At 49.1% G+C, this 121,896-nt stretch overlaps 3 protein-coding genes across 4 annotated transcripts; 1 reads left to right on the top strand and 2 right to left on the bottom strand.

The window, feature by feature from the left end:
• Positions 1-849: 849 nt before the first annotated feature.
• Positions 850-32,665, bottom strand: CD81 (CD81 molecule). 2 transcript variants are annotated; one of them, XM_064714792.1, is made up of 9 exons: positions 32,513-32,665; positions 21,891-22,005; positions 9,282-9,379; positions 6,345-6,419; positions 3,526-3,633; positions 2,842-2,937; positions 2,440-2,529; positions 1,682-1,747; positions 850-1,235 (listed from the first exon to the last, which is right to left on the bottom strand). In XM_064714792.1, exons 1-8 carry the CDS (start codon positions 32,576-32,578, stop codon positions 1,685-1,687), a joined length of 711 nt encoding a protein of 236 aa, XP_064570862.1. In that variant the 5' UTR covers positions 32,579-32,665; the 3' UTR covers positions 850-1,235; positions 1,682-1,684. The 2 variants fall into 2 exon arrangements, with proteins under 2 accessions (XP_064570862.1, XP_064570861.1); XM_064714791.1 differs by lacking the exon at positions 850-1,235 and having other exon boundaries at positions 1,466-1,747.
• Positions 32,666-42,449: 9,784 nt separating this feature from the next.
• On the bottom strand, positions 42,450-71,856 carry TSPAN32 (tetraspanin 32). The gene is made up of 8 exons (XM_064714127.1): positions 71,708-71,856; positions 69,610-69,724; positions 68,249-68,346; positions 61,621-61,695; positions 49,072-49,173; positions 47,495-47,587; positions 45,331-45,414; positions 42,450-43,229 (listed from the first exon to the last, which is right to left on the bottom strand). Exons 1-8 carry the CDS (start codon positions 71,771-71,773, stop codon positions 43,134-43,136), a joined length of 729 nt encoding a protein of 242 aa, XP_064570197.1. The 5' UTR covers positions 71,774-71,856; the 3' UTR covers positions 42,450-43,133.
• Positions 71,857-79,478: 7,622 nt separating this feature from the next.
• ASCL2 (achaete-scute family bHLH transcription factor 2) lies at positions 79,479-80,472 on the top strand. Its single transcript, XM_064714126.1, has 2 exons — positions 79,479-80,011; positions 80,111-80,472. The coding sequence occupies exon 1, from the start codon at positions 79,479-79,481 to the stop codon at positions 79,998-80,000; it is 522 nt and encodes a 173-aa protein (XP_064570196.1). The 3' UTR covers positions 80,001-80,011; positions 80,111-80,472.
• Positions 80,473-121,896: the final 41,424 nt, after the last annotated feature.

The following is a 121,896-nucleotide window of genomic DNA, read 5'->3' as shown; positions in this document are numbered from 1 at the left end:
CCATCCTGTAATGGCAAAAGCCATGGCAGCCACGTGCAGTGGACAAGGTACTAGTTTGAAAATGATTGATGATCACAAGCCTCCCTCCCTATCAGATCTGAAGCTCTCTGTTGTGACAAAGGGGGAGAAAAACTTTAAGAAACAGAAATACTCCTGAAGTGGGGAAAGTGATCACTAATTTAAACTCCTCCCCTCACCTGCTTCAGGGTGGCAAAAGAGCTGAGATACTATAATTTCCAGCTCAAGTGCCCGTACGGCTAAGGAAAAGGCTTTGCTTAAAAATATATATCTATAGAACTATACATATAGATCATCTTTTTAGTGACACTCTGATTTTATTACATAGCTCCTGGGTCACTCTCCCCCTTTATCTACATGGTGACAGAGTGGCATATAAAAGAAGCCACAGACATCAAAGTGATAACCAAAGTTACCAGATCACAAGAATGTGTTTCAACTGGTGTGATCTAACATGCTAAATTACCTTGATTTTATAAGCTGATCTGCTATTAATATAACTGGAAGGTCTTAAAAATAACCTTTTTTCACAATCAGATTATGACAATTTCTCAGCAATATTACAGTGTGTGACAATATGCTATAATTAAGAATAATTTCACTGAACAAGAGAGTGATGCAAAGATGAAATTTTAAGCATGTACACAAATGGTTGGGAACACCCAAGCATCATCCTGCAGTACATAAAGGCAGGATTTCTAAAGTCAAGGACTTTTTTTTATGTTTTCTTCTTTTTCCAATATCATTTCTATGCGAGCATTAGCTTAACAGTGGAAACTTGGTATAGGACTAGATTCTCCTTGAAACATATGTCTATAATGAAACACTGAAGGACATTAAAAAAGTAATTTAATTTTCAGTTTGTTATACTTGAAAAACTGGGACTAAAATTCACCCCCAGCCACTGACCTTTTAATGCAATGAATTAATGCAACTGAGTCAATTTATAAAATTATAGCCCCAAGAAAAAAAGAAATCACAAAACCATAAAACATTTTTACTCATTAGAGAGTAAAATAGTTTCAGCATGACTTCTGTTAAGGATTGACCTACGAATGAAAACAAGCTGGAGAGGAACAATGCCTGTGTTTCCCCTGGGATACACTGCACCCAGGCAATGAAGGCTGCATCCTTTCCCCTCCTCTCTCCCAGGCTTTGGACAGTCAGCCAGGCTTCCCTACGGACAGCTTGGAAACACCAGGGAGGTGGGGTGATGGCTGGAAAAGATGAGTACAAATTAACAAAAATACTGAATTCTGCTTCAGCATCCAATCAAAAAAGTTGGTAAAACCAAGGCAAAGTTTTCTGAGACCAGGCTGCACCCTTCTCCTCCACACATCTTCCACCAGTGTTACTTCTGAGTTACTGGGGGTGGGGAAGGAGGAGGAAGGACTTGATCTCCTGCTACACCAGCTTTCCCATCACACAAAACTGATGTGTAACTAACTCAGCCACAAAGATACGGGAAAGTTTTATTTATTTAAAAAAAAAAAGTACTTCAAAATAAAAATGATAAGTACTGTACTGTATGGTAATATTGGAAGCATTTATATACACAATTTTCTTTGTCTGTTGTTGCAATGTCTCCTGGTCACTCGGTGGCACTTGGGGTCCCCTCTAGCGCCGTCCGCCCTCATCCCCCCTTCCCCTGCCCGGCTCTCACGGCTCAGTAGACGGAGCTGTTCCTTATGCCACAGCACAGCACCATGCTCAGGATCATCTCAAAGATCTGTTGAGAGACACAGGGGCACCACTGAGACAACAACCAGCACGATGCAAGAGTTCCCCCCATCCCAAGGTCCCCCACTCCACATTAACACTCTCATGCCAGAGCTAAGGGCAGGGATGCTACACCTTTGTTGTTGTTTTCACATGGAGTTGATCAATTTGAGATAAGGAGCTGTCCTCCCATCTCTCACTGGCAGCAGTGGTAGTACCTGACAAACTTTTTGGCTGCCAGCTACACAGAAAATGCCTCGAAATCCCTCCAGCACTACAGCCCAGCCTTTGCACAGATGCCATGTTACACCCCCACAGCACCCGGCCCTCACTAGGGAGCAAACCCAACGGAACAAAGCAAGCAAATCCCTTCCCACTGCAGACCCCAGCAACAAAACATGGCAGCCTGTAGAACAAGTGGTTTTGGAGGAGGTTTCAGTGGTGTTCTGCATTTTTGGCTGGGTTTGCAGGTGCTATTGCTCTACTGAGCTTGCCAGGTGCCTCCCCTAACATCCTGGCTCCCCAGAGGGATGATGAAGCCCTTGGTCTTGCCATGTTCCAGAGCCCTGTGGTGCATAAGGCTGGTGCTGCATGCGGAGTTCCAGGGGCATCCAGAAGAGAGGGACAGATCCAGCCCAGCTGGAAGAGGACCAGGTTGCCCTGAGGTGGCTTTTCCCTGTCCCACCAGGCTGTCACACTTACCATGATCACAGCAACCACGACAGCAGCGATACCGATCAGGTAGAGCTTCCCGGAGAAGAGCTCATCGATTTTTTTGTGACAGTTGGCGTTCTGAGGCAGAGAAGCACACCAGTCAGTCAGCCTGCTTTCCCCACAGCCACCCCCAGCACCAAAATGGCAGGTCAGCTTCCCCCTGGTCTCACTTATGTCCCCAGGTCCTGGCCCCAGGACTTCCAACCAGACTTCACCCCTCTGCACCTGTCAGTCCCCTCAAGCAGGAACAGCAAAGGAAGAACCAAATGGGAACCTTTAACATCCTTCTACACTAACCCCAAATAAATGAAATCTCTACCCTTTATCTATTTTCCAATAAATCCCCAAATTTCCTTGGCAGCAAAGATTTCCTGAAGCAGCTGTGCCTACCTCAATAAGGTTTCTCAGGGCGTCCTTTCTGCAGAGGTCATCCCTCCACACAGGAGTGAAAGTCGCTGACATAATATCAGAACCACAGCAGTCCAGCTACATGGAGAGAGGAAAAAAGAAACAATGGAAAGCCAACATCAGCAGACAGCAAACACTTATGCAATGCTCTCCCCACCATTACACATTCTTGAAGTCACCCAAGATTGAGGAGGCATCTTGGAGAGGGAAACAAGGGTGGGGAATAAGTCTCCAAACTGACTTTTTTCTTTCCATGCAATATAGCTGCTTCCTACAATAGTCCCAGACAGATCTGGCATAGATTTTCTGGAGGAGAGTGAACCCAGCTCTTCCCAGGGATTTTGTTTCCTGCTGAATGGACCAAGTATCAGGATTAATATCCTGATCCCATATCCTCAGAGCTACAGTCTTCTTCCATTGAATTTTACTTAAACAGGGATGCTGAGGTAAATGAAAGGCAACTTAATCAAAGTTTGGTCCAGACTTCCCAGCACCATGTGATGGAGAGAATACTGAAGAGAGCACAACTTTGCTTCTTAAAATGTAACAACAACAAACTTGATAGGCTAAGACCTGCACATAGTATCTGCACTTTAGACTCTGCTTTTCCCACCCCTTTTCCTGACTTCCATTATTAGTTCTCCAGCACAAGCACCACCACCTTACCGTTTCATGGAAGGTCTTCACTACAGCTTTGGCGTTGCTTGCATCTGGTTCTCCCATGAGTGTCTGTTGAAGCGCTTGGTCGTAGAACTGCTTCACGTCTTTGGCTATCTAGGAAGGACACAGGAAAACTCCTTTTCAGCCAGAGGAAGAGGAGGAGGAGGAGGAGGAGGAGGAGGAGGAGGAGGAGGAGGAGGAGGAGGAGGAGGAGGAGGAGAAGAAAACCTATCCAGCAGATGTGCCTGAAAAACAGGTTCCCAATAATAGCACTTGGAGTAAGATGAGCAGTTTTTGAATAGATTTGGACACCATTTGTTTGCACATGTAAAAAAGCATGTCTTTCATAGGGCTCCAGCTGTCACAAATATTAAGAACCCCATCCACCAGCCAGCAAATTTCAGACAACACTATCCAAGGCCTCCACAGGCTCTGTCTAGGAGATAAAGACAGCCAAGGCCAGGAGGGTGAGCAAGAAGTTGAGATAACCTTCAGCCCATGTGGATGTGCTGCTGGGCTCAGGAAGGCAGAAACATCTCATTTTGAACCACACATAAACAAAGCAGGCAGGCAACACAATTCCCACTGAGGTTGCAGAAGCTGGACATGCTGGAAAAGTCAGGAGGAGGTGGGGTGCACAGGCAAGGCTGTCTGTAAATACAGGCACTTCAGCTTAGTGAGTGGCGTGGAGGGGACGGCAGGAATTTGGGAGAGATTGCACACTAAAGCCTGGTCAGACAGCTCATTTGGGTCAGGAAGCTTAGGTGCATTTAGATGGATTTAAAACCCTTGCTGGATCCCTACAGACACTGCTGTCCTGTAAGTGGTTATGTGAGAGACCTTATCCAGACTCTAACTCTGCCACCTGGCTGGCGAACTGCAGCCACCCATGAGGGCCTGCTCCACAGTGCAGAAATCTCCTAACTTTTAGGGAACTGGCCTTGTGACTTCTCCTCTAACACCTTTCAATAATTTGAGAGAGAGAGGTGAAAGAAGGCCATGCAAGAGAAGCAAAATAAAACATAAAAGCAAGGAAGGGAAAATGCTTTCTGGAACATCTGCTCTTGGCAGCACAGGCTGGATTAGCATACGAAAAAAGAAACTGCAGCAAGATGATGCACGATTTCAATCAATTATCCCAGAACTCTTTCATCACTACTCAAAAAAGCTTGCTTTGGCGGATGATATTCTCCAACCAAACCATTTCAATCTGGTACATAAAAATAAAAATTTTAAAAAAATCCTATTTATTGCCTCCCCATTCTGAATTTATAGCATCTCCAAGAAGGCAAGCTGAAGGAGAGACTGCCTTCAGCTTTGAGGAAAAGCATCCCTTCTGGAAGCATCTCTTGGTGGCTGGGGTGATTCAGTGCTTCCCTCCCAGCCTGTGCTGCTCCCAACCAAGGCAGGGAGAAGCAAGCCTGCTTTGTGAGCAGAGATTTCAAAATAGCCCATTCATCATCAAGGCTGCAAAACTAGCTGATGCCAACAGACTGCCACCCTTCATTTTAAACTGCAAAATTAATTTTGGGGGCTGAGGTCATCACTTCTGTACCGGGAAATCCTCAGCTAGTGGCCAAGCTCTTTCTCCCCAGGATGGGACACAACAGCCGTGGGGTCCCTCCTTACTCAGCCTTCACTTTTTTTTGCTGTCGGTTGCAGTTGCACATCTTGGACTCTTCAGGATTCACAAACTAACATCTGCAGGAGGCACAGCCCCTTTGCAGAGGTTAATTAGTTCACTAAAGTTGCTAGGAAACAGCACTGTGCCTGCATAATAATGTTTAGCCACAGAAGAGTTTATTCCAGTGAAGTCGTGCTCTCTCCTGAATGACTGCAAGGAAGTTCCCATTCACACAGAGCCTGGGAACCACTGCTCACATGCATGAGAAAGCTGAGCAGGCCAGCACCTACTTACTCAGCTGGCTAACACCTCAGGAAAGTAAACACATTTCCTACTTTGCCAGAGAGTGTAACCTTGGCTTTGAGCACAAGCAGTCCCCTTCTCTCCTCCAAACCCCTGCGGCCCAGAGATCAGCACCCAGGCTGCTGCTTGCTGCAGCACAGCCACCGTTCCCATGCACAGGCAGTTCTGCATTTTGAGACCAAACCTGTGTGTGTGAGCACATGTGACCACATGTGGGAAGGTGAAGGGAAGTGAAGGGAAGGCGAGCAGAAACAGAAGGGGAAAAGCTGCAATTTCCAGTTCTACCCTTCAGTTCAGCTCCTCCAGCCAGAGGAACCTTATCTGAGCAGTCCCTAGCAGGGTGCCTAGCAGGACAGACACAGGACTTGGACCCCTCATGTGTGCACAGCACATGGATCACAGCAAGCTCAGCGCTGGCAGGCAAATGGCTGAAGCAGGTTCTATGGCACTGGGGAAGGGCAGGAAGCACCAAGCAATGCCGTTCATGCAGGCTCTCCCTGAACGGCATTCCCGCCCTTTGGCACTTCCCGCCCGGGCTCGCCGCTGTTCCCTGGCACTGAGGACGTGCAGATGGCTTTCCTTCACAACTCCATGCACGAATCCACTCCCCCTGTCACTGACAGCGTGGCAGCTCGGAGGGGACCCAAGTGAGACGGGCTATTTTTACTGCAGACATCGCACCGCAGACCCTAAGGGCACCTGCTCCCGTCAAGTGCTCACATTTAAAGTTCATCAGCCTGGCCAAGAGCACTGAGGGGGCCTGCCCAGGTCACACTGCTAAGCCAAGCCCCTGTTACCCAATCTGGGAGCAGTTTGTGAGCAAAATAGCTCATGCTGGGATCTGCTGCCGTTCTGTCCCAGCCTCCCAGTCCCACAAACACAGGTTTTAGAGTCTTACTTGGTCTTTGTTGACAAAACCCCAAATTCCAGCCGCAACTTCGCAGGCAAACAGGATCACCAGGCAAGTGAAGAACTGCAAAGACAAATCAAGAGAGGGATCCTTAACATATCTGCAGCAATTAGGTGGGGAAAGGTGTGGAACAGCACTTTCACTGACAAATCAGAGCATAGGTGTTATCTGACTTCAAACCATTTTCTCTCTCATACATGCACTGAGCCCAAACACATTTTCCTGTAACTCATCACATGCCACACATATCCAGGTTGTTGAACAGGGATTAACAAAACCTTTCCCACAAAGGGACTGGCAGGGATGAAGATGCCCTGTGTAGCACAAGATACATTGCTCCTCTTCATGCACCTGCAGGACCATCCAGACAAGGTTTCTGCTCTGCCACAAATGCTCTGAGGACTGGAATTGCCAGTGCAGGGTTAAAAGCACATTTCAGCTGCTGAGGAGCTGGGGATGTCAGGGTGTGATTTATGGCCAGCTCTGGCATCCACAGCCCTGCAAGGCTACTGCAGTTTTTTGCATAAATACTAACACTGACGTTTTCCCACAGTCCCACCCTGTTTGTGCAATTCCAGCATTCCTCCCTGCCATCCTCCCTTTTTGTTCAGATCCCAGGAACACATTGTGATGGTTGTTGGTCAGTTGGACTGGGAATGGGAAGCTGTAAACTCATACATCAGGATCACATGAGAAGGCACAGAGAGGCATGCTCCATAGGCAGCCAACATCACCTCTGTGACAACATCACTCAGTGACTTCTTCCTGGGAAAAGCCCCAAAGTGGGAGAAGTCAAGAAGCCAAAGAGGTGAATGCAGTCAAGGACAGACAAAATTACAGTACAGCGTGGGAAAACAGCCCCTGGCTCCTGAGCAGACTCTGCTCAAAACACATTCAGCACATTTTCTCCAACAACAGATGAAACAGGAGCTATGACCTGGCTCTCACACGCAAAAGCAAAGGGTTATCAACAAAATGGAAACAAAACTATTAACCTGACAGCAGGAAAGGACTTCCAACATCTTTGTCCGGTTCCTGAACAATCAACTCCTATGTGAACACTTAATTTGTTCCTGAACAATCAACTCCTATGTGAAGACCTAACTTTGTAGGAGCATCTTTGAAAGACTAGGTCCCACATCCCCCCCAAGGACTCCCACCACCCTAAACCTTGGGTGCAATGCCACTGTAAGTCTGGTTAAGCACTAGGGCTCACTCCTGCAGTGGTTACCCTTCAGTGAAGCATGGTTCATTTATCCCAGATGTGGAGGTACAACTTCCTGCAGATTTAGTGGTTCTGTAAGCCAGCTCCAGAACACCAGGAGATGCAGCTTGATGCTATGGGAATATAGTGGTGGTCCTGGCCAGGCAGCTGGCTGTGTCCCAGCCCCCTCCAGGGAGCAGAGCCTGCTCCATGCCAAGCCTCCTTAGGTCTTGCTGCTCAGCTTCCATGCCACCTTTGGCACAGGATTTTAATAGCATGGAGCTTCCTGTACTTCTCCCTTTTGCAGTAAGCCCAAAGTCACTCCGTCAGCTAGGTGGAAGAAAGGGGAGCATGGCTGCTTCCCTAAAACACCCCAAGGACGCTGCCTGGAAATGTCCTTGGAACACAGTGGGAGCCTTGGCCAGCAGAAAGCATCCTCATGGGGCATCTCCAGACTTGTCTTGGCAAGCCAAGGTGTGAGCAAACACGGACAGTGCACAGCAGCTAGAGCTGCTAATTTCAGCCAGAGCAGCCGGTTTCCCTGTCGGATCTCGGGTACCTTGTACCATCTGCCCTTCCAATCCTCCAGCTTCAGGAGGGAGAGAGAGGTACTTCAGGGTCTGTAATCACTTGCATTAACAAAACAAAATAAAAACCCAAAGTTGCCAAACTGCACTCCAACAACCCCTGCCAGATTTGTGTGCAGGCTCCTTGTATTCCCAGCAGCTGGGATAATGCCTGCAAACTCCTACTGGAGCTCCCATCCACTACATTCAGAAGTGTTTTATCAACACTGGGGAAAAGCATCGCCTTATTATTGGGAATCAGCAGCAACCAGAGGTGAAGTCATCTGCAAGAGTGAGGCAAAACAGCTCCATTTCCCTCTGTCCCAGCTGAGCCTACACCCATGAGTTGCTACACCACTACCAAGAACCCTCCAGCCCAATGAAGCCAAGTGCTGGAAAGTCATTTGAATTTTAAAAAAAATATGTTTTACCTTTCCAGTTTTACTTTTTATGCATCAAGTTTAAACTGAACCACATGTGAGAACTTGCTTTAAATAAATGGGTCTCCCTTGCTCCCAAGGTAAAGGCTTTTGGTGTGGCTACAGTTTATCCAATTAGGCTCATCCTGTGCCAGGAATCCTGAGCTGCTGCCTCACATCAAGGACGCCTGTAGCACTTCAGTAATGGATTTTCCAGGATATACCTAGATGTTCTCACTCAAAAATTATGGAAAGTCTTTGCAGTTTCCTTGTCCAAACAGATAAAAATAGTAGATGATTCCTTAAAAGAACAAGAATTGCTACAGGCAGCCTTGAAACAATGAGAGGGGATGCTGTAGGGGACACCAGGTAAGACAGAAGGTTTAGTGGGTGCTTGGTAAGACAGCCAGACCATGAAGGGATAACAGCAAGGAGGGGGTTCACATGTAACAGAGAAAGAGTCTCTAAGAATCCTGCTGATCTCACCCTTTCTGCCCTGCAGCCAGGCACAGAAAGGACATTGCAGCTCAGCCAGAGCTCCACAGGCTGGGCAGAGATGCCCTCAGCCACACAGCACTGCCTTGCTCCTTGCAGAGGTCACCCAGCTCCCACCTCTGTGCTCACACATCCTCCCAGCCCCTCTCACTGGGAAAGAGCCCAGCAAGGGAAGCACAGCCATGTGCCTTCCAGCAGCGAGATCAGGGTGCCAAGCGACTCCAAACTTTGTGTCTCCTACCGTTCCCAGAAGACACTGAGACTCCTGAATGGCGCCGTAGCATCCCAGGAATCCCACGAACATCATGACAGCCCCGACTGCGATCAGGATGTAGATTCCTGCAAGGCAAAGTGAGAGGCAGACACATTACTGCACAGCTCTGTCCAGCAGCACCCTCATCCTGGCTGGACATTCTGGCTCCTGGAGTGGATAATTATGGGTGTGCAGAATAATGGTTCAGGAGGTGTGAGGGCAGCAGACAACATACATGAGTTGGGTCTCAAAGTGTTTGAAGCTGCCAACACTGGAGCTTTAGTAACTCCATCACCTCCAAAATGAGAGGAAATGCTGAGAGTAGCACTAGGCAGAGGATGTAGGAGGCATGACAAGAGCTCTACAGCATCCTCACAGCTGTAAGCAGGAGTTACCCTGGCACAGTGTTTTAAATATTTAAGCAGAGATGGAAATTATTAGTTAGCATATCTTGTAAAATAAACAGTAAGGCACATGGTTTATTTATATTAAACTTCATACAAATATTTATCTGGCTAACATTTTAAAGGCAGATGAACCATTAAACCAAAGGGAGAGTACTGCTTAAGCATCTCACTAAAAACCTGGTGCTTTTTTTTTTTTTGTTATAGGTTCTTCTAGAGAGAATACAACATTTTTTACTTTAACTTATTGAATTTACACAGGCAACTTGCACCATAACTAGTTCAAAGCTTGAAATGAGGCATTGGGAGTGGTTCAGAAAACAGAAGAATAAAAGTTTATTCATTCAGGAAACAAGAGCTTATCTCAAGTCTGCTGCCATGAGTAATCACCATGGTCTCACCAACCACGAGACTGGTGAAGCCATAGTGATTACTCAGCCAAACACTACCAGCTCAGTTAAATCTGACACAGCTTTTTGCTGGTGTATCCCTTATATTTACTTACTGCATTTTTGGTTAACTAATATTCTCAAGTATTGTGGTTCTACTACTCTCTAAGTGAATCTTATTTCCCATTCAAAAGCAATTTCATACATGCAAAAATTACAAATCAGGTAAGACTGCAGTCACTATTTCTAATCAACAGTGAAGAAAACAAAATAATCATGATGAGGATGAAAGAACATGGGACATCCTGGAGGTAACAGCAACACAGTGAATCTTACTAGTTGTTGGGAGACACATCCCTTCAATGAAATGCTTTCTTCTGCTATGAGTGAAAATGTTTTATAGTTATTCATCAGACTGTCAGCTCTCCTTTAGGAACAGCCCTAACATATAAACAGACCTCAAGATTAAAACTGTTTGTACATGCTTGTGATGTTTAAGGTTTTTCTTATCTCTGCAGCTTTTAAACAATTTTCTGATAATTCAAGTGCAAAGTCTAAAGGTCACGCACCAAGAGCAGAGTGAAGGCAAAACCCTTCTCTAAAACACCAGATACACAATCACAGAATCACAGAATTTCTAGGTTGGACGAGACCTTTAAGATCATCGAGTCCAATTCATGTTCTAATACCTCAACTAGATCATGGCACCAAGTGCCACATCCAGTCTTTTTTTAAACACATCGAGGGATGGTGACTCCACCACCTCCCCGGGTAGATGATTCCAGTATTTGACCACTCTTTCTGTAAAAAACTTCCTCCTTAATTCTAGCCTGTATCTCCCTTGGCGCAACTTGAGACTGTGTGCTCTTGTTCTATCTGTTGTTGCCCGTAGAAAGAGACCGACCCCCAGCTCACCACAGCCACCCTTCAGGAAGTTGAAGAGAGTGATAAGGTCACCTCTGAGTCTCCTTTTCTCCAGGCTGAAATAATAACAGTCTCCACTTGTTTAACATTCCCTTACAGATCCTTCAAACTTGGGAAAGTCTGGACTTTGGCTCCCGCTTCTTCCCTCTTTGAAACAAAGCCCACCAGCACGCCAAAAGCACAAGCACCAGTGCCAGGGCCGGCCTGGCGAGTGGCGGTGATGGAGACGCCGCCCCAGCGGCTCCAGCATGCTCCGGTGTGTCCCAGCAGCACGGTGCTCGCTCTATTTTTAGGCCCTGCAGGAGGGAGGAAGCCAGCTGCAGGGGAAGTGCCACAATGGAGCATGCTGACCCCGCAGGAAGCCCCTCTTCACAAAACCTGACAGGAGCCGTGGCCGGAGACACCAACATCCTCGCGGCAGCACTGTCAGCGACCGAGCTGCGCCTCCTGAGGGGTTCTGAAGGGTTTCGGCAGCGCCCGGCAGCCACGGAAAAACAACAGGCAAAAAAAAGCTCCCCAAGTGGGGATGAGACACCTCCTTAGGTGAAGGTGTGCAAAGAAAGGAAAAACAAGCAAAAGAAACGTCCCAGGAGAGCTCCTTGGAAAGGACAGGCCAGTGGCGTGGAAAAGACAGATGAAGGTGTGTAGGCCTGTCTGAAGGGAAAGGAAATGGTTTTGTGCCAGTGGATGGAGATAGGATGAGGTGGAGCAGCTGGGCAGGGAGACAGCATGGCAAACAGTGGGCTGGGCTGTGTGCAGGACAGAGGGGCCCCAAAGGGCTTGGAGGTGGTGGGAAGGCATTAATAAGCCCTGTACAAAGAAGGCAGTCTGCTGGACACCTGCCAAGCCCTAGAGAGACTGATGGAGGCTGTCAGACACTGCATAACTGCTGTCTCACAAAGAACAACATACCAGCAGTGGTGTCCCAAAACGGTCTGCTCACTGTCACCAGAAGCTGCTAATGCCCAAGAACCAGCCCTCAGCACTCCAGCTTGTACCTACCAGTGAAGCTGCTGGCTTGGGTTTTCAACCCAAACCATGGCAGATTTTTCTATTTTAAGCGCTGGGCAGTTCAACTGATAAGTCTTCATCACAAGTCAGAAAATCAACTTTCCTCGTCCCTGAGCGCAGCAGTTTCTGACTTCTTCGCCCATTAGGACAGTAGAGAGAAGACAAAGCTGTGCTAGGAGCAAGTCATTTCCACATCTGACAAGTCACTATTCATGCTAACCACCCCAGTATACAGGTAACAAGCAGATGCAGCACATTTGAAAACCTAGCAGCATGATGCTGAGACCCCAACAACAAGGTCACCACAGACAGAAGATTTTGTTCTAATTTTTTTTTAATAAACACTGAAGGCACCTTCTGGGCTGAGCAAATATTGCCAGGAGATCACAGTGACAGGGCAGCCCAGGTTGAAGGGACCTCAAATGATCACCTGGTCAAACCTTTTGTGAGACTGGGAACCTTAGGAGAGACTATGCAGAACTCTGCCCAATTATATCTTGACAACCTACAGTGATAGGGACTCTATTGTGTTCCTAGTGAGGTTTTTCCAGTAAATGATTGCTCTCACTGTAAAAGATGTTTTTCTGATATTGAGATCATCAGGAAAACACAGGACCCACTAGTGGCCAGGAAGGTTTTGCTCTGAAAGCTAGGAAATGAAAGCCCAGTGAGACCCTCAACTGATGGAAGAGACTAAGAGAAAACACAGACATTTGCTGTTTTAGAGAAGTTTTCCAGTGACCTCTGTAGTTGCTTCTTGCTGGGATTTCTGGCAGCTTCAAAAAAACAAAACCAATCCTGACCTGCTGAACTCCCACCCCAGGCAGGCCATGCAGACCTTGGACTGTCAAGTGACATCCTGGCTTCCCACTTCTCTCCCTGCTCTCACTTCACCAGCTCCTCATCAGAGCCAGCCCGGCTATCAAGTGAGGAAACAGCAAGAAGGAAAGGAGGGGAGGGGAGGGAAGGAGATGTGCACCATGTGCAGCTTCCTGAGCGGAGCCCAGCGGATGCGGCCGGTGCGCTGGGAGCAGCAGGAATGTGCAGCCAGGCAGGGGAGAGGGCAGCAGTGCCGGGCCTGAGCTTGGCAAACCACAAAAAACCCCTGGAAGGTTTCTGGAATAAAGGCCAGCTTCATTCCCAGGCACAAACAAGTGGCTATTATGGAGTCGCCTTTTGTTACCGAGGGCCAGAACACGACAGCCTCTCCCAGGAGGCAGCAGAGCAGGACTCTGAGCTGGAGCTTATTTAAAAACAAGCACAAAGTATTTACTGCAAAAATAGCATGTGCAATGAGGAATGCCAGCGGTGTTTCGCCACAGAAATGCCATGCTGAAGGCTGAGAAAGCAAAGGAAGCCAATCCAAGTGCCCAGCCACATGCTTTGGATGGTGTTTGTTTTCCCACACCCATCCTTCCCCTAAAGGAATGGGGCTGGTGGGAGGGTCTCCACTTTCAGACTGGGTGCCAGGCAGCTGGGGGACTATTTCACAGCAGTCACGGTGCAGACTGGAACGACCAAGCCCTTTTCCCAGAAAGCAGCCTGACACATCTTAGCTTTCATTCCTGGCACACAGCGACCATGACGCCGACTGTGGTTTTGGGCTCTGTCTGTGAGCAAGGCACCTGTCATCCCATCCTGGGATGACACATTATCCTCCTCACAGTCAGAGGAGACTCCTCACAAGCCTCTCCCTCCTCTGTGCAAGCATTTAGGGTTAACCCCTAAATCCTCTCCCGGGTGAGGAACTCATGACTACAATGGTTATTTGCTCCTTCAGGTCTCCACCCGACTGGCACAATTTGGCAAGAGCAAGGCTCCATCTGCCTTTCACATGCCACTTCCCAGCTCATTTCTACTGCAGCTTTTTCTGGGGTTTTACAACAAGCAGAGCTGTTTGCTGTAAACAAAAAGTAAAATGAGAGAGGTATAAACTGCAGTGCCTACAGCCATGCTGCCCCCTCACTCAGCAGCAATGCAAGAGAGAGAACAGCTGGAGCTGCAGCCACAGGGACAGTGAGCAAATCATGCACAGGTGTTCATGGTACCAAGGCACCTCCACATCCCTGAGCAGCACTACACTGTGATTTCTGACCCTATGGCACCGCTCTCTGATAAGGCAGCAGCAAGAAAGATTGCTACAACTGCCACACATAAACAGCCCCACACCAAAGCAAGCTGTGAGCCTCAGGACCTGTATCTGGGAGTTGGAGAAGTCAGAGGAGAGGTGTCAGTACTGGAGTCCTCTCTCTCCTTTTGAGATGAAGCCTTTGAGCAGAAAGCTTTAGGAGAGAGACCAACCACACTCAGCTTCACCTCCTCATCTGAATTCAGAGCAGGAGCACAGGAGCCATGATATGATCTCCTCCCTCAAGAGCATCATGACAGGACATGATCAGAAAAAGCAGCAGCAGTGGGCCAAACACCATCCCTCTTTCCCCAGTACAACCAGGGCAAGCGCTGCTTTAGGCTGCAGGGATTTTGTAAAGCTTTAGGAAAGCCCCTAAACATCAGAGTCAGGAAACTTGATAGTAATTGAGCACTTCTCTTTGTTTGATGCTAGGTGGGAAAGAGGAAAAAAAAGCAGCCAAGAGGCCAGCTTAGCTCAAGCAGAAGATGCCTCCATGGAGAGCCCTCTACCTGCAGGGCAGGTAGGAAGCAGGATGCTCAGTTCTGGGAGCAGGGAAGGCAGTATTCAGTGTCAGTACTTGCTCTGGCATTAAAGCAGCATAGCTGGTGCCTGAAGGGTTGTAAAACCCATGTTCTGTCCCTGCTGAGAAATAAAAAAAAAAACAGGAAGAAATAAACAGTCTTTAAAAAAGGACACGATGAAAAAACAAATAAAAGAAGGAACAAGCACCAGAGTGTCCCTCTAAAACAAGCAGGGAGCAGGCCAGCCCTGGCTAGCTCTCCTCCCATGCCCCACCACAGCCATCAGAGATAGTGTGCAGCTCCAGGCATGGGCATTCCTGGACAGCACCCTACTTCTCCCCTCAATTAAATCCTTTCCCAGCATCCTTAACTCATTTGGCTAAATGGAAGCCAGCCACTGCCTCCAGGTCACCATGGCAGTATTTTCAAAAGACAAAAAAGAAATCAAATAAGAAATCCCCCCCCCCCCAGCATGACACCATGCTTCCTGGGAAGGCCAGGCATCTCTCCAAGCTGTGCCTGCCCTTCCCATGGGGTGGGCTCTAAAAAGGGGCTGAGAAGAGACAAAGAGAGATGTTTATTCTCCCAACAGGCTCCTGCGGGGAGACTCTGCACATCCAAGAGTTTTGCAAGCCTCTGAGGCAAGGAGGGAGGCTTCAGTGCCACCCTGCTGGTGCTTCTGGCTTGGAGATGCTGAACTCCATGGGTTTATCACCACTGCTGCTGCAGGGAAGGGTGGAACCATCACCCTTCCCTGGCAGGCAGACTCCCTCCTGCCCCACACGCCCCATCGTGGAAGAACACCCTTCCCAGCAGCCAAAGAAATGACCACGATGTTCCTCCTGGCAGCTCGGGAGCAGTTACAGGCACAGTGGAAAGTCCCTCCAGGGCAGGGTTGGGGCAGGAAAAAGATGGCTGTGTGAGCCAGCCAGCAAGACAGGGTCTCCCAGACATTTTTGTCCAGTTGCCCAGTGGAATTGGCCCAGCAGAGCTGGGGTGAGAGAGAGGGGGGCTGGAAAAAGAGAGGGTTTGCTGGAAGATGACAAGTGGGAAGCCCCTCCATTCCTCTCCACCCCCTTTCCCAAGGAAAACATTGCTGCTCTGTAGCTGCTAATGACTTCCAGATGGAGCAACAGGGTCACAAAGCATGGAGAGCTCTCATGGGGAGATGAAAGCCTGGACATGCTGCCCTCATGTGCAAGAACAAGGCAAGAAGAAACCACGAGCACCCCTCTGTCAGAAACACAAAGGGGTGGTGGGGAAAGCCCCAAAGAACGTCCTCATGTGCACACATTGTACCCAAATCCACTCCACACAGATGCCTCAGTCAGGATTTGTCGCCAAGAAAAATGAAGGCCTTTGTCGGGGATGAGCCATTTGTCGGTGAGGGGAGACTCAGGCACTCAATATGAGTGATAAGCAAATTCCGTTTATTGAAGAGAGCATCAGACACTTATACAGCGAGTAATAAGCTTATGAATATTCTGTAAGCTAAGCAATCTATTGGTTAAACTATACCATCAACTCTTCCTCATTCCTTAGGGGTTACATCTCTCTTTTCTCATGTGTCTTTCACTGTTTGTTATCCTACCACAGCTAGGCCCAAGGACACTGCTATCTGTGCAGGTGCAGGACTTGGAATTAGCCATGGTTTTGTACTTTTCCATTTTCTAGCAGCTAAATTCCCAACAAGGATTCTTCTCCTCTGCCTACCCAGGAAACACTGGAAGCAGACTCAAGCTTTGTAACTTCAGCACACCTGCAAGAGCTGGGAGGCAGTCCATGGCACATCCCCAGGACTGGGGGGGACAAGGGTGGCACAGCACACGTGAGCCAGGCTGGAATATGCTGGCCCATCCTCTCCTGCCCCAGCCTAGGGCACTTCTGGGCATTTCTATGAGCCCTGGGATCTCACCCACGAAAAAAGCACAAATCCCACTGGAGGATTCCTTCAGTGCACGTTTTCTAAGGAAAACTGTCCAAGCTACAGGTTTAAACAGCTCTGAAGAGCAAAGAGCCACCTCTGGCACAGGTCCAGGGCAGCCAAGCCAATGGGAAGGGACAAAGAAAAATAACAACTACATTAGTTGTAGTTGGATAGATCTCAACCCAAAATAACCTGATGCTATCCGTGTATTTTTAAAGACAAAGCCAGTTTCAGTCTGCAGAGTAAATGAAGCACAGGGGTTGGTCATGACCAAGGTAGAATGAATTACAGTTAAATGGAAATGCAATGAAATAACATGTTGCTTTCTTAATAGAAACTGAAGTCTGTGATAAGAATACAAAAAAAATCCTCTATACTGTCAGATACATGGTTTAAGCCAGAAAAGAAAGTACAACAAAAGTGTTTTGCCTTAAAACTATTTTAAAAATAATTCCAGTATTATTGAATTAGTTGATCTGACAGTGATTAGAGGAAAATCTAGAACAAGAAAAACTAAGCTTTTGGTTTTTTTCCTTTAAGGGACTAAATAATTACATTGTTGTCCTTAACTGTAAGTAAGTTTATTTCCAAGACAGAAAAATGCATGTACTTCTATTTTTAAAAATCCACATATATTATTTTTTAAATAATCCATTTTGCTCGGTGTGGTTCAAGGCCAAATGCAAACCTTGGTTTCCACTGCCAAGCACGCAAACCTGACCACAGCTCATGTGTCTGGTGGAAAATCTCCAACACAGGGGGCCTTGACAAAGTAGAGCACAAATGGGTGAGAGAGGAAACCAGTCCTGAACCAGTTCTGTGTATCCACAGGGATCCCTGCAGCGCCTCATGCCAAGACTGAAGGCGGTTTTTGACTGGTGCTTTTTACAGAACCTACAGAGCAGAAGCCTCAGGCTCTTCTCTGGCCTTTCACAAAAAGTCTAGCAAAAGATGTGCTGTTGAGTCTAACCCCACGATGTATGGAAGTTGGCACCATCTCTAGAAGATGCCTAACATCCCAGAGGGATGGGGACAAGGATGGGAGTGGGAACAGAAACCCAGACCTTCTCATTGCTCATGGTGGGTCCACAGCCATTGCAGCCCTGCTGACCTCTAGAACCTTTGCACTGGATCTCTGCTGAGTGCTCCATGCAATGAAAACCTCCCAGAAATCACTGCTTCTCATCCAAGGCAGAAAAGGCTAATTAGGCTAAATTAGCTAAAAAGGCTAATTAAGTTATGGATAGAAGGGATAGCTCCTCCACAACCACTTAGCCAGGCACAGGTCTGTCTGGGTGATAGGGTGGCATGCTCTGCACTGCTGGTCACATCTGGGACCCATGGCAAGGATGGCCAGGGCATCCTCACGTGCTGTAAGGACAATGGGCAAACCTGGGGAGAGCTCAGAGAGATGTCCCCATCCCTACCCTGTAGCAGTCCCTCCTCTCTGCAAGGGGCAGATTTCCCTGAGCCCAGCACAATCTCATGACAGGACTTCCAAAATGCTGAAGACACCCATGAAAGCTTGTGAGCAGCTGCAGTTCAGCTCAGCTATGTACTCATTTGTAAGGAAGACTTCAAAGCCTCCCTGTGCTTTCTGGCCCATTTATTCTAGACCAGTCTGCGTGAAAAGCAGCTTGAACTTGTTTCCAGGGCAGAAATCATTATCCTGGGCTATGTTTGTTCCGAGGAGGATGGTGAAGACAGTCTGATTCACCTCTTAAGGAGGCCTGTGTGCCCATTAGCCCATGTCCCTTCCACACCTCAGCAGCACTCACAGGGACACTCACCACCTTAGCCCCAAGCCATCACTGCCCTCAGCTGTCCCCCACCTGCCTCCCCCAGGCTTTGCTGCCTGACTGGTTTGGGAGGTGGATAAGCATTACCTAAGGAACTCCTCCACCAAAACCCTCTTGCCTTTCTGCTGGGACAGTGACACCCACCAGGATGACAGGGAGAGGCAGCGATGGCTGCAGCCTCAGTGGCCAAGTTTACCCCAGCACTGTATGCCTGCCCAAAACCTCACGCTCCTCCCCTGTGCCACCATGCTCCCGGGAGGAGACACTGCCCAGCAGAGGATTTACTACTAAAACACTCAAAACCCAGACACAGGTAAAGCAAACTCCCTCCTCACCCCAAAAGCTACGTGGAAAACCGCAGCCCAGCTCAGGAGGGTTTTGCACTCCCATCCTGGCTGGCCCCGCTCCCAGGGCCGAGCTAATTAGAGGCACAGGTCGTGCTGCCCTGCCACTTGCTGTGAGCAGCTGGAGGCACATTGCCTATTTTGGATCCGGCAGCAGAGAGCAAAGCTGAGTCCATCCGGCTGCTGTGCTCCGTTCCTTGCCGGGCAGCCTGGGGAGAGCACAGGAAGGGCAGCAGCAGGGACCAGCACCCAGGGATGCTCCAGCACACAGGCACCCCAGCAAGGGGCAGGTGTGAGATCCTGGCGTGGGGATTTAAGGCAACAAGAGCTGAGGTTTTCGTTCCTGCCCTCCTCAAAGCATTTCACTCACAACACCATCTCCAGGCATCACATAACCAAATCTTTGAAGGATGGGGAACCTGGCTTTTTCATCCCACCAAGAAAGGGCAAAAGTAGTAAGTCCAGGGTCAATTGCTTTTTCAAGATCCCCAGGTGCTCCCAAAAGCAGTGACACCACAGCACTAATTTACTGTGGAGAGATCAGAACTGTTCCAATTTGTACTGGTATCTGCAGAGAGACCAGCTCAGCCTTCTACAGGCTCTCATAACACCCTGAATCACAGTTTTGTTATTTGCTTGGGTGTTTTTCCATAGTACTTTATGTGTAGGATCACTAAATATGTGAGAAGTGGTTAGCCAGTTGATAGCAACTTATCAATGCCTCTAGCTATCCTGGAGGATGTTTTTGGCCTTGTGACCAACATCTTCCCAGCCTCCAGACAGACGAAGCATTCCAGACACAGTGTTATCCAAGAACAAAAAGGATTTTGATTTCTGAACTTCAAATAAAGGAAATAAATGCCTACCAGACCTTAAAGCAAGCTCAGTTGAAGAAGTAGTATTTTCCTTTATAGCTATAAAAGCATGGAACTAAGGTGCTCCAGCTATCTCCGTCCCTGGTACTGCTTGGTCTTTACAGCACTGAAGCAGTTAAAGCATTTGCTGGGGCACTGGATCCAGAGCCAAAATGGAAGTGTCAAAAGCCAAGACTGCAACAAGTGGTTAGGGGATCAGATGGTTTGCATGCCGTGCTGAGGAGAAGCCCATGAACAAGGGTTTAATAACCCCCCAGGCCAGCCCACAAGACAACTTGTGCAGGCAGTGCCAAGCTGCTGGGGAGGGGGATGGTGCTTGTGGGAAACCCCAGCCCCAGGAGCCCCTTCCCTGGGGCTGGAAAGGGCAGCAGGAACAGCTGCCTGTGCCCTGGGGCTGCAGGGGGGCTGCTCTGATCCTCTGTTCTGGGAGCCGAGGGCAAGGACTGCTCCTCTCCTGCTCCTGCTGCAGCCTGAAGTATCATGCCTGGTACTCTGCAGCTTTGCTGTTCCCCACAGCTTCCTTCTCCCACTTCCCTGTTGCCCTCAAATCTATTATTTTTCCTCTCCCATAACACACAGACACAGCCTTTAACAAACAGCTCCAGCTTTGGGGTAGAGAAAAGGACACACAAAGAAACCAGGAGACACCAAATGCCTGCTTTCCTACTTCCCTTCTCACTCAGTACACACCCTATGATGGAAGTGTTCCTCCTCTGACAGTGTTTATTGCTTCCCCCTGTCCTGCAGCAAAGCCTGGCTGGCCTTTAAAAGCCTCCTGACAAATCCCGGGACCAGCAGCCTGTGCCAGACACCAAAAAGTGGTATTTGCAAAGGAAAAAAAAAAAAAAACCAGAGCTCTGGAGGCCAAGCCCAAAGAGGTTCCCATTCCCAAAAGCAGGAACATTATGTGCATGTGTATACTGCATGCCAGAGAAGAAAAGGGAGGGAGTATCAGTTGTAAGGGAGAGGAAAAATGGGGGGGTCAAAAAGAAATCCCAGTCTTCAGACTCCAGAGGTCTGGCTGGGAAAGGCAGCAACTGAAAGAAATGCTCTGCTGTTATTACTGCATGGAAATTACAGCTGCTAGAAGGAATCCAGGCCAATCTGTTGCTGAATATAACTTTAAAAAGACAGCCAGCCTCAAATCATGGGCTGCTCACGAGTGTTGGAAAGTCAGTGTGGTGGTGGGACCCACAGTCCTTCCCCTAGGGCCTTCTAAACAGCAAAGGCTGAGGACAAAATGAGGGTGGAAGAGTAAAAGATGCTCAACAGGCAGGAGGGAGGGACCCAGTGCCATGCTCCAGGTCCCCCAGGTTTGGAGAGAACGTGTTAACTAGGGAGGAATCAGTTGTTAGCCCCTCAAAAGAAGGAGAGGTTTGGACTGGTTCCTGGAAAGGAGAGAGTTTAACTTCTTGTGAGCTCCCTGTTCTGTTTTTAAATATGAGCTCTACAAAGGGGAAATGCTGCAAGTAGAGCTCTGGGTGTGAGGCAGGAGAAGAGAGACACAGCAAGAGAGAAAAACCCACAGCTATCTACAGCAGGAGCATCTTCTGTAGCCAGGGACAGGCAGGGAGAGGGCTCAGGCATGCTGTTCCATGGCAAGCAGGGAAATGAGAAGGAAAACCCTTTCCAGAAAGTAATTTTAGCCACAGGTGAGAACAGGACATGGGATCAGACGATGTTTCCAGCCCCTCAGCCTGTGCTCCAAACCAGCTCCTGACTGGCAGCCAGCCCCTCCTGCAAGCCTCTCCCCCTCGTCTGAGAGGGATCATTGGAGAACAGGGGAAAAACAGGGGGCTTCAGCTTCCAGCACGCTGTCAAATTAACAAAAATCATGCTCAGCTTAACTGTGTGCACAGAGGCTCCACGTGCCCCTCCTGGAGAACATGAGTCACAGGCTCACCACGCTGCGCCTCCACTGCCAGCCACTCTGCTACTTTTACATCCCTTTGGACAGGAAACAAGACACACTTCCAAGAAGTCCCCCCTCTTCCCAAACGTGCTCTGGAGAACACCCACGACACCACAACACGTCCTCTTGCATTTTTAGCTGCTGTGGATTTGGACTCTGCTCTTGGGCCACAGCCAACGTTAATCAAAGGCTCAGGCTGGCACAGCAGGGGATATTTTGGAGAGTACAAGGACAGCGGGAGTATTTTTATTGTGACCTCCTTGGTGCTCACCTGGAGCTTTCTGGCCTGCTTTGGCTACACTGCAGCCTACCCTGGGGCACACAGCCATGAGCAAGAGCAGCACCCCCAGAGCTACTCACCAACGTAGAAGGTGTTGGGGGCCTGCTTTTCCCCCAGCTGCAGGTACAGGATATTCGTGGTCTGCGAGTCATGGCGGAGCCACAGGGCCACTCCCAGGATGATGCCTCCTGCCAGCTGGGGAGAAAACAGAGGGAAGCAAGGGTTATCCACTGCTCCAGCCACATCGGACCCAGACGGGCAGCTTTCAGCCAGGAGCTCTGCTTTTCATCCTCCCACAAACATACAAGAATGTTTTCATGTTTTCATCTTCCCACAAACATACAAGAATGTATGTTTCTAACCATCACCCCTGCAACATGCTTGGTGCCCCACACATCATGAGCCATATGATCTTCCTTACTTTATGAGAAGATCCCCTCATTCTGGGGATATGCAAAGCCCCTTCCAGTTCCTGCAGGAGATTTCTTTCCCAATAGGTATTTTATTATGCTTTATTATGATTTTCAGTGGAAGCAAGCAGGAGGAGATGTGCCACTAAGGTTTTTAGGAGAGCTTTTCAACAGAAGTTACAATCAGCCCCAGCTGATAACTGGGATGTTACCACCCCATTTCATTTCTCTGTGAGGTACAAACAAAGCTGGGGAAGGGTCCATTTTTCCCCTCTGCCCCCAAGTTTTGCTTCCCATCCAGGGTCAGGCTTCCAGTCGAACACACCTAGTGCTCCTCAGGCACACAAAGCTTTCCTCAATGTCCTAGTACAGGAGCTGAAGTGGAGCAAAGCCTGGGGTCAGGCCAAAGCCCCAGGCCATCATTTCTGGGGGCGTCCAGGCCAAGACTGCTGCCTTGCCATGCAGTGAAACAGCAGAAGAGCAGTGCACCCACACCCACGTGTGCACAGTGACACGCAGCAGCACTGACCAGGGCAAGGACAAAAACACACTCCAGATGTGGGAGGAGACGTTCTGCACATGGGACATCAACTCAGCTACAAACAATGGGAAATTCTATGACTGACTTCCTCACTGTTTTCTCTTTCAGGGAGGGGCTGGGAACAGCCTGGGAGGTGGGAGTGGATATGGGGCACTACAGCAGGGAAGGAACCCAGGGGAGAGCTTTCCCAGCACAACTCATTGTGTCTGTCCTCTGTGACAATCCCCTTCCATTTAAAACTATAACCAAGAAGGGAAAAAATACAAACATCTGGGAAAAACCCCAAAGCCTTAAGAATTTCAATATCACTGCTGTGAAATGCTGAAATCACCCGTTCAAATGCCAATTCAATTTTGAGTGTCCTAAATCCTTGAAGCCATTCACCTTAAAAAAGGGAAGAAAACTACCAAAGAGTATAGAAGTGGAAACATGCTACTTAAAAAAGAGTCTGAATCAGGTCAGCTACAGGCATGACTGAAACCATGAAAGTCACATGAAAACAAAAAAAAAAAAAAAGCAGGGCTTTTTCAGGAAAGGTGTAAAGTCTCCAGTTGTGCAAGCACAACACGGAACACAGGAGGACTGGGATCTGCAAGACAGGCTGTTGATGGGAGCCTGGTTTTCCCCCGTGGGAGCTCTGCTGGTTTCCTCCTTGCTCATTTCTACAAATCCCAGCCACAAGATTTTTCCAGAAATGCCACAGAAGCTGGGGCAAACCCACACCATTTCCAGACTCACAGGACAAACTGCTCTCAGGGCTTTTCCACTATCGGAGGGAGAAAAACCCCACCAGCTCCTGGAGAAGAAGGGAAATCTTTGCTTTTCCCCAGTCTGCCAAAGTAATAGGCTTTTAACACTTCTCCCACAGCAACCAGTGCGACTTCCCTGCTGGCACAGTCCCTCATCCCTCCTGCACTGAGGCCAGCCTGAGGTTCTCCAAACACTGCCTATGGAGAAAAGTCACGAAAGCCAGTCTGTGCTCAAGTCCAGCTCCAAATAAGGCAGGTTGTGGCTTTGCACAAAGTTACCCAAATCCAGCCTGGAGTGCCTCGTTCATTGTCTGAGGGCATAACAAAGTTTGTGGTTTTACTGTCAGAGGATGGAATATGCCCCCTAATTAATCCAAAGCCTAATTAATCCAAATCCATGCCACTCAAAGTAAAGCTTTCTTGGTAGCTGCTAGGAGAGAAGACATCCCAAGGAAAGTTTGGATTTCTCTGGCTGGAGGAGGTAAAGAAAAAAGGCTGCAGCCTTTTTGGTTTTTTCTCTGTAAGGACACATTGCTCTGCCCTCTACACCCAGCAGTGCCACCCCAGCACACCCTGCCCTGCCACCCATGGTGAGGTTGGGGTGACACCAGTAGCTCCTTTCCAACCAAATTTGCCTCAAAATGCCTGACAGAACTGAAAGCAAGCTGCAAGTCGTCCTCAAGATATCTTTAATCATTTGGGAACACCAGCTAGAGGGATGGAGCCTCTTCTACAGCATCACGCCCACCCCAGCAGTGAGGTCTGCCTGAGACAGCCAGCTGAACCAACTCCAGATGTTCCTGGTTCCATCCTGAATGTGCCCCAGGAACATCACACATTCGTCCCGCACCGCCTGACTCCATTTGCATTTTTAACAGAGCATGGAAGACCTCTGAATGGAAGCTTTAATCCAATAGCAGCTGTATTTCTTAAGAGAAGATGACATGCACTTACTAATGAAAACAGCGTTTGGGCTACGATGAGTAACTTTTTCCATGAGAACCATACATCCTCCCACCACCAAGAAGCCCAAAACAGAATTAAGGCTCTTTTTTCCCAAAGCAAAGAAAACAACAGGGAGAAAACATGGTCAGCTTGCCACGGTAACTCTGCCTTCCACCGTACCTTGCTTGGGATAATATCATTTTTAATAGAACAACTTGTTCCAGATAAAAGCTTGATGTTTTCTCCCCCTTCCATCCTACAACTGCTATTTGCCAGCACAAGAGCTCCAACCACTGATGGCAGTGCCACACTCTAGGCTACACATCCTCATACATATCAGTATTTTTTTCTGCTGTGGATATCTGTAATCTCACACAGGTTATCCCACTGATCTTTCTGTTCCCAGCTTGTCAGACAGCAGAGTTGCAGAGGCTGGGGCCATCACAGATCATAATACGGTGTCAGTGCCCAGCACAGCTCTCCATTTAAATTTTTGGGGACTGCAATAATCCAAAAGCTGCAAATTCAGCCACGCCAGCCGTGTGTCGGACTTTGACCTGCTTTCCAAAATCCGAGCTGCCCAGCCTGCTGTTCTGCTGCCAGCCCCACAGCACTCACACCAGTGGTGCTGCCCAGGCTGGGGCTGGCCCCAGAGCTCCCGCCCTGAGCAGCTTCCCGGCACAGCAGAGGTGGTGCTGCAGGCTCCGACGTTTCCGCTTTACTGCTATTTTCCAGCTTCCAGAGATTTATTGCTTCTTCCACAGACAGCCAGACTTTTCCAGCTGGATCCTCCCTGCCCAAGGCTTGCTTCTTCAGGAATGCTGCTCCTGGTTCTCACAGCAGGGAGAAAGTCTCCACGGAATGCTGCCTAGGGGCAGGAAGAGGCACGGCTGTGTCCCCAGGGGGTGATGGGATGGCAGCCCATGACAGGAGGTTATCACCAGATAAACACCCTGATAAAAGAACAGTGTGCTGTCCTGGTTTGCTGCCCAATCCACGGTGCACATAGTGAGGCTCCTTCCTGGACTGAGCCTCACCAATGCACATGCTGTTCACCCTAAAATTTCCAGATCCAGCTGTGGGGCAAGGGAACAAGCCCATTTTTCACAGCTCAGTCACTCCTATCCACAAGAAATTCTTCGGAATTAGGGGTGCAAGGAATAACCCCATTCCCCTTTTAATGTGGAGTACCCCACTTCTGAGTTTCCCCCACTTTAACCTGTTGCTCCCTAAAACTCACATATGCCAGGACGTGCATCACCTCCCCATTCCTTTCCGCTGCCCTCAGCCTTTTTCCTCCTGCTCCCTTCCCTCCACCCTTCTGTGAAACAGACTTCCTGGAAGGGAGGAGGACAAGAAAGAAGTTCTGGCTATGGGGCAGCTTGCTGGGCATGCCAAAGCTAAGCAGACAGACATCCTGTGGAGGTGCCAGCAGTTTGACGATGCCGTACTTTAGCAGTGCCACTTCCCACAGCCACGGCTGGCCCTGCCTCCAGGTCCTGCTTCCCAACCTGTGAGAGCCCAAGGACTGGGAGAGGCACTCGCCTTGCTGGAAAAACGCTGCTGGCAGAGCTCACGCCACGGTGCCTGGGAAATACCACGGTTACCAACAAGAAGCACAATGCTGCCAAGAAAGCTTAATGAATTTTAGCTGGTTTATGATTAAGGCAGACGACTGGAGATTTTTAACAGGTTCTCATGCCGCAGAGGTTTGCAATTTCCCTTAAATCACCTGGAAGCAGAGCCCTTTGTGAGGGCAGCGCCCAGAACCCACCTGAGAAGGCCAACCAGGGCTCCCCATGGCTCCTCTCCAACACTACCTGCAAAGCAGCTGAGATGGAGTGACAATGAATGCCCCTCCTTTCAGATGTGGGGAACCAGGATGCAGGAAAATAAAGTGCCTTGCCAAGGCTGAAATATGCAAGAAGCTCCTCATATGGCCAGGAACAAACTGCTAATTTGGGGTTGAATGCTTTACTCCCAGGTAATTTGTGGATCTCTAGGAGAAGCAGCACGAGTAGAGAAAAAGCAAGGAGATAGAGACTCATAACTTGATGGAAACTACCTTTGGAAGGCAGTACAAGCCCCTGCAAGATCCCTGCTGGCACATTACAGGTCCTGCACCACCAGCCTGAGGACTGAGTCAGGAGAGAGAGGGACACATGGAATGTGCCCAAGCAGCACCACACCTTCCCACAGCCTGCACCTCCCCTCCTGAAAAGCAGAAGATTAACTTCTTTCCTACTGCATCAGCTGCACCTCATGGAGCTGCTGACAGGGCGTGGGGTGCAGCAAAGGGCTGACAGCTGAACGGTGGCCCAGGAACCTGGGAATTTGGGTTCCATGCTGAGACCATCTCCATGTTGCCATGTCAAGGCTTCACACCCAAGAGTCAGTCGAAATTTTAAGGCGAGATGTGCAAGAGATCACTGCTGGGCTGCATGGTAGACTGTGGGATGCCTTGGAGCCCCTTGGGAGGGTAGAAGCAGGGGAAGGGACTTCAGCAAGACACAGAGCTGCAGTCTGAGAGGCACACGACCCAGAAGGTTATCTTGGCACAGGCATTCACAGGCAGCAGCGGCAGATAGGGCTCTGTGACAGCACAGGCAAGGGCTTTCTGCTGCCTTCCACAGCCATGGTGCTCCACAGCCACCAAAGGTCAGGCTGAAACTTTGCAGGCAAGGCCTGCCCAGGAACTGCAGGCAAGGCATTTGGGAAGAGCACCATGCCCTGCAGGCAGGAGGAGAGCAGCCTGCAGCCCCGCTCCCAGCAGCACACCTTCCAGCAGCGGCTATTAATAGAGCTGCCTGCCGGAGAGGAATTCTCCACTGGTGCCTATAGTTACCAGCCCTACAACACTGCAGAGCTTTTCAAAACAAGCTCCAGAGGAACACTCCCAGAGGAGCAGCATGCCAGAGGCCAAATAAAGCTTGATGGATGGCAGGAGAATGGGAATCCAGCACCAAAATCCAGGAGCGGGGTCCTACGATGGGGAGCACCGTGCCCACAGGCTGCTGCCAGCCTGCCCCAGCCTGATCCCTGCTGCAGACAGAAGCAGCACTTCCCAGGGTCCAACTGCCCTCAGCAGAGAGGAAAACAATTTGAGATACTGCTTTAAAATTAATTTGGCCCTGTACATAAGCATTTAACTACAATGGGGATACAACTGCTTTCCCTTCTTAACAGTACAGCAAAAGGCACTTCCACAGCGCAGGATCAAAGTGTTTCTCACTGTTAATGCTCTTGCAGAAGATAAGTATTACAGCGGCTGATAGCAGAAACACGTGAGGAAACAGAGCATTCCCCATTCCAGCCAGCAGCTCCCTCCTTTCAGCGGCAGCCCAGCCCATTAAGTGCAATCAGGTACCCCCATAGGGCAACCTTCTGCACACAGAAACTTCAGAAGAGGTTTTGTAGGTGATGGAAGGGCTGTGTTCACCTAACAGAGCACCCTAAAACATCCCAGAGAGACACCAGCAACAAAACTTGAGTGCAGGTCCTGTGCCTGCTAAGGACACCTCTCCCTTGCCCTTCAAAGACAGGTATTAAGCAGCTGCAGGGTCAAACACACAGAAATATGCTTCCCTGTACACTGTCCCAGGATTCCAAAGAAAACCCGTAGAAGACGATGCTAGACCAGCACGAGGTCCTTGCTGCTCACAGCTCTGCATTCCCAGGGAGACCAGCAGCCCAAGCAGCCAGGCACTGCCACCAGTGGCACTGGAGCAGTGCTTGGCCCATGCCTGCACCCACAGCAAGATCCAAGCTGCTTTGTTAGTCCACAGTTATTTCAAACCCGTGCTTCAGAGCTACAGAAACCCCGAGATCTTCCATTCTCGTTTAAAGCAGTGGCACACAGCCACTCTCCTCACCACAATGGGAGGGTCATGTGTCACCCAGCAAAAGCATTACCATGGGACAACTGCCACAGAGAGCAGCCACCTCCCCACAGTGTCACCTCCCATCATCAACACCAAGTGTCTCTGAGCAGCCTTTGCAGACTCCAGGCTACAGTTAACAGATCTTCCGGTGTTGCACAAGAAAATACGCAGCTCCTCTACCTCTTCCCTTTCAATCACCCTGTTGAGACAGACTCTCACTTCCACCTTCCCTCTGCTCTTGCCCTTCCTTCCCTTTGCACCCAGGCTGTACAGCATCCCCTCAACACACAGAAGAGTTAGACAGTACCTGGAAAATGGCATTAGGAGCAAGCCCTTCCTTTTAATTAGACACCTCTCTGCTAGGGCAGCCAGCGGTGCTCTCGACCTGGAAGGCTGCCATGGGCTGTATTAGCTAATAAGCTCGAGCAATCCTTCTCCAAGCAAGTCAATTCCTCCTTGGTTATGTTTAATTATATTTTAAAATAGCTTCAGCCTCCCCAGGGACCCTTTGCAGCAGTGGTCAGCTCAGCCCCACATACTGAGCTCTGCTATCGGGCTTGGAAAATGCAGGAGAGCAGCCCAAGTCCGGTCACCCCAGTTCTAGGGATGGGATGGATGGAGAAGCAGCTCCTGCTCGGGCTGCCCACCACACCAGCCAAACTGCCCACTAACAGCTACTGCTCCCTCTCACAGGGCAGTGCCCACCTGCCATCAGCCACCCAAGGTTTCAGGACAACCTGGCAGCACAGAAGAACTTTTGTTTCTCCAGCCCTGTGTTCTGCTAACCAGGTGAAGCCTGCAGGTGCTGACCACGGCCTCCTCCACCACTCCAGGAGGTGGGTGCACTGTGAAACACGTGGGGACCTCTCTTCTGGGACAGACACTCCTTTGTACACGTGGTCCATGCAGCAGCTGCTGCTCCCTCGAGAGCCACCTTGGAGCAAGCACAATCTTGGCATCTTCTTCTCAAGAATGCATGCACAAAGGAAAAGCAATCCCAAAAAATCAAATAAAACTGAAACATCTCAGGTACAATGAAGAAGGAGCTGACAGCAGGGTCACCTTTTCCTTTTTCAACACAGCAGCTTTGTGAAATTCCCCCTGTGGTGCCGGGGGAAGGCAGGGGGAGGAAGCCAGAGGGGTGTCAGTTTATTTACACTCCAGCAGGATAGCAGGGCTATATAAAAAAGTTATCAGAGTAACTAAAGCTGAGAATTGCTTCCTTCTTCCTCTTGGGCACTAGAATAAGCTCCTGCGCTGCTCAGCATGGTGCCTGCCAAACTTTGGGCTCTGATTCTGGCTTGTTTTCATCAACAGCACTAAGCAGCAGCTGCCCACAAGGCAAATCATAAGCAAATAAGCACGGAGAGCCCACTGGCCCTTGCATAATAACCAGCTGACGGGACTAAAGGGCTGCAGGTGCCCTGTCTCACACCTCCCTGTGGTTAGAGGTGGTTTCCCAACACAGCCAGCCTGCAGCAAGGGTGCTCAGCAGCACCAGTTCTGTCCTTGAATGTCACCCCGCAAAAGGGATCATCACAGTTTGCTGTTAACCACAGAATCCCTCCCCAGCTGGGGGTGCCAGGTTGGCAGCTAACCTGCCTTTGTGGTAAACCTAAAATTCCCCTCACCTACTAGTTTAAAGAGCAATGCAAAAGGGCACGAAAACTCCAAGATCTGGTATTCAACCACCCTTCAGCTGGCTAGCCCCACAGGAAGCATCGTTAATTCCAATGAAGTCCAGGCTCCCAGTGTGCAGGGGAGACAGTGCAAGGGGACCAGCAAGTCCAGCACTGGGAGCTGTCTGGGGGAGCCAGTGGCTCCCAGCTCACAGGCATCCCTCCTGGGGGGGAACTGAAGCATCTATTCCCACTCACAGGGAGCAGCACCCTCCAAAAGGGTAGGGTGAGGCACCAGAGGTCATAGCGGGGCAATTATACAGATTGGCAATTCCTCTTGGAAGCAAAATGCCCATTTATAAAAGATCAGCTCTTTTGCAAGACTTTGAGGTGAGCAACTGATCCTGCTGAGAAGTGGAGGCTGTGCAGAGCCCCCAGCATCCTTCCTGCCACCCAGGAGACCCTTCCTCGCAAGCACAGCCGGCAGCTTCTTCGACAAGAATGGCAGGAAATCGAGACCAGAAGGCAAGGAAAAAAAACTGGGATAAGCACAGTAACTCGGAAGGAACAACACTTCACAGACAACCATACCCGCCTCCATCCGGCCATTTTAAGGGTGGAGGAAAAGGTTAAAAAAAACCAACGCGGAATTATCTCTCATTCACGCAGCTGGCAACACATCAGGTATCAATTAACACCGCTGTTATCAGAGCTTGTCACCTCCCCCTTGGCCAGGGTTATACCCACACACAAGGCGAACAGGCGGGAAGTGAGCACCCCCTTGGTTAAGCCCTACACCCCCAGGGATGGGGACCCCCAAAGAGGTTCCCTGGGCACCCCAGGGAGGATCCGCAGGCAGAGGCTCCAGCCAGGCACTGCCACTCCAGGTGCCAACGCAGGGTTTGCTCTGGAAGCCATCGGTCCCCTTCCCACTTCTCCAGCCCCCCTTGACACATTCGCTACTATAAGCAAGCACTGAGAAAAAAATAAATCCCAAATCTTCGACAACAGAGCGGGATGTCAGATAAGGGGCACAGGGCACTGGACAAGGGGCATCCAAGCGGTGCCTTGCCTGCCAGGGTGGGGCTGGACTCACTTCCAAGACAAAAACGCATTCAGTGGAATGGAAAGCAGAGTATTTAAAACACGAAACCAGCAGCCTGCTCGGGCATATCTCGTTGCCCCCGAGCGCAGGAGCAGGAGAGGGACTCCTGCCAGCCAACCTCGCGCTGCCGGAGGCTGTTTCTAACCGGGACGAACCTGGTTTGCAGGGAAACCGGGATAGGCCGGCTTTTGCTAAATTAGCCGCATGTCTGCATGGATTATTTCAAGAAAAACTTTCTCAGGAAAGGCAGCCTCTCCAGCCTGGATAGAATTTGCATCCTAAAATAACTTCTCGGGCGGCGGGGGCAGCGGTGGCCGCCGCGGGGCCAGGTCGGGCTGGGCCGGGGGGCGCGGGGCCAGCCCCACACCGCCAGTGCTCTGCTGAACGCCCCTGGCCAGCCCCACACCGCCCGTGTCTGCTCTGCTGAACGCCCCAGGCCAGCCCCACACCGCCCGTGTCTGCTCTGCCGAGCGCCCCAGGCCAGCCCCACACCGCCCGTGTGTGCCTGCTGAGCGCCCCAGGCCAGCCCCACACCGCCCGTGTGTGCTGAGTGCCCCAGGCCAGCCCCACACCGCCCGTGTGTGCCTGCTGAGCGCCCCAGGCCAGCCCCACACCGCCCGTGTGTGCTGAGTGCCCCAGGCCAGCCCCACACCGACAGTGCCTGCTGAGCGCCCCAGGCCAGCCCCACACCGCCAGTGCCTGCTGAGTGCCCCAGGCCAGCCCCACACCGACAGTGCCTGCTGAGCGCCCCAGGCCAGCCCCACACCGACAGTGCCTGCTGAACGCCCCTGGCCAGCCCCACACCGCCCGTGTGTGCTGAGTGCCCCAGGCCAGCCCCACACCGACAGTGCCTGCTGAACGCCCCTGGCCAGCCCCACACCGCCCGTGTGGGCTGAACGCCCCCTCTGCGGCGGGCGGCACGGCCGGCACCTCCCCTCCCCTTCCCTCCCTCTCTCTGCCTGGCAGCATCCCTGCATCTCTCCCTCCCTCCTTCCCGGGAGCGCCGCCTTCCCCAGCGCAGACCCGCAGCAAGAGGGGCAGCGGGAGCACCGCCGGCGCTGCCCCCGCCCCAAAAGGCGCCCATAAACATCTGCAGCGGCTGGACGCGAGCATCTTAAAGGTCCTCTCCAACCTCAAACCATCCTACGATTCTACCTTCCCCACTATATATCTATTTTTAAAATATACACGAAATATATATGTACAATTACATACATATGCATGTATTAAAATAAAAAAGCAAAGGTTGATCTGCCCCTCCGCCCTCCAAAAAAAAAAAAAAAAAAAGACAAGAAAAATAAGCAGCCCCTAAGGCACATCCGAGACAGCAAGTCTCAGTGCTGGGGCGCAAGAAGGAGGCTAAACCCAGGCGCAGGCAGACGGGCCATACTGCAGCCCCCTTATTTAAAGGCTGGCGGGCTCAGCCCCGCTTCCCGCCGCCCCTGTGCTCACCCAGAAGATGAAGTTGAAGACGAAAAGGAGGTATTTGATGCACTTGGTGCAGCCTTCCACTCCCATGGCGACGGCTCTCCCAAATCTGTGCTGCCTGGCTGACCGGGGCGGCGGCGGGCGCACAAAACCCGCCCCGCGCCCCGCCCCGGAAACGCCTCTGGGACACGCCCAGGACACGCCCCGGACACGCCCCAGGAGCGGGGCTGGCACAGGCACCCCCCTCGCCTTCCCAAACCGGCGGTCGTCCACTGTTTCCCCGTTTCCTCCTTTTTCCCTCGTTTTCTTCCTTCTTCCTTTTTTCCCATTCTCTTTCCTTTTCTTTCCTCTTTTCTTTCCCCTTTTTCTATTTCTGTTTTTTCCTAATTCCTCTTTTCCTTTTTGCTTTCCCCTCCTTTTTCATTTTCCCCTTTTATTTTCCCTTCTTCCTTCTCCTTACTTCTTCCCTTCCTTCCTTCTTCCCCCCTTCCTTATTCCTTCCTTCCTTCCCTTCCCTTCCCTTCCCTTCCCTTCCCTTCCCTTCCCTTCCCTTCCCTTCCCTTCCCTTCCCTTCCCTTCCCTTCCCTTCCCTTCCCTTCTTTCATCTTCACTCATTTTTTTTCTCATCTCTTCCCCCCATTTTTCTTTTTCCCCCCTTTTTATATGTGCTCTTATTTCTTTGTTTTCCCCTTCTTCTCGCCCTCCAGGGGCAGCTCACAACAAAATTTCCTACACACAGGTAGGAGCCACGGGGGCAGGTGTTGGGGGGCTGTAGGAGCCTCCCAAACCTGACCACCGTCCCTTAAAACTTGCTGCCCCCTCCTCAATATCACCAGGCAGCCTGGGGTGCAAGGAGAAACCTCTGTGAATAGGTTGCAGGAGGTTTTGTATTTCTCTACAGGAAAGTTTGAGGGTGCATTCATGAGGGGATCCCCCCTCCCACTCAAAAAAAAAGACCAAAGGTCTTTTGCATTAAAACCATCAGTCTGAAATTCAGAGAAGCGTTTCCTTATTTCCTCTTCTTATTCTACCTCTAAATCTGTTCTGCTGAACAATTTTGTCTTAAGTTTGTGGCTTCGGTACTGCAAGCAATTGCATCAAGTTCAGTAGAACCACTCAGGATGTTTTCCTTTGGTTACTGGGTAACAAGAGCATCAGAGGGACTTCAGGGTTGCCCACCAAAGAGATTCCCCCCTTTTTTCTTCTTTTTTTATTTATTTTTTTTCCTTTTCCTTCCCCACTTTTCCCCTAACTCCTTTCCTTTTTTTCCCAAAAAAAAGTAAAAAAAAAACCAAAAAAACAGGGTGACACATATCAATAGGCTTGGAAATTTTAGTTAAAACCCTCCCCCCTCAAAGCTACCAGTAGAAGCAGGATGAAATTTCCCAAGCTTTCAGCTGAAACCCACTTCGGCCCACTCGCTCATCCTTGGAAATATAAATAGCTCTCACCCCATGTTGTGCTTCCAGGAAGCTCATTCACTTCTCCAGGGGCAGGCTGGTAAGTGACACAACCAGAGCACAGGAGGATGCCTAGAAAAGGCATCAGTGAGCAGCTCCAGCCAAGGTCAGCACCTCTCTGAGCTAAATATGAACCTGGCACCCACCCACAGTGTCGTGTGGGGAAACCTGCCCTCTTCCAGCCTGGGCACTTCCCTCCACTGAAGGATTACAGGGAGCAGCATCTCAGCCAAGTATTTGCACACTCTGACAGAGTCTTCCCAGCCATGCATCCCATAGTCGGGAATGAGCTGTTGGCCATCACACATTTCCTGCATGTGTATGTAGAAATCAAGTCAGCTTCTTCCAAAATCATCCCATTGCCCTCAGGGATGAGTTGATACAGGGCTTTGTGATGTTCATCAAAACTTTCTGTGTCCCTCAGTAACAGCCCATGCCCTACAAGGCAGCAGGGACCAGCAATGAATAGAAGTTGGCTCCATTCCCTAATTACTTATGCTGAGTATGTCCCTGATAGTGGGCTTGCCATGGATTCATCACCCCTTTGTCTCTAAGCCACATTCACTCATCCAGACTTACCAACAAAGCTGGAGGTTCACCAGGCTATTTATGCATGTAACTGCTGTCCTGAATTATCAGCATGACCCATCTGGTCACGGCAATAGCTGTAATCCTGTGTGGCTCCTGCTCATCAGCCCAAATGACAACAGCAGGATCCCAGAGCTGCTCACTTGCTCCAGCACAGTGTCCCACAGTGAGGTCTTCTTTTCTGCACCTCCATCCTTTACAGCTATAAATAGTAAAACACCCCTACCCCAGAAAAAAAAAAAAAAAAAAAAGAAAAAAGATAAAAGAAGAAAAGAAAAGAAAAGAAAAGAAAAGAAAAGAAAAGAAAAGAAAAGAAAAGAAAAGAAAAGAAAAGAAAAGAAAAGAAAAGAAAAGAAAAGAAAAGAAAAGAAAAGAGAAGTTGAAAACGGGAGATTATATGAACAAAGAAGCCTCTCATGCACTTAGGCTGTTCCCAGAACAACTCTCAGAGATGCTGCTTGGAGAGTCTGTGAGTGGGACAGGAAGGAACCAGCAGCAGCAGGGCCTTCAGCAGCAGCAGCCCCACCACCTAGGAGGGAAAATGACTCTCAAATCAACTTTTGTGCACTGGAGACAAGTGCAATCACTGCCACAAGAGTGGCATTGAAACTGCTTCCAGGAGCTTAGGATTGCTTTTTTAATGTTGTTTTTATCCCCCCCACTGTGGCTTTTCTTCTCTTGCTTTTTGCCCTTTTTTCCTCCTATGTTGGGGAGTGAAGGAAAGTGGAAAACAAGAAATAAACATTTTTGTATCCTCCAAAAGTCCTATTAGGCAACAATTTGGTTTGGAGCCAACAGAGTTCTGTTTCTGGAAGCTTCCTTAAGGTTCTGTTGGAGCATATGTTGCTCAGGGACAGCTGTGGCAGGGGCACAGTCCCACCATCAAGAAGCTCCCAGTTACAGCCTAAAGCCTACTGGGTTTAAACTGGCCATGCCAAGAGTCTTCTTCAAAAGTTGGAAGTGGAAAAGTATTTCAAGCTTTGTCTTTTCTTGTTGTTGTTACTTTAAGCAGCTCAGCTGGGTATATTTGAAAACTTTGGCCTTTAGGTACCGGAAGAAAAATGCCATCACCAAAACAGTGACAAGATAACAGACACTGTTTCCCAGGACTATGTGTGATTTCAGGTGTTGTACACTCATTTCTCATATTTCATACTCATCTCTCACACTGCATTGCTCACTGTACCGCCTATGAAGTACCACAACTATCTTTCCAAGGCTCTCAGTGGCTTTACTAGCTCTTTATAAATAAGTAAAGCTAATTTGCAAAAATTCAGTTTGTGTCTGGGTGTCACATGCCAGTATTGAGTGTGAGGGCTATGAATAGGGCTGATGACTTCCCTCTTCAGGAGGAAAAGCTGGTTCAAGTGCTCAGGGCGTGAAGTCGTTCACAGAGCAGCCAGCTGCAGGCAGGGCTGTGAGGAAGCTACCTACCTCCCCCCAGGCCTTTCATCTATGAAAGAAAAAAAAAAAAAACTCTAAAAATGTTTTTTAAAAAATTCCCCAAACCCCAAATTAAAAAAATAAGCCATCCCCAAGAGGCTATTTGAATGTTCTTCTGCAATTAGGTTTGCAGGCAGAGTGAAGCAGCTGAGAGAGGAGGCACTTGCAGTGGTTTTTTTCTGTCTGTTTGGCTTGGGTTGTTGGGGTTTTTTGCGAACCTGTTTATAAAAGCCAGTGTCATGCCTGTGGGTTTTGGCACCTCTGGGTATGACTCACCAGGTCCTTTAGAGCAGATGCTGCCTCCAGTCCCAGTTTATCAGAACATCCTTCACCAGCAGGACTCAGCAAACACAACCCCTGGGGCTTTCTGCCTGATTATCCCACAGAGATGCCCACCTGCCTTCCAGCAGCTTCCCCTTAAAACCCCTTTTGTTTTATAAAAAGTGAGGGAGGGGGATGAGGGGAGAGGACAGACACACATCCTCCCCTGCTCTTACATGGGCCTGAGGAGCTGGCAACCAGGACATGAACTGATGACCATCCAGGCAGGCTCTAAACACCTACTGAGGGTCTCCAGGAGATCTGGCAGAGCAGAGGGGAATCCCTTATCCACAGCATGGCTGCTGATGTCATACTCTGGCTGCATGCATTGGGCTTGCATGACAATTCCCCTGCCCTCTTCAGCCAGCTCAAAACTGATGGATAAACCATGGGGAAAAAAATGCACATCATTTTGCTAGTGAGATCCTAGTTAGCTTTTAACCATCACTTCTTATTTTTATTGCAAAATACTGCAGAAATAGCTGGAATTTTCAATTTACCTCTGGTGGTAAAATAAAAAAAAACAAACCACAAAACCCCAAACAACAGCAACAGCATCAAAGATCTTTAAATAGGACATTTTGGAGGTGCATGATAAGAAACTCAGAAATTTGTTCTGTGGGAGGTTAGCAGTCCCAGAGCACCCAGGGGTAACTTCCTTGCCAGCCAACACCCCACAATGCTGTTTTTCAAGGAAGAGACTTGAGCAAAGGCAAAGTGCATTGCATGTACTGGCCTATGGAGCTCCGTCCCCTCAGAAGAGACCTGTCTACACTCCTGGGGAGCCAGCCAGCACCTTCATTTTGAATAGAGAAAAAACAACATGAGGAATCTAATCCCCAAATCTAAGGGGACGTTTTCAGAATACCTTTTCTGTGCCCCAGCAGGAGAGGATGGTGCCTACTTATCCGAAAATCCCCATGCCCATCTCTATAAGCTGAGTCGAAGCTCTGTGACAGTGCAGGAGGTTGCTCTTGCCTTGCAGCCTCAGGGGAGAGGGATGCAGCAAGCAGAGACCTGTAGCTGAGCCTGAACTTTCTGTTTCTAATAAACTCAACAAATGGTTCCCATCTGCCTGGCCTGTCTCTCTGCCATCCTTAAATATTTATATCAATGTATCTATGGTGATAGGTCAGGTTATATAAGCGGTAGGGGAAGGACAGCATCAGCTCCTGCTGGAGCTCCAGCTGAGGGAGTGAAAACCCAGGCAGGCTTCCTATCCAAGCAGAAGCTCTCTCCTCTTAGCTCATGAGCCCAGAAAGTGAACATTCATTTTTCTCAGGGCATCAGAGAAGACTGAGTCACAGCTGGGCTGAGCTGTGCTTTGGGAGGTGCCAGAGCGCAGCCCTTCAATGCAAAGAGCTCTTATTGTATAATCAATGTATAATTCATTAGTAGGTGAATAAAGACTGGAATAGTTCATTGCTGATGTAACAGGGCTAAAAAGAAACCAAGTGCGCCTGTGAGCAATCTGCTGCACACTGGGGTTAAACAGCAGCACTCAGTGATGCTGATGGGAGACGGGATTCTGGTTTGGGATAATATAAACAACCCAGCTAGCTGACTGCCAGTGACTCCAGGGTGAGCAATGCAGGGATATGCATCTTCCTCCAAGAAATGCTGGGAGGGACCTTCTTCTTTGCTTGCTGGAGTCTAAGGGAATAGAAACTGGAAGACAGGAGGGCTTTAGCTGTTGGTGGGCACCTCCAGATTTGTCTGAACATATTTCTCCCAAGGAGTGTCACTTCCTTTCAAACTGAACAACCACCACATATATCCCTTCCAGATAAAGAGGTGGATTTTTCCCCTTGACCCTCCTGACAAGGGTGGATATGCAGGTTGCCTCCAGGTATAAATCTGTTTGAGGGACCCCCAAATGCCAGGTGATGAAGGCAGCAGTTTTGTGCTGGGGGTGAGAGGGATGGCATGGTGGGGAGTGGAGTGGGTTCACCAGCAGGCCTGCAGTCAGTTATGGGTTTGATAGCTCTGGCCAAAAACTGCAAAACACATACAGCCTGTGTTTTTCCAAAACAGCCTCCAAGACTTCTCCAGAGCTCTCCCTCTTCACCCCCAGGTTCTTCCCTCTGTCCCACACATTGTTAAATCTCTAAGTGGACAGGTTTGATTCTTGCTGCCAGTTGCTCCTTCTCCAAGAAGAGGAACTACAGAGTTAAGAAATAGATCACTTTTTCTCCCCAGCTGCATTTTACCAACAGAGAGAGCTGCAATGACACTTCATGAGAAAGTTGCAGGATGTGTGTGATCTGTGTATTCACAGCAGCTTCTGACCTCAACTGCTTTCAGCTGTGCTGCTGAGATCTGTGTGGGGCATCTTCCCCCTTTGGCTGCATTTCTAGAGGAGAATTATAGCCAGCTGCTTTTCCAAACACATACTTCTGCACCTGGCTAGAAAAACACGTGTCTATCAACTGTTACTTCCAAAAATATTTTGTGTGTCTGCAGCTTATAAACACAGCTTTACCTTGGCAGGAGTTGGCTTGCTTACACTGCAGCACTGCAAGGGTCCACCCAGCTTTGCCAGCTCCTAAGGCTTTGCAAGGACTTTCTCAGCAGTGTCTTCTCTAGGAGCGTGCTGCAGGCATCAATCCGAGCTGCATAGTGAAGGGGCTGCTGCATGAGGAAGTTGTATTTCAAGGACAGCAGGAACTCTCAAACACATGGTCAAAAGGGCAAGAAATAGCAAACTGGTTTGAAGTCAAGGCAGCACACCACGAGGCTGAAAGTTTCTCACTCTCCTCATGACCAAATCTCTGTAGAGAGTTACTGTATTCTTTAACCAGTGCTTTCCACAAGTGCTCTAAGCATCATCCACTGCCATCAGAGTGAGTGGAAAAGCTGGAAAAGCTCATCTGGCTCATAAGCAAGCTGTGGTCAGTCCAGCCATGAGCATATGGTGAGCCCCATGAAGGGTGTCCATGGAATTTAATGCCCCTGTTGGCAGAGCAGTGCCTGAGCAGTGCAGGGGCAGTGAAAGGTGGAGAGCAGCACAAAAGGTGGCCACACAGGCCACAGCAATCTGACCTTATGCTAGTCTCTCTTCTTGTGGCCTCAGATAAAGCTGGGGGGTCGTCTAAAGTAAAAGGGAAAAAGTAATTCATGAGCAGAAGCTAATGCATGCTCAGAGAGAGGCAGACTGCAAGTGCCCAGATGATCTTAGTGGAAAAAACTGATAATTGCTGCAACTTAATTGACAAGTAGCTGGAGCCAATTCACAACTAAATATTTAACTTTGCACCTTTGGTCTGAAAATTCCAATTTTTTTCTCCCATATATGCCTACATAAATAGGATTTCTTTCCTAGCAGAGTGTGAGTGTTGACATGCTTATAACAAACAGCTTCCTCTAGAGCAAGCCTCAGGAAGGCTCACTGCTCTGCAGGTGTTTCCTTGTCTGGCTGCTGGCTTGCATCCCCAATGCTCAGCTCCATGCTCTTCTCCCAGCAAAATCTCTCTCTCACTCTTCTCAACACTGTGTAAATCTTTGCATCACTTATCAATAAGTTCCTGGGGTTTTGCCCTGGTCACACAAGAGCTGTAATTTGCCTCTAGACAGCAGAAAATTAGGGACTAGTAAGTGCAAAAACATTCATTGTAGGACAGGGATACTTTGTTGGCAGAGGTGTAAAAACACTGTTTAACACTCACCCACCCTGTGGGTTCCATCCAGCCATCCCTCAGCGCTGCCACTTCTACAACTGTGAACAAAATGTTAACACTGCACATTTATGTAATGGGCTTCTAAAACTCAAGGAGCTGAAGGCATCTGCTTTTCTGCTTCTGAAAATCACAGCAGGCTGCCATCACATCCCTGCTGCTACACACAACACAAACTCTGGGAGAAGGGCGCGTCCAACTGGGCATGGCTCTGTCAGCTCCGTGTTGAAGGTGCTGCTCCTTGCAGGGGAGCTCCAGCAGCCAGTGAAATGGGAATAAAGCTCACCAGATGGCCAGAGGCTGGACACACTCTTCTCCCAGAGATTGTGTTGTGTGTAGCAGCAGGGGCTCCTGCCACCCTGCAATGACATCCCTCTGCAATTTTCAGGAGCAGAAAAGCAGATACCTTCATCATCTCCTGTCCACAACTTTGCCTTTACATTAAAAACTGACCTGGGGAGGTGGAGCACCTAAAGCTTCAGCAGTCCTGGTGGTGATGCTTTAACAGAGATTTTTTGTACCCGTTGATGAGACTTGAGCAGGTAACCCACACTGATGACTGACTCTTCCAATTTGTCCATGATGTTTTTTGATATGACAGAATATCAGCAGTTAACTAGCCAATGCAGAGCAGTGGGCAAGACCTGACTACCTACTCCTTAAAAAAGCGAAACCACAGACATTGCTTCCATATAAACACTCTGGTAGTTACAGCTTAAACACGTCCTTAAGCATTTTTCCTGCCCCTGCTTGCATTACACCCCGAGAGGTGCCAGCCTGCTGGCCCATCAGCTGGCTGAGGTGGGTGAGCTGCTCCTTTTCCTCCAAAGGACCAAGGCCATCCTCTCCCTCCAGCACACTGCTGGGACCAGCAAGCACAAGCTGCCTGGGGAGTCTCTCTTCCCAGCACTGAAACAATTACTGAGTGCCCCCATGGTGTAAACCCCCAAGCAATGTAGGCAGCTTCATGCATGGCACAAAAAAGAGGAGGAATGATGGCCTTTTGCAAGAAATTCATCTTTATTGAAGCAACCATGAGTCACATGAGCTGCCAGCTGGCCTGAGGAATAACAATAGCAGTAGCCTGACAGTAGCAGCTGGAGCTCACAAGGGAGATTCTCTCTTTCCAGAGATCAATATATGTGATGATATATATACATGTATAAGTGAATACTTCCCCACTAGAAAGTGCATAAGCTGGGAAGTGCATATCATAGCCAATTCCCTGCCAGACTGAGGTATGTTGGTGACTGCCAGGAGGTAGCTTGAATATACACTGGGGCAGTTTGAACTTCATCCTGCTTCCAGTGAAGTCAACAGTGAAGCTCTGCTGGTTCCAAGGGTGTGGAATGAGAAGTGACAGTCCTCCCCAACACAACTCTTTCCAATGCAAGGTATTGGCAGCCTGGGTTAAAATGCTAGCCAGGTGCTATAGTGCTGTTCGTGTACATGCAGCAGCCCCTGCCAGAGGGCCAGGACTTGTCCTGAACATCAGCATACGGTTGTCCATGTTTATCTCAGTAAAAAACTGCTCCTTACAATTTTTCATGCCTAAACCCCAGTATGTGCAAGAGAAGTGAAAGCTGTTGCTGGTTCAACAGACATTTCACACAGCTGTATAATTTACAGCAGGTGCTACATATATTGCAATGATGGGTTTCAGCTCAGAAGCTGCTCTGCCTACTCAACATGAGGGCAAAGCATAGCAGGGAGCTGTTGTTTCAGCTAGACTGACAGCCTTTTACAAATTCTGTTTATTATTGATAAAGTGATGTAAAAAGGACATGGAGTTGGACATTGTATTGTTTGACCTGGCAGCAGATCAGTCCTGCTCTCTTATAGATTTAAACTTCTGTGTGTGTAATATCAAAGTCCTTTTACCACAAGAGCACAGTGGGTTAGCAAAGCCTGATAAACACAGAGCTGGGGTCGGAAGTTACAGAATCACACAACCAGCCAGGCTGGAAAAGACCTTGGAGATCAAGTTCAACCTATGACTTAACACCACCTTATCAACTAAACCATGTCAGTGAGTGCCACGTCCAGGCTTTTTTTAAACATCTCTAGGGATGGTGACTCCACCACCTCCCTGGGCAGCCCATTCCAATGCCCAATCCCTTCTTCTGTGAAGAATTTTTCTTTAATGTCTAGCCTAAACTGCCCCTGGCACAGCTTAAGACTGTGTCATCTCATCCTGTCACTGGTTGCCTGGGAGAAGAGACCAACCACCACCTGGCCACACCCTCCAGGCAGTTGTAGAGAGTGATAAGGTCACCCCAAGACTCCTTTTTTCCAGGCTAAATAACCCCAGCTCCCTCAGGTTTGTGTTCTAGACCCCTCACCAGCCTTCTGGCTCTTCTCTAAATGTGTTTGAGTATGTCAACATCCTACCTAAATTAAGGGGCCCAGAATTAGACACAGGTGTGGCTTAACAAGCCCCTGAGAAATCAGTGTGGCATCAAGATTTAGGAGGCGGACTAAATACTAAGAATTAAAAAAAAATGTTGTATTGCATTAGCAAGGAGGAATAACAGAAATACATTCTTCTATTGGTCAGTTGTTTCAAAGCTCATTCTCTACTTTCTGACTTTTTGTCCTGATCTCTACCAAAAGTTCTATAAATTTGGCAACATTTGAAAGTGAGAAAACTAGCTGACAGCATTGGATGCCTATATACCTCAGCATGATCAGAAAAATGCCCAAAATTAATCATTGCAAGTTCCACTCCGGGAGAGCACATTTCGCATCAGTGGTGACACACTTCCTGTCATTTATTTACTGATAGTGCAACATTGGTCCTGGGCTGTGATCCAAAGCCATCTTCCTAGAAACATTGCATCTTTGGGGGTCACAGGGAACTGCTCAGTTGACAGCACGAGAGAAGTTTGGTTTAATGCTGTGATTTTTGCTGGGCTTTTCTCTCCATTTGGTTGTAAAGAACTCCTTGTGTCCTTCTTGTGGAGCCACAGCCCATACATCTCCCATTGGGGGAATCTGCATCTCTGAGCCCAGTTGTAGTGCAGGAAAGGGAAATGTGTGACACATATCCCATCACCTGACCCCACACAATACCTTCCCAGGGCATTTTGTGGGTGACTTCAGACATCTTCTGTGCCAAAAGCTGGCTTTGCCTGGTAGGAATGCCCAGGCATCACGTTTCTACCTCTCCCGCAGGGTGTATTTGCCTTTCCGGTACAGGTTGCTGCTGAAGTGGATGGAGAACCAAAGGAATGAAGTTAGGAACATCCCATAAACCTAAAAGGAAATAAATTAGATAGGTATACAATTAAGTGTGTAACTGATTATGATGCTCCATCTGTGCAAATAAGCAATCATAAATATTGCCTGTTGTCACATTTTGCTGAGGAGAGCTGGTTTTCAGTGAAGTGCTGAACACCACTTCTGACATGGAAATTTTTTAAAAAAGCAACACATGGTTAAAACATCTGATTTGAGTTCGCATAGCACAGCTCAAACCTGGCTCTAAAAATACCAAGAAATAAAATGAAACCAGAAAATTCAAATTTAATTCCTGCCACAGAACATTCCTCTATGCAAACAAACATACCTCTCATAATAGTAGCCTTTTTTAAAGGGAAAAAACCACAACACCCATGTCTTGTTTGAAGAAAAAACCCCAACAAAAAAACCCAAACAGACAAATGCCTAAACCAACCCCAAATAGTTATAAACGCAGAGGACAGTGTACTTCCTCTCTATTGTGATACTCTGCCTGGTGTATCACACATCAGGATTAACACAGGCAACATATCCAAGGTAAGGCTGCTGTGGGAAGGATAATGAGGGCTGTAACAATGTGCTCTTTCTTCAAGTATGCCCTAATGTGCTAATGCCTTTGCTTGCAGCTTGATCTGGGGATGTGTGTGCATTGTTGGCCGAGGGACAGTGACATCAGAGCAGCTACAGCCCTCTTTACGTGCTTCCCTTGCATCCTGCCATCACAATAGCAAACTGTGCGGTGAGATTTCCTCTAGCACAAGCTTCAAAGACAGCTGCCTTATCTGGCTACAGCATCAAGCTGTGAAAAAAGTGTATCTGTTATAAAAGTCCTCCTGCTTTTATCTGAATATAGCTGCAGTGAAATTCTCCTTATACTGGAGAAAAACTGGAAAGTGGCACCAAATATTCACAGATGACTTTACGTTTACAGCTCCATAGCAATGCCTGACGGTTTTCCTAATTTACTGCTATAAAATACAAATTGTTTGCTCCTCTGGATTTTATTTAGATGGAAAAGAATCTTCTAATCCATAAATGTGCCAAGGTGGACACAAGGCATAAAACAATCTCCAAATACACTTTCAATCAAGAAAGGTCATCCCATCTGGGGAGCAGCATGGAGATATAGTAGACCAAACCTGCCCTCATGGTGGAGAAAGGAGTCTCTTTTCACATGCTGTTTTCTGGTGTGCATGACCACTTGTTCAGAGTCCTTGAGTACAGGTAATTACAGTGAGACACCCCTGCCAAGCAGTGGGTGGGCAAACAAGAAGGCTGGTTTTAATTAGTGGCCTGCTCCAGCTCCCAAGGGACCACCCCCACACAGCCCCAGAGCCCCCTCACCATGGAAAGATATGCTTCTCTTGCAGCATTTAATTTTCGCTTTTGTTCTCCTCCAAATTGACTTCAGAGTCATCATCTGAAGATGATTTCTCCCCTCCTCTGCATGTTACTCCTTCAAAGACAGAACCTTGGAGCCCAGACAACACACTCTTCCCCTTTCCTTTGCAGCCTGCTTTTTATGAGCCTGGGAGTTACCCACATTGCCCAAGACGTTCCTCATCAGATTTATATAGTGGTCATTAATAGGATGAGACCTTCCCCTTCTGCACAGCTCTCCAGCTCCACTGCTGGTGCTCAGTAGCTTTCAAGACCTTCAGCTCTGGCTGCACATGCAACTTCCCAAGTTGATCTAGGAGGCAGCAAGTTTCCTAAAATATGAAGGCTTTACTGCATCTCCCTTTCTACATAATCCACAAGCCCCCAGTGAGGTGACACGGCCTCTTACTCACAGGAGAAGTCAGACAGGCAAGCCTGAATGGATGAAATGCAACTGCTGCTGCATCCTGCTCCCCACTCCCAGATGCCATGCCTTGTTAGGGCACAAAAGCCATGCAGTGAGCCTCCTCCTGCAGGAAAACCCCTCCATCTATCAGCCTGTCCAGATTCCTGACCCCTTCCCAATTTCCACTGTAGAGTCCACCACTGCTTGTTTCTCTGCTGCTAGCATCCAAAATCACCCAGAATTCTAGCTTCTGGGGGCTAATTTAAGATACTTTTTCCTGACTGGATCCTGCCTTCCAGGGCCAAAATGTGAAAGGACAGACACTGTTACCGTGAAACCAATGGCGATGCCCAGGAGTGAGAAGACAAAGTCCATGTGCTTCTTCACAAAGTCCTGGATCTCTCGCAGGCAGTCCTGGGAATAGAGAAACAAATATCCCTTGCAGCACAACAGCAGCTTGGTGGGGGGATTTATCCCCACAACAGCACTTCCACAGCCTCAGAGAGAAAGGAGGCAAGAAAGGGGTGCAGCATTGCACAGCTGGGCAGTTCTCCCTCCTTCTGCTGCAGTTTGGGAAGATAAACATCTGTAGTATCTTTTCTATTACTACACACCTACAATTTTATTGGTGTGATTCATTTTGCACTGTGGAGGATGTGTGCTTAAGTGTGGTCAAGCAAAGCTCTTTTCTTTTCACTCACTGAAAAATGGAAAGAAGGAAATGGAAAGTCAGAAAAGCAGAGCACACCGTGATGCCAAATGCATTCCCCAAGGTTACTACTGAACAGCTCAATTTTGCGAGGTGCTGCAAGCATTAATACACATTAGCCTTAAGCATACGAATGGCCCCACAGAAATCCCCAAGGTGTTGGCCAAGACAGCCATTTCAGAAATGCAAGAGCATGCCCTTGATGAAGGGACTTGCAGAAGGAAGAAAGAGCATTCAAAGCCAGGAGAGAATGACTGTGGCCACCAAACTCTGCGGTTTCCTGTGTCACACAAAGCACATCCTCCCACTCACTTCCCCGGCTCCCAAGCGAGGGAAACAGACCACTAAGTGGGAGGAATGAATCGCCCATATGGTGCCCAGCTTTGTTCTGCTCTCCCTTCCTGCTCTCAGAGCCGAGTTCCACCCAGCCCTGGGATGTGACACTCCTGGAGGCTGTGCTTTGAAACGCTGCCCCAGCGGGCTGACGTGCGCCTGTGCATCACGGGCGCTGCTAGCACTTGACATCTTCACCTGACAATGGGTTTGTATCCCTGCAGCAGCGTGGTTTTGTTTTTCCTAGAAACACCAAATATTGATGCTGGTGGCTTTAGCTACTCTGGTGGAAGAAACATCATCGTGCAATAGATATGCTCAGAGGGTTGTAGCTTCAGTGCACAACAGTCTAATACTGGTGGCTTCTCCAGCAGCCCCACTGAGATGCTTGAAAGAGTCAGAATGAAGCATACTTGAGGAAGCTACTGGTGGGCATCATCACCTTGCTTCATGAGCTTCTCATTTTAATACCTATTTAATGCCCTGGAGAAAAAGGAATTACATCAAATTCTACATTTGCTGTTAACTGGAACACATTTTAAATGTCAGAAATTAGTGTCATGTGGAAAAGTCAAACAGCTTTTTTTGTGCTCTGATACATGCCTGTGATATCTCACATTCTCTGCAAGCACAGGAGATGAGCAGGAAGCTGGAGGGAAGTTTCAGGCTGCAAACACAAGCATTTTGAAAGCTTTCTAGAGCAGTGAAGGAAACTGCACCTGTGGGTCTGAGACCTGCTGATCTGCCAGGGCTCTCCGTCCTGATTCACACAATCATAGAATGATTTGGGTTGCAAGGGACCTTAAAGATCCCGTCCAGTTCCAACCCCCAGCCATGGGCAGGGACACCTTTCTCTAGACCAGGTTGCTCAGAGCTCCACCCCACCTGGCATTAAACACTGCCAGGGATGGGGAATTCCTAAATTCTCTGGGCAACTTGTGCCAGTACCTCACCACCCTCACAGTAAAGAATTTTTTCCTAATATTTAATCTAAAATTACTGTCAATTTCAAGACATTCCCCCTTGTCCTGTCATTACATCCTCCTGCACAAAGTCCCTCTCCAGCTTTCTTGCATCTTTCTCCTTTTCTAGAAGGACACAATTAGGTCACCTCCATGTCATCTCTTTTCCAGGTTGAACATAAGCAACCTTTCAGCCATTCTTCATAGGAGAGATGCACCATCCCTCTGATCATATTGGTGGCCTCCTCTGGTCTTGCTCCACCAGGTCAAAGTCCTTCCTGTGCTGGACCCCAGAGCTGAATGCACTACTCCCATACCATGTCCAGTGTTATTGAAAAAACAAAACCCAAACAAAACAAATCCCAACCTGTTTCAACCCCAAACCATCAAAAAGCACAATTCTCACTAATACTTTAGCACCAGTGAGGTTTTGATAGCTAGGAAATAGAGGCACAACCCCACTATGGTGTGGGAGAATCCTTTTCCTTACCTGTCCTTCATTGTGCACTTGGTCAGGTGGGCATGTCTTGTTCTCGACATCGGTTGTGTCCCCAAAAGGAGAGTGCTTCCCACAGCAAAGGAACTGCAAGAGAGGGAGAAGTTGGCCAGCTGCTAGCCAAGGCTCTCCCCTTGCTACCAGCTGCTGCAGCAGGAGGTGCTGGCAACGGGCCCCTGTGCTGCCTCAGGAAAGGCTACCCAACCAGGGTGGCAAGGAGCAAAGCACGTAGGAATCAACAACTGCGGCAATGCAGGCTAAATTCAGGGGAGGTGGATGGATCTGGCCTCAAACTTGCTCATGCTCCCCCAGGACTGCTGCCTGGGAGTGGGCCCGAGCCCTTCCTCTGTGGTCATATTAACACTCAGTGGCTGCTCCAGAAAGCCCAGGGACGCACAGACTCACGTTTCCAGTGATTGTTATGGGCTGAGGGGATCCCCAGCAACACCCACTGGGGAGCTGGTTTCCTGTAGCTGTGGTGCACTAGACAGTTTGGAGCTCTGGCAGAAGGAAAAAAAATCCAGGAGTAGAAAGACTGCTTCTCCATCAATTCAAGAGGCAACTAAAATAAGCAACTGGTGAAGCCAGGCATTGTGCCTGCTTCTCCTTGTCAAATGGGACCCTGGGAGTGCTGCTCCACAGCCCTGAGAGCAACCACTTCCATGCCTGGGCATGGCTCTGAGGGCCACCACCACCACTGCAAAAAGGAACATTTGACCTTTTCTGTGTTTTGAGAAGCACAGATAGTAACAGCTTGGAGAAGTACTTGTTATGATGATTTAAAAAAAACACAGAAGGATACAGGGAGTTGTGTGGGAGGTGTTTGGAAACAGCTGAGCAGGGCTGACCTCCCCATCCAGCCTTGTGTGTGCCATGAACTCACTCCCCAAACAAGCCCTGCTGTGCGAGGGAATGGCATCTCCTTTACTCAGCAGGGACTTGGGAGTTTCTCACTGTGGGGGACATCCTCACTCATCTCCTGTGGCTCTGGGGGCAAGCATCCTCCCTGTGCTCTGGGTAACCACCCTTGCCTACCTGCTGAGCTACAGAGACCAACAGCATCCTGGGTAGTGGTTTTTGGGAGCCTGATAGCAGTCTCTGTAAGAGGTTGTGTAGCCTCCAGTTCTCCTCAGACATAAACTTGAGGATAAATAAGAATAACCATGTGCAAATACTACTGCTGGACTATGTGGAATTCCTGCCTCTTCCTCTCTACTTGACCAGGTGCATATCCACACTCTTGTACCACAGACAGGGAGCAAGTCACAGTGGCTGCTGAGACAGAAAATACAATGGCAGCTGCAGGGCGGAAGCTTTGTAGATCTTCCACCACAGTGATGCCCAAAGAGGTGACCCTTTGTTCCTGTTGGTAATCTGGTTGGTCAGATCTGAGAAAGGATGAATACAAAGGGAGGAGCAGACTCCACAGCAGCCTGGAGGACTCAGTTCTTGAGGAAAAATGGCATTGCAGCATTCACAAGACAGAGCACAGGTGTCAGCCCCAGCCTGCCAAAACCCTCAGGAAGATACCTCAGGGCAAGGTTTCCTCCTGCAGGTAAAAGACAACTTACTGCTTCATGGATGGCAGTCAGTTCATGTCTCCTGAAGCTGGAGGTGTTCCTCCTCACCTCCTCGTACACGAAATCATACACATCCATCATGCTGTCTTCCACCTGCAATGAAAGCAGAGGTCTGTACATACAAAACAGACCACAGTTGTCTCTGGGGGCAATTGTGCTCTTTTGATTTCCACAGAAGCTCTCGCAGGTACAGCAATACAGGCAGTGCAGCTACTAAAATGACCCCCAGGCAGCAGGAGCTGGTGTGTGACCCACCAGACGCTAAGGAGCTGGGGTCTCACCAGCTGATGGCTGGAGCTTTGGCCAGTTTTGGATTTTGTGTCAGAGAAGAACTTGGGTGTCTGTGACCAGTGTGCCTGAGTCCCTCTGCCAGCCAGGGCTGATGCCATCTCCCCATCCTGAAGGCGGTACTGTGAGGACAGGCACACATGACCATGAGATGCTAGAATACAAAAAGTGAGAGAACCTCAGACGGTTGGTGTTATCTAAGTGGCAGAGCCATTTCTCTGCGCAGAGCAAAAAAAATAACGGGAGTGATTCAGTGGTGAGTCAGACCCTAAATATTTACCAAATGTGTGAGAACTTGAAGCTTGACAGATCCCAGCCAACTCCCATTTGGAAGTCAGAGAAAAAAAAAATATGACAGTTGCCCTCAGTGCCTGGAGTCAAAACCTTATTTCTTCCTTTCATTTTGCCTTGCTTCCTCAGCAGCACTGGTCCGAGTGGGCCTGCAGTCAGTGCTTGTCTTTCAGGAGGGAAAATTGATGGCAGAGACAGGCAGAGTGGGTGGCCACACAGGGAAATCTCTGGGAACAGAGCCATCTCTCAGCGAGGCTTTGCAGCTAACAGTGAGGGTTCACACTTGGAAATTCCTCTAAGGAATAAAACCCCAGCACTCTCTGCTCAGGGGTGAAACCAGGATCATTCAAGGTGGTTGCATCTATTACTGCAAGATTGCTCTGTCCTGCCCAGCTGTCCAAAACACAAGCACACAAGCAACAACAGAGGGTGATAACCAGGGAGGTGGGGGAGTTGAGAAGATTATTTGTATCCAGATTGGCTCTGTGCCTCCAGGAATAGAGTTTGAAGGCACACATCAAAAGATTTTTTTATGGCTATCAACATGGCATAAGAGTGAGCAGTGACAGACCGAGCTCAGATATTATGGGCCAAGACAAAATACTCTATAGCAAAATGTGTGACACTGAGCTGTTCCACACTAGTGAGGAAGGAGGACGCTCCTTTTGTCCCCCTGGGGTGTCAGAGTGCATAAAGTGAGGTGGGTGCAACAATAAGACCAGATTTCTATACGACTTCTGCATCAACTTTCCCCACAGCAAACCTTTTAACCCAATAAAAAAGAAAATCTCCAATCTCTTTTCTAACTTCTTGTGGGCCATGAAATAGCTTTCCAGAAGCAGCAATTAAATAAATGGATTCAATAAAAAGAACGTCCATTTCCACTGAAGAATTGGATTAGGAATAATGAAAAAAAGAATAATATTTGAGCTCCTCTTGTGGAGAAAAGAGTAACAGAACAGCAGGTGTCTGAATGCCAGCGATTATTACCTTTTGAATATCCTGATCCCAGTCTAAGATGTAGGAATAAAAACTATTTTGTGCTGTGACAACATATATATGTGTTTTGGTAAGGGAACCAGTGCTGCATGCACAATATTTGTCTTTTCATATTTACCATGAGGGTCAGGATGCTGAGCTTTTGTCCAAAAGACCTAAATTTGGATGACTTAAAAAGAAAAAAATGAAAGAGTTCAAGCAAGTGGCTATGTTCAAGCAAGGGTTCAAGGGGTGAAAGCAATCCAGAAGTTTAACTGCTTTCTAAAGGTCTCTTAATCTGCGCCAAGGAATACTGGGAGAGGTAGCTGTTTGAAGAACAAGAGTGGATAGGAAAGATCTGAAGGAACAAAATGCCTGTAACAAAACAGTGGCTCAAAATTATTTCAGCTGTTGGAAACAATAATTGAAAAAACCACAAGCAGTTATAATTTCACAGCCAGCTCAGCTACAGTGATGGAAATGATAATGGTAATCTCCAGGTACATAATGACTACTAAAGACTTCAACTGCACCATTTTTGAGCTTGCTTGTGAGCTGACTTCTCAGTTACCTACTGATTTTTTCATTCTCATTTTGTCAAGCAGCCTCCAAGAGCTGAAAACACAAGTCATTAAATGGAAAATGTTTAATAGCAATAATTTCCTTTTAGAATGTGTGTCTGGGCAAGCCTAAGAGTACAATTTGCTGATTAGTCATTCTCAGCATTTCTATCTAGCAATTATATCTAGCATTTATATCCAGACATTATCTGAATAGGCTATTCAGATCCTAGTAAGGGAATATCAAACTCTAAATCCATTTTTTAAAGAGTAAATTGCTTGTAGTTCCTCCACATCCTCTTTCTGATTTTTGCTAGGCTCATTTGATTTTGGAGGGAAAACCTGCTGTTTTCATACAACATAATGGTCTGTTTTCAAAGACTACTGCAGACAGCTTTCTCATTTAAATACTTCAGAGGTAGACAGATAGTAGAAAATCTCAGTATTTATCACTGGCTGTTTCCTTCTGTGCAGAAGACTGTGCCACAGAGCATACAAGAGGTCTGGTTTAATAAGAGAAGACATAGGAGAGCAAAACACCACACTCAGCTGCCTGGGATGGGATTAGGTTTGTACTCAGAGCTGCAGCCAAGCTCTGAAGCAGGGGTCATGCACGGCAGCATCTATCCAGCCCAAAATATCATGCTCACTCATGCATGCCTGATGATGTAAAAATTAAAGCCTGAAAGCGTGAGACAGTCACCAGGTGGTTTCATGACTTATTTGCAACATGGCTACATCCAGCAGAAGTTCATCCCTCTATTTTCCATTGATCCAGCTCCTAACACAGTGAAGAGCTAGACTGCAGGACTGCTTTGTACTCAGTTGCCATCCTCAACAGATTCCTATCACACACTCCCCTGATGGCCAACTTTGAGTCCATTGCCTCAAGACAATTTTCTTTCTCTGGGTGTTGGAGGAAAAAAGTATTAAAAATACTCAGGGTGCTTTCTCTCACGTTTAAGCAACAGGATGACTGTTGAGTTTGAGTGCTTACACTGATGCTGTTTATAATGACCCTTAAGATACAGAGCTGTGCCCCATCACTTAAACAGTACTTAGCATGCAATGGGCAGATACAGCTGGAGAAGAGAAAGTCCATCTGCTTTTCAAAAGGTCTTTCACTCCTCCCACACGTAAGCATCATAATAGTCAAGTGGATTTTCCTGTTCCTAGTGACATGCTGTGATCCACTGCTGGAAGAGTTCTGCTGGACAAAGCTCTCCCTTGGAGGGAGATTGAGCCTGCAGTGCTCATCAGTAAGAAACACCATGAGCTGAAGGTAAAGCATCAGCTGGGCTTTGGTTAAGAAAAATCTCCAGCTTGAGTGATATGGAGGTTACACCTTAAAGTAATTCTTTTCCTGGAAGAAGCTGGGTGAAATGTTCCAGCTCTAAATCAGGTAAATAATTGCTGCCTCCCACTTCTGTCTGCATTCCTTAATGAAATATTCATTTAGGAATGATATTGATGGGTTTCTGGATACAACAAATGGAAAATCACCACTGAAATGAATGCAGCTGACTCCAACTGACTCAGTAAGTACCATTTTTCACCTTAAGTAAAAGAAAAAAGGAATTTTCAGATTATTTATCATCCTCTAAATCCTTTATCCCCCAAGAAGCAGAATGTATGACTGCAGGAAGACATGTACTCTAAGCAATTGGAGTTCTTGCCTTTGGCTATTAAAACTAAAGCAAATTTCCACCTTGACTCCTTCAAGAGGAAAACTGACATTTTTGACTTCGGTTATTTATCAGGATAAGTTTTACCTGTAACTGGATTTGGGACAGAAAGATGACACAAGGTCTGCCTTCAGTTCCTGATTGATGCCTTTGCAAGCCAAAGATGCCAATGAATCCCAGTCCTGCTGCCAGTGAATGCCTATGTCTAGGCAGCCTGGAAGTGTCATTTCAGCGGAAACTAATGTAGACTTGTACCAAGAACAATGGTCTGAGTCTTAGTGAAACACCTTTGCAACTGCTGTTGGGCAAAAATCCCTCTGCAAAGCTCAAGGAGAACATAGTGAAAGGAGATATCAGGACTGTCTCCAAGACAAAACCACCTTCCTTCTTTCCAATAAATAGGAACACTCTTGGCATGGCAGAGGAGGAATACAAGCATGGAAAGCAGGAGGAGGATCTTCTGCTCCTATGGGTCTTTGTGCCTTTGAGGAGTCAAACTGAGCAGATGTAGTGCAGGCTCAGAAGAAACTGCAATCTCAGCACTTTGTGTTCTTTCAGCATCACCAGAGGATGCACTCACCAGCCTCACTCAGAAATGTCCCTCTAGAGGTGGCCACTGCAGACTCCCACGCTCAGCTATGAACTGCAAGCTAGACAATTAAGAAGTGAAACTGTAATAAAGTAGTGAACTCAGTCAAAACTCTTCCTTGTTTCAAGAAGAAAAACACTTCTGCATTTTGCTGTCTGTCTTCCCTTTCCTCCCCAGCGTGCAGAAATGCATGCGTTCACAGCGTGTCAGAAACAGGGGTGGGGCAGATGCAACAGCTTGGGTTTGGGCAAAGCAATGATGCAGCTGCAGTGAAATAGGGAAGAGAAAGTCACTCTGGGGGCATTGCTGGGTTGCAGAGCAACTCCCACCACATGGATCGGACACACGGTAAGGTGAGCTTGCCCCATTCACACTCAACCAAACCCCATCTAACACAGTCATTGCAGATTGCTGAATGTTTTTATTTCCTTCACTGCCCATCAGCTTCTCTCCTTTAGAGCCTTCCTCTAACCAGTCATTCCCAGATGCAGAAATCCAGCCAGGGCTGCAAATTAGAGCAGCCTTTGAGGTCTCCCATGGAAAAGGGCACAAGATAAGAAATGCTCCCCCTCTGACTGACAGTGGCCACTGGAGACCACTGATGCCGCAAGCCACGTGAGGCTTTTAGCCACTTTTTTTCCCCCAGATCAGATTTTGTGTCTATCTATAAACACATACATTAAAAAAACCCCAAACCAAACCATATGGGCTTCTTTCTACTTCCTGCTATATACACAGAAGGAGACAGACCAAAAACTGCTGTGGAACAAAAATTTCAGAAAACTCTCTCTCTGGCCTTAGCACTTCTATCCTGCTCTTGCACAAAACACTTAAAACATGAGAAAGGAAATGAGGAGATGAGCAGTGTCACAGCTCAGCACTATCTCCATATCCCCAAAAGAACAGCAGATTCTAGCTGTGAGGGTGCTATACATCCCTCTTGGCCCATGGGCAGGGGGACAGCCTCATGCTCAGCCAAGCCATAAAACCCAGAGGCCACCTTTGTGTTACTCAGATGCAGCACTGCTGTGTCTGTGACAGAGTACCAGCTGCCTTATAGGGAAGTGCAGAAAAGACAGGCAGGCAGTTAATCGATATCAACAAGGATTTTTTTTCCCTAAATCCTTCTAATCTGTGGCTGCACATTGATGAATGTCACAAGTATATCAAGGTCCTCTTGGAATTTTTTTGGATTAGCTTTTTTATGTTTGCTCTTTGGTTTTTTTGTAAAAAAAAAAAAAATATTCAGTCCATTTTATAACAGAAGTGCAAAGCCAACAAGCTGCCAAGGGCCCACAATGACAATGTTCCTGTCTTTCAAAACACACAACCCATCAATTTCTGAACACCCTCTCCCCAAAACTGTGGTCAAATTATCTCAGCCATCCCTGAGCCTTCACCTGTAGCACTTAAAACCAGTGCCAGGCAAGACTTGCTTCCCAACAGAAAGCACTGAACAGCACTGAAAACAAGCAGTTTTAGCTTATAAACCAGTGTATCAGCAATAGAGCCAGTCCCAGGACAGCCCTGTCACCTCTGAGGGGTGGTGGCTGTCCTGCCGTGGTGAGCATCCTACAGGTGCATGAAGGTTGGATGTGCTGCAGCGATGGCAGCTGTCTGAGTGGCCTCAGGTGCCCTGGCTGCTGCTGGAGGCTGGAGCTGCAGCTCTGCCACAGAAAGCGGCAGAAACAGGGCTGCGTGGGTTCAGCGCCGGGGCAGCCATAAATTATGGAACCCGTGAGTGCAAATGCCTGTGTGGAGCTCAGACAAAGGAGAGCAGTGTCTCGCTGGGGGGAGTGGGCTGTCGCTGGCTGGTGAGAACATAAACACTGGGAAAGAGGCACAGCATTTAAAAACGGTAAGGAAGAGGGAGGGGTTTCCCCCCATTTTTGTTTTTTCCCATGGAGCTCAGAGACTGGGGAAAGCTTGATGGTTTAAAGTGATTGTGCCTCCTAGATTAAGAGCAAGGAGCATGTCAGATAGTTCACAGTTTTCACAGCAACATCAGTGACTTTTGTAAGTGGTCTTGGAAGACCCCTGTGAGAAGCTACAGTCCTGATCCAGCCTCCCTGAATCAAAGCCCAAAAGGAACCTACCTGTATGCTTCAGGTCTGGTTTCAGAAAACACCTGAGCACACTTTCAGCTTGTATTTAAATCCCATTAAAATCTCTAGGATTTCAGCCTGCATTTAATCATTTAAGTCCCTGCAAGACTTTGCCACAACACAGACCAGAGGCAGCAGTTGCAGAAACACACACACCCTAGGAAATCCACAGAGAAAAGACCTCTACAGTTCCACTTAAGAAATTAACCGGAAAGTCACGGGCCGTTCCTTACATACCTGCAGAAAAAAGATGCATGTGCTGGTTTTATGCATAGCAAGAGATGATTCCCTCCTGGAGACCCAGGCAATGATGCCTCTGGTTTTGCAAAGGTGCTGCATGGAAGGGAGACCCACAGACAGAAGACCAGTGCTGGTTCCACAGGCAGAGAAGTGAGGAGAGAAGCTGCTTTGTTTAAGAAGACTCAGGTGTGGCAACGTTTGTTATTTAACAGCTGCAGCTGTTAATTCCAGCTGTGTACTCCAGGCTTTCTAACAGGTTAGAAAATCACCATCTCAAAAGGTGTCACCTGGCTTGCTAGCAAAGCATGGAAGACTCCATTTCCACTTCCCAGCATGAGGAGGGGAGACCAGACAAGTTCCTCTGAAGGTAGCAGAGCAAGGCTGCAGGAGAATCACAGTGTAGACAAATGGCTTGTATTAATTCCCTGCCCAAAAAAAGCTAACTCCTGGCATTTATTCTTGAAGTACAAGCAGTGCAGCACAGAAGGGCTAATGCCTTTCCACTCATGTGGAGCCAAAAGCCACAGGTGAAACTCATTTTGAAATCACCCAGTAACCTGAGAAACCACTTGATAATTAAGAGATTACCATATCATTGCAGCTCGTGCAAATTCAAACAACATATTCATTCAGAGGACATGGGGAATCAGGCCTTTACAGAACCATGGACAACTATTTGCACCAGTTTCAAATTCCTGAGTTGGGAAATTGTAATTTAATCCATTTTAAGCTTTTACTTATGAATAAACCTCTGTAATTAAAATGCTCATTCTGTTGCAAAACTTCTTTTATGTTGCAGCAATTTTAGCGTCACTGACCCACCCTACCATCCTGGCTTACGGAGCCAGGGCCACAGGGTTCCTGGAAGAAGCTGCTCAGAGAAAGGGAACAGCAGAAGTTGATGTGGAATAGAAACTCTCTGGCCTCTTTCACAGCAGGGCCCAGAACATAACCCCAAACCTCAGGCTCAGCAAGGCCAAGTGCCAGGTCCTGCACTTTGGTCAAATGAGGGCAACAACCTCATGCAGCACTACAGGCTTAGATAGGGGCCTGGAAAAGGGCCCAGTGGAAAAGGACCTGGGGATGCTGGGTAGGAGCTGACAATGAGCCAGCATGTGGCCAGGTGGCCAAGAAGGCTTAGGGCATCCTGGCCTGTATCAAAAATAGTGTGGCCAGCAGGGCTAGGGCAGGGATTGTCCCTCTCTACTGGGCTCAGCACCTGGATGGCTGTGCCCAGTGCTGGGCCACTCAGTACAAGAAAGACACTGAAGTACTGGAGCATGTCCAGAGAGGGGCAATGGAGCTGGTGAAGGGTCTGCACAGGAAATCCAGTGAGAGTGAGCTGGAGATAGTTTAGCCTGGAGAAAAGGAGGCTCAAGGAAGACCTTATTGCTCTCTGCAACTACTTAAAAGGAACTTGTAGCATGGTGGAGGTTCATCTCATTTCTTAGGCAACAAATGACAACATAAAAGCTGTTCCAGGTTCAGGTTGGACATCAGGAAGAATTTCTTCACTGAAGGGGTGGTCAGGCATTGGAATGGGCTGCCCAGGGTGGTGGTGGAGTCACCGTCCCTGGAAGTGTTCAAGAAATAACCGGACATGGCACTAAGCGCTCTGGTCTAGTTGACAGTCAAAGGTTGGACTCAATGATCTTAAAAGTTTTCCAGCCTTAATGATTCTGTTTTTGTGTTGGTTAGTAAGGGTACAAAATCTTCTCTGTGGCAGCTGCAGGTACAGCTTTGCTCCAGCCTCTGCAGACAGGTTTCTACAGCAGCAATTAGTGGGTGAGGAAAGGAAGCTGGGGAGCAGGAGGAGGAAGCAGCAGCCCTCCCCACCAGCTGTGCTAGATGTGGCATGTCTCTCCTGCATTCCACATCCCTGCATTCCACATCCCCGCTCTTTTTGGCCGTGCTGTGAATGACAGAGGGACCTCTCTTAAACAGACAGCAGTTTGTGGCAAAGGAACTGCCATAAAAATAACTTTGGAAAACAAGACTCAGCTCTTCAGCTTCAGGAAACAGCAGTTCTTAATGTGGCTGAAAACCATTTGAAAACATCATGATTTCTGTGGTTACCACAGCAGTTCCAGCAAAGACCTTGCAAAGAGGTCGTCCCATCCCCTCTGACCTCCCATGCACGTAGATGTCTTGTTCACTTTGATTGCGCCACTGGCCTTCCTCAGACAGGTTTGCAACACTTCCCTACCAAGACCACATCTCCCACTGAGAGGAGGAACAATTGGGATGCAACTTTTACGATAAAGCATGAGAAATCTAAGGTTCATGACTGCTGCATGTCTGGCATACATCACAAGAAAACAGACTATGGTGACATCAAATCCATCTGGAACGCGGATAACTTGAAATTAAAACATTCAACATCTGTCTGAAAGAGTTCATCCAGAAGCTACAGAAAATCATGAAAGCAGAAAAGAATGGGAAATGAGAAGATTAATTTTGTTTACAGTGCTCAGGTCTGAGAAAATAAAATATTTACAAATAACTCTTCCTTTCTCCCTGCCCAGCTTCTCTGTAGGGAGTACTGTAAAAAAGGCCCTAAAAGAGCCACACAGGCAAAAAAGGCATCTTGTTTTCATCATATTCAAACTACATTTCTACCTATTGTCTCTTGATAATAACCATGAAAACAATTTTTCAACTGAGTATTGGGGTTTACTGTTTCAGGTGATTTTCTATGAGAGGGTTCTGCTTTATGAAGAAAATGTAGGGGTATTTTAATTTTTTTTTTTTTTTTTTTTTTTTACCAGCAGGAGTAAACCACTGAAGTATCTGCCAGGGATCAGGGCAGGGGAGACCTCCCATCCCTAGCTTGCAAAGGGAGGGGAGGACTCTGTTTTCAGTGCTGTTTGGGTTTGGAATCTTGCCAGCAGGGAGGGAGAGGACAGGAACTACTCACACCAGCTCCCAGCTGGCATTTCCAAAATGAACAGCGTAATTTTCTGTCTGGCATTCCACTGGAAATTTTTCATGAGAAAAATTGAAATTTTTGTTCTAGCCATGAACATGGGGGCAGTACCCCTCAGTGCTCTTAGTGATTCAGGCACGTGTAATGGCCATATTCATCCATATTCAGTTTTACATCCTCAGTTCCATTCCTTTCTTGATAGCTGTGTACATCCCATCAAGCTCACAAGACACCCACCCACTTGGCTGGGTTTGATTTCCCCCCCCCAGATTACCACAATTAACTATTTTTGAGAGTACTGACATGCAGTAGGCAGCAGAGGACACCTGCTTGAATTTGGTTCTTTCTTTTGAGAAAGACAAGCGAACAACCAGCTCTATAATGAGACTTCAGAAGTCCTATCCCTACTTCATTCAATTTTCTGTATCACTGTGCTCCTGTCCTGGAGGGGCAGACACATCTGCATTTCTTTCAGTCACCTGCATTTTTCTCTCACATCTGCATTTGTCTCTCTAAGTGAGACAGGTTACTTTTCTGTCGGAACTAAATTTCTACACGTTCTGTAAGTGACACTTCTAATTAAATCTTCCTCATTTATATTCCTTGCTTTTCCTTGGATTTTAGGAAGCAGAGAAACACGAGATGGTATCTAAGGGTATTTTTTTCTGTTGTCAGAAACACTGCTGGTTTTCTTTGCCCAGAAAGTCAACCTTTTACATAACCCCCTAATTTTGCCTAGTGGAAGCTGTTTTGCTTACAGAAATCCAAGCAATTACCAAAGCTAACCATAACCATTGGTGCTTTTGTGGGCAGGGCGCTCAGAGCAAAAAAACCCATGAAAATAATTTGAAGTAAAACCAGATGTACTGATTAAGAGATATACAAAGCAATACTCCTTAAAATATTTTCAGCAAAATATTTTTGGCATGGCACATCCCTGTATTACATAACCCAACATATAACCTTTTTCTTGCAGTCTTTTTATGCCCTACACCATGTATGTGGATTAACAGTAAAACTAAAACAGTAAAACTAAACAGTAAAACAGTCTATTTAGAAAACACAATTTGACAATGCCAACCAGATAGTTTCTGGTGCCATTTCTCCTTTACTGACACAGCCTGTGCTTCAATCTACAATTTAATGCCTGCAGAAGAAGAAGGAAAGTGTGCTCCCTTCTGTGTTGGCAATGAAAACTAAATTATTTCCATATTAAACTGTTAGCGGGAATGTAATAAATGTTGATAGTTTTGCCTGAAACAATAGGGAAAAAAATTTAAAAGGCTGTGGAAAGACATATTTTTATGGATGCCTCAGCTCTGATGGATTCCACTTCAGCCAGTTAAGCGTACAGATAAAAGATACTGTTGCGCCATCAGGACTCACCCTAATATTTCCAAAGCAGTTGGGCAAATTCACAGAGGAAAAACCCAGGGAGAACACGAAAGACAAAGACACCAGCAGTTGCCACCTGCAGACACCTGGGCCACAAGCTGCTGGCATCTGAAAAGCATTGCTTTGTGCTTGCTGGGTTTTTATGCTGCTACCTTGGCTAACTGCAAGTCAGCCAAAAATCTCCTTGGCCAACAACTTTAGCCTGGTCCAGTGTAGCCACCTGCACATTTCAAAGGATTTTCAACTACTTTGGGCACTGGCCAGCTCTGGGAAAACTTTCTAGACAAGCAGGGCCTTATCCCTCTCCTTAACCTTTGAACTTCTACTTTCAGAAAGACTGGGATTTAATTTATGCACAGAACACCAAACCATTACAGGGCAGGGCTCCTTGTGCCTAAAAAACCAATTGCCACAGTCCTAGTGTGGACTGAGTCTCCGGGACTTTGATGGAGTTGTGCTCCTCCATCACAGAAGGAAATCTCAAGGCCAGACACTTCAGACTGGTCTTTGATCACCCTCAGTACGTGTAACCAAAAAGATGAACTGGCAGCATCAATCCCTAATTCACTGGGATGATGTTTCACGTTACATCCTCATTGATGCCCAGAACATTGCAGGTTATGGCATGTGCTAAGGGCTGGGGGGGAGCAAAATAGAGACAAGGACTGAGCCACTGCATGAAACAGCTATCAAAGTCCCAAGCACTTCTCTGAATTATTTAGGTACTTGCCAAAAATACCAGTGTTCTGCTTTCAAAAGAAAGATGTCATGATTTTTTTACACTCCCGAGTCTCTTAATTTTTTTTGAGTGCAGGGATGCAAAAGGGGGAATAAAGACCAACTTACCCAGCATCTTGCATCTCCCACATCACCCATCTGCCCCAGCACCAGCAAGCTCTGGGGTAAAACTTCAAACCCCAACTTTCTTCCAAATTCAGCCTCCTATAATCTTCTCTTTCTGGTTCAGCATCATAGTGACCCAAGATACCATTTTTCACTCTTGTGCTTTTCATGTACCACTGCTGCATGTTAATAAACACATCTCCTGGGTACTTCTCCTGGACACTGCCTTCAAATAGAGGCTCCCAATCGACATTAGCAGTAATTAGAACCAGCTGGAAATGACTTTTCAAAAGTCAAGCATCTCATTTAAAACAAAAGAAAACAAAACAAAGCAAACATCCCCTGAAAAAAAAAATCCCAAAGAGAAGGAGGCTTGCATTTTGTTTTGCTTTCAGCACAAAGCATTTGCCCTGCATGAGATTTTCCACGGGCTTCTCCCTTCAGATGATCCCATTGAAGAGGCATCTGATGAAGGTGACCCTGTTCTTCCAAAGGACGGATGCAACAGAGCATGGATCTGATAGACCTCAATATGGATGGCTTAATTAACACCAGATGTCCCTTTTATGGGAGGAATAGTTGCTATGAAAAAAATCTCTGATGAGATGCTGGTGGGTATTTCCTAGCAGCCAACACTTACCTCCGTGCTGTGTGTGTATCTCCAGCAGGCAGCTGGGATCAATCCACAAAAGGCCAGAGCAAAACAGAAAAATCCCTGAGGATAAAGAGGAAAAATACCAACATTCAGCCTGGGGAGAAAAATACCCATTTGCAAACACAGTCAGGACATATTTAATATGCTTGTTTGAGCAAGTTTCATTAAAGTTTAAACATCACCTTCTTTTAATATCCCTCATAACATCAGTTACTTCAAAGAAATTAGATGGACAATAATGTGGTTCTCCATCAGGAGCCCTCTAATTACACTGTGGCCAATTGAAGAGTTTGACCAAAAATCCAGGCAGCTTCCAGCAGAGCGGTTAATCCATTCTGCCCAAATTCCTCTTGGACAAAGAAAAGGACATATAAAACATTACATTTACAGTATGCTTCCCTTCTGCTGCAGGACTGTGCTCCATAATAATGAGATTCAATCCCCTGCATTTAAAACTTGGCTATTGGCTTCAAAGAGAGGAAAACCCACACAAATATTCCATAAAGAACGAAATAACTGGGATAGAGATAGAAATCAACCTGCTCTGGAAGAAGAGCTGGACTCATTCTGTGAGTAAGGTGGAAGCTGCATGGCCGAACTGTTTTCCTTAGATCAGCACCATCCCAGTTAGACAACAGGATGACAGAAATATAACCAAGGCCAGAAACTGACCCTGAAGTGTCTAAACAATAACAGCAACGACGCAGGACATGGCTTGACTTTTGTCTTCTTCCTTAGGCTTGCAGAGCTGGAAGTTACATGCTTTGTGTTTTCATCTAACAAACCTGGACCAAAAACCCCACGCCGTGATATAAAAAGCACTTGCCTGCTGTGACAGCTGGACCAAATGATCTCATTCACATTTAAAAGAAAAAAAGGAAAGGAAAAGTGGCTGTAAAGCATTTGAAAGCTAAATGGGATCATCCAATATGAATCCACAGCTTAGTCTTGGAATGACAAAAGGTGATGAATAAGCATCGGTTGAAAATTAATGCCCTTACAAGTTTTTCCATTAAACTGTGCCTCTTTCAACACAACATTATGTGGGAAACTTACCCAGCTGACTGCATCTTATTTTGATTTCTAATCTTTTTCTATTACTGTTTTCATTGTATGATATAGCTGAAATAACTTGGAAAAGTTTAAATCTTTCATGAAATTTTACCAAATTCAAGCTTAAGAGAAGAAGAACATTATTTCTACAAGTTCTGCTTCACAAAAAAAAAAAAAAAAAAACTTGCTTAAAAGATATAGTTAAAAAAAAAAAAAGCTCCAAACTCATGCATAAGCAGCACGAAAGGAAAATGTGTTACTTCAAATCCTGGAAATGAAAGTGAATGTGCCAGTAAAATCCTTTTGCTGGCTGTTGTCCATCTGCTCTGTTTCTCTGCTCTGCCTGGGGACTTTGCTCTTGGAACAAGACTGCCACTGGTATTCACCACTTTTTTTGGGGCTGCCTTGTTGCAGGCTCTGCATCAGACACTGGGGAATACCCTGATACAGCTCTTATGAAAAATCTTAAATTATGTATGTCCAGTCTCTCCTTTCATTTAGTTTTTGGCAGCTGCCTGGCCATATAGCTGATGAGATCACTCATTGCCTTGCTAGGAGCTAAAATGAGATTACTTGAGACCGTAAAGAAGATGAGAGGAAAAGTCTGATCAAACACTGACATGACAAGGTGGTTACAAGTCATGAAGATGTGGAAGAGCTCACAGGGCAAGATATCTCAGACCAAATCCCAGCTGGAGTGGGGAGTTCAACCCTGCAGGTACGGCACAAACTGGAGGGAGGAGGTGAGGCTACACAGGCATGTCAGGATGCTCCTCAATAGGATCAGACCCTGCATTTTGCACTGCCTCGAACAACTTCTCCACCAAACAAATGGCATTTTCACCAAAATCAAGTTCAAAGACAATAAAATTTAAAAATAAGAAAATTAGTCAGATGGAAAAACCAGCTCTGACAGCAATGTGACCACTCTTCTGCATATCATTCCATTAAAGTTATAATTCAGGTGACCCACCATGAACGCGGAGAGTGTGAACAGCAGGATGCCAGTGACAGCCCAGATTCCTTCCCCTGTGCTCTCCCTTCCTTCCCCACCAGCTCCAGCACTTACAGCATCTCTCTGGGGCCAGAACTCCCAGCAGATAAAAATCCTCCTTTTCATCTTCCCTTCCTCAGCTCCACCCCACATCTCAGTCCTTCAGCATCAGCTCTCCCTTTATTTCTGTCTGGTTTCTCTGGGAATACCGAGATGCAGCCCCTTGGGAAGCTCCCCCTCCATCCAGCTGGTGCACAGCAATTACATGGCTCCAAGAACATCTTATAAATGAATTATAGCCTGCTTTTTCCCTTCCCAGCCAAAAGGCTTTTGGAAGAGCAACTTTCTAATTACATTAGAAGACATTTGGAGCAAAAAAGAAAAAGGCAATGTGCAGTTTGCATACAAAATGTGGAAGAGTTGAGGCTGGTTCACCATCTCCCAGATCCTTGGAGGTCTTCAGAGCCAGCCACAGGCTGCTGCCTGCTCTCTTTGCAAGAGACAGCCACATCAGCCCTGTGGAGGCCTGTCACCAGGCAGACATCAATTACTCTTTTATGAATGACCTTGCTTCCATCCTTGCTGCAAGGAACAATTTCTCTTTGACAGACTCGGCAGAATCCACAGGAACAGCACCCTGTCTGTTGGCTGGTGTTTCTTTTAATTCACCTTTCTGACGCTTCCCTTTTGGTGAAGGGGGCCTGCTTTGGATGAGGGACGGATCCTTTAGCTCATACTGTGCTCTGCAGCTGTGTTTTGCCAAACTCCTACACTTCCAGGGAAGGAGCAGACCTCTGCCCTGCTCTGCTCTTCTCCAGCTGTTTTTTGGTGCTGCTGTGGTCATTGCAAAGGCCAGCTCCCTGCCAGACTGCAGAGCCCAGGGGCAGGAAAAGCAGGGGCAAATTTCAGATGGCATCCATCAGGTTGTGTCCCTCTCTGCCTTTTAGTTCATCTAAAAGCATGCAATGTTTTTGCCCTTCCACAGAGCAAACACGAGTCAGTGACATCAGTCCGAAAGAGGAATCTGTCCTTGGTACCAGCTCTGCCACTGGCACGCAGATGCCTCACTCAGAAGTGTTGCACCATGAGGGAGAGCACAGGAAGCAGATTAAATTAGAAAGAAGATGCTGAAGTGTGCTGCAGTGATATTAAGGACCCTCTACACACTGGCCTACACCTGGGTATAATAAAGCAAACAGCGTGTGCTGTGTGCTGCCCCTACTAGCTCATCAATCTTGATGAAAGCCTGGGTTATATTGGGCATTCACTGAGGCTTTTTCCACTGCATTTTTTTTGGATCATCTGCTCCATCCTGATCACAAATTTTCTTCTATACTAGTCAGGTTTTAGACTGTAACGTTCAGATGTGAGAATTTCAGCTGGCATGTTGCTCCCTGTTTTTTTTCTTTTCTTTCCCTTTCTCTGTCTGACCAGTAACAACACATGCTGCTTTAAACCTCACTGATACCAGAGTCTTTCCTTTATGCAAACAGGAAAGCTGCTGTGTTCCTTCCTTTTCCTCCCCTTCAATAGCAACATGGCCTCCAGGGGCTATAAAGCTGCAGGATATTTACATTCAGGATTGACTGCATGATGGTCCATGGATCACCAGAAAGCAGAGTTTGCCTGGGCTGGAGGACAGTGAATAAGTCTGTTGCTATTCTCCCTGTTTAAGAGGAGCTTTATATGTAATATTGCTGGATTTTAGAACATAATTTTTTTATCCTTAAGTTCTCAATTACTTTCTTGGAACCAGCTTCCTCACAAGCAGCATTGGATGCACAGTAGCATCTGTCTGCTCTCATGATGCTGCTAATGCAGCTAGAAAACAATCTCCTGAGACCCGTGTGCTTAAACCAGTTTGACCTGTCCTGGTTTCTAACCACTGTGCACCCATAACTGTTATTAGAACAGCACCAGTGAGGCCTCCAAAGAACAGGGCCTCCTCCTCTGTAGGCACACAAACCTCCAGATAGCGAGGCAGCATGACGATATATAATCCAAACAGACAAAAAAAAAAAAAAAGCTCCATCCTTGTCAGCTTTTCCCTAGAGTGGCTGGTTTACCAAGTGGCATTGTGGTGGACCAGCCACATCCCTCACGCATGGCTCGGTTTCCTGGACAGCCACAGATGTCAGGCAAATAGTCTGGTGTTTTCCCTCTTTGATTAAAGAGTGAATTAAATGGTCTTCTAAATAAGACACACTCTATGCAGGGAGGAAAAGTCCTTTAAAATCAATAGCAGGGGAAGATGAAAGATTCTCTCTCTCTTGCAGAAGGAGGAAAAAAGCTCCAAGTAGCAGGGCTGATCGCTCCTGTGAGTTACAGCACAGCAGGGATCAGCAGGGCTGGACAACACACGGACCAGTTTTGGAGCCCCACAGGGCCAAAACCCACTCCTGCCTGTGATTACACCTCACTGCAGCCGTCAGGGCTGCCTCTCCCTGCTCTCGCTTCCCGCTGGCAGATCAAAGATTAAATGTGTGCCTTTGGAGTGGGAACTGGGGGGCAAAACAAGTAGAGAGCTGGCCCTTGGTGGATGACACGGTTGGGAGGGGAGGGGACAATTTATAACAGGCGAAGTTCTTCCGTCCTCCCTAAGTGATTTAAGACGCCGATGAGCTCCTTGAACAATTTGGAGCCGAGAATACCCTTGCTAGTGGCCATCTCTGAGCGCCTTCCAGGGTTCCCGTTTATTCCTTGAGGCCAGGGACGTACCACCACCCCGCAGGAGTCACGGAGGCTGCTCCGGTTCCGCGGCACCCCCGGCAGCGGGAGCGGGCGGGCAGCGGGAGCGGGCGGAGCGCGGCGCTGGAGCGGCCCCGCGCGGCTGCCGGAGCCCGCTCGCCTCCCGCCCCACGGCCCGGCGCGGAGCCGGCGGACACCGAGCTCAAAGACAGCCAGGAGGCATCCCGTTATCCCCGCTGAGAGCAGCGTGGCATGAAGCCTCGCCGCCACAGCTGCGGGGGAGGCACCTCGCACCTTTCCTTGCTCCCCGCAAGGCAGCGACACCGTGACCGCCCTACAAACGTGCCATCAGCAGCCCAAAATGCAGACGGCCACATCCCCCAGAGGACCCGGACTATGGAAGCTAAAGACAAGCTAAGAGAGTGCACTAGGAGGCACAAAAATAAACAGCCAGTTTGAGGGTTCTGCCAACCAGAGGTTGCTTTGGTGGGTGAAGCTTGGCTGTGATACCCCAAACCAGCTCGGCTGTGGGAGATGATGAGTGGCTGAAGGAAAGGATCGCCCATGGGTGTGATCCTACTAAAATGATCTTCCTTCCCTTACTAAAATGGGAAGGGAGAGCAGCACCGTGTGGCCCTTGGACAATGCCCTTTGGACAGAGCTCTGGAGTTCGCTCAGTATATGTTGGCCTCTTTTTAACAGCCAGTTCTATGCAGTGGCATGCTTCAAACTATACCAGAGAGTAAGGCAACAAATAAACATTATAGAGAAGTTTGACTATATCTTCAGGCAGCCAAGACATTCTCCACTGATTTGTACATACCCATCTGTTGGTTTAGATGTGGTAATTGCAGGCATACATTGAAGACACTTCAGCAAAAGAGAGGGGAGTTACACATTCTGCTTAATTCATGGGAACTGAGGCCCCTTTGGGCATCTCAGAGAAAGGAACATGGTATATTGAGAAGGTGAAAACATTAATGTCAGTGGCTGCTTTGCAGTGAATTTTCAGGTGTCAGCTTCTCATTTCTGCCATCAGTATCATTTCCCCCAATTACACAGATTAGATAAATCTCTTTAAAGTTAGTGTAAGACAGCAATGCAGTTACTTTATATTGAGCAAGATTTCATGCTCAACAACCTATCTGTTAACTCCTGCCCTTCATATGGGAAAACACACCTTGAGCAGCACTTTACCACTCATTCCTCCAGCTCCAAGGCCGGAAGCTGCTCTGTGCAGGCTAGGCCCCACATGCAGGCTCTCTTTCGAAATGGAGCTTATCTCACAGTGCAGTTTACTACTGTCAACATGGTCCAGGCCCAATCAGGCTGATGGAGAGGAGAAAGGGGGGATTTCCACTCTTATGCTACTTCTCCACCCTCTCCTTGTAGACTGAAATTCAGGGTCCTACACAAATCCCCTATGCCTGCTGCCATGCAGTGAGGTGGGAAAAAGAGGGGCTAATTTTGCTATCACAATTTGGGGGAAGTTTGTGAGACTCAAAATCACACTGCTAAGGTTTCCTCACACAAACCATGTGTTGACTTGATGAGGATAAAAAAAAATACCCTGGGTATTGTCATCAGCATAGTTGCTTGGCAGATAAACACATTCCCTCTGACAGTTGCATACATAGGACCTTGGCAAAAGAAACTTAGCACAGAATGATGCAATTCTCAGCCCTAAGAGCTTTGCAGGGTGATGCTTTTTAAAAAATGTCCCCTAGTAGCGCAAAGTGGAACAACAGGACCTCCTTCCCCAGGCATGCATTCTCCTGGGCATAAGGCAATGCAGATCCCAGCACTGAAGGCTAAAGGGGCCAGCCCCAGGTGACAGAAAGCCTCTCCCAGCCCGTCCCTGCAGGTATGGATACGCACCATGGCGGTGAGGCACCGTGATTCCCGCACCGTGGCAGCAGAGCTCAGCAGGGCTGCCAGGATCAGGGTCATGCTCAGGCAGATCCCAAAGTAGAAAGCTGGAAGACAGACGTGGGAGTTGTGGTCAGATGCCAGAGGCCTAGTCTGATGCTTCACTCAGAGAGGGACCAAAAAGTGCATTCTGGGGAGCTGGCCCAAATGACCGGGTTGCAGAACTGAAATTTTTCTGTAATTTATTCAATGCTCCCCTATCTGTGTGCTCTTTGCTGTGTATGTCTGGCAAGGCTGTAAGCCTCTGAGGGGTTCTCACAGCTCCAGCAGAGTGAAGCAGCCTAAAACGGTGTTGGTCCACCCAACAAACCAGAAGCTGCCAATTATTTCAGCATTCTGATAAAGATCCCCCCCCAAATGGGGGGTGCTGGTGCAGCAGCTGTCCCACAGCCTCTATCAGGACTCCAGGCACTGCTAATCTGGTGCAACACTCACCCTCTGGTTTCCTCCTGGCTCAGGCAGGATCACAGCCAGTACCCTGGAGCAGGGCTCAGGGACCACAGCACTGCAAAGGGCTTTGCTAGCCTAACCACACAGAGGCAGTGCCTGTAAACAAGGCAGGTGGAAGTGTTGCTGGAGATGGGTGACTGGCATGGGAGAGCCTGCAAGGCTGCAGTCAGTGCCAATATATATGTGTAGGAACAGGGAAAGAATATACCTTAGCCTTGGGCTAATACAGTTTTTACACCAGCCTTGTTAAACTGAAATTGAGAACTAAGATCTTGAGAGAATATGAGTGTGTTTAAGACCGGAGTGCAGCTTGGGAGAAGCAGCAGATGCAAGTGCAGCAGTGGTGAGCAGGGCGTTTTAGTATCTGGGCTATCTTTGCTCTAGTCTTGTACCTAAGACTCAGTTTATACTTCTCCCTTGTGAAAGCAAAAATACCACATATTTCCTCAGAAAAGCTGAAGGTGCTGCGATGCATTTCTCCTCCCAGCCTCAATTTTCTATGTTCTCCTTCAACTCCTGTAGTTCCTCTCCTCAGTCTCCTGCCTGCCCCAGTGCAATTTTAGTGGCTGAGGAGCTCCTCCCGAGCTCTTACCACAGCACAGGGGTCAGAGAATAGAGGAACAGGTGCAAACACAGAAGAACCTGAGCACCCCATGCACCCACAGCATCCTTTGGTTACTGGCATGCAGGTCTCATATGGGGAAAGAAAGTGCCTGTGAGACTGTATTAGTCCTAATGCATCCTCCAAAACCCAACTCCTTCCTCCTCTTGAGTTAGCCCTGAATTTTCTTCTACAGCTTTAAGGAATTTTGCAGCTCTGGTATCACCAAAGGTCTCGCTGGGATGTGACCACAGCATACCTGAGTGGTGGATGACCTTGTAGGCATTGCTGTCCAGGGACACGTTGCTGATGAGGGTGAAACGGTGCCCATAGTGGGCGACTGTGCTCAGCGTGGCGATGGAGAGCCCCAGCAGCTGGAAAAGAAGGGTTTCAGGATGGGATTTATAAGGCAGCAGCTCTTGCTGGGTGCACACAAAGGTTTGAGTGTATCTGGATTCTTCTGAGCGCCATGCAAGCACAGAGAGCCTCATCATCCAGATGTACCCCAAAATGCACATAAAAGGACAAACCCCAGATGCTTCAAAATACTAAAGCTGATTTTTCTCTCTTGCATAATGAGTGCATGTGTCACTGTGCAGCCCACGGTCTCTTGGCCAGTGCCTATGGATTAAATTCTCATCACATGAAGAAAACTGAGAGGATTGATGCTCTTGCAGCACACCTGTGCAGTGCCACCCTACTCTGTGCACGTGTGGCTGTGAGGGCTGCCAGCTTCAATAGGGGTTTTGAGCAAGGGTGAAGTTCTCTGCTCTGCTCTTTGCAATAGTGTCAGTGCCTGCTGCTGGCTCTGTTTCCAATGGCAGAGCACAAACAACTGAGTCCTGTACTACTCTAAGCTGTCTGTGGTGGTTTCTGTCTCTGCAAGGTGTTGTCTGTTTCTGTGCCACCACTGAGAGCACCGGTATGCCTGAGGCATGGGGTAACTACTTGCATGTCCATACCTCTCCAGGTGATGGAGAGGGAATATTTCTGATAGCACCTGGCTCTAGGGCAGGGCTCCTTTCAGCATGACTGGTGGCAGAGCTGGGACAAAGGCACCAGCAGCAAAATGAACTCCAAATCTAGTGCAATGAGCCTGGAAAATACAAAATGTAAGGCTACTCCTAGCTCTGAAGATAAGGCTTCATCATTTTGTGCCTTTACAATACAGAAACATGAGGCAGCTATACCTGTGTCAAATGTGACAATGTGATCTCAACATAATCCCCACTGTGTGACATTTTCTAATAGCTTTTGCTGCAGGCTTACAGTCTCAGAGACTAAATCCATCCAAAATGTACCATTTTTTCTAGGCTAATTTGTGGCACCTTCTGATCATTCAGACTGCACATTACTGCATATCTTGACCCACGCCCAGCAAAATATTAAGTGCAACATCACTTAGCTCAGATTTCTGAGAAACACCAGTCTAAAATCCTCCCAACAGCGAGAATGTGATTCTAACCATGCACAGCAGCTGTGCCTTAATGTCTCCTCTAAACATGCTTAGTACCAATCCTCCTTTCATTTCCTCCAAGTGGCATATTCTGTTATTTACCACCTTACAGTCACTGCAGTCCTGGAATGTTGAAATTTGGAAAAACTACAAACCTAATTTGTGGCCCAAAATAAGGTATTACCTTTTAATAACCCTTAACAGGCCACCAACCCTCTTTGAACTAAATACAGATTATTGCTGTTACTGTTGTTATTATTATTATTTTAATTTTTATGCTGGCAAGTTTTGATGAAGTGAAAAGTCAAGAAGAACATACGAGTCAAAGCATCCATGAGAAGTGTTCTCCAGTTTCTACCATTTCCCATCAGCTCTAACAGCAGATGTCCAGAAACTCCCCTTGAATTTGCTTCAAGAGCTGATAAAGAGAGTCCCTGGAATTGCTTTTGCTTTGCAGTGCCAATCCACATGTTTCTCACACACACTTCCACCAAAGCCTTGTGGTTTCACATCCTCACTGATCCCACCTGCAGTCGACCACCCTCCCAGCACCAAGTGTGACTGCAGCAGGTCCATCCTCTCTCTTTTGCTCCAAGGAGACAACCTCCCACCCATCCTGCCAGCAGTGACCTTTTCTTTCTCCTTGGAGGAAGCTGCTGAGTTGTGAAAGAGCTGCAGTGGTGTGACAGCCTTGAGAAACCAGAAGTCTACCAGAGGAGGGGGGATGCTGGTGGCCAGCGATAACCGCCCATGGTGCAATGATAACTCAGGCAGTTGGCTGTGCTTGCCCTCCACCCGCCACAAACAGAACGTGGGAAAACCATCCCCTCTCGGAGTGGGGATGGGAAAGGCAACAGCTCACCTCGGTTCTGCAGAGATCCCCCCAAACCTGCCTGCTCACCATGACACAGAGGCTGGTCACCAGCAGCTGGCACTTGGTGGTCCTCATCCCGCACCTCAGTTCCATGGCAGCTTGTCCCCAGAGAGAGCTGGCAGTTGGTCCCTCCAGCTCTTGATAAAGCCTGGGTTTCCACCAAAGGGAGGCATGGCCACAGTGGGGCCTCTCAGGAAGTGGAGTCCCCGCCACGTGCTGATGCACCTCCTCCTGCCTGATTATTAAATCCTCTTTAGGGCAGTCACCTTCTGCATAGGCCCTCAGTTAGCTGCTGTCAGCTCCCACACAGCCAGCTGGGGAAGAAGGAAAGGCATACAGAGAAATAACTTTTCATGGAGTTTGGAGAAAAGCTCCTTTAAAAAATAATTAAACTGATTATTCAAGAGTCAGTGTCAAAATATTCCAATTTTGACTTTCACTAGGATGCAGTTTTGCTTAATGAATATTGTCCATAGCATTTTTTTCATAATATACATAAATAATATTTTGTAAACACATACAAGAAAACACTATTAAAAAAATAAACTATTGTTTAAAGAAGAGATTAAATCCCCAAACATATCTATGTAAGAGTCTTCTCTCCCCATGTAAAAGCACCACATGGCAATAACCTTTGGCTGAGCCTATTAGAACTTGCATTTGCAGATAAGGGAAAAAAACACATTTGGTAGTATTTTATTCAGGAAAACGGTTATATGGAAATATAACCCCCAGCTCAGGAGGCCCTCACTGTCTGTGGACATTTTAACTCTTCCTTTCCTTTCCCCTCTCCTAGCATTGAAGACTCCATGGACGTGTGGCTGCAGAAGACTCAGGTGATTTCTTCAAAACCAGCTGTCTCCTGATGCATATTTCTTAAAAGTAAATTGCAACGAAATCTCAAGAAGGATCTGGCCAAAGTGAGCCTGAATGACTGACTGCCCTAATTATCCTTCCTTTTGGAACCAGACTGGTGAAGAACAAGTGAATAATTGCATTCCTGACAGGTGGCAAACAAAGGGAGTAAAAAAGTAAAACCATCCCACAACAGTAACTGCAGTAACAGGAAGATGACAAAGAAGGAGGAGGAGAGGAGTGAAAAAGGAAGGAAGATGCATTTTGTAAAGCAAAGAGAAGAGAAAGCAAGTTGCACAAAGCCATGAGCATGGGGAAAAGCATGTTATGATTTTCTGACTACATCACTAGCTTTCTTGCAAGTTTTCCTGCAGATCATCTTGGTTGCAGCCTCCCCAGACACCAGTGAGAGCTGCCACAGCCAGTGCCAAAAACAGGTATCCCCATGGCTCATGGGTCCCTGCCCTGCTGCCCAGGAGGAGACATTGAGGTACCCATGTGCAGACAGAGACCTTCCTCCTCTGGCCACCAGCTGGAGACCACCTGAGGAAAACCAACGATAGACAGCAGGGCAGGAGGGCACTGGGGAGAGGAAAACAGGCTGGTGAGGCAGCTGATACTAAGCCACCCACGTTTAGGAGCTGGACCCCTGGGAACAGACTATGTGGGGAAAATGTCTTATAAGACACTGTCAGCATTAGGATTGCATCAGAATTCAGAACTGTGGGCACCCATCACTACTTCTGGTACTAGAGGACAGACGGGGGTGTTGTCACCTGCATTTTCAAGGGGAAGGATCCCTGGCACAAAAATAACAGAGCTAGCCCACCGGTGGAATTACAGGTTAAATGTGGAAGGGCTGCAAGAAAGTATGAGCACAGCTCTGTGTGTAAGACCAAGCCACGTCAGCCCAGCCACGAGCGAGTCACCGTGTCTCCTGCCCTGAGCACACCCAGCGTCTGTTTCACAGCGGCTGACAGGGAAAACACCATGGAGCCCGTCTCCGTTTCCCCCTGGATCCCACTTCCTTCCCCAATCCTAAACAACTGCCACCGCAGAGACCTGTGCGAAGCCAAGTCTCACACTAGAGGTCCCCACAGGCCAGCAGAACCCTTTCCCGAAGGGCGAGATAATCGACGTGAGCTTTCTGACGGGAATTTCCCTCCTCGGTTCCATAAAAGTCTCCCCCGTTCCTGCAGAAGCCTCGCACCTCACGTCCACCTGAGAGGTCCCAAAATCGTCCTCTACATGCCTTGCAAGGGCTGCTAGTTTTCCCACAAAAGATGTTCTGCCTCCTTTTGTCTCCAGCCATAAAAACGAGTACTTTCACTGACTCACGGAGCTCTGAAAGCAGGTCTGTAACTTCAAACGCCTGTGTTTAAACAGCTCCTTCCTCTGTTTTGGTTGAAAATTACTATTCCTGAGTAGCTTGACCATGTCTTCTGATGCTTCTCCCACCTGCAGTGCTTGGTGCCTGCCTTTGTGCCCACCCTGACTGCTGGGCTCAGGCGTGGAGGGCTTTTCTGCTGTTCCTTTTTTCTCTCTCTTACCCTCTATCCCATACAGGTATGCTTTGAAAGTTTCCTGTTTGGGGCACAGCATATGTGGATTTCGAACATCACAAAAATAACAAGAGCAAAAGGAGTTGCTACCGCACATTCACAAAAGCCAGAAAGAAAGTCATTCCCTCATCCAAAAGAAAGCAGGGACATGAGTAGAGCTGGGATATTAAGATGTTGGGCTGTGATTAAGGAAGGCACATTTGGCACATGGAAGGGCACTGCTGAAGGGAGAACAGGGGACTCTGTGTGCTCATCCTACCTGTGCCTATCAACAAGGCAAGGTGAACTGTGCAACACTTCACCTTCTATGGGATTAAACTTCTTCTGGGTGGCCTCTTGTTGGCACACACCTGCCTCACTGCCCAGAGAGGTGAGAAGCAGGGTGTCCCTTCAACCTCATTCCAGTGGGAAGAGAGGCAGGCTGGTGGCATGCCAGGGAATCACTCTCACAGCCAGCATGCGGGCTGGATGGCAGCATGGCTTTTCCAGCAAGACTCGGCCCCTGCCCACCCTGGCAGGTTTCATTGATTGATTCCCTTTGCAAAAGCCCAACTTATCACTCCCAGAAGCGGTGCAAAAACCACAGGTGACCACAGCTCCTGCCTGTGGCCTCCTCCCTTATCTCTGGTTATCAGCTGGAGCATGGAAAGATGGTAGTGAGTCTGAAAATACCCCAGGCAGCACAGGTGCTCTCTTTCTAGCCTTGTGGCAGCTTGCAGATTTCTGTTACGAAAAACCTCATCCCCAGCTGCATGGGTCTCAGAGGGATGTGCCATCTCATCCAGAAGGGAAGGGTTGATTTTAAAAAGGGAACAAAGCCAGATCATATTTTTTTGCAAAGCTATAAACCCCCAACCCTCTTCTAAGCTGGAGGGAAACGATGTCCACCCTGTCAGAGAGATATTCTGAAAGAGCTGGGGGATTTGATATGTTAATGCTGCATGGGGTGAACTTGGGACACTAAACACAAATGGAGAAGAAGAGGCTGAATTCATCCTGGTGCTAACTTGACATCCACTTTTCCGGCTCTCGTTCCATCAGTCAGCCACCAGTGATGGAACAGCAGCACCCCAGCCTCAGCTGCTTGAACTCTGTCAATGCAGCAGGGAAGAGAAACTTCCCCCTTGGCTTTGGGGCACTGTTACTCATGCTCCTGAGAAAGGATGGGCTGGAAGCAAGAAGGAGGATTTCACCCAGGAGCAAAACTACACCCGTCCAGGCAGGACACACCTGTGCAGGTCTCTGCTGCCTCTCAGAAGCCTCCTCCTTTTCCAGCCCACAGCACCACTGGGGAAAATACCTCTCCTCCACAGCAGAAAGCAGCTCCAAATGTGTCAGATTTACAAGTGTCAGTGGCTCAGCCCATTTGGTCCCTCAGCTACTGGCTGTAACACGGCTGGATTCACCCTAGAGCTGGCTCGTAAATAAACATGTCCGTATCAAAGCGCAGCGCAGCCGTGGGGATGCTGGGAGGCCAGGCAGACCTCACAGCCTGCGCCTGCCTTCCCGGCACATCACAAGGATGCATTGTAAAGGCTGCTTAGCATTCATATAGCACAGACACACAATCAAAGCTAAAAATCAACTTTTAAACCCGGGGCCATCTCCTTTCAAGAAAGGAAGGAGAGGAGGAAAGGGGGGGATGCTGGGCTTTGCCAAGCTTCAGATGCACCATACAACTCCACTGTGAATGGAAACAGGGCTGGCTGGAGGCTTCATTGGAAGGCACAAAACCAGAGAGAAATCATAATATTTCCAAAGCACTTCTTTAGTTATTATTATTTTCAAAGTGTGTCTCAGAAATCCTCTAGTGATTCCCAGACAATTTAAAATTATTATAGGTGAACAAATAAAATGTCAGAAGAGTTATTAAAAATAGTTCATCAAGCCAGGGAAATATTACATTGGAAAAGAGCATAAGCTGAAGGCAGGGAGCTCCCTTCAAAGAATAAACTCAAATGAACTTCTTTCTCCACTGAAAGTGAAAGAACCGTACTCATAGCTCTAAAGCACAGCGCTCTACTCAAGTTAAATTATTTTTTCTTTTTCACATGCTATCTAATTGCAAACCATAACTGCCCAGGAGCCAGCTGTGCAGGTGATAGACCTGAAGACACAATGCGAGCCCTGCCCCACGTAGCCCTGCTCCTGGCAGAACCAGTGTGAGCACAGCCCAGCCTGGTAAACAGGCTCACCAAGAACAGGGCTGCTTAACTGCCCATCACCCTTTATTTCTCACATTCACCCTCTTAAGCTTTATTGCAACTGGACCTCCATTGCTTTCCACTGTAGTCCTGAAAGTTTTGGTAAAATACCCTAAAAATCTCATGTTGGCTGGCTGTAATGCATGGGTGGCACCAGGACAGACCCAGCTCCGTGCCTGCAGCCTTCCTGCTGACACACGTGCCAAGCCAGGGGCAGCGCTTTGCTCTCACCTTTGGCAGGTGCAAGAACTAACACGTAGTGTAGAGGCCCTTTCCCCTGAGCATCATTTGGCCACCTTGCAGCCCACTGGCTGAACCCACATGGAGCTAAACGGTGTCCACACCAACCATGTAGTTACCATTTTTGCCTCACCTGCTCCAGGAGAGGAGAATTTCTTCTCCCCGCTCTCTGGGGATGGGTAGCACATTGCTGGATGCTCTCTCTCTCCCCAGATTATGATCAGGAAGTTGACTGTGAACACAGACAGTGTTTAATGATGTCTTGTTCTACTGGATCCTTACATAGTCATTAACTTTATAAAGAGATTTCGAAGGAGATTGCATTTGTCTGAGTACAAGATGTACCTACCCACCTACCTTCCTGCAGACTGTTGGGAAGCCAGCTGCACTGCTAGGAAAGTGTAAGCACTCGCTGTGTGCTGTGCTCAGGCCCAGACCCGATGGCCACATCTGGATAGAAACATCAGCAGCCCTGAACCCAATTTGGACAAGTTAAGCTCATCCCTGAGCTGAATGTAGAATCTCTGTGGCTGGAGGCTGCCTGCTCTCCCTTGAGACTGAGTGTGCTGGTGTGCGTTACTAATGAAAAAAATTCCCTGTAGCTATTTCTGTATGACAAAAATCCAGTTATTACTCTTGAGTGTGGCACTTCGACACAAAAGGCTTTCTCTTGAAAAGTTTCAAGGGCAGCAGCTTCCCCTTTCCTGTGTGAAAGGTTTTCAACAGAAAATTAGAGACAAGGTAATAAAAGAACATCAGTATTACTCTACTGAAATAATGCTCCTACTGACTAAGCTACATCTGACAGCGAGCACAAGGGAAGCCCCTTGCTCCAGCCACGGCAGTTTTGCAGATGCTGCAGACAAGTGCATGACATGGCCTGAGCTGAGCAAGCAACCTGTGCACTCCCAACAAGGCACAGGCTTGCACTGCTGGGATGGGAATCCACCAGGAAAAACTCTCCTGCCTGCACTGCGTGCCATGAGCTGCTCCTCTCGGGTCAAGTTCTTCAGGGAAGCTGTAGGGCTGCTCATTGCTTTGCCCCCAGGTCTACAGCACAGCCAAGAATGTCTCGGGAACTGCTGGATTTGGGTGCTAGGGGTCCTGCTTGCTTGGATACCAGAAAATCAAAGTGCTCACAGCATCCTTACTGTCAGGAATTTCAGCTCGGCTGCCTGTGACACTGCAGTGGGGCTGGTTCCTTCAAGTCGCTGCCATTGCAACCAATCCCCAGGGAAAATATTTCTCTTTCAACATAGTGGAGCCTTGCTGCTCCCCAAATACCCCACGCAGGTACAAAAAAAGCCCCCTCCGTGTCACATCAAGGAATTATGGATAGCTCTTTGAACTGCCATTTTTGGCTCAGATACACCTGAACACCAGCAGCAATGTGGTTCGGGGCAGCCAGGGGAATACAGACCCTTTGATTTCCAAATCGTGCTGCAGAGCCTTGCTGGCACCTGACCATGTGATGACACATCCCCACCACCAAGTTGGAGCCAAAGACACCAGCTTGGAGTATTTTCCTGACATTGGGTTATGTTCGCCCCCAAAAAGTGAAGCCTTGTGACTGAACTGCTTCACACCGTTGGATTTTTTTTTCTTTTTTTTTTTTTTTAAGGCTGGGTAGGAGCAAAGCCCTGAGGACAGCACATCCTGAAGCTGTGCTGAAGCTGAGAGTGGACACAGCTCCAGGGCAGTGGGTTCATGTATCTCCCCCTCCATCCATCTTGTTTATTTCTCAAAACACCATGCAAGTTATTTCTTCCTACGAGTTCCCAGGACTCCAAGGGGATGCTCCTTTGTTCTCCCAGCTATCAGAACGCACCTTACCCTCCTGCTCTTCCCACAGGAGCTGGAAGAAAGGCCTGCTTGGTGGAGAGCCACGGAGGATTGCCCGGCATGGCAGAGGGAAGCCGGGCTGCAACCCCCAAGCTACAAAAGCTTTGCATTTTCCTTCTTGCCCCCATGCCTTTATCCTTGAAACTCCCATTGAAGTCCAAAAAGCCGGTCTGTGGAGAACGGCGTTGGTAACACGACCCACACCATTACTACAAATCTTTGTTACTATGTATTTTTGTGGATGTACCAAAGCAGAGCCCCGGTGTGTCCCGTGTGTCTGTCAGGCAAGCACCGACCGGCGGCCAGGCGCGGCACTCTGCGCTCCGCAGGGAAAGCCAGCGCTGGGAGCAGCGGGGCTGCCGGGCCGCCCCCATCCGCACACCGGCACCGCGGGGTACCGGCCTGGGCAGGGGGCGGGCTGCGGGCACACCTGAAGGGACCGGACCCGGGGCCTCCACCTCACCTGGGCCAGCGGGGAGCCCCGGCTGCTCCCGAGCGCCCGCCGTGAGGCGCGGGGGAGGCGGGGCGAGAGTGCGGCCCCGCCCCCGAGTAATAATAAAAACTAAATTAAAATAAAATGTTAAAAAACTGCCCGGGCAGGAGCGGTGATTTGAGGGGAGGGTTGCAGCGGGGCCGCGGACGGCGGTGTGTGTGTGTGTGTGGGTGTTTCTGTGTGTGTGAGGGGACGGGGGGGGGGGCGGCTGCCGGCTGCCGGCGGCGCCACGCGCCGGGCGCGCGCGGGGGCGGGTGCGCGCGCGGGGGAGGGCGCGGGCGGGGGCGCGGCGGCGGCGGGCGCGCGTGGCGCGGCGTGCGCGGCGCGTGCGGCCGGCGGGGGCCCGCGAGCGGCGGCGGCGGCGCGTTGATAAGGGGCCGGCCGGCAGCGGGACTCGCCGCAGAGGCGCAGAGCGGCGGCGGGAGAGCATGGGCATGGGGGTGAACTGCCCCGCGCTGCCCACCCCCGCCTCCTTTGCCTCGCTTTAAATCTAGTTTTGAGGGTTTTTTTTCTTTTAGTTTTAAAGTTTTGGTTGTTAGTTTGTTTTTTGTTGGTTGCTTTTTGGTTTTTTTCCCGCCCGCCGCCACCGTGGCCGCCCGGCGATGAACGGCGGGGCTCTGCCGCCGCTGCCCCCCGCCGCAGCCCGCGGCCGCCGGCGGCCCGCCTCCCCCGAGCTGCTGCGCTGCAAGCGCCGCCTGGCCTTCGCCGCCCTGCCGGGCACCGGGGCGGCGGCGGCGGCCGCCGTGGCCCGTCGCAACGAGCGGGAGCGCAACCGCGTGCGGCTCGTCAACCTGGGCTTCGCCGCCCTCCGCCAGCACGTCCCCCACGGCGCCGCCAGCAAGAAGATGAGCAAGGTGGAGACCCTCCGCTCCGCCGTCGAGTACATCCGCGCCCTGCAGCGGCTCCTCGACGAGCACGACGCCGCCGCCTCTTTCCCCGACGGCCGCGGGCGGGTGCCCGTCGGGGAAGTTGGCGGCGGCGGCGGCTACTCCTCCGCTTCGCCCTCCTTCGCCTCCTCCGCGCCCGGCTCGCCGTGCTCCTCCGAGGAGAGCGGCTACGACGTGGCGCTGAGCCCCGAGGAGCGGGAGCTGCTGGACTTCACCAGCTGGCTGGGCAGCTACTGACACGGCGGGAGGTGAGGGGCTGCGCAGGGGACGGGGCGCCGCTTCCTGCCCCGGCGCTCGGGGAGCGGGGCACGAACACACCGCGCCTCTCCTCACGTCTCTCCGCTCAGCCCGCAGCGCATCGGCAGCCGCGGTCCCGGCGGCGGCGGCGGCATTCCCCGAAGGTACTGACCTCCAGCCCGGCGTGGCCCCGCTGGCTGCTCTTCTCGCCGGGTTCAGCCGTCGTCTTCTGGCTGTGGAAAGTGCAGTGGGGTAGCTGACTGCGGGTGTCCCCTCCTTGCTCGGGGACAGCGGCTCCGCCTGCCCGCCGGAGTGCCGACCCACGGAGCGGATGCCCGAGCGAAGCTGCTTTCCCCCGCCGCTGCTGTCTGGTGTTGCTTTGGAGGGGTGGAAAAGGAGAAAAAAAAAAGACATTAGAAACACTTGATACTTCCTTATTTCTGTAGGGGGAGGGAATTTTTTATCATGTCAGATTCTATTTTATATGTAACTTGAACTGCCTATAGGGACATTGGTGTATGAAGACTTATTTTTGTACAACAAACCTTAGAGAAAAGGGATGAGATGGTTCTATTTTTAGCAGGTCCTATCCACTTGTTCTTGAACACTACCAGCTGGAATGTTGTGGGAACATACATGTTAGAGATGCAAAAGTACTTTTTTTTTTTAATTATTATTCTCTCCAAACACTTTGGTAAAATACTGTAAACTTGTGTTTTAACGTGATGTCTGAGTTTGCCTGTGTGAAGGTTCACCTCTCTGAAAACTGAAGTTTTTTTAAAAAAATGTATTGAAGGCATTTTTGTATGCACTTGCTAGGGTTTCGTATGTTGTACATATGCAGTTTTTAAGAGAGTATAATATTTTATGTAAATTGACTTTATAAATAAAAATCTATTTATAAACGGCTTCAGGGCTGTAAGATGTATGTGTGTATTTGCCACTCAACTATGGCCTGAAGGGGTGGGAGAGGGGAGTAAGGAGCAGTACAGCAGAGAGGCAGTTCTCCCTGGACCAGGTTTCATGTGCCGAAAGGAATAAGGAGCAGCACAGCATAATCTCCAGGTTTACTTTTTTCCCCCATTCAAGTTTTATAAATTCAGCTCTTGGAGCAGGTCCTGCCGGGAAGATGTGGGGAGCTGCAGATGTGCGTAGGAGACAAGGCAGGTTCGGTGCTGCTAACCCCTGTCCTGAACATGCAGAAAGTGCAGCTGCAGGAGGCTGTGTTGCCCCTGCCTGAGATGCTGGGAGACTCATGCGAAGGTAAAGAGGAAGCGGGTATCTGAAGTTTGTTTGTCCTGGCAGCAGCAGTTTGTTTGTCCTCCTGTCCTCTCAGGAGGAAGGTTGGGGTGCCTTTATTCAGGGAAGCAGCAACTCTGAGAACAGTGTTGTCCTTTAAAAACCACAGTGTCCCACCTTGTCCTACTCTAGCCTGAGCTGCGTGTACAGAGTCTTTATCTAAAGGCAATAAGCAAATGTGAATCACTTCTTGGAAACTATAGGCAGACTCATAAGCTCTGTCCATTACTTTTGGGCTCATACTGAAGACCTGCTTCAGGGCAGGTGAGCCAGAGGTAAAAACTGTGGGTAAGAATGCTGTGTAATAAAACACAGGGCTGATGGCATGAAAAACTATGGCAGAGACTGTTAATTCCCTTAGAGAGCTCTAGTGAATGTTAGGAGTTGAATGGAGCAAAATGGGCTGGCCTGTAGAATATGCTGAACGAACACAAAGCAGAAATGGTTATTAAAATTGACCTACTTTACAGGGACCCTCTGTGTAATCTTTGCTGCCTTATTATTGTGAAGGTAAAATTTTTCAGGAGTGTCACTCAGCAATTCCAGATTCAGTAATTGCAGTGGATACTCTGTAATCCAGATCTGTAAGAGTATTCCACATACATGATTCCATTTGAAGAAGAAACAAAAACCTCCAAAACAAGCCATGGGAAAATGAAGCCTCTAAGAGCAAGCAGCATTTAGGAGCCTGCAATCAAGAGCAATAGTTACTGTGCCTCAAGTTCATTCCCTAATAAAAGTTGCTCTAATAAACTGTCCATTTGAAAGATACAGAGAATTCAAGTGCTTAATAAATGTCTTGCAAAGGTTTTATACCCTTTGTGGCTCTTCAGCAGTACCCCAGGTAAGAGCAAGAGCTGTGGGCTGATGTGGGCTGTGCTCAGCAGCAGCAGGAAGGGCTGGTGGAATGGGGAAGTAATGCGGTTCCTTTCCCAAGAGATAGTTTGAGGGCTTCATCCACACAGATGACCTCTAGAAAATTAGCCAAACATAAACTCATATAGACTCTCACATATTTATTCTCAGTCTAAACCAACATCATGTCATCTTTTCCAAGCAGTTTAGAAATTGGGACTGCTGCATTGGTCTGCACAAGTGTCCCATTATTGCAGAATGCATTTGTTTAAAGCATGTTACTACTGCTGGGCAGGGTGTTTGTTTTCCTTCCTTAGGTGCACTGATCATTTTAGTATTTCCAAAAGCAGTATTTGGCTCTCAGTCAAGTAACTCCCAGCATTGTTACCATGTTCATCTGATCACTGAAGATACCATTGCAGCAACTTTGAAGCAGTATCAGCTTTAACTCTATTGGCAAGAAATCAGCTGTAAGCAATTTTCACTTAAGCAATACTAATATTAGGGGAGAAAAGACCTTAGTCAGCATCACAAGTTACCTTAATGCTGCCAGTCAGTGCCTCAGTCAGAGCTACAGGGAAATCAGGAAGATACAATTTTATTCTAAAAACCCCACAGTGGTCATGAGTCTTCCAAAATTGAGAGGGAAGAAGGTGCAAGAAAAAGGATGTATGTGGGTTTTAGAAATACAGGATGGACAGAGGGACGCCTTTCCCCAGCCATGGTCACGGTGACAAGTCACTAGCAGATTCTCAGATCAACCTGCTGAAGAGAGCTGTGCTACACCAGAGAAGGGTACTGAATCCTTGTGCCCTCCAAAGGAAGTATTAGGGAGGATGCAAGGGAAGTTCTGTGGCAGCTGCAGCGGGTACCTTCAGCCAGCCCCGCTCACTCATCTTCAGCACCACCTGAAGACTGCTTGGACCTCCTTGAGAAGTCTTCTGACCCTAAAAACTCACACTTAGAACTCTACTCCATTTATGCAAAATACTTGCCAGTTCAAAGACTTGGAGATGAAAGCTCTCTGACCGTGAGAGTCACCTGTCAGCAGCCAGAGTAACAGCAGACCTGTCTCTCAGCCAGGTACTTCCCCTGCTTGGAGGAGCCAGCTACACTTGCTGATGGGACCCTCAGTGTCTGGGTTAGCTGCCATCAACCAGGAGCGCCCCTGAGAGATTCCAGAAAGCCTGGGTGCCTCCTAAACTGCTACATGAAACGCTTGTGGCCGGGATGGGGAATGCCTCTGATGAGAACATTATTTCTCTTTAGATGTACAACTAGAAACTCAGTGCCTAAAATGGAAACCCCAGCTCCCAGCAAGACAAAAACCCAGCCCTAAGGTACAGGGCTGCAGGAAAGTAATGTAGTCAGATTCAGGCAGAAGAAGATACGCTGAGGAATTCTGAGAGTTAAGAAAAAAAAGGCTGGGGAATCCAAGGGGCATACAGGGCTTGTCAATGTGCAGATGCAAAGCACACTTCTGTAAACCTCTCAAATCTCCATCCACCCATGGATTCCCATTTTCCCAAGCAGGATTTCACAGCCACAGACATGGCTAACAAAGCAGAAACAAGTTGCAGGATGGTGTCAAGATTAGCTGCCCCCATCCCCAGGCAGAAAGAACCCTTCCATTTTCAACCATGGTCCCCTCCTTGGCATTTTTTTGTTGCTCAGACTGAAGCTTTTCTTGTTACCCAAAGCTTTTCTTTTTACCAGTACACGGTAAAAATAGTCCCGTGCATTGCGGCCTGGTGGTGTTTAAATGATGATGTTGTCCATCATGGGCAACCTCAGCTTCGGTTCCATGCCTACACTCCTTCCAGATTTCTCCACAGACTACTGAAAATAATTTCGGACGAAGGGGCTGTGCAGCCTGTTTGAAGGCTTGTACACCACAGGGAGACCTAGGAAGCAGGCAGGAGGATGCCCTGCAGCATCCCCATGGCAGAATGGTATTGCTGGTCCTCCTTGCAGGGAAAGTGGCTTGAGCAGAGCCCAGCACCACAGAAAAGAGAGCATTTGGAGATAAGAGTCTAAGGGAAAAGGGTTCCTAACACCACAAGATATCACCAGTAAATACCCTCTTTGCTACAGACCATTGTGCAGAAAACAGCCCACGATTGGTTTCAACGTAAAACAACTCAATTTACATTAACACCTCATAAAGATCTCGTTACGGACAGCAGGCAGCGAGGGAGCTCCTGCGAATCAGCTTGTGGCTGCCTCCCCTCCCATCCGTGAGGAGCAGCCGCCAAGAACATACTTGTCCTGCCAGCCTTTGGTCTGAGCACCGAGGCTTGCGGGCAGACGGCTGTGTGCCGAGACTAGTCCCGAGGTCATTCCACTCTTTTCATGCAGGTCACAGAATAGCTGGCTAACAGCAACAATTTTCAGGCATTTCTTATCTGGATTGGACGCGGGCCAGCAGGCTGGGAGAGTGCACGGCCAGGAGTGAAAGGCAGCCCCTTGCACAGCTGACGGCAGCAGAGCTGCCCCGGCTTTGCCCAGCTTGGGCACTGGCCAACGAGGGCTCGGTTTGCTTCCCAGAAACTGCCACCAACAAAGCATCAGCCAAAGGCACACCTGGCAATAATGGGGCCAGCAACAGGAAAGCAGCACCAGGTGTGATCACAAGGGAATGTCACACCCTAAGGAGGCTATCGGGCGCTATAACAAATGGCTGAGAATTCCGGGGACACCGCACACACCCTGCTCCTTTGGAGCTTTGTGCACACAGGAACAGAGGAGCTCTGCCAGGTGCTTTCAGAGCTGCCCTGGGACTCACTGCAGGTCTTCTCAAGCCAGTCCCTGGGGCCTGCTCTTTGGAGAAGTCAGTGGATGCTCCTGTGGCCAAGTCTGAGAACATGGAGGGGTTTTACACTTACAGATTCTCTGTCTTTTTATTATATCTGAGTGCTTTCTTCCACCCATTATTTTCCCATAACAAAGATCTACTCAGAATAAGGGTAAAGCTGGTACAAAAAAGAGAGAGGTGGCATGGTTAAGGCCCTTCCCAATAATAGAGGCTGGTTTGCACCTCTGCTGTCACCATCTTTGAGAAGGGAAAATTGAAGGGGAGCATCAGCATCCTTAGTTTAGGGGAAGTGTTGCAAAAACATCAGAGACTGAGATTTCTGCTGTAAATTAAATTGAGAGTCTCTCCTGTTCTTGAGAGCCTACAACAAGACAAAGATCATTGTTCAGATCAGGATGGCTAAATTCTCATTTTCTGCAGGTCACTGCCTGCCCCCTTACTCCTGCTGTCACCTTTCTTTTGTCCCCAGGCACAACAAAGTTGTAAAAGAGCAAATGAAGTGATGGCCACAAGTCCTGTCACAGCTGTGCTGCAGGTGAGGCAGGAGAGGGATACTCAGAGAAACCCCAGCCAGATGGTGGGCTCCAAAACCAGCATCCACACATGGTGAGCAGGAAAAACCCAAGACTAGACACACATTTCTTATCTGCCAAAGCCATCAGTGTTGTTGTAAAAGAGAGGAGAAAGAAACAGTCATGTAGAGAAACAAAGAAATGGAAAGGAGAAGCAAGTGTAAGAAAGTGGCCAGCAGTGGAGAGCATAGTGCATTAAATCAGAGCAAGAAGCACAGAGAAATTATTTCAAGTACTGGTCTGTGACATCCTTCCCTCCCCTCCCATAAATGCTTTTGTTTATGGGTAGATGTTAATAACAGCAGAAGCATAAACATCAGAAAAGGAGAAACTTGTGGTAAGGCTGCAGGGACCAGGGCACTGCTTCAGGCTTTGACCTGTGAGCATCCACTTTGCTGCTGGAGAAGCCTCAGTTCTCTCCTTTCATCTCCTGGCCTCAGCCCCAGCACTCACAGCCTCCAGTACAACAGTTATCCAGTCACCAGACCCAGTAAATTGTGCTTGCTTTTTAAGTTGTTTGGTTTTGCCTTTTTTTTTTTAAGGGAAGAGAAACCAACAAAGAGGCATGATAGCCCCAAGGGGAATTTTCTGTTAAAGTCACTGCCAAAAGAATGACCAATTTGTAAGTGAAATGTTGACACTTTTGTAACACAGCAAATATCTTTCCCTTGAATGAAGCACTTCAAGATTTTTTTTTTGGCAGAAAAGATTAATTTTGTCAGGATGTTAAATACTAGTAGGAAGTGTTGCAATACTATTACACATTTTCCCTTTCACTCTGTTTCCCAGGTACAATTCCTTCAATGCTCCACAAAGGAGCCACAGTCAGTTTAGCAGGACTGTGGAAAAGGAAAAGCAGGTGAAACCCACTGGGTGAATAAAAGCCTAGCTTAGAAGTATTAGTTAATACCATCATCCCTTTACTAGCAGAGTACCTGCAAAGCCCTCTGCACAGGCTGCTGACTCCCATTTTCCTGCTTTCACCATGGGCTTGTTTTTATCAAAGGAAAGCCAGAGGGTGTCAGTGGAAGCAACTGGTCCCCTCAGTGAAACACCTGCACGTGATTCAGTGCCCAGGGTGCTCCTTTGTCCTCTTCTCCTCACCCAGGAGGCACCAGAGGAAACTGGGCAGTGGAGAGGGTGAGATGTGCTTCAAGCAGCTTGAAGTTTGCAGCACACACTGTTTGGTCCTGATTTGAATGGAGCAAGGATGGGGACGGGGTCTGGGTGAAGCAGCACAGCTCTGCACCATCTTCTTGCCTCATTCCCCAGCCCCCCTCTCCAGCAGCCCCAGGAGTGTCCCACAGGCTGCACCCCTGCATGGACCCAGAGTGCTGCTGAGATAGTTTATACCCTTTGGTCTCTGGTGTTGCTAGAGGACAGCCAGTAAAGGGAGGTGAGAGCAGAGAAGCTTTTGAAGTGGGGAGACCACAAAGCTCATTTAGGATGCATACACCACCAAAAAAACCCCAGCCACCAGACAGTAATAACTTCGAAACAGTGCTGACTGGAGTTGAAAACAGTGATGTACTGGCAGAAAAAGTGGTGCCTAAGCCAAGTTCAGACGTGGTGCAAGCTGAATTTGATTGTTTATGATGCTGAAGAGCGCTAATGGTTGCCGGCAGGCAAGTCTCACTGTTAAACAGAAACACACAACTTGTTAAAGGGACCTCTGGGCACTCTTTCAGGCCTAGCAGAAATCATAACCAACCTACTCTGTGTAGTAAAACCTGCTGGAGAAAGCGAGGGCAGTGTCATGTTCCTTGGTGGGATCTGGGGTGCAGGACACAGGCTGAATTGTGCACATTGCAGAAACCATGGGAGGAGTGGAAAGCTGGAGAGGGTGCAGAGGAAATGGGACACAGACTGGGGCAGGAGGCCTCACGTGAGGCTGCCTACATGATATTTTCTTTGCTCTGTTGGGGAGACAGGATTTGGGACCGTTCTTTGTAAAAAAGCAGATGCAGTGAATAAGAAGAGTTTTAGAAGTGAAGTGTTGGCATTAGAAAATAGCCCGTTCTGGAAGCTGCTGAATGCAATGATTTCTCATTCCAAAATGTTCAACATTATATTGACATTGACAAATTTCTTCATGGTCAAAATGTACTGCAGACCATTTGATGAAGAAAAGACTTCCCTCTGCGTCAACTTAGTTTAAATTTTCATTTTTCAGAGGTACCTCTGAATCATAGATACATCAAAGTACAGTGATAACATTTGAGCCACCACAAAAATTCTAGGCTCTGCTTCTTCCTTAACAGAGTGATAGCAAGTCAGCATGAGAAAAAGTCAGGTGGCCAGCTGAAAAACAGCAGGTTGGAAAAAGCAGAGGTACAGATGTGTGTGACAGCTTGTCCCCAAACCCCTCCAGCCATGGGGGTAGCCTTGATGTTCAAAATATGCTCCTAAAACATCTCAGAGGGCAGAATCTGGCATTAACAGTGGCATTAACAGCCCTGAGTGCTCTTTGCCCAAGATCCAGCCCTGCTGTAGGATTTGCAGCACACAGCCTGGGGACCAGAAGACTGCTGAGACACAGGCATCACAGCTTATGTATAAGGAGGGGTTCTCCCACAGGGTCCTCTCTAAGCCCATTTGTCTCCAGTGCCTTTGGTTGCCCCTCCCCATCTCTACTTAAAATTAACTTTGCATCAGACATCAACCCACTTTGTTTCTCAGTGCTTTCATCATGGGAAAAAGCTGGAAGTGGGAGGCGGAGCGCAGGGAGCAAGGAGAAAAAAGAAAATGGAAAATATGGAAGAAAGTGAGAGACTGAGGAGGGAGGGGAGGAGTGGGGAGGAAAGGCTTGAAAGGGCTGCTGAGGGACAGGGGCAGGGTGGCCCCCGGCTGCCCCACATTGTGCTTGGCTCTATCCATCTAAATAAAGGGACTATCCTGACTTGTGTCCCAGCTGGGAGGGGTTTTGTCGCCTTTTGGGTTTTGGTGTCGTCCCCTCCCCCTGTTTTGCTCCCCCTCCTCTCTTCCCTCCCCTTCCCTCCCCGCTTTCATCCCGACTGCATCAAAGTGCCCCCGTGTCTCCGGCTCCTCGGGCGTTTCCACCCCCTCCCCTTTGGGAGGCACAATGTCCCCCTTTGTGGCCACTACCCAGATGACCTTTCCTACCTTCTTATCCTCATTTATCCCTGCGCCCCCGGGTAAATAAACCCTGAGGCGAGGGATGGGTAGAAGCTGGGACGGGGAGAGCTGGCCCTGGGGCAGGTGCTGCCTTCTGCAGCCCCAGCAGGGCAGGGGTAACAGCAGGGAATGAGCGTGACAGAGCTACCAGGAAATGTGCACCAGGGACACTCAGCCTGCCCAGCATCCCACAGTGAGGTGGAGATGCAGATTTCACCCCAAAAGAGAGTGCATCCCTACTTCCACTTCATTTAAATACCCATGTCAGCCAGCTCCATAGGAGGGGCAGAGCCAGGCTTGAGTTTGAGTAGCTAAGAGCATGTGGACACATGGGCCTTTGAAGAGCAAAAGTCCAGCCACATCCTGCACTGGGGGTGTTCACAGGGGAGGAGAAAAATATTTGCTGGGCTCTGTGCAGCATGAGCCTACTCACAGCCCATCCTGTTGTTCCTGGGGCTGCTCACTTCTCTCCTGGCTTTTCTCCCCTCTGCATGTTTCCCTTCAGTTCCTGCTGGTTTATCCATATTTATTAGTCCCTGCTCTCTTGGGCAGAGCTCAGTCACCTGCCAGGGCTCTGGTCCTGCATGGGGCTTCACCTCTGCTCTCTGCCATGTTCTCCAGTGCCCCCAGCCTGGCACATGTTCCTGAGCAACCATAAATGCACTGTGGCTCAGTGCAGTGCTCCAGCCATGAAATCCCAGTGAAAGCCTTTATTCTGCATGTCTGATGCTTCCAGGCCTTGACATTCAAGCAGATGTGGCCGTGCTGAGCTCTGCTCCAGCTGTGCACACTGCAAAGGCAGGTCTAGGATGGACACGTGAACACCCCCCCATTCCCCAGGGCAGACAAGGATATCAGAGAGGGTTCAGGTGGCTCTCCCTGGCTGAGCATCTGTCTTGTGTTACTTCACCTTTTACTCCAGCTTTATTTGTGAAGGGAAAGCTCAGATCCACACAGTGCCCCAGGTTGTCCCAAATGGAGAGCTCTCCACCCCAAAGCCCTAGTCTCCATGTGTTTCAGATCCTATTTTGGCTGCCCAAGGTGATACAGTCAGATCCTAAATTAGTCCCTTATAATCTAAATTGAATTTAGACCCAGAAAATCCCCAGCTTTCAGATGTTTCTGGTTACACAATAACTCTGGCTCTTCTTCTCAGGAGAGTGAAATGGCAGGATTTTGAAATTCCTTGTTGGTTCATGTTTGCATATAAATGCTGATTTTATCTTTTCTGTACACAAAGTAAACACCAAGCTGTTTTACAATAATGTTGCCGTTGGAACATGCACCAAGGATGGCAAAACAACTTAGAGATGTTTCCAGACCCAAGGACCATGCCTTCCTTCACACAAAGAAGCCGCCCGCTCCGAGATGCCCGGCACACCCTCATCCCTGTTTATGCAGATCAACAGGCAGGTTTCATTAGGCACGAGTAAGATCCCCAAGGAAAAGTTGGGTGGAGATGACAAAGGATGTGTATTCACCCAGGCTACCTAAGCACAGGTTCCTGATGGAGCTGAATTTTTCCATAGGTCTCCAAGAGCTGTGGAGCCTGCTGGAAGTGCCCAGAATCACTGCAACTGAGAAATTATGGCTCTTACTTAAACTGGGATTTACATCTCTTATAATGCTGGTCAACATTACAGGGACTGTAATTCAGATTAAAATAAACGTTTAAAGTAATGTAGTTATTGATGATTAACTCTCTGAGGGGAAACTCTTATGCTGAGAGATGCTCTTTGTGAAAGAACTAAATGCAGTCAAGGCCAGAAGCAGAGAAAGGAGGATGTGCTGCTGGGAGGAGATAGCTGTCAGAGAGTAAATTAATTCAGTGAAATCCCAGATTTACAGAGCCCTGCTGGAGGCTCAGAGGTGGCCATACTTAAAAAAAAATGACCCTGTACACAAGCCTAACAGCCTTAGTTATGGAAAGAATAATGTACAATCAAATAAACCCACATTTTCTGATTATTTCTTCTTATTTGTCATTGGATATTGCAGAAACTCTGTTTGAAAGTCAACAGCCTCTGGTGAAAGAGGCGCTCTTGGATATAAAAGGAGAGGATAAAAATCCAGCCCAAATACCTCCCTTCAGCCACCTAGGAGTGCGGTGTCTGCTTTAAGTTAGTAATTTGGCTACTCATCTGCTCTAGCAGCCCGCGAACACAGAGGCATTTTCTGGGAGCAGTTCATTCTGCTTGCCCTAGGATGAGTGTTTGACACAGGATCAGCCGCCCCTGGGCGAAGCCTGGCCCTCCCAACACCCAGAGGTGGGTCTGTGGTGAGGAGATGCGTCAGTGGTGGCCAGGTTTAGGTGGTCATGGGTCGAGGAGTTGCTCTTGCCCTATATACCTGGGTGCTCATGGAGGCTGGAGCACTTCCCCCATCCCAGAAGTCATCTCTGAACAAACACCTATTCGCCCCAAAGCGCACTGAAATCCAGGTTGCTGTAGGTTCCAGTGGCCTTTGTATTACTCTCTGAGACAGTACCAGAAATAGACACCAGCTCCCTGCTGGTGGTCACCACACCTGATCAGCATGGAACAGACTGAAAAAAAGCCCATAGCCTCGTGCACTGGGGATCAGCCCTTCATCTTGAAATGGCACTAAATGCATCCCACAAAATCTGGGTGATATATTTATCGTGTCCTAGCAGTCATACGAGTTTCAAATGTTACACTGCCTTTGACATTGCAAGAGCAAAACTGAAATTGTCACACCAACTGTTCAAAGGGACACAAAAAAGTATACTTGCAGGATATTACTATTAGGAACAACACATTCCTTCTTGTTGCTTTGGACAAGAAGTTTAGGAGAAGGACCAAGGCACTGAGTTCTGTATCCAAAGCAAGAAGCAGGAGAAGGTGGGATGAGTAAGACAACAAAGAAATGTCACATTATTTAGTAATATGAGTTGTTCCACAGTTGTTCCATGTCAGAAGCAATTGCAGTGGGACAAAGAAATCATCCCAAGCCTCCTGGCACAGGCTCATACGTCTGTAGTGCAAAGCACAAGAAGCTTCTGTAATACAACAGGTCCCATTGCAGTGTGTCAAGCCCTGCTGCCAGTCCCAGCTGTTATTTGCAGCCAGGTAGGTAACACTGCTGCACATTTCATTACTACAGGCAGACCCTCAGCCTGCCTAGAAATGTGAGCAACAGCTTGGGTCAGTATGAAAGAAAGAGTATATTAAATTGTCAGGAACGACAGAAAATGCATATGCCAGTATCTTGTCTCTAAATGGAGTCACTCGCCCACACAAGCTCCTCATCTGACCTCACTTGGGTGGCTTCATTGTTTCTGTAAAAACCTCAGGGGCATTTCAGTCCATAAAGAAGACAGAAAATCTATTAATTGCCTTATAGCTGCAAAACAAGCCCACCCTTACCTTGCCCTGAGCCCTCCTCCTTGCCAGAATCCCCACTCCCTATTGCCCACTGAAAGCCGGGGACACTTTTAAAAGGCTGGAGGAATCTCTCTGCCTCCACTCCTGCCCTTTGCTTTGCAGGAGGACATGTATCTATGGCACAGCAAGAGAGGGAGCAGGTTCACTTTCTGCTCCTTGGCAGAAGCCCCACCATGTGTTTTTTCTGCAGGTGAACAGATGTGGCCATGCTGTCTCGCAGCCCGTGCTGATCTGGTGTCACTGCTCCTGTCCTGGCACCGCTTCCCTGTCCCCAGAGCCAGCCTCCCCCTCCCTGGTCCCCCGCTCCTGCCTCACCTCCAGCCTCTCCGGGCAGTGATTAATGGTGCCCATCAATCAGGCACGGCCGCGGTGAATGCGGCAGCAGTTTGCGATTAACCTTGGAGAACCTCGTTCCCCTGTCCCCGGCCATCCCCCTCCGGAGCCCCCCACTGAGATTATCGGGTGAAATGAGGCGGGATGAGTTCCTACCGGGGGGCTGGGCTCTGGAAAACAGGTCCCCTGCTCTTTTCATATTGAAATGGAGAGTTCTCAATCGCTCCTTTGAACTTTGCTCGCAGGGGTAAAAAGAAACCCAAAACTCCAGTGTTTTCCTTCCATAATGCAGATGGAATCGGGACTGGGACAGTCAGGTTTAGTGACAACAGTGGTGCCAAAAGAGTTGTTTCACCTGCCTTGTGGGAGAAGAGAAAGTGTAAAACCACGGGGTAGCTGACAGGGGACGGGGTTTCACTTGACCTCCCTCTGTTTTCTCTCCTGGCTGTGCAGCAAACCCTGGCTTTTTAGGGCTGTACTGACACAGGATGGATTAGAGTCCTTACTTTCAAGAAGTAATGGCAATGATTTCTTAGTTTTTTATAATGCCTCTTCATGGCTTCAGCTGGGATTCGGATTATTCATCCCTGCCATTGGAGGAGAGTGGAAAGGGAAGGTGTTCCCATTTCTGCTTGTGCCAAGTGCTTATATTTGGGATTGTCTGGCTGGAGCAGACTGACATCCTTGCAAACAGCAGTGTGGCTCTCCCCAAAGCAGCAGGGTGCACCTTGTGCTGTGGTTTGGCACATTGCAGCAGGCTGAGGAGGAAAAGCCAATGACACCATCTGAACTGCACCTGCATTTAACACAGTGCCACGGTGTGAGTTGATGCTGGGTGGTTTTGATTTGGAGGTGTTCAAGGGCAAAGTTTAGGCCTCTGGGTGAGAGGGTTTGCTCATGGTGGTGGCTCATGGCTGGGGCTGGCATTTCTCAGGCAGGCAATGCTGTCAGCTTGGTGTGATCACCCCATGGGTCACACACTTGCTGTGACAGCAGGGGACGAGGTGAAACAACCAGCACCTTAAGTAGAGACAGCTAGAGATCAATTTAGGGTGTGTAATTCCAGGAGGAAAGCTCTGGTGAGTGAGGTCATTCTCCAGCGGGTGGGATACCTTTCTGCTTTCCCACCTCCAAAAGTCCTTAGTGCCCCCTCATTTGCCTATAATCACCAAGAGGCTTTCTTGGTAAGAAATAAAGCTTCACATGCTCCCATTTAGAGGCCCATGGGGCCCTTTTTAGTCTTGTTCCTTTGCAGATAAGGATGCAAATTACCAAACGAACTTCAATTAATAGCCAAATCCCTTTAAAGAAACAGCTTCATACTCAAGCATTTCTGAACAGGGTTTTGCCCATTATTTGTCTCTCGTTTGAATGGCCATTATGAACATTTTGAACTCTGTTGTTCATACATTTATATACCCACACATACATGCAGCCCTGCATGCATGCAAATGTTTGTGTGCCCAGCCAGTGTTTTCAAGGAGGAAGAAACCTTGCTTTGCTCATGGATTTGGCAGGGAGCTACTCAGGTTGCCACCAGTTCAGGGGCTGGCCTCCAGCATTAGCCTGTTTCATCTTCCTCTGCAGCCATCCCATATGTCCTCATCCCAGACTGTGGGTGCTTGAAGGGTGCCACGGGGCTTCCCCTTGCAGGACAGCTCTGGTGGGGAGTGGGCAGACTGGCTGCCCAGCAGCCTGACAAAGCAAGGCCCAGCTTGGCCACAGCTCTCAGGGAGGAGGGGCAGGGCAGGGAGGGCACATGACTACCAAGATCTCCCTTCAAATGTTATTAAATAATGTTTTGCTGCTGCAGCACAACAGGTGTGGGGAGGCACAGGCAGGTAAACCCAGCCCAGAGCAGGGCAGCCTGCCAAGTCTGTTTCCTTACATAAATCTCTCCACTTCAAGGTATGCAATTAATCCCGGCTCCAGCCTCCGTTTACCACAGACCTTCTTTGTACACATGATGTATTAATCACCAGAAAGGACTTTTGCACCTCTGCTATCATCCTCACTCTGCAGGCGGCTGCAAAGAACTTTGAGAACCCACAGAGACCAAAGGACGTGGTGGCAGGGATGGGTTGGTGATGATACCAGTCAGCCAGAGGACGTGTGTGGGTACACACATGTGCAGGGCTGTGTCCCTCTGCCATGCAATGCTGTGCTGCAGCTCCTCTGAGGCTGATTTTGCCACCAGATCCCCTGCTCCTCTTCCCCTGGAGACCACGGACGTTAATCAGTAACAGCTCCCCACCCTGAGTTTTACAGGGCTGATTACAAGGAGTGCTCATTAACAAGCCAGGAGGACAGCAGATCCCCATCAGGAAGCCTGATCCTGCAAGAGCCTGCATGTAGCTCTTCATCCCTGGTGTACATAGGCAGCAGCAGCCCTATCTCCTGCATCTCAGTGGAGGGAGAGGGCATGGCTGGCCCACACTGGAGCCTGCCCACACCAGGCTGCCAGAGCACCCCTCTCCTGGCCCCGTTTGGCAAGCCCAGACTGTTTGTGCTGCCCAGGTTGAATTCTGCTGGAACATGACTCTGCAGCCACCAGTGTCCATCTTGCACCAAGAGCCCAGTTAGGCCAGGCTCAGATGCCAAGAACCCTCAGTTTTCCCTTTTACTCCCTGTTTTGCCCTCCATGAGGTGTGCACTGTGTGTTTAACATCCATTTCAGAACCAGCAGCAACAGGAGCCCTGAAGTCACACACTCACCTGGATCCTGGCACCAGCTCTGATGGCCTCTCCTGTCCCAAAATCCTTTGGGGTGAAGCAGAGAGGGAGGGCAGCAGATGTCCAGTGTGGTTTAACATGTACATGGAATGCTGCTATCTCCAAGGCCTCATAAAGATTACAGATGTGCTTCTTCAAAGGAACAGAGAGTGGAGCATGGGGCAGGCAAACGCCCACCCTGCTCCCACCAGGGCCATGGGAGCCCATGGGGATGGGGGATGCCTTTCCTCCCCATCTGCCTGGGAGGGGTCAAGGGCTGAGCCTTCAGCCCCCACGATAAGGGGGTGGGAGAGAGCCATGAGCAAGGCTGGAGCTCACTGCTGGCTTCCAGCTGCCTCAGCTTGGCTTTTGTGTGGCCAGTGCCATGTCCCTGGCTGGGGATACACGTGCATGAGGTGGCTGAGTCACAGAGCTCCTGCTCCTGACACTTTACCCACGCGCTGCTCAGCACTCATCTGGAAGCTGGCTGTCACCAGGGGACACAGCTGGGCACTCAGCACCTATTGCTGGGCTCCCCAGCTGTACCTGAGGGTGTTGGATGTTGGCAGCCAGTGCCTGGCTTGTGCTGAGGAGGCTCTGCAGCCTGCAGGTAACCCCTGCTCCTGAAGCTATTGTGCTGTGCTCCTTCAGGCCACATTTCCCTTGTCCCAGGGTGCTACCAGCTCCTCACTTCAAGCCATGGATTATTTTCTCAGCCTGATCACTCAAAACCTTTCCACTTGTTTTCCATTGGCTGTAGTGCTTGTCCCTGGATGTACTAAGACTATCCACAGCAAGGGAAAAATAGCTGCTGGGCTTCTCTAGCTGCTCTTCTTTGGCTGTAGCCTTGCTTTCAGGTGAGAAGCAATCTGCAAGATGCTGGTTCAGAGCCATTTGGTAGGAGCTTGAGCAAAGAAGAAACTTTCCCATTTCCACAGTGAAGACTTGCCTGCCCAGCCACAGGGGGAAAGGCACAGTGTGAAGGCAGAGTGCCAACAAAGTAGCCACTCAGCCCAAGATAAAGCTGCTGAAGACTTATGTTAATTAAACAGAGAACATTTTTGTTTCGGCATGCTTATTAATTATTATTATGGCTATTTGCAGTTTATATTGCAGTAATGCCTACAGGTCTGAATGAGCAGCCTGGAGTCACTACTGCCCAGAGAGCAAGCATCCAGGTGGGCAGAGGCCAGGCCCTGAAAGCTAACCCACAAAAGCAGCAGGACCTCAAGCTAGCTTTTCATCCCAACAAAGCTGTCCTTTTCTCCTTGAGCTGCAGCTGAACTGTGCTGTTTCAGGCAGCAGCGATCAGAGGGGTGTCCTGAGGACCATGCTGGATCACTTCTGCCATGAGGCCATCACTGGGGACTCAGGGTGGGGGGAGACCTGCAGAGCTCTCAGAGTGGCTGGAACCAGGTCCAGAAGGGACACTGGGCTGCCACATTACCTGTTCCTGTTGCAGTCAGTAACAAAGGTCTCCACAGTGCAATGTTTTCCCCCTTCAGGCTGTTTTTCATTGTTCTGTGATGCACGGGCCACAGACAGGAAGAGTAATGTAAAAAAAGAAAGGAATAAAGAAAGAAAAAGAAAAAAATCAAAGTGGCATGATCTTCTAGCTCCTGAAATCACTGCATAGTCTGGGAGCCAAGGGATTCTTTTCTCTTTCCAAACAGGGCCAAAACAGGAGCAGAAAGTGAGAATGGGTGTGAGGGAATCACAGCAGAGTGGGCATGGTCCCCTCAGTGCCCCATCACCACTGGCACCCACACAGGATAGAGAACCAAGGAGAACCTTGCAGGCCAGAGAGTGGTGATGGGGCTCCCTTGCACAGGAAATGCTTTTTGTTTCTTCTGAGATCAGGAAGGGGAATGCAACTGTGCCTGTGCCCTGGCTTTGGACAACATCCCTGCAACTGGGGCACTGCTGAGGATGGAATGGACACTGAATGTAATGTTATCTGGGATCTCTGGAGGAGGAGGCCAGGCAGGAGCCCCCAGGTCCCCTGGGCACGGGGCTGCTGAGCAGCTCTGTGCTCATTCACTGCACATCTCTGCATCTCCATGTGTGAGACACAGCTGATCCCAGAGAGGGGCACCCACTGAGATCTGCAGCCAGGGACCCCAGGAACGAGCAGAGTAAGAGTAGGAGTATGCCTGTCCTTGCTTTCATTTGCCTCCCTGTGTCATGCTTATGAAGAATTAGATTTTTCTTTTGAAGTCTCCCTTCTCCAGCCCCAAATAAGCTGCCTCATCACTTTGTCCCCCCTCTCCCACCACCTGAGCCTTTCAAGCATGGCTTCATGAACCATGGCTCTGTATCACCAGCCAGAAGCTCGAGGATCCTCCTGCTGCCTCTTTTGCACTTCTATCAGGTTCAACCTGTTCAATTAGCGGTGCCCCAGGCACTGTGGGTTCCAGCTTTCTCTTTCTGCTTCATTTAATTTGAACACACACACCTCTCCCTCCCTTCTCCTCCCTGCTCACTTCAAGGCCCCAGGCTCTGCACTGTGAAAGGCACAAGGCAGGGCATCACTTACACACCTGGAATATGTTGCAACAAGCCCAAGAGCCTTTTACAAGGAAGTTTTGGGCCCAGACGATGAGTTAGAAAGTCCTTTTGCAAAGCCGCCTTTCTTGGGTAACAAAATGCACAGCTAAACCCCATTCACTGATTCCCAGTGCTCCTTGGGGGATTGGTTTCCTGAGCTGCTTTCTTCTTTTTTCCCTTGGGTTTAACATTGCCTTGTGCACACGTGGAGAGCCAACCAGGCATGTACACAAGCAGCACACATAATGAGGAAAGGATTAGCTGGGGCTGCTCGCTGCCTTTTATTCTGGTTTCAAAAGGAAGCCGCTTTTGGAACACCTCAGCTGCTTGCCTCGTTGTGGAGGGCATTGTAATGGGCACCTCTCTTGCCCCAGCCTGGCACTGGCATGGGGATGCTGCAGAAGCTGCAGGATGGCAGATCCATGTTGTGGGCAGGGTCCCTGCCGCTGCTGCAGGGCCACATCGGGTATGGAGGAGGCCAGGTCTCTTTTCCCTCTGTGTGTGAGTGTGGACTGTCACACTCACAGTGTGACAGCACTGTCTCACAGTGTGAGAGCACTGTCTCTGGCACAGGGATGGATGCTGTGCCTGTGCACAGTGTGCTGGAGAGATGCTCTTCCTGCCAGGGGCAGTGGGGACAAGCTCTGGGTGCTCTGTGTGAGCAACACGACATGACAAGCAGCACGCTGCTGCTGGGGACTTGGCCTGCCACGGGGACCTTTGGGGACACCAGAGGGGGCTCTCCAGAGCATCTGAGCTGTGCAATCCCCCACAAAGGCACAGCCTGCTGTGCTCCAGGGTGGGTAGGAAATTAAACTTAGAGATAAAAATAAGGAAAATCATCTGATCTGTGAAATTGCACATTCAGGTGCTGTTGGTGTTGGCAGGGAAGAACTGCAGCTCCAGGAGTCTGATGGTGGCTTTGGAGCTCCCTCAGTGCCTGCAAGCCCAGCTGAGAGCCTCGACCAAGCAGATTTTGCAGTTTCCAGGGCAGCTCTTTACTGGCTGCATTGGCTGCTGGGCAGCTGCCCAGGGGCCCACGGGGCACTTGCCCTCACTGCCTGGCTGTTTGGATATCTCTGCCAGGACAAATCTGCCAGAGATATTGATCCCAGCTCAGTAGGATGAATGGGACAAAGAGCTATCAAAATCTACACAGTTAGACTTATTTTTGTCAGCAGAAATGCTGACTGCTGTGTGAGGACCAGCAGCAGCAGCAGCAGCAGAGAAAATAACATGATGATAACGAAGTGACAGAAAGTCATTTGGCCTGTCATTTCAAGATGAAGATTTAAACATTCCTCTTACTAAGGAACAGCTGGAAATATTACACCAGTGTGTGCTAAATCTCTTCTCTGCTGCCACTACACTCAGCTGTCCCACTCACGTGTTGGCTGTACACTGCAAAGCACAAAATCTTGCATGTCTCATTTTGTGCTGGACAGTTTCTCCACGTGGTTTCTTAATGCCTCAGGAGTTTATTCTGCAATATGCCATTTTTTTTCCTGTCACCAATCAACTTGAATGGTTGGTTGTTTGCTGATTTTATAGGCAGAGAAATTATTTGGCCAAGCTATACTGCAGCAACAGTTTAACCAGAGCATTCATCATTGTTTACCAAAACTCAGTGACCGAGTAGAACAAGAGTTCAGCCTGACCACTGCTGCTTGGGAGCCCAGAGGAGGTGCTGAGAGGATGCAGATGCCATTCAAGGTCACCACCTTCCTCTGAGTGAAAGTTAGGGATGCTCACTCAGCATTTAGTGATGGGCTTCTTCAGGCGGGGAGCTGCTGGAAGCTCTCCTCAGCTCTGCAGGGAAGATCACAGGCTGCTGCTGAGCAGAGCCATCCCCAGCACAGGGAGCAAAGTTTTGGTGGAGATTAAATCAATGGGAATTTTTACGACAGACTTCAAGGTCAGTTTTCATTTAAAAAAAAAATTAAAATGAGTGCACTGTTGTCTTTTGTCTCAATCTTCTGCAACCTTCAAACGCTGCCTCAAACCTGTTCCAGCCACTTTTTGTTTTGAAATGGTGAGAAGATGACAGCAAACTCCCTATAGTCTGTCTGTCTCACTGGGGTGACTCACTCCAAAATGCCACAGGTCCATAATGGTGGTTCTGTGCTCCCTGAGTGGGTCTCTGAGTAGGATTTGGAGTGAGGACCAGCCAGGGGTGGACGGAAGTGTGGGGTACCCCTGAAGCCTCACCTCCATCTGCCTGGAGCCTTGTGGAGCTGATGAATACAAATGTGCAGCCAAGTGAGTGGATTTGGAAGGCAATAAAGACATTCAATGGAGGAACTTGTGTAATTCTTTGTCTGTAAATCCTTGGGTTTGCTGTACCTATCCCTCAGGAAGGTGATACAGCCAGCTATCTAATTTTTCATGCATTTTGCCATTAAAAGGGCATGCTTTCAAGAGGGCTGGAAGAAAAGAGGCCGTGCTTATTCCATTGACCCCGTGCTATCTCTTTATAAACATGGCTGAAGGATTTCTATGGCTGAGATGGGTAACAAAAGGCTCTGCAGAGCCACAGCTGGGATTTTTCATGCTCCAAGGAGAGACGAGCATCTTGCATCCCGCCGAGGATTTTGGCTGGAGCTGCCGCAGTTGTTCCCACCTCTCTCCGCTCTCTTTCCCCGGGGACGTCCTGCACGTGGAAGGGGAAGACAACGAGGATGCCGGGCAGGGAGCGAGGGGGAGCAGGAGGAAGAGGAGAGGAGGAAGGAGCGGAGGGGCGAGTAGGGACAGGCCGCCTGAGGAGGAAGGTGCAAGGAGGGGGTGCAAGGAGGGGGTTCGCGGCCAGGCGAGGGGACGGGAGCTGCCCCTTTCCCTTGAAAGCGGCTTTTCAGATGGAAATGGAGGGTCAGCAGCCGCCCCTGGACAAAGGCCCGGTTCGCTCCGCTCCCCGCGGGCACAAAGGAGCGGGGGGCGCTGCCGGAGCCCCGCTCCGCTGCCCCCGGCCCGGGCAGGGCCTTGGCGGCCCGGCCGCAGCGCCGCCGCCGCTCGGCCTGCTCGCCCGGGGGCACGAAAACCGGCTGGGAGAATGCTAACAAGCTGGGGGGAGGAGGGAAAGACGGAGAGAGAGAAAAGCTGAAAGATTTCAACACAAATAATCTTCAAGGAGTGTTCTGTAAACAGAACGGAGGGCAGGGCGCCAGGAGCACCTGCCTCTCCGCATTGACATTAATTGTTCGGAGAAGAAGGGAAGAGCCCCCTCCTCTCGCCGCGCGGTGCTCGCTGTGTGCCCTGCCCGGGTGGCTGGGGGGCTCTGGGGGCTGCCCGGCCGTGGGTGACACAATAAAGGCACCCAAACCCCTCTAGCTCTTGCATCCAAACCCCCTCTGCCTTCCTCTACCGCTCCATTCCCGAGGGATGCCCGAGGATCCGGACGCTTGCTAGAGGTATTGGTGGTTTAAACCTCTTAGTGTCTTATATCAGCCTTGGTTCCTGCTATTGTTTTCTCTCCCTGTACCGTGTGTAATCCCTTGCTGGGCGCTGCCAGGCTCCTGACCTCGCAGCAGCTCCCCTGCATCGCCGAGTTCCTCAGGCACAAGTTTTGTCCTGTTCTGGGGGTGGGTATAGAGGAGCTGCAAGGCTCCCGCACCCACACAAGCAGTGGAGAAGGATTAGACCATGCACGAACAAGTCCCTGATCATACAGTTTGGCAATCTCACGGTAAGCCACCTCACCCCTCCCAGCAGGGAGCTAATCTCCGGGCTCTAGCGTGTGGCAGCTCCCAAAGCAGTGCCAGTGCTTGCAGGGGCTCAGGGGAGGATGGTGCTGTGGCAGCTCTGGTGCCATTTCTCTGTACCCCTTTCCAGCCTGCAACCTGTGCCAGCCTCGGCTGAAGAGCTCTCATGAGCACAGCTCCAGGGATTTAAAGCAAGGACACACAAGTGCACACATTTTAGGTTGAGATCCTACGGATACCCACCATGCACAGCATCTCCAAACAACAGTAACCTGGGGGCTGCATCTTCCCTTGGAGCTGTGAAGGACACCAAGGCACACAGGGTTATTCGGTGGTGGTGGGGATGTGGGTGGGCTGGACACCCTGCAAACGCAGATGGGACACAAGGCTGGATCCTTGTTTGCTGCTCGGAGTGTAACTGAGGCTGCCAGAGCTGCCTCGGGGGCATCTCCTGTCTCCCTGCTTAAACAGATAATGCTTGCCTGAGGCACACAGCAGGCCCAAGCAAAGCAATCCAGAAATCATCCAACGGTGCTGATAGATTTGTTAGGTGGTGTAAAGGGTATACTGGTTTCATCTGAACACCACAAGGCTGATTGCAACTTGCTAAAGAGCTCTCCTGGCTGTTGCATTCAAAGATCTTCCTACAGATGCAGCTAATATCAGCCAAGGGCTGGGGCTAATGTTTGTTTGCTGCTCTGCCTTGGAGCTAGATGGCACGACTGAATTTTGCAGGCATTGCTCAATTACCATGAAACAGCATGTCAAAACTTCTGCATTTGCTCACCTTACGCATGCAGAAGAGTCTGGATCGAAGTGTCACCAGAGGTGACTCTTCAGTTTGGCAACACAAGCTGGGCAATGACCAGCCAAGGCTCTGTGATGGGAAGCAGTTCATGTAGTGCTTCCTTAGGGGAGAGAAATCTGCAGCAAATTTGTGTTTGTCACAGCATCACCCACTTTAAATCAGGGTTATGTGGATGCAGCAGAGCACTGGGAACTGTATGGTGTTCTGTTGGTGCTGCATTACTCCAAGGTTTTGGCAATGACCAGGTCTCCAAAGCTGGAGGAGATCTGCTGGAGGGAAGCACCAGTGAAGTCAAATACCTCCTGTTCCTTGCTTTTACCTAGGCTTTGTTATTTGATGCCCAAACTTTCATTTTTCTGTCTCCAGCTGTCTTCTCTTGCTAGTCAATATTCCTTACTTGCGACACTCTTAAACCTCACTGTTATGTCACTCAGGCTTCAGACTGACTTAGCTTTTTTCTGTCCTGCCTGATGTCCTCCTGAGTGCATCCTAAAAGAACCTCTCTCTGCCCCATCACTCTTCTTTTGGGAATGGCCATCCTACCTTAGATCCTGGCCCTGGATGCTTCCCAGTGAACTGCACATCCCCAAGCAGTCAGACCATGCTTGGTGTCCCCAGCTGACATCAGGGACCCAGGCAGAGTTTCAAGCCCCCACAATGGATGGGGAAACCTGCAGGTTTGGGGGGAGGAAAAAGAAAGAGGCAGCCCGTGGCCAATGCCTCTTTCCCGCCATGCTGCCCTCTCCCAGTTTAACCATTAACAGGCTGGCTGGCCCTGCTGAGACAATGGTCTGTTTGTTTAGTATGGGGGGAGCTCGTATCGGGGCCTGGCAGATTTATCAAAGCGGAGTGATTAGCTCTATTAGAGAAGGGATTTGTGTAAACAAAAAGACAGGTGCAAAGAGACTATTCCAGCTGGCAAGGGCTTCACAGAGCATGAAGCATTTCAGTGGCAATAAAACTTCTTCCAGGAAACAAGAGTCAGACTGGAGAGAGCGTGTGTTGTTTCAGCCTATTCGACTGGCCCTCCTGACCACCGACCCTCCCAGCCATTCCTCCTCTCTGCCCCAGGCAAGGGGGATGTGCCTTTGGTGTGCCCCTGTCTCTCACTGCTCCCCTCAATCTCCTCCTGTGGGTGGGTGGCAGTGCTGGCACGTGCTAGTGGAAGCTGTCCCTTGGGGATGTGCCACTTGTCACCCGTGAGCCATATAATGGACTCCACTTCACAGTGGGAATGCTAAACCCTGTCCTGCCATCCCAAGGGTCTTCCTTCCTTCAGCCTTGTCCTGCTGGAGTGATGCTGGGCCACTATTTGTCAGGAAAGGTGATTGTCATTTGCTGACAAATGTGGCATGGAGCAAGCCTGGTGCCAGCCTCTCCAAGTAGAGACAAAGGCTGAATCCCAAAATGCCCAAACCTTTACCATTTTGAGAGCTTTCTTTGGAAACAGAAGAGGAAAGCCCTATTGGCAGCACACATACCATAATCTACTCATTCAAAACACCTCTGTTCACTGCATTTACAAATTTATCCTAATAGCTGCTTTGTGAAATTATTATTCAGTTTAAACTACACCAAGACCAGAATAAGCATAATTTTCATGCCACTGCCAGAGTGTTAAAGCTTTGTCACAAGAAACACTTGAAAGCAGAGCACGCAGCTTCCCCAGCCCACCTCTTTGGAGTATTGCTGAGCAGAAGTTGAAGTTTTGATTATGAAAGGTCATGTGAGTGAAGCAAATCAAGGAAACAGGAGGAAGCTCACCATGGGCTGTGGTTTAGCTTCTCTGATTTGAGATCTCGCCAAATGTGACCCAGGAAAAGAGAAATGTTTCACCCTCAGCTGCAGTTCATTGTCACAGCAGAGGACTGGTAACAATAATCTTTTTTTTCTTCTGCAATAACCTTTCCTCCAATAACAGTATGTTTTCTGCTTCCCTTGCTACCTGTGTCCTTAAATGATCTCTTCAAAGGAGCTGTACTGATGCTGCAACCTTTTACTGAATGTAACATGCATCAAAGTGTTTCTTCAGACATGTTATATTGGCCAAGAATGTGTTAGCAATACTGGCTAAGGGCTGGGCTTTATAGATGATTCAGGCCCATGAGGCACATAAGCACCTACTGAGCTTTTTAGAAGCTCTCTAAATTGTAGTCTGCAATTCTAGATACTGGCTTGTTTATATCTCTAAGTACCCAGCAATGCTTGACTTATTTCTATTATTATTATTTTCATTTTATTACAATTTAGCATTATTATTGTTATATTTTAGTTCCGTTATTAAGTGGTTCTTCTTCTAGCCCACGAGTTTTCTCACTTTACCCTTCTGGTTCTCTTCCTGCCATCCCACTGGCTGGGGGATGAGCAGCTCTGCAGTGCTCAGATCCCAGCTGAGGTTAAACCACAGCAGGTGCCCTGGGGAAAATCCAGTCCTCTGTGGCTCCTGAGACCTCTGTGGTGCACAGGTCACTGGTGTCCCCAAAGGCTGCACCCAGGGTGCCACTGCACACCACTGATTTCTGCACAGCCTGTGGAACTTCAATCCACCTTGCCCTGCCTTGGCTGCTTTTTATATGCCAACAGAGATGATAAGGTTGGTCTCTGTTTGCAAAGTACGAAAGATTTCATGAGCTATTGCTCTGCTTGCAGCTGGCCACGTGTGTAACTGCATTCTTTGCCTGCTTGGATGTACTGGTTATCACTGAAGGTAGCTATAAAATTAAGCCCTGGGGCTATGTCTTCAGAAACAGGTGCCTCAGATGTGGTCACAAAACATGCACATCCCTAAGGAGAGCTGTGCAGCAAGCACTGGGCCCTGTGCACACAGTACTCACGTTTCTTGAGCAGTACATGTTTCAGCTGCCCAAAGTCTGGTGCCACCTAAAGTTATCTTTTGAAGCCCAGCTTTGTATAGTTTTGATGATGTTACTTTACTGAGAAATCCAATGGCTCCCTCACTGCACCTGTGTCTCTGCTGCACTTGCTGTGTGGATGTTCAGTCCCTGGATGAGGATGATTGTCATTTGTGCTGCTGTGTTCCCTCCCACCCTGCAGTTGTGGCCTGCTAGCATTTCACTCCATGCTGTTTCTCTCTTTATGGGACACGTGGGGCTGATAATGACACAGATGCTACAAACAACTCTCTAAGCCTGAACAGGTCCCAGCATGTGAATTCCCTCTCACCAGGTTTGTGGCAGTGCCTTTTCACCTTCCTTCCTGGTAACACTGTTTGACACCAGGAGCCTGTATGTCCTCTCTCCTTCTCCCTTGCTGTCTTGCTGGTTTATGACCATTTGTTGTTGTTCATCTCAGCTGTAAACAAAAGAGCAAGAAAATGCATGTGTGTGTGTGTGTGGATGTGTTTGTGTGTGAAATCAGAGGTTCAGTGAAAGCAGAGCTGGTGTAGGACCTAAGCAGAGCCCTAAGCACTACACCTGATTTCTTGTATTCATGCTTTCCTCACAGCAAACAAGCCTCTGTGCTGCTTAGAGCTACAACCTTTCTGGTTGAAGTGTTCCTGTTTCACCAGTATCACATAATTTGCATTGAGGGTCAGTTCCACTTTCTCTTGGCATTTTGTAGCTATTGAAAGGAGAAAGCTCAGAGGCTCTGCTCTTGCCTCAGACTTCAAGGAACAGAGCATATTTCACCCCATTAATGTGAAAGCATCAATTCCCCTGTGCATTCAAATGGCAAAATAGATCCATCAGTGTGACAGAACTGTCTGAGGGATCTTCATTTATGCCTTTTCCCCAAGGGTCAAACAGTGGACATAGGCGAGAGTGGAAAGAAAACCGGGCTCATGAAAATTCATGCAATTATTTCTTGGCAAGTCATCACTACCGTTTTGCTTTTGGGTCAGGAGGGTGTAGAAATGCTGGTGGCTGGGCAGAGATCCTGTGAACCTGGCCTGCCTGCTGCCTTGCACACCCCAAGGAGCCTGAACACAGCACACTGCGGTGAAGAGATGGCAAACCCGTGATTTTCCCTGCTTTGTGCTCCTCCTGGGCTCTGCTTTGCCAAGGGTGCCTTTTGCTGCACCATCACTCAAATTTAGTTTGCACACAGGCAGGAAGTGAACAAGAGGAGAGGCAAATGAGATGCTCTGCCCCTGGCTTCTTAACAGAAAGGCTCCAGTTTACTTTGCCACATAATCAAATCCATGCAAATGCTGGGTGTCAGCAATGTCTAATGGTGGCTGTTTCAGAGAGGGAGGAGGTAGTGGTGTTCACTGAAACCTGCCGTGTGCTGTGACCAACAGGTCACCTGCTGACAGCCCCAGTCATTGCAATGCACGTACAAAAGGTGTCTTTTGGCTTACCTGGATGTCACAGATCTCAGTGCTTCGATGAAAGGACAGCAGAAGTCCTGCATGTGAGTCACAGCTGATGTTGCTCTGGGTGGACCTGAGCACACCTAGCTAGCTGAGAGGGTGCCAGTGGCCCTGTGCAGCCTGTGCCTGACAGCCAGCAGTGTCACATACTGGCTGGTCACATATTGTCCAGCGAGAGAGTCAGGGCTACAGACCCATCACTCTCACTGCAGTCAGAGGGCTGCCAGCTCAGGACACCTTTGTCTCAGATAGCTCTGCTGCCATGTGTTATCCATTTCACCTTCCCAGTGCCAGGCAGCAGTGAAGATTGGCACTGTTTCTAGGAATGGAGGTGGGTAAACCCACAGATGCCTTTTTTCTGGGTGCCCTATTTGTATCTTAGCCCTCCTTAGGCAAGGGCAAACAACAGAGCTGGAAATGAGCCTGATGCAGCCTCTCTCCTTGAAACCTGTCCCAGTGCTTCCCAGCAGCACGGAAATGCAGCAAGACTCCCAGAGCCCTGCGCACCTCTTGTCTGGAATATACACTTGTGTGGAGAGGTACAAGTGCTTCCTATTTGGTAAGTGCTCTCAAGAGCTGCTTACAGCTTGCAGACACCAGCAGAAATCCCTGGGAGGAAGGAAAGGGAGCTGCCATCGCAATCCCTTCTCCTTGGGATTAATTTGTGCTTGGCAGCATGTTTCCCTGATGGAGCAGCAGTGGCCCCAGGGATTATTGCTGTGCTAACCAACCCACTGGCTGCCCCAGCCCTGCTCCTCCTACAGGCAGCACTGCTTCTCAACACAAGGTCTTGCCCAGGGTGGCTCCATGGCCTGCAGTCCTGGGTTTCCATCAGAAAGGATCATCTGTGATGTGTGGGCTGCAGGCAGGCAGCACAGAGAATTAATACCCTTTTCTTCACTGGCTCAGAGGAGGGAGAGTTTCCTGCCCTCCGAATCGTGCCATCAGGATTTGCTATAAGAAAACAAAACTAAGAGTACCAACAGCAACAAAAGCCAGTGCATGTGTAAAGGAGACTCTACTCATGTGCTATGACAGCTCTCAAGGACAGCCCTAGACCTCAACCATCTCTGGGGACACTCGTGGTCCTCCTTCTGGGAGGACAGCCTGGGTACCAAAGGGCACCAGCTCTCCAGCTCTGTGACAGAGAGGTGCTGTGCTGCTCTGAAACCCTCCTCACATGCACTCAGCACCCTCAGTGGCCATAGAAAGACCTGCTCAAGCCATGACAATTAGGAAAAACTACCTTCAAAGGAAGGCTTGAGTATGTGGAAGAACACAGAGGTTATGAAAGCTTCCTTCACTACCTGTTATGTGCTGACTTATGAGCCTGGGTGGCTGTTGAGATGGTTTGTACAGTGGCGAAGCATCAGTCATTGCAGTGGCTGCTGCTGGGCTTCATAAAAACTCAACCTTAGACCATGAGTCTGTGTCCTTGCCTAGGCTTTCACAGAATCCCAGAATGGGTCAGGTTGGAAGGGACCACAGGGGGTCATCAGGTGCAACCTCCCTGTTCAGGCAGGGCCATCACAGAGCTGGTGGCACAGAATTGTGTCCAGATGGTCTTGAATCTCCAGTGAGACTCCACAAACTCTGGGAAATCTGTTCCAGTGTGCAGTCATCTGCAGAGTAAAATTTTTTCCTTAGGGTTCACAAGAGGAGCACTGCAGCCTGCTAAGTTAAGCTGCAAGTTAAGCTGCAATGGAGTGGCAATATTCCTCATGCCTGCTGGTGCAGCAGGGCACAGCTCTTCAGAGAGGGCAGGTTCCCCAGTTTCTCTTCTGTGCCAGGAAATCCCAATAATTCCCATTGCCTGGCGCAGACATCAGACGGGAGAGCCAAAACTCAGCAGCCCCAGGGCTGAAGGCTGCCAGGGAAGAGGATGGCAGGGTTCTGCTGCACGATGGTGGTGGAGACAGTGGCCACACAGCTCTGTTTTCGTGGCTGTTAAGGTGTCTGGGTGAAGCAGTGGCCCTTGCTGAGGCAGCAGCCAGCTTCTTCTTGCTGCAGCAGGAGATTTTGGCCAGCTTCCTCATCCTCAGCAATCCTGAAACCCCCGTGGACCCTTCCACCTCTGTCCTGCCATAAGTGGCTGGTTAATCCTTCTCCAGCACATCTGCCATTGGCTTACCAGCCTTTTTTTCTTATATTTTATTTTATTTTATTTTATTTTATTTTATTTTATTTTATTTTATTTTATTTTATTTTATTTTATTTTATTTTATTTTATTTTATTTTATTTTATTTTATTTTATTTTATTTTTATTCCGGGCAGCTCCCGTATGGTTTGGCAGTAGTTGCAGTGAGCCCTGGCCCATCCTAGGGCAGGGGGCACCTGCCTGGTGCGGGCATTGCCGGGACCAGCTCCGTGCATTCCTCATGCAGCCTTTCCGCAGAGGTGTGCACGCCTTTTGCTGCCTGCCAGGCAAGCGGAGGAGCAGGATTGCTCAATTAACATATATGTACCTTGGCGGGGCACCAGCCCGAATCCTGGCTCCACCCTGCCTTCCCTTCCCTCCAGCCATGTCGTTTCCCCCCTCCTTCTCTGACATACCATTCCTCCTCGCTATCGAGGCTAATCTTCATCAGTCACTGCCCCGGTGCTCTCCTGCTCTGACACGCTCCGAGTTTCAGTACAATTCCTGCGGCAGGTCGTGTCACGTCCTCTCACGCCGGCTGCTTTGCACGGATCCGCGCCGAGGCACCGCACAGCCTTGAGCAAGGCTTCTCCTGCTCTCAGTAATTTAGGGTGTCTCTCTCCGTTGCCGGCCCGGAGGAGGAGCCGAGGCTCTCGGCTGGCTGCGGAGAGCTGGCTAAAGCGCGGCACGGGGCAGAAACCAGCCAGCGTGTTCCAGCTTGAGCCGCCGCCCGCGTGATTTAGGCACTGAGGGATGCAGATTTGTTATTTCTGGAATGTCAGTGAGTTTCACTTGGGGTGGTTTTTTGTTTGTTTTCTACAAGGGCCGGACGGATACCCTGTTTATGGCCAGCATATTGCTCATTTAAGCAAAAAGGGTCTGGCTCTACGGGGCTCTTTGCCACATCTGTGCTGCTGCAGGAGATACAGCACTTCCCTCAGCAGCCCGGGTATGCAAACACAGAAATCAAGGTTCTGACAAGGGAAGGAGTCAGTCTGTGCCACTCATCCCTCCCTTAGCTCCCTATGGCCTGTGCTCCCCTGCCCACCTCAGTCCTGTCCTTCATCTCTCCAGGCCACACCAACCCCTTTTCCATCCTTCACCTGCGCTCCCTATTTCCATACATCCCTCCCTGTTCACTTCACATCTTTGCAGGGTTTTGTTGTCTTAGATGACACCTTCCCTTTTCATCCTGCAACTCAGCTGTGCAGTCCTCAGCATGGCACATAAAGAGGTGCCACTCTTTTTTTGGTAAGAGCTCTGTGAAATCTCCCTCCTGTCCACTCAGGCTGTGTCTTGCTGCTGGAGGTGGGTTTTGCAAAGCACCAAGCAGTGCATTCCAGTGATGGGGAAAACCTTGGTAGCTGTGATTGTGTGAGTCAAGGAAAAGTACCTGAACAACTGTAAGGATATGCCTGGAGGAGACAGAGGTGAAACATCTCCAAGTATGGGCCACAGGAGCAAATCAGGAGGCTCAGTGAGACCAAGGCAGTGCTCCTGTGTCCACGATTGCCCAGCCTGATCGGTTAACATGCAAAAGAGATTGTGCAGCTTTTGTGTTTACATCTGGTATTGCTTCCCTGGGCAAGTCACAGAGCTGGGCCACAGGCTGTGATCTGTGGTCTCTGTGCTTTATTATATAGTGGTTACATGAGCTGATATTGCAGGGCACTTTGAATACTAATTAGGTGTTTGCATGTTATCTTTTGCCCTAAGTAATTGCCATAGAGCTGACAGATGAGACGTGGTGAGAGAAGGCTGTGCCAGAGAGGGGACATACTGCATGGACAGGGGTGAGGACATGGAGATTGGGACCAATCCTTACTTTTTGGTAAGTTCCCAAAGAAAGTTTAGAGTCAAGCTGAGAAATGTAATCAAACTGGAAACTCAAAGTGGGACTGCTGTAGTTGAGTAAATTTATAACTCAGCTACAGCAGCCCCACTTTGAGTTTCCAGACATTTCTTTCTCTGTTTTGTAACAGCTGCTGGGTAGCAAATAAACTCATGGAAATGTGAGAAATCCTGTTTCATTAAGGACTCTGGGTTTCCCAAATCTGTGCCCTTTCTAACATGGTGCTGTTCTCCCTGTAATTGTTTTATCTTGGCTGAAACACTCCAGATTTATACTCTTTAGGTCTGTATCTCTCCAATGACATGTAAAACTTCAAACTGACCAAGGTGGAGCAGCCCCTGAGCCCTAGTGTCCCTGGCTGTCTCACCTGATCCATCAGGGGAGGGAAAGAGCAGAGCAAGGAGGGAGAGGACGCCCCATCCATGACGGGCATCATTTTGTGCCTCCCCCTCTTATTTCCATCATGGCAAACAGCTGTTGCTTTTATTTTAATTGACAATAAATAAGGAAGAAGGAAGTTCTGAATTCAGGCATATGGAAATGCTTGGCCAAAAAGCAGAAAACAGAGAGAAATCCATTTGAGGAACTTATTTCCTTTCACCGTGACAGTTTTATCCCCTCCTGAAAAGAAAAAGGCAAGAGCGAAACATGCCTGGCGTAACCGCTAAACCACTAAAAAGGCCGAAAAAAATGGGTTGCTTAACAACTGGTCTTCAAATAAAGGTGGAACAGAGCTGTGCTTGTTGCATGCCTGCTCCCTGTCTTCGGTCCCATGACTAAGACATTTAACACGTGCTAAGCCAGGGCAAGTTATTGCACTGCATGAGCCACGATGCAGCGCACGATGTCGTGTGAGCCACAACACCAAATCTGGAGGCACTCTGCACTGGTGTCTTCTGGGGTGCTATGCTAAGGGCAGTGTGATGTAGCTGCTCAGCTTGGGCTCACCAGACAGCCCTGGGTACCTTTAGGGACCCACATCCAGCCTGGCTGCAATCCCCATGGCAAGGGGTCGGCTGAGTCCTCTTCCCTTTGTGCCTGATTGAGTTTTGGCCATGCCGGGACAGCCCAGCTCTGCCCCCAGCCCCTCTGCTCCCCCTCGTGTTCCACCAGCCACTGCCTGGCCCCGAGAGAATGGGGAGGAGGAGGAGGAGGGCATTAGGCAAATATCCCCGGCTTCTCAAGATTCCTGCTTAATGAGCACATTTGCTCTGTGCCGCATTGCCCCCTATCAGTAATCTTATCAGGCTGAGCCTGCCTCTGCCACCTGCAAGCAGAGATATCAGACTGGGGGGGTGGGGGGTATAAACCAGCTTGTTTTAAGTTCCTAGGCACTAAAGGAGTTTCAAAGTGAACTTATCACTTTATTTTTGTCATTAAAAAAAAAAAGGATAAAACATGACGGGCTTGCTTTATGATTCACTGATTGCAGATGTTTCCTGTCAGGTGGCAGCAATGCTTGGCTTTCTGTTTGTCACTTCCAAAAGGCCAAGGTGCTTGGCACCACTTGGAGCACATGCTGAGCCACCAAGCCATACAAGCTGCCTCCCCAGGAGGTGCCAGGTCCCAGGGCTTCACGTCTCTACGTGCCTGCATCTGTGCCAAAGGACTTTCATATCTGTTCCTGGGCTAAAAACACATTTCCAAAAGGAGTCATAGGGGCTCACTGAAGAAAACAAGGTGTGGTAATGGGTATCTGCCCACTGCCACTTCAAGTGGGTTTTAAAGCATTTTCTGGCCAACTGCTCAGACGTCTTACTCATACCAGGTTCGGGTCGGGTCTTGACCAGCAAACAGGCAGGGAATTACACCTGACCTCACCTGTGACCTTACCAAATCCTGGGTGCCCAGACACTGTCCTGGGGTCCAGTCAGTGCTGGCCCACTCCTGACTGCATTAATCTTGGAGCCTGGCACAGGCTTTATCACATTCAGGCACCAAACAATACACAGCCCTCCTCTTCATCATTAAAGAACAGAACAAAACATAAATGTATTGCAAATATAAAGGACCTCAAGTATTTGAAAGTAGTCTTGAGAATGTTAGGATGAAAATTCTGTTCTGTTAAAGAAGTTTTGAAGCCCTATCCTTTCTTCAAGTTGCATCAAAAAATCTCAGAGATCCTGAGTAACAGAAATCCCAGAAAAGCCATGTGCTGGACAAAGCACTGCTGACATTAAAAATGTGATTTTTCTCTCTTTTGACTGTTTATCTTATGGATGCCAAGAGCACCATAGCCCACTTCCCTCATGAGCCATGCCACAACTGCATCAAGGAGTCAACACAGGACTTACGGAAGCAGTGAGTGTTTCTAGGGTGTGTTTGGATGAGCAGCGATGCTCCCCACCAATGTGTGGGCACCTGCTGTGCTGCCATTGATGGCTGCCTGCTGTAAGGTCTTCCTTGGGGTCTGTGTGAGGGTGAGCAGTGGCAGGGGCATGCAGAGACAGGTGATGGAGCAAGAAGGGCATTTCTGTATGCAGCTGTGCTGCTGGGCTGTGCCTGTGCCCAGTCAGGTGTGGCAGTGCTGAGCAGCTGGGCTGCAGCTACACCAGAGCACCCATAGCCCTGCAGCTTTGTGTGCACAAGCTGCTGGCATGGGTCAGGATGAGAGATGCCAGACTTATTCTGGAGATAGCGAAGGAGCCTTTTCATCTCAGGGATTGCTGTGAGCAGCCTTCACATATGGGCTGAGGTCTGGGGGCAAAGCCCTCAGGTGAACACACTGCTAAAGGCACCACTGAGCCCTCTCAGAGCCAAGACCTGCATCCAGATGCCATTGTGCTATTTTTGATGCTACTTTTGAGGGGGAAAATCCCACCCTGTGACAGCAAAATGTAGAGGCTCTAAGAGTTATTTTGCCCCTCTTTCTTCCCTGCTGAGCCATGAGGATGCAGGGTAGCTGGAGGCACAGCTTGCTCAGGGTCTGTCAGCTCCCCAGCCCTACCCTGTGCTTTAAACAGGACAAACAGGTTATGACATTAAAGTTTCAAAACCTATGGGGGGTACCTGACACAGCAGAGGTTAATGCAGGGGCACTCCAGGCCCCTGGAGAAGGGGAGGGGATGCTTTCAGGCTTGAAATGTAGACACAACTTTTCCAAAGTTGGACCCGGCTCAGAAGAAAACCAAACTCACTCTCCCCTCCCACGTCTCTCCTCTGGCAGCTCTGTGAAGCTGTACCTTGGCAGGCAGAGGCTCAAAACACATTGCCTCAGGCAGGGCTGTATCTCACCCTGATCAGAGCAGCCCAGGGCCAGGAGCCCTGCACTGGCTGCAGAAATTCTGAGCAGCCAGTTGCCAACCAGCTGAGGGGGAAAACTGCACTGCCCTGCCTAAACGCCAATCTGAAACAGCCCAGCCATACCCAAAAATCAATGGCCTGAAACCCAGAGCCTGTGGAGATGCTGCTGGTGAGTCTCTGTCCCATTGCCATCACCTTGATGGAAGTGAGACTGGAAGAAAAAAGACACAAATGGGTCCTGGGTTTATTGCTCTAACTGGCATGTTGGCATGGGAATGCTGTGGGCACCCCACAGGACTGTGGGATGTGAGATTTTAACAGGATCAAGGGGAAAACTTGCCCTGTGATGAAAGGGGAGGAAAGCTCTTGTCCCTGGGCATAAGATCTCCCCCCTGCCATGCCCTGAGTTCCTTGCACAACCAGCACTTTATGGAGGGTGAAAGGAAGAAAAACTCCTTTTTTGGCTGCCCCATGGCCTGGGGAGCTCTGGTGTTGTGCCCTTGCCTTCTGGCTGTGGGTGCTGGAGCCCTAAAATGAGGCTGCACACCCACCATCACAGTACAGAGCTGCCCTGGCAGGGTCAGCAAGGAGAAGCTGGGAGTCAAAGCACCTCTGTGCAGGGTCCATCACTGTGCCTGCCCCAGAACCCCACAGCAATCTGCAAAAGAAGCAAGCACTTGGGAAAAGGAGAGGAAAGCCTTGGAGGACTTAGAAAATTGCCTTGTGGGCTCCTAACTGAACTGCAGATAGGCAACATACCTTAAAGTTCCTGTGGTGGGAATCCAAAACACTCTCTAAGGGTCACCCCAGGAATAGGGGTGTCCAAGCAGTCTCCTGGTGTTAGCACAGGTTCTGGGGCTCAGGAACTGCTGTGCTGCCTGCAAGGGAGAAGGAGAAAAAGCAGCTTTTTGGGACTGGAGTAACCACTAACCATGGTCAAGAAAAGTTTGTTATACTCCAGCAGCAGCCATGCTGTTCTTCATTTCCTTAAACCTGCTAGGAGCCCTCCCATGGTGTTTAATATAACATTTTACAAGAGAACAAGCTGTGTCCACCCACTTACAGTGCAAAGGTGAGTGGCATCAGGAAAGTAACTGGTGTGCCTGCTCCCAGGGCTATTTGGTGCTCAGGGCATGGGGACCTGAGTGGGAAAACCCCCAGGGACTCACAACAGGAGCTCCAGAGGTTGACCATTGGCCTGGGCTCCCTCCCTGTTCCAGCAGAACTCAATGAAATCCCGTTCTGTGCTCTTCCTTAACTCAGAGATGGTGTGGCAGAGAGGGAGGTGCTGTGTGTGGGTGTCCCTTGGCTTGGCTCAGCCATCCTTGTGTGAGGGATGCAGTGGCTGAGAACCCCAGCTGCTCTCCCACCCCTGCAGGGGACAGCGCGAGCAGAGAGAAGGCTCCACACTGCTAGAGCTCACCCCCTGCATGTGCTGATGGGTCCCCAGAGCCTGGGAGAGTGGCACCCTGGCATTTCCCCTTCTCCTTCTGTCCCTGAGTGTCATTTCTCAGCATAGCCAAGGTCTCTGTCCCCCGTGGTGCTCTGGAGGGCACCTGCTGCAGTGGCTGCATCCAGCAGGAGAGAGGAAAAGGGGGGCGAGGGGAGGACAGTGGAATGCAGATGAAAACGTTTGGGAACCCCCCCCATCTGCCAGAGGGTCAAGGTTTCACTCACAGCCATTGTGGGAACTTCCTCATGGATCCACACATTATTTTTTTTTTATCATTTATTCTAGCTTCTGAAGCCCTCCAGTGACAAGCTGTCATTTTGCTCTTTTAATCGTATTTTGTGCCTCTGCTGCTCTCTAGGCGAGTCTTGGAGCTGCTTCCTATCTCTCCCAACACTTAACCATTTACAGCCTGAAAGACATGCAGAGATGCTTTTCTCTTTCCTGGAGGATGAATCCATTCCCCCTTTTGCCTTCCTTTCTACAGCTGCTGGAGCTGCTGCCACAGTTGCAGTTTATCTGCAGAAAGATCCCTGTGAAGGAGGAGGGAGAGTACTTGGGGAAGAAAAGGATGGCAGTCCTCAAGGAAACCCCTTGGTGACCCCTGGTTCAGCTCAGATCTAGGTCCAAGGGAAGTAAGAACTAAACATTCTTAATTATTTGCTATTCTCATTAGCTCTCTGTAGGGCTGAAAAGATGGTGTGGAAGAGAAAGCTATTATGGGTTGAGTAATGCAATTTTCTGTTTGGTGAGCAGCACTTACCAGAAGCCCTGAGAAGAGGGACCCAACCCCTGGAATCCCTGGGCTCCTCTGGCTGGGTTTGCTCTGGTGCAAGCTGTACATTACCAGCAGAAATTCTGGAAGCCCAAATGTCTGCCAGATCAGCTGGAAGCCTGAGCCCTTCCCAAGGAGCCTGGAGGCAAAGAAGCAGGATGCTATTCTAATGTAGAAGACACTTTTACACACAGCACCTGCTTGAGCAATCTGCAGAAGTGGCACTCAGGTTCCCTGGCAACTTTGCAAAATCCACCAGAGAGGTATTTTTAAATGGTGGAAGAATTGCTTCCTTACAGATGGAAATCAGGTAAGGAGGTGGCCCTGCTCCCTCATCTTTTGTGCAAGTAAGTGGCTGGTGTGCATCACAGAACCTCTGAATGCACTGCTTTGTATATCCACAGGGACCCTTCTGATTGAATGGAAGCAGGAGGAGCTCATCTGGACACCAGTGATGCCCACAGTCACCATTTATATGCTGCAGAAAGAGGGCTCAGGGACTTTAGGGAGCTGCTGCAGTGCCTGAGAGGAGTTTGGTGGATTTGTACCAAATCTACACAGCCTTCCCCTGCCCTTCTTTCAGCTGTGGGTCTCCTCTGCAGAGCAGTTTCTGCCAAGGGGCTCCTCTCAAACGAGAGCTCTGCTGCACCTGGCTGCCAGAGTCCCCTCCACTGGCTGTGGCAGCAGTGACATTTAATGCTCCCAGACTTGCAAAGACAACACCTTTGGGGTTCAGTCCACCACATGGACCGAGCAGTGGGCTTACACTGCCATGAGCAGGGACAGATGGTGGGGATGAGCATGTGGCTCAGGTACAAACAGCAGCAAGAGGTGATAAGAAAGGTTGTGTGCAGCTGCTGAGGGAGACCTGCTACAAGCAATTGCCTGTAAAATCTCCTGTGAGATCCAGGATGAGTTTGCAAGGTTGATAGTTAGATTAATAATGCTCTCCCTCATGGGACAGGAATTTGCCCCGTAGCAGATCTCAGCCTCCAGCTCTGTGAGATGCACACACATCTGGCTGTGTGAAATGCAGCTGGATCTCATCCATGCTCAGGTCAGCAGCAGGGCTGGGGTAAATGCCTGGGCCCCCTGACTGCCACACAGCCCCTGCCATGGAGCATCACTGCAGCCTCTGCTGCCGTCCCACTTCTCTTAGGTATAGCCCACATCTTCTCTGTGAGCCTGAAAACTTTGCCTGCCCCTCCAACTCTGAAGTAAACAGTATATTCTTCATTTTCATAATTAATGCTATTCCTATTATTAAGGGCTACCAAGAATCTGCCTTTGAGGGATGTATTAAAGGAGATGATGGCTAAATATGTGGGACTGGGGAGGCCATACCCTACAGGCTTGATAGGCAGTGGTGTGCATCTTCCCTGGCTTGGAGATGTGCCGGCTGCAGTTCTGATTGATCGCAGGTGCCAGTTTGGTTACAGTTGCTGAACACAGCATGTTCCTCCTTTCAGATTCTGATTCCCGCTCCCCTGAATAAGTCACAGATAAGATGACCTTGTCAATGCTTGCCTGACAGTTTCCAAACCTGTCTACTCTGATCTCTTCCTGGTCATCCCAGGAAAGCACTGCTGGGATGGAGATGCTCTATGTGGAAGCCCATGCAGCACAAGCAGAGCAAGGGCAATGACTGCCCTTAGACTTCAGCCATGGGCAAGGACACCTCCCACTAGATCAGGTTGCTTAAAGCCCCATTCAACTTGGCCTTGAACACTTCCAGGGGTTGGGAATCCATAACTTCTCTGGGCAACCTGCTCCAGTGCCTCACCACCCTCACAGTAAAGAATTTTTTCCTAATAATTTATCTAAACCTGCTCTCTTTCAGTCTCCATTTCTCTTCTTGTCCTCTCCCTACATGCCCTTGTAAAAAGTCCCTTTCTTTCCAGCCTTTCTGTAGGCTGCTTTGGGGGCTGGGGGGCTGCTCTGGGGTCTCCCTGGACCTTCCTCTTCTCCAGGCTGAACAACCCCAACTCTCTCAGCCCATCTCCATGGGAGAGGCACTCCAGCCCTCTAGTCATCTTCATGGCCCGTTTGCAGCACGTGCATTCAAAGGAAAAAACCTAGGTCTTATATCTTGCAGTAAACCATTAAATGCTTTGAGTGTGGGCTGCTGTGGGCCTGGAGAGGGGCTTTGCAGCTGTACCCTCCCACTGCCCCAAGGACAGCCGAATTCCCGAGGCAGGGAGAGCCAGACCTCGCGGGGGCTGGCACAGACCTTGGCGCTGAGCCGCTCTTTGGGCAGAGGGGCTCGCGTTTGATGGAGCCTGATTCAGGGGGCAGCAGCGGGGCTGCCCGCAGCCCCACAGCCGGGGAGTAGGGAGAGGTGCTGGGGCAGGATGCCGGGTTCAGGGAGGGATGTGGGGCAGGACGGCGGGAGCAGGGAGGGATGCGGGGGCAGGATGCTGGATTCAGGAAGGGATGCGGGGCAGGATGCCACACTCGGGGAGGGGTGCGGGGGCAGGATGCCGGGTTCAGGGAGGGATGCGGGGCAGGATGCCGGGTTCAGGGAGGGATGTGGGGGCAGGAAGCCGGGTTCAGGGAGCGGTGCGGGGGCAGAATGCCGGGCCTAGGGAGGGATCCGGGGGCAGAATGCCGGGCCTAGGGAGGGATGCGGGGCAGGATGCCGCACTCGGGGAGGGATGCGGGGCAGGATAGCAGGGCTCAGGGAGGGATGCGGGGCAGGATGCCGGGCTCAGGGAGCGGTGCCGGGGCAGGATGCCGGGTTCAGGGAGCAGTGCGGGGGCAGGATGCCGGGTTCAGGGAGCAGTGCGGGGGCAGGATAGCAGGGTTCAGGGAGGGATGCGGGGCAGGATGCCGGGCTCAGGGAGCGGTGCCGGGGCAGGATGCCGGGTTCAGGGAGCAGTGCGGGGGCAGGATGCCGGGTTCGGGGAGGGATACGGGGCACGATGCCGGGGCTGCTGGCGGAGCCGCAGCGCCGCCCGGTGCGCTGCCGCCGCACTGCGCTGCTGCTGCCGCTCCTCCCGGCACGGCCGCGCCGAGCACCGAGACCTCCCGGGACCGCATCTTCCAAAACTCCGGCTCCTCCTTCGCCTTCCCCGGGGTGAAACAGCAGCGGAGCAGCAGGGCCCTCCTTGCCATTGAGGCACAGCTCCCGCCGTGCCCTGTCTGTCGCTGGGTTTGTCTGTGCCCCTGTTTTGCCCAGCATCACCTGGGCAAAGTGTGTCAGGTCCAGGTGGAGCCCCAGAGCGGATCACGGACTGCTGGCACACTGCAGGCTGGGCATGCCCGCCCAGGGAAGCAGGGCACGGGAGCAGGACTGTTTAGTGAGGGTCTCCTCACTGCTGGGAGGGCACCTTCCAACCCCAGCTCCTCCTCCCGCACCTTGCAGCCCTCACAGTGCACCCTGCAAGGAAATGACTGGTTCATCACAGCCCACGCTGTCCTGATAGCCTCAGGCATGCACAGATCATCCCTGTCTTGCACAGGTTGTCTATTTCACCTGTTTTCCACTTTAAAACACTACGCAGAAAACTACAGATTTCTCTGCATTCTCTGCACGACCAGGTTGTTCCTATCTGTAAAGTTTTCCACCATTTTCTTTCAGGCCTGTGGTTAAGATGTCGAACTGCCTTGGCCAGAGAGGATGTTGTCCTCTCTTTTACCAAGGGTGCTTTCTTTAGGGCTGGTTTTCCATTGTTTTTAACTGCACAACTAACTCCTCTTTGCATTTTAACTGCTCATGTCCCTAAACAGAAAAGCTTTCAGTCTGTAATTTGGGGTGCTTTCAATTAAGACTACATTATTTGAGAAGGATTTACCATGGAACTTTCCCAGTTCAGCTCAGATGCACTGCTGCCCCAAGGTGATGGTACCACCAAGCCCTGCCTTTCCCCTGGGACAACAACCCTGTCTGTTTCCCCCTAAAGAGATCACGTCCTGCTGTTTGCTTGTGCCTCCCCATTCCACCTGCCTCCGGTGTCACTACAAAGCACAACCAAAAATCAATTCTTCTTCAATACCCTGTGCCTTGCTGGGGACAGTGCTAATAGGAGAGGCAGACCACTTGAGGGGCTGATCAATAGCCCTGCCTGGGTTTGACGGTCGGTGTCTCAGGCAGCCAAGCGCTGTCTAAACCCTCAATTACCCTTCCCTCGCCCCTGACTGCCTCCTGACAGCCGCGGTGGTTAAACCCTCTTCAGCACTCACAAGTGGACTGCTGCCTAATAAAAGGCTGCAAAATGCCAGCACACCCCTGTGCCACTTCAGCAGGTCACTATTTAATGCTGAAAAGAAATGCAGTGAAGCAAAACTGACCCATGCCTCCACTTATACGGAAAACAGTAACAACAGAGAAGAGAAGGAAAAAGCAGGTTTAAAAAATGCATTAAAAGGAACAGGGGATTTAAGACCTTTTGAAACAGTTTCAGATAAAGCCTGTGGCCCTATTTTTCACAGCAGACAGATAATTTTTGAAAGGTGACTAAGTGTCCAGCTTTTCCAAAAATTGGGCCCAGAACAGTCACTTCAATACAGGGGTCTGAACTGAAATCTTTTTGGGTGGCATGGGTTTTGAGTGTGGAGAAGGGAGAGGGGAAGTGGCCAGCCCTGCCCTGGGATATGCTCATCTTTGGAGCTGTTCCCTGTCTGCTGTCAGGACACATGCCCAGGCTGCAGGTGGGGCTGATGGGGAAGGAGAGGTAGATGCCCATTCCCAGAGATTACTGTCAGTCACCCTGAAGTGAAGTAGGATCCCCTTGGAAGTGTGAAAACGAGGGTGAAAGAAGGTGAGCAAACACACTGTCATGGGAGGACGAGGGACAGGACGTGTCTGTGGGCTGGGGCTGTGTGTCCAGCTGTGCGATCCAGCATGCTTGGCTTCCTGGAAATTCAGCAGGGGAATGAGATTTCAGGGTCCCTCATGCCCATCTCCACCCATTATCAAATTAATGTTTACTAAAAGGCAGAAATCCATTCCAAGTCCCTCTTGTTTCAGGAAACCACTTATTTTCGGACTTCTCCTGAGTTTGTAAGAAGCATCTGTCAGTGGAAAGGAGGACAGGAGCATGCCTGAGTGCTGCCAAAGTTTTGCAATCTTCCTTTGATGTGTCCCCCCATCAAGGCGGAGCCTGCCTGGCATGAGGGCCCTCGGGAGCAGCTCCAGCCTTCTGCCTCCCAGTTCAACCCCTGGCTGACCACCAGAACCCGGGGCAGAAGGGGGGCTTCAGAGAGAGGGTCAGGAGGAACTTGCAACATCAGGAACATTTTTGACCAATTCCTTTTGTGGACGGTGAGTCAGGGGTGCTGAGAGGATGGTTTGGATTTCACTTCCTCCCGGATGTGTCTCTGACTACATCTCCTTGAGACCTAACGGAATTCTGGTAGCACTGAGCAAAAGGCAGGGTGGAGATGGCCATGGGACTTTATAGCTGATTTGCATACAAAAAAAATCACAGAAGGTTTCTACATCAGCTTTACCTCCAATTTTAAAGCAAGATGGCCCTCAGAAGGAGATTCTGTGTTCAGGACTGTGTTGCAGACTTCTCCAGGCCACCAGTTCTCAAGAAACACAAGAATGGAGTTTCTTTCAGCTATGCACATGAGGATGTGAGCAGAAGTTTATGTCCTGCACAGCTGTGGACTCTGGGAGAAGCTGGTCTGCTTCTCAGGCCTTGCTAGCCAGAGTAGAAGCCCAGGGACTGACCTACCCATGGTCAATCCTACCACCTACAGTGAGACAGGAGAATAACACAGGGACCAGGAGAGCTGGGGAGGCACCACTGGGAAACTCAGCCTGTTTTTCTTACCCTATGTTGGAGGCCCAATAGAACAACCATTATGGGAGACAGGGAAGGGAGCAGTGTGTGGTGCCATGATTACAGAAGAGCCCTAGAAAGGATGTAAATATGATTTTTCAGGCTACCATTGAACAGAAGTGCAGCACCTTCCTGTTCTAG

This window comes from Zonotrichia leucophrys, chromosome 5, assembly GCF_028769735.1.
Source record: "Zonotrichia leucophrys gambelii isolate GWCS_2022_RI chromosome 5, RI_Zleu_2.0, whole genome shotgun sequence".
NCBI classification, from domain to species: domain Eukaryota; kingdom Metazoa; phylum Chordata; class Aves; order Passeriformes; family Passerellidae; genus Zonotrichia; species Zonotrichia leucophrys.
This window is presented reverse-complemented; position numbering and strand designations above follow the sequence as displayed.

Excerpts from the sequence above, each read along its gene's own strand:
- CD81 (XM_064714792.1), bottom strand. The coding sequence starts at position 32,578 with ATGGGAGTGGAAGGCTGCACCAAGTGCATCAAATACCTCCTTTTCGTC. Across the intron at positions 2,938-3,525 it reads TGAAGACCTTCCATGAAACG|CTGGACTGCTGTGGTTCTGA; the intron begins GTAAGGTGGTGG and ends CTCTCCATGTAG. Across the intron at positions 2,530-2,841 it reads CCCTGAGAAACCTTATTGAG|AACGCCAACTGTCACAAAAA; the intron begins GTAGGCACAGCT and ends TCTCTGCCTCAG.
- TSPAN32 (XM_064714127.1), bottom strand. The coding sequence starts at position 71,773 with ATGGAACTGAGGTGCGGGATGAGGACCACCAAGTGCCAGCTGCTGGTG. Across the intron at positions 68,347-69,609 it reads CAAGGTCATCCACCACTCAG|CTTTCTACTTTGGGATCTGC; the intron begins GTATGCTGTGGT and ends TCTGTCTTCCAG. Across the intron at positions 61,696-68,248 it reads CACGGTGCCTCACCGCCATG|GGATTTTTCTGTTTTGCTCT; the intron begins GTGCGTATCCAT and ends CTTTATCCTCAG.
- ASCL2 (XM_064714126.1), top strand. The coding sequence starts at position 79,479 with ATGAACGGCGGGGCTCTGCCGCCGCTGCCCCCCGCCGCAGCCCGCGGC.